The following is a 143,788-nucleotide window of genomic DNA, read 5'->3' as shown; positions in this document are numbered from 1 at the left end:
TTTCTCTTCGGTATTTTCTGTATATCTACAGCTTGCGCGTACTGTACCACTCATGCTTTAGTAAGGATTATCATTGCAAAGAGGATTTACTCCATTCACTCTAGGCAAACTCAAGGGACTAAAAGCAGTTCTTGCTGTAACTGATGTTGAAATATGAGGTCTGATGGTAAAAATGGATGGTACATTAAATACTGTATATGTGTAATGTTGAAGGTTTGTGCTTGTATAATTGTTTCTAGAACCAAACTACTATTTATTTTATTTTAATTTCATAATAATGTGAATTGTGAAACTTTAAAACCTAAATACGAAGACTCTTCCACTTTATTTACTGCCTTCTCTGCTTGTGAGGGTCAGAAAGGTGTTTTATTTTATTTTAATAATCTGAATTGTGAAACATTAACGTATATTTTCAGATAATTTTACACCATATTTACTACTTTTTCTTCTCTGTTTCCTAGTGCCAGAGAGCTTGGATTGAGAGAACCTTTTACAAAAGAGAATGTATCAATATATTTCCAGCCAAGGATCCAACCCGGTGAGCTAAAGAACACGCAACCAAGTCCATATAATGACACCATTGTGCAAGACAAATTACCTCTATGACTCATTTTGTTTAGAGCCTTTTTAGTCTCTTATGTAATGAGGGGTGATTGTGTGACATCATAAGCCCTTTTACAGATCACTGTGTGGGCATGTTTCAGGGCTGAATATGAAGGGATCGGTGTAGTTCAGTCCACCACACTTCCTGTATGTGGAGGGATGCCAGGATGTGCGCTGATGCGTGTACCAACACCAACCACGGTTTAGACACAGCCCTGATAGGTGGTTTATATGTGTAGAAAGAATAGACAGTACCCTCCAACCAAATTATTTCAATGATGAAATGTCAGCTAATTGAGCCACATCTTGTTGCATGCTATAAAACAAACTTCCAACATTACTTCTGCTGTGATTTTCCTCAGGTGCGCCTGTGGTTATCTAGTGACTCAACACACGGCCATTGCAGCAGGCGCCGCCACCAACAAGCCATCAGAAGAGAACCATCTTGTGCAAGTGGACCCTCCTCAAGAAAAATGGTCGGTGGTCAGACATACCCACACCACCCCTACTGACGCTTACGGCACCATTGAATTTCAAGGAGGAGGATTTGTCAACAAAGCCATGGTATATATATCTTGAACATTATTGGGTGAATTCGCTTACTAGTTGCGCTACTTTTGCTCCTGGTATTTCAATGGAAAACTTATTTGTTAACTACCTGTAAGTGCATGGCAATAAACAAACTAACTCTCAATAAATTCCCCTTGAGAGTTGAATTTTACATCCGACAAAGTCTAAATAACCAACCAAACCGCTTTTGTGGTTACATAATTGCAGGAAAAGATTCATGAACATGAAGAACGACAGTTAAATTTGCCTTTTAATCTTAAAATGCAATCTTTCCTACAGTACATTCGGGTGTCGCATGATACTAAACCGGACAGCTTGCTGCATCTCATGGTGAAGGAATGGCAGCTGGAGTTGCCCACGCTGCTCATATCAGTTCACGGTGGTCTCCAGAACTTTGACCTGCAGCCCAAACTAAAGCAAGTCTTTGGGAAAGGCCTGATCAAGGCTGCCGTGACTACCGGAGCATGGATCTTCACTGGTGGAGTAAGCACCGGTGGGTATTTATGGTCTACAACAGGGATAAGCAAATCCAGTCCTAAAGGGCCACTGTCTTGCAGAGGTGAGCTCCATCCCCAGTCAAACATACCTGAAAAATCTAACCAAAATCTTCAGGATTACTAGAAAATAAAAGTAGGTGCGTTTAATTAGGGATAGAGACAAACTCTGCATGACAGGATCAGAGGTGCCCACTCCTGGTCTACAAGTACGAATTCAATCCACACAGTTGAAATCATCCAACATTTGAATCCATCTTCAATCTGGTTTTCTTAGGGATATGTGATTTGTTTGACATCAGATGTGCTTAAGAGTGTTTCCTTAATCTGTTACTCTCACAATGTAGGAGTAATCCGGCACGTTGGAGATGCTTTGAAGGACCACTCTTCTAAATCCAGATGGAAGGTTTGCGCTATAGGCATCGCTCCATGGGGAATCCTGGAGAGCAAAGAGGATTTAATTGGAAAAGATGTAAGCATGATCTATCGGTATATAATACAAATCATGATGGTGCTCATAAACTTGTACCTTAAACTAATATTCTGAGGTGTTATGCTACGTCAACTAATAGTAGAAGCTTCATACTTGTCTACTGACATCCGCAATGTTTTGTTCTTCTTCAGGTGAACAAACCGTACCAGGCCATCTCCAACCCTCTGAGCAAACTTGCCGTTCTCAACAATAGCCACTCGCACTTCATACTATCCGATAATGGCACATGTGGGAAATATGGGGCGGAGGTCAAACTACGCAGGCAGTTGGAGAAACACATTTCACTCCAGAAGATTAACACGCGTAAGTGCAGTAGCATCAGCGAATCTTATCTGCTTTAGGTCTAATGTACCTCTGATCTCCTAAGAGGGTGCATTTGAAAGCTCGCTAAGGGTTTGAATACACAAGATATATCCTGATTATCAGTGATGGGGTCGGGGACCAATGGAGATATGCTCCATGCCATTACAGGTTTGATCAAGGCTTTGCTGTCTGTGACCTGTGGGTTTCCCTTTGTCATCCTATGCCTGGAGCTTGTGATAAGGCAGGGACAGCAAAGGGAGGCTCAGCTGTCACCACTCACATCGTCATCGGCTGATCTAGGATCAGACCCGGGAGCAGCAAATTAAAATGATTGTACTCCCCACATTTCCGACTTTTAAATACCACTCCTTTTGTTAATCACAAAAGGGCTTTTTGATTTTTTTATGTGCATGCATTTGGAGTAATTGAAAATAAGATTTAAAAAACAACACCCAAAAGGCTCAAACATTCAGGCTAATGTTTTGTAATAGTATTATATTGATATGTGCACAATCCCTGTACTAAGAAAATCAAAACATTTAGGTAAGTGAATTGCTTTTTTGTGTGTATGCGTGTTAGGATTGGGCCAGGGTGTACCGGTGGTGTGTCTGATTGTGGAGGGGGGTCCCAATGTCATCTCCATTGCCCTGGAAAGCCTGCGTGAGGAACCGCCTGTGCCTGTAGTGGTTTGTGATGGCAGTGGTCGAGCCTCTGATATTATTTCCTTCGCCCACAAATACTCCGAGATTGAAGGGTGAGTGTTAATAATCATAATTAAACAGATCTCTGGAATACGTTACTTGATTCTGATTTTTCAGTCGCAAAATTCCATAATTTTTTATTTATTTATTGATGCATAGATGTAATCAAGATGACCAGCTACCTGAACATAATCCCTTAAATTTCTAGTACAAGACCCATCATTAATAGGAACACTGATAATCAGTTGCCCAATCTGTTCATTATCACAACTGTATTTTCAGACTGGTAAACGAGGACGCAAAAGAGCAACTGCTGGTCACCATCCAGAAAACCTTTAACTACAACAAAATGCAGTCGGGGCAGATTCTGTTAATGGTCATGGAATGCATGAAGAAGAGGGAGTTGGTAAGTATTTACAATGGCTTAAGATCATGTAACAAATGTAGACCAACATTCATTAAAACAAAACCATTCATTTCCTTTCTTGATGAAATAAAAACTTTTATAACCAGTCTAAGATGCTCTTAGGTTGTCTCTCAGTCTGGTCAGGTTTTCTGGTTTTAGATTGGCTTTTCAGCTTGTTCTAGAGAGACCAGTTTGGCCAGGCTGGGAGACCAGCTAGATCAGACTAAATATTGAGTGAATATTTTTTGTGCAAACTTTCATCAATAAACATTCCCATTCATTATTCATTTTGTCGTGTGTTTTTATTCATGTGTCTGTCTCATGCATTCATCTACATCTGCTCCCTAGTTGTATTAATCAGGTACATCACATCACATCTTTACATTTACATGTAAAGTATTTAGCAGACACTCTTATCAGAAGCGACTAATGATTTTGCTTCACATATGAGACCGTTGTGATTAACGGATGACAAGCATGCAATTTACAACATTATCTGGTAGAAAAGAAGTGCTTTCTGAGTCCATTAGTTAGAATGGACTTCACAATCACCAGATATTTACCCAGTGACCCAGTGCTCGGCTAATGGTAATATTTGTGCCGCTGCAGCTTTAACTGAGGGTAAGTGATATGTTAAGTATTTAGTAATACTGCTTCAGGACAGGAGATAATCTGTAGCTCTATACATCTGGACTAGGATCAGTGAAGTGCCACCTGTTCTTGCTTACCAGCTACGCTCATTCACCCTGTTCCTGAATATGAGCAGAGGGGGGAGGGGGGAGTGGGGGGTGGATCCATTTCTCTCTAATCCACACTGTACATCTCCTGCTTATTACAGAGATATCACATCACGTTGTCTGGCATTAGATAGGCTAATGGCTTCCACAACATATTTTACATAAAATGAGATGCTAATGTATGTTAAGAGCTCAAGTCCATGTACATACATAAAACCTTTGGTCTATATGGATATTAGGGACATAAATGTACTTAAAAATTCAATTCAAGCACACTATTAAAAGTGACTATTGATAGCTTAGCCGATGCTAGTATGAAAACAAGCATGCTAATGTTTCCCCAAGCAATTTGTGTAAAAAATGGTTTGCTTAAACAGAGATTTTTAACATGAAATTGACATACATTCATTCTCAAAATATTAAGTGTTTAGGTTTAGATGTTGCAACCCTTTGTAGCCATGAGATACTAATCTAACTGCAGACTCAGCCATAAGTTTCTCATTAGCAATGAATGCTAACACTCAGGAGTGTCTTGAAATAAGGCCACTCATCCACGTCAACGTGATTACATTTAATATTACCGTGCATGTGACTGCAGCTCCGAGGTAATTTAATTTGATACCAGACATCTTAAACAAGGAAAGCAGTATTACTTAATTTGAGAGCTATGAAGTTATGCAGAGTTAGTACTTAATTCTGATCAAATTAAGCCAAACATTCATCCATGAAAACAGATCTTCCATTAATTTTCATCACCCAATTCTGAATGAGCTCACATCCTTGCCCAAAATAAAGGTATTAAAAAGTGTCAAGTGTTAGTTTTGCTGCCCCATTTAACTTGTTATGTGTAGATAACAGTCTTTCGAATGGGCGCTGAGGGACAAGATGACATTGAAATGGCTATCCTGACTGCATTACTGAAAGGTATTGTGAGAATGCAGACCTTCTAAAATTTTACCACAGTTTTGGTCCATGGTTAAAAATGAGCTTAAATGTGTTCATTGTAATTCAGGAACAAACGCATCAGCTCCAGATCAACTGAGCTTGGCTTTGGCTTGGAATAGAGTTGACATAGCACGCAACCAAATCTTTGTGTATGGGCACAACCTACCAGTGAGTGAAATATGTGACTTTTAAAAATATACCCAAGAAATAAGACAATAATTATTTCTCAGAGACTTTTCTTAAGTTGTAAAATGTGTTTTCATAGCCGGCGAGTGCCCTTGCTAGCATCTCCACCAGCACAGCACCAAAAGAAAAGCAGAAAGGAGCAACTCAACGTAACAAAGGAAAGGCCAGAGGAAAAAAGGGCAAAGGAGGCAAAGCCAAACCAGAACAACCAGAGGAAACTGACCCCAGAAAGTTAGAACTACTCAACTGGGTAAGACAGTGTGGTCCCTCTGCACCATCATTTCCACCATTATTAAAGTATTTTGTATATAATATAATATAATATAATATATAACCCATTTTTAAATGAAGTCTTGCTGGTTTTCCTCATGAACATTAAGTGCACAAAACTTGAAATGAAGGATTTGTCAGACTGATTCAATCCAGAAACTCCAGAGTTCTTGAGTCTGTTGGCTGCGTCCGAAATCGCATACTCTCTTGAGTGGGTACTTATTTTGAATTTGAGTGATTACTGCTAAAAAAGTATGTTCTATATTATTATATGCACACCAGAATCTCGCTGGAAGTAGAAGGTCATCCAGGTATTTTTTTGCCTACTCTTTTATTACTCTTTTATTGGAAATACTGCTTTTGTCACATACTGTTTTTCGTCTACTATATTAGGTAAGTATGCGATTTCGGACGCAGCTTAGGTTACCAGTTCATTAAAAGAACCAGATTATAATCAGAGTCATTTGATTGTGAATCAGACTTCACTGTTTGTTCTGTAGGTTTTTGATTCACTAAACAGAAGTGGCTCATAAGAGTCATTTTGTTCATGCAGCTTTGCTTAACAGACATTTTTTCTTGCCATTATTTTGTCGTACACTATCTGCAGTAATCACTGGTCCTTAAGTGAGACATTTGGAACAGGGTTTATAGTCCACCATTACCAAACTAGATAATCTCACATATACGACATACTTAGCTTTAAGTTTAGTGCTTCAGTGTGTTTAGCTTTTCCTCACTGTAAATTCTTGCTCACTGTCGCCCTCTTCAGGTGAACTCCCTCGAGCAGGCCATGATGGATGCTTTGGTTCTGGACAGAGTGGATTTTGTCAAGCTCCTGATAGAAAACGGTGTAAACATTCACCATTTTCTAACCATCCCTCGATTAGAGGAGTTATACAACACTGTAAGCACCATAACATTATCATTTTGGAGCTTATCACAAAAGAAGCACAATAGAGGATGAGAGCAATTCATTAATCCACTGGGGGGAAAAATGCAAGCCCTGCTGTCATATTTTTTAATATTGCTCATTTTATTACTCAGTCATACGCAATCTTGAGTGTGTGTGTGTGTGTTTTGTTTTTGTTTGTTTGTTTTTATCAGAAACTTGGTCCTGCCAACACACTACATATTGTAGTAAGAGATGTTAAAAAGGTAAAGCTATCTGACTTTAATTCTATATTCTCATTAATTCAACTCGACTGCTTATGTTTTTTGAGGAAAATGTAAAAATATAATATTTCGTGCATGTATTTTCAGTAAACTTAATATGACGAACATCTCAGGAGAAACAACATTTGTTCTTTTGATTTCAAAGGGGAATCTCCCACCGGATTACCAAATCACATTGATTGACATTGGACTAGTGGTGGAGTACCTGATGGGCGGAGCCTATCGCTGTAACTACACAAGGAAAAACTTCAGAGCTCTTTACAACAATCTTTATGGACTGAAGAGGGTGAGACGTAGAGGTTAATAAAACTAGTAAATGTTTCAATCATGTACAACTAGTCTAAATCATTTAATGTCCCTTTATTTGTAGCCTAAAGCCTTGAAGCTACTTGGAATGGAGGTACACGTCAAATATTTGACCTTCTTTTAATTATATTCTCTGACAGATCACACAATAACTTTATTAATATAAATATCCTGCTCACCTCATTAGGATGATGAGCCAAGGTCAAAAGGCAAGAAGAAGCAAAAGAAGAAGAAAGAAGAGGAAGAGGACATTGACGTGGATGACCCAGAGGTCTGTCGCTTCCATTACCCGTTTCATGAGCTGATGGTCTGGGCAGTGCTGATGAAACGGCAGAAGATGTCTCTGTTTCTGTGGCAGAGGGGCGAGGAGGCTATGGCTAAAGCTTTGGTGGCCTGTAAGCTCCTCAAAGCTATGGCTCACGAGTCGTCTCAGAGTGAGATGGTGGATGACATATCTCAAGACCTCGATAACAACTCCAAGTGAGTTAATGCAAAGTCCCTTTCAAGTAAGGTTCACTTCTATGTAGACAATAGGCATGCAACTGCTAAATGCATGCTAAGTTAAATGCTAAGTGTTATTTTTCCTAAATTGTTTTACAGTGTTACAGTAAATCAAAACAATTGTATTTGTTACTTAAATACTGCAAAATTGTATTTCTGCACTGTAAAATTATTCTTCTGACAATTTTAGGGAGTTTGGAACCTTGGCCTATGAGTTGCTGGATCAGTCCTACAAACACGATGAACAGCTAGCCATGAAACTGTTGACTTACGAGTTAAAGAACTGGAGTAACTCCACCTGTCTGAAGCTGGCAGTGGCTGCCAAGCACAGAGACTTCATAGCCCACACCTGCTGCCAGATGCTCCTCACTGACATGTGGATGGGCAGCCTGAGGATGGGTAAAAACCCAGGACTGAAGGTGAGGCATTTTCTTTGAGACATTTCAAGATAATGTGCAGAGTTCTTCATTTGGAAATGTACATATTCGTAATAATTTATTTTACTTGTAAATACAAAGCTCTGTCTTGAAACTCTAGATGGCGCAGGCTAAACTCAATCTGCTTGCAATCACATCATTCTCTATAGGGCACAGATGATTGGTTCCTGCTTTATCAGTAGCCAATGAGCTCGCTGCTCAGCTTTCAAATACTGAAAAATACATGAATACTGAAATACATAATACAGCTCATAGTGAACAAACATGTGTATTCTATGATTTAAACAAAAGACTGTTTCAGTCACTCAGTATTTATTTTAATCGTGCTAAAATGGTGTAAGATTTAAGAATTGATAATGTAGCCTATCCATTATATTGTGAATGCAGTGAGTGCGCTTACAGAGAACGTCTTGGGTCTGGAGAATTCACATAAAAATAAAAGTAAACAAAATGTAAAATAAACATATGCACACCAAGGAATGAAACAAAATAAGTTTGATATAATATAAAATATACATTTATAATTGGTAGTAAGCTATGTCTTGTTTGTAATATGCATTTTGCTTCTGTCAACTCTTCCAGGTGATACTCAACCTCTTTTTCCCGCCTTTTATCCTGCTGTTGGATTTCCGTCTGGGTGATGAAATGTCTCATCAAGTCACTGTGGATAATGAGGACAAGAACACCAAAGATCATGATAAGTCCAGCCGGGTAAACTGCACCACTCCTTCTATTCAAACAAACCCCTCCTCTATTAGGTCAGTGTAGTGTATATAACTGAAAGCACTTGGCCTGACATAATATGAGCCTAACCCATCAGTAAAAACACACAGGTATTACGTGACACATCCACACATGATGTAGATAGAAAGCGGAAGGAAAAAAATCAATTAGTTATAGAAAGCATTTGTGACCCTGGATCACAAAACCAGTCACATGTCGCACGGGATATTTGTGGCTTTAGCCATCAATACATTGTATGGGTCAAAATTATCGATTTATCTTTTATGCCAAAAATCATTAGGATATTAAGTAAAGATCATGTTCCATGAAGATATTTTGTAAATTTCCTACTTTTGTGAGTGAATGCAGCACAATTATGAACATAAATGGACAACTTTAAAGGAGATTTTCTCAATGACACTCAGATTCCAGATTTTCAAATAGTTGTATCTCAGCCAAATATCGTCCTATCCTGACAAACCATACATCAATGGAAAGCTTATTTATTCAGCTGATGTATACATCTCAATTTCAAAAAATTGACCCATGTGACTGGTTTTGTGGTCCAGGGTCACATATAGTGTGCAGATACGTTTACAATCTATTACAAACCGAGTAATTATGGTTAATCTGGTGGGAGCAGTCAGGGAACTTTAGATGAGAGGTTAATGCTGCATCAAACGGCTTCTTAATCTTATGTTTGGTCTGGTTAAAACAAATCCAGGATGATTTAGTTTTTGGATTTTAGCAACTGCTGTTTCTATGAATCCTAAATGTTGTGAAAATTCCTCATGTTTATCTAGGATGCCAACGCAGATGCAGCCTCTAAGAAAGGAGATGAGGAGGAAGGCGATAAGAAAATGAGGCAGATTCCAATTGGGAGAAAAATCTTTGAGTTCTACAATGCCCCTTTCACCAAATTTTGGTTCAATACTGTGAGTAGAATATTCATTTATCCATTTTCCAAACCGCTTGTCCTAATGTCGCAAGGATGCCTATACCCAGAACAGATTGGGTAGTATATATTTTGAAATATATTATTTTATGTTAAAATAAATTGTGTATATTTTTCTTATGTTATTAATAAAAAATCAAAAAAAAATCTAAAATGCAAAATTGCCATGCATTGGGCAGATTTCCTACCTTGGCTATCTCATGCTGTACAATTACATAGTACTGGTGAAGATGGAGCGTTGGCCATGTTTACAAGAGTGGATCGTCATTTCATACATCATCACTTTGGGGCTAGAGAAAGTCAGACAGGTAAAGATGTAAATATCTCTCCTTAAATCACCAGCTCTAGAAATCGATGCACTCAAGTTAAATCAACTAAGACCCAGTTGTAAAGAATCAGTTTGTAGCCTATTTCTGGTACTCTCTCTTCCAGATCTTGATGTCTGAACCAGGCAAGCTCAAGCAAAAGATAAACGTGTGGTTGGAGGAGTACTGGAACATCACAGATATGGTGGCCATCGCCACTTTCTTGTTCGGGGTATTACTTAGGCTACAGAATGAACCCTACATGGGCTACGGTCGTGTGATCTACTGCGTGGATATTATCTTCTGGTATATCCGCGTGCTGGACATATTCGGGGTCAACAAGTACCTAGGACCCTATGTCATGATGATAGGGAAAATGGTAACGTAATTCATTGGACTAAAGTTATTATACTTTTAGACCTTGTACACTTGATTATCAACTATTTGGACTTTTTGACTTGCAGATGATTGACATGCTGTATTTTGTGGTGATCATGTTGGTGGTCCTGATGAGTTTCGGTGTGGCACGACAGGCCATCCTCCACCCAGATGAGGAGCCCACATGGCGCTTGGCCCGCAACATCTTCTACATGCCTTATTGGATGATTTATGGAGAGGTGTTTGCAGATTCGATAGACCGTAAGACTAGAATTTATAGTAAGATTTTGTTTCCTGCCTCCAGGGTAGATAGATAACAGTCTGATCCACCATTCTAACACCTCACTAATATCTTCATTACCTCTGTGATCCTGTTGTTTGTTGTAGTTTCCCCTATAACTTCATGCTTAGTGGCTTTCAAACTTATGAATGTTTAGTTATTTCAAACTTGGAGACAGAAAAATGTGTTAGTCAAATTGTTTTTTCAGAATTTCAGACTGTACACACTGCAGCAGTTTTCTAGTTGATTATCCTGCCTGTCTCTTGATTGATATTGTGTTTGATTAATTCTTGTTGCACACATTGATTTCCAATTGCACTAACTCACTTGTTCGTCTCTATTTTGCCCTTCTGGAATGGCCTGAAGTTTACGCAATGGAAATAAATCGTAAGCACAACGATGAACATTTGACACAATGACAAACACTGTTTTCAAAAATAACACTACTAATGGTATAATGGCATTGGAATTGTTGTGAATGCAAAACAAATTCATCACTGGTACTATAATGTAACAAGAAAGCTTTTTCTAAACAGCCCCCTGTGGAGATAATTTATATGATGAGGATGGGAAAAAGCTTCCACCCTGCATCCCTGGAGCATGGCTGACTCCAGCCATCATGGCCTGTTATTTGTTAGTGGCCAACATCCTGCTTGTGAACTTGCTCATTGCTGTCTTCAAGTAAGAATGCTACCATTACAATGTTTTGATGACTTATTTGCATGTAAAAACAAACAGTGTAAGATCGGCTGCAACATAAAGAATAAGTTGTGGCTATTGGTCTTTACCAAAATGTCTTCATTGGTGTATCTTTAGTAACAGTTCAATGATTTTGATTTGCTAGTTGTTATGTGTTTCCTCCCAATAAAGCAACACGTTCTTTGAGGTTAAGTCCATCTCCAACCAGGTGTGGAAATTTCAGAGATATCAGCTCATCATGACCTTCCATGACAGGCCTGTGCTACCTCCACCACTCATTATATTTAGCCACCTCTACATCCTATTCCGCAAACTCTGCTGTCGCTGTAACAAGAAAAAGGAGGGAGAACTGGATGAGAAGGATAAAGGATTAAGTGAGTTTCATCAAATAATTAGACCAAATTATAAAGAATCAAGATGCAGGTGGTCAAACTGAACATGAGATGAATTTTTGTTTGTATTCTCTGTTTTCGTCATAAAGAGCTTATTCTTACCCCGGAAGAGCTGAAGATGCTGTATGAGTTTGAGGAGCAATGTGTGGAGGAATATTTCAGGGAGAGAGAAGACGAGCAACTGTCTTCAAATGATGAGCGTATCAGGGTTACAAATGAAAGGTAATTGAAATCCACTAATACAGGTAAACTTCTTAAATACCCTTTTGCAAACTTCTTTTTTATGTGATCATCACATTAACATACTCTTCTTGTTCCTGCACAGGGTAGAGAACATGTCCATGCGCCTTGAGGAGGTGAATGAGAGGGAGAACACAATGAAGGCCTCCCTTCAGACAGTGGACCTTCGTTTGGCCCAGCTGGAAGACATTAATGGCCGAATGGTGAATGCATTGGAACGACTGGTGGGAATCGACCACTCTGAATTGACCCGGACACGCTCAACGGCCTCCTCTATTTGTGACCCCTCTAATCTTCAACGTCACAGTAGCATCAACAGTGCTGATGGGTACAGCCTCTACCGTTATTACCTGGGTGTTGATGAACGTCCACCTGAGGAAAAAGAGGCAGATCAGAGTAAAACAATAAGCACTACAAACATCAACACAAAGGAATATGGCCAGAATCTAGAGGTAGATGTTCCAGGGACAAGAAGACGTCTTGGCTCATGTGTGGACATCCGAATCTTCCCTTGTGAGAAGGGTGTTGAGGTTGATGGGACAAAGCCAGAATCACCAAAATCTTCAGTTCCTGACAACCAGACTTCTTCAGATGGTGCCACACAGAAAGAAGTCTTGATGACTGAGAGAAAGAAACTTCAGGCAACTACCTCCTATCCTCTAGAAAAGGTGAAAGCTTTCAGATACTATCCCACAGAAATACAAAGCACATCCCCGTCCACTGTGCGAAAGTATAGGAGCACAATCTCATTTGATCAAGCAAGTGAAAGGGAAGCAAATCAAGAAGGGGAAGGAATGGATGCGTCACCAGCTACAAGACGTTGGAGTGCTGGTTATGAGTATAAGGTACACCCTAGTCTTTTTGGTCAGATGCCAAAGGTATCAATGGTAAGACCCTTGGTAGACCAGATTGACAAGTTTAGCAACAGTTTCAAGGTAGATCAACATTCTGACCAGCCTGAACAACAGAGGCTGATAGTTTCTACTATAGACGGTAAAGAGGAGATGGGAATGCATGAAGGAGAGAAGACCCTGGACAGTTCGGATGGACCAATGAATCACGAAAGAGTTCAGCTGATAATACAAGATGGGATGACAAAGGGTGGAGAGCTACCCCCAACAGGGGCGACTGGTATAGAGCCATTGCTGGATGTAGATCAGGTAAACCAGGAAGAAAGAAGTGACGAAGTGGACAAACACCTGAAAGATACTCAACAGAAGATGGAAAAGGATCCAGATGATCCTGAAGGAAGTCTGGGAGAGGAAAAAAGTTCAGAGAAGCAAACAGAGGAGAAAACTACAGGTGCCGTTTCCAGTGATTCTGAAGTCCAAGTTGATGGTAGCCACCTGCCTCTGCCAGAGGACACAATGTTCCTCCCTGGAAGATCCAAAAGCTGGTCCACAAAACCTTGCAAGTCCTTAGGAAACAGTTTGAAAAGAGCCCATGAATCAAGCAGTGAAAGAGACCTTGCTGGAGCTTGTGGAGACTCTCCTGATGATCCAGGGAAACCAGCACAGAAGACAACAGATGATGTACCTTCAAACGAGCCGTAGCCATACACAAAGGGGACACTCTTGAAGGAGTCCAATAAGAAGATACATTCCTCAGATAAGAACGATGCACACATTCAATTCCTTTTATGCACCTGTAACACTAGATACTTACATTAGAATTATGTACTCAGGTGTCATAATCAAGTTAAATGAGTAGCAAATCTCTGAAACCGTATCATCAACTGGTCATTAATTGTGTGCTTGCACTAAAAGTATTTTCATCATTATATATATTTAAGGTAAAAAAAATACATTATATTACAGTATGTAACCTTGCTCACTGTTCTGGGGCCGTATTCACAAAGAATTTTAAGGCTAAAAGTAGCTCCTAACTAGCGAAATTTAGGAGCAACTCCTAAAAATAATGGGCGTGTCACTCGTAACTTTAGGACTTTAGGATTTTTTTGACTAAGAGTAATTCACGAAGCATTTTAGCCCTAAAAGTAGCACCTAAGCCTGGGACAGCTTAAAAGAAGTCGAGAGGACTCCTAACTCACTAAGATCTATTCACAAACCGCTTTTTGTGGCATTTCACATTGCGATGTTTTGAAATGCGTATGCGGCGGCTACAGGAGCTTCCAATCGCGAGGGAACAATTTTGCATTGTAGGCATAATGCAATATATAACGCCACCAACAACAACCAAAACTAGGCTACTCATTGCATGTAAACTAATTGTAACGTTTCATTGTGAATCAAATTAAAATGTTCTTCTCTTTGCAAACGTAGGCAGAGGCATATAGTGACAGATTAATTCAATAATGTTGCAAAGATATTGCATCAATCCATATGTTTCATTAGGCTACTAGGCTATTTGTTTTGCCTTACTCTTTATTCATTTAGGCTATTTATTCAGTTATTCATCATCTTCCGTCCTTCGCACTACTTGTGTGGCGCACGCATTCTCAGACCTGTCACCTGTGACTCATCATCGTAGGGGAGGTGTTTGGAATCATTCCCGCGTTACAATCATCAGCCAATCAAGGTGGTCACTTCAGTCAAGCTCGTGCATGAGTAATGACGTCATCCATAGCAACGAAGACTCACTGGGTGCTTCTCAATTCTTATTTGTGCATCCTCGTTTCCTCTCCTCGCTTCCTTTCCTCGCGTCTCAGCTCCGCCCCCTGTAGGATGCGAGGGAAGGCTGCAAGGAAAAGACGCGAGGACGGAGGGATCGAATGAAAGCTTTTTTTATACATTGGAATCCTTGATCACTCGAGCGTCACTTCATCGCGTCATCAGCAGCGCTCAGAGGATCTGCCCTCATGTTGTTGAAATTTGTTTATTTAAGAAATTCATAATAAATAATAATAAAGAAAGATACCCTGTTGAAATATGTGAGATGTGTGGTTTATATAAACTGCAAAAGTAAAGTATAAATCAAAATTATTGTGACCGATGTGAAGGGGGAGGAGAATTTATACGTGCGTCACGTTTTAGTCGATAAAACTCTTCCGCATAGGATACACCTGTGTATCCTCGCTCATGACTCCTCTGGAAGCCTCCTCACTCCTCGATCCTCGACTCCTCGCGGTGCAATTAGAGAATTGAGATGTCCTTCAAGATGGCTGTGCTCGATCGGTTTCCGGGTCATAGGATGGAGGACGGAGGAGAGAGGAGACGAGGAGGGATATTGAGAAGCACCCACTCTTAGTTTAGGAGTTGTCATTTTTCTTTACTAAGAGTAGGTCTGAAAGGCGTTGTGAATAACTTTTAAGAGAAAACTCCTAGCTAAAATCTTTTAGTGCGATTTAGGAGTACTCCTAGTGGTAAGATAAAATGCTTTGTGAATACGGCCCCTGGTCTTCATCATGCCATTTATGTGTTATGGTTTAGAAGTTTTGGATTGGTAAACAGTATACAGTATTAGTAACAGTATCCAGTATAATGACAATTAGTGTAAGGCTATGCAATCTGAACTAATCAAGAGACAAAATGAGTCTACCTCAATGCAAAATGTTTGAAGTTAGCAGGTTGTATGCAAGGCGCATTCTGTTTATTGTTGTAATAAGACTGTCTAATAGCACCATCTACTGTTCTGTATGATGTATTGCTGACAAAAAGAAGCTGAAAAGTATAAAGATATGTTTATACAGTATTTACTTTGGTTATATGTAGAATAAAAATCTAGAATTAATAAAACCACACTTCAAATTCTTGTTCACATTTTCTTTGTTAAGGTTTTAACATGTTTAAACAAGCATATTAGCTTTTCAGGTAACTAGTTGCGTTATATGTCTCTTTAAAAAGATCGGTCATACAGTCACAAATATGAAAGAAAATACATGCATAACAATGGTCCCATCTGAATATCAGTGGTCATGATATATGCTACATTTGTCAAAGTAAAATGAAAATCATCAAAACATTCTTTCAAAATACTACGGCAGTATCTGTCCAACTCAGATTAATGGACACAGATCCAAGGCTTTAAGGTCCCTAATATCAGCACAAGTAGTCGGAAGTAATTCCCAAATAGGGACATTTTATTGCTGTAATCTGTACTACTTCTTCTGACACAGCCTTGAGTGCAGTTTCAATAGGAGACCAAAATGTCTCACACATTTGAAACATAAGTGCTGATTTAACCAGTTGAATTCACCCTGGATCCTTTGACTAAAACAACTTACACACACTGACAGTCAAGCATGAAAATCACATAATACCACTTTTTGGCAACTTTATGTTTCTTTTAAGAGCCTATGGTGAAAAAAAAAAAGTAAACCGTAACTAAAAGTTGTTTGCACAGTTCTAATATATCATGCAGTGGATATTTTCAATCAAAAAATGAAAAAGAGCTAAAAATGTGAGAAATATCAAATTGAAATACAAAAAAGCTCAGTGTCCGTTAATGGATTTACATAAACATGCATCAGTGACTTTCTTTTTTTATCATGTTACAAAACATTATACTGTAGCATTAACACAAGGACCCTAGCATTCATTTTAAATGCTAATTAAATAGTTAATGATCATCCTCATATTCAAAAAAATTTCACATAATTTTCACAAATCAGTGCTGGACTGAATTTGAACATAAACCCTATGCTTATAACCCTAAAGCTAAGGATCTAAAACACAGGCACAATCTTTCTTATTCCCTTAATACTGATGGTTCTCAGGTTTGACTGGCTGTGTCAGACACTCACTTCCAATGGGTGATTGTGATTTTGCCAAGTAAGACGTGTTTCCCTTTGATACCCTATTCCTTTACCCATCATGCTCTGCAGCCATCATGTTCTATCTTTGCAACCTTCCAGCGGGTGGATTGATGTCCGTCTGTGCTATACATGGACGTGCCTGTGAGAAGAGCTCATTGAAAACACATGTAAAGTGCTTTTAACCCACTAGTGTTCCAAAAATTGCACTTTTACAGATCTTCTCTATTACATTTTTTTGAACCAGTGCAAGAACAGTGTATATGCAGTATAAAAGACACTCAGGAACATATTACAACAAAACAGACTCGCTCACTACTTCATAAATATTGTACGCGATACATTTAAGCCTTCAGCAGCAAAAGTTTTAAGCCAGCCAGTGCTGTGTCTATATAGAATATTTTACAAAAACATATCAAAGCCAAACATTCATATTTGATCCATTATCTTTTGACACAATCATCACGATTATCACCACACAACAAAGGAGACATTTCCTATTGTGACTCTAGCACAGAGTGAACCATGTAAATCTCTCAAAACGACATCTTTCCTCTGTTCCATCTTGAATTTAAGGGCTTGGAAACACGAACCTTCTTGAGCCTGATGGTCCAGCTCTTTTGCAGGGGCTCATGTGATATGTTATACCAGCTGAGCTGCCGCAGAGACACAGCAAATGAACGTATCCACGCGCTGCAAATGAGTTACAGCAGAGCACACTTAAAGATGCTGTGCTTTTTGGTGCGCTTCTCTGAAATCTTCACCGGACCCCCACCATCTGCTTGACCACCATCATTCTAGTCAATAGAAAGACAGACACATTTTAATTTTGCTTTGTAAAACCTATAAAAAAAGAAATTAAGTTAATAATATCAGGGTTGTAAAACAAGTAATCCTGAGACTTTTTGTACTTAATTGCTTAACTGATATCAAACTAGATGTAGAAATAAAATAATGGGCCTGTTTTTTTACCCCATGATGTGATATGATTCACTGTAACGGTTATACATGTTTTAAATGATTTAAAGTCCATCAGTAGTCAAGTCATATCATATACATATTTAAGAGTTATGATTTTTCATATTTAAGCAAAATGGCTTAAAATAGCTTGAATGTAACTTTACACCCTTGCCTCATTTAGTATACGCGATTCTATGAATATGCAAATTAGCTCCGCCTCCACTCACACCAGCTCAGAGATTCACTAGTTGATGATCACTCATTGACCTGATTGGTTACAAGGTAGTTTGTGACATCAGAAACACCAGCTATTTCAAACCGTCTTTTGGCTCACTGCAGAAGTACTCAGCAATGGTGTTGACTTATGAATTTGCTCATAGTTTGTCTTAAAACCATATTAAAAACACCACATGGGTATATACACAACATTAAAAACTTGATTTTCACCACAGGGGGGCCACATATTTTAATTTTTAAAAATTGAAGATAAATGATATGTAGTATTATTTTTTTATTGCTGAACCAATATAAAACTAAATGCAGTTAAAAAATAAAGGGTCTGTTTTTGGTAACACTTTACAATAAGCTTTTTCATTTATAACATTAGTTAACTACATTAATTAACATGAATAATAAACAATACTTCTACAGCATTTATTAATCTTATTTCATTAATGCATTATTTAAAATCTAAATGTGTGTATGTTAACATTTGTTAATGCACTGTGACATGAACAAACAATGTGCAAGTACTAACTAACATTAACAAAGATTAATGAATGCTTTAAAAATATATTGTCAGTTCATGTTAGCTAATGCATTAACTAATGTTAACAACTGAGACCTTATTGTAAAGTGTTACCGTTTTTTAACCCACAGTAGTGATTCATAGTAACAATGATTGATGTTTACAATTATTTGAAATATTTTTTTAATAACTGCAAGACAATTAATCATAAATGATATCCAGTATAATGCATTTGTGTTTTGTCTTTGTTTTGAAAGATTTACAAAAAACACACCATTTTTCTGTTGAGTCGAGCCATAATGTCTCTGCCAAGGGTGAAAAAGGCCTCTTCAACATTTACACTGGTTTTTGCACTTGTTTCCAAAAACTTGATCCCGTAATCAATTGCCAGCTGGAAAAAAAATGGCAAAAATTACAACAGTTATTAACAAATATCCAGTTTCACACAAACTAGCTCACCTATAAATAGGTAGTATTAAGATAATGACATTTTTAAAATAAAATACAATATATATTTTTAATACTTTTATACATCTATTTGTGTGAAATACTGTAAAAGCGTATAAGATGTGAGAGATCTCACTTTCTCTCCTCTCTCTTTGGACACCTGTCTCCTGTCGTTCATGTCACATTTGTTTCCGAGGATCATCTTCTCTACGTCAGATGACGCATGCTGAAATGAGTGATGAGAAGTTCAGCAGTCAAAAGAAATGTAATTCTCCAACAAACCTATCAAATACTTGAAAAATTATATTTGATATGAATTTACAAGCCTATTATACAATGGCCTCCGTTTAATTAGACAAGCAGTGTACAAACCAATAAAAAATAAGGACCGGATCTGTTTTATAATGTAAATCATTTTACTTTATCAATTGAACATATGTAATGTCAGTAACCTCCTCAATGTTGCGGATCCAGTTTTTAATGTTCTCAAATGACTTTTCGCTGGTGATGTCATATACCAACATAATGCCCTGAAAACAAAGCCAGCAGAAATATGAAACATCCATCTTCAGCAATCAAAACTTAGACATATATATGTGTACACTGCAAATATATTCTTGTTTAGTATTTATGTCTTGTTTTCCAGTACAAATATCTAATCATTCAAATCAAGATACATTTAATTAAATAGCTAAATTACTTTAGATATTAAGGTTGTGTTCACACTTGGCAGGTTTGGTTTGATTAAAATAAACTCTGGAGCGATTGCTCTAGTGCGGTTCATTTGAAGAACTCTTAACTAGTAAAAATACAGTATACCATCATATGTGCACACATACAACGAGCACGTTTAGCCCAGCACACAGCATTGGTTTAGATGTTCGTAAGTTCTGCTGCAAAATATACGTGAGAAAAGCCCTTTTTTGTACAGTACCTTTCATGAATTTGGTTGCCCATAAGCTATTAAAGGGTAACTCTCGCCAAAATTGAACCTAGGCTCTTTTTGTTAATCTACCCGAGTCAAACTTTCGTGTAAAAGCATAATTAGAATGGAAATGCCACTTTTAAGATTGACCGTATTTTCGTTTTAGGTCAAAATGCCTTTTGAATGGGAGTGAATGGGGCACTTCTATGATAGCACCAAAATCGCTATTTTTAAAACACTAAGAAGGCTCGACACAACATAAAACTGTGCTCGAAGTATCACCAGGGGCTCTACACATGAACTCGAGCATTGACCACATTGTTTGTGTACACAAAGTTTACTAAAAAGAAAGGTTTTGTACGACTTACTTTAGTTAGTGTTTCCGGTGGCTGGAATTTTGTCAGTAAAAAGTAGTCGATCTCCGAATGCAACGTAATGAACTGACTCCATATGAGGAAATGTCATGAATTTGTTATTTCGATGAAAAGCATGATAACTTAGATGAAAAAATTATCTGTTCATTTACAGTGAGGAAAATAAGTGTTTGAACACCCTGCTATTTTGCAAGTTCTCCCACTTGGAAATCATGGAGGGGTCTGAAATTGTCATCGTAAGTGCATGTCCACTGTGAGACACATAATAAAAAAAAAAAATCCAGAAATCACAATATATGATTTTTTAACTATTTATTTGTATGATACAGCTGCAAATAAGTATTTGAACACCTGTCTATCAGCTAGAATTCTGACCCTCAAAGACCTGTTAGTCTGCCTTTAAAATGTCCACCTCCACTCCATTTATTATCCTAAATTAGATGCACCTGTTTGAGGTCGTTAGCTGCATAAAGACACCTGTCCACCCCATACAATCAGTAAGAATCCAACTACTAACATGGCCAAGACCAAAGAGCTGTCCAAAGACACTAGAGACAAAATTGTACACCTCCACAAGGCTGGAAAGGGCTACGGGGAAACTGCCAAGCAGCTTGGTGAAAAAAGGTCCACTGTTGGAGCAATCATTAGAAAATGGAAGAAGCTAAACATGACTGTCAATCTCCCTCGGACTGGGGCTCCATGCAAGATCTCACCTCGTGGGGTCTCAATGATCCTAAGAAAGATGAGAAATCAGCCCAGAACTACACGGGGGGAGCTGGTCAATGACCTGAAAAGAGCTGGGACCACCGTTTCCAAGGTTACTGTTGGTAATACACTAAGACGTCATGGTTTGAAATCATGCATGGCACGGAAGGTTCCCCTGCTTAAACCAGCACATGTCAAGGCCCGTCTTAAGTTTGCCAATGACCATTTGGATGATCCAGAGGAGTCATGGGAGAAAGTCATGTGGTCAGATGAGACCAAAATAGAACTTTTTGGTCATAATTCCACTAAACGTGTTTGGAGGAAGAATAATGATGAGTACCATCCCAAGAACACCATCCCTACTGTAAAGCATGGGGGTGGTAGCATCATGCTTTGGGGGTGTTTTTCTGCACATGGGACAGGGCGACTGCACTGTATTAAGGAGAGGATGACCGGGGCCATGTATTGCGAGATTTTGGGGAACAACCTCCTTCCCTCAGTTAGAGCATTGAAGATGGGTCGAGGCAGGGTCTTCCAACATGACAATGACCCGAAGCACACAGCCAGGATAACCAAGGAGTGGCTCTATAAGAAGCATATCAAGGTTCTGGCGTGGCCTAGCCAGTCTCCAGACCTAAACCCAATAGAGAATCTTTGGAGGGAGCGCAAACTCCGTGTTTCTCAGCGACAGCCCAGAAACCTGACTGATCTAGAGAAGATCTGTGTGGAGGAGTGGGCCAAAATCCCTCCTGCAGTGTGTGCAAACCTGGTGAAAAACTACAAGAAACGTTTGACCTCTGTAATTGCAAACAAAGGCTACTGTACCAAATATTAACATTGATTTTCTCAGGTGTTCAAATACTTATTTGCAGCTGTATCATACAAATAAATAATTAAAAAATCATACATTGTGATTTCTGGATTTTTTTTTAGATTATGTCTCTCACAGTGGACATGCACCTACGATGACAATTTCAGACCCCTCCATGATTTCTAAGTGGGAGAACTTGCAAAATAGCTGGGTGTTCAAATACTTATTTTCCTCATTGTATATGGAAACAAGCTTTAGGAGCTTTCCATCTTTCCATCTCCTCATGTTACGTTGCATTCGGAGATTGACTACTTTTGACTGACAAAATTCCAGCCACCGGAAACACTAACTGATAAAGTTAGTCGTTCAAAACCTTTCTTTTTAGTAAACTTTGTGTACACAAACAATGTGGTCAATGCTCAAGTTCATGTATAGAGACCCTGGTGATACTTCGAGCACAATTTGATGTTGTGTCGAGCCTTCTTAGTGTTTTAAAAATAGCGATTTTTGATGCTATCATAGAAATGCCCCATGCACTCCCATTCAAAAGGCATTTTGACCTAAAACGCAACTGTTCAGATCGGATTTGTGTGTCCATGCTGCTCTTTCGTTTTCCGGGATATTTGCATTGGTTTCTATGGCAATGACTTGCGTTAGTAGGCATACGCCAAAAACAACAACAACTGCAACATGGAGGGTTTTGCAATGCAAATGCAGCCTTCTTTACAACATGACTATGTGAAGCCGCTGCGCTGGACTACTTTGTCTTATGAGGCAACGACAGAGGCTGGTTTGTGCGGATTTATTCCATGCTGTCGTCTCCGCCAGTTTCAAAACATGTCTCCATTTTATTGTCATTTTCTGCTTTTCCGGCACTTTGCAACAACACAACATTGTTTCAGCAGCGACTTTTGGCAGTCTGACCGGTTTACATTTTACGTGGCGTGAAAAAAGTCACATAAACCACACGAAATCCGATCAGAGCGTTCAGACCAAAAAAGATTTACAGTAATGAAATTTGAATAGGATTTCAAACCACATATGAATGTAGCTTGAAAAGGATTTGTACAAATTTCATGTGACTTTTTGCCGTTCACACTTGCTAAATCTGCTCGGATTTCAATCAGATATGCACAAAAATCGGATTTGGACTGAAAGTCAGAACAAGGCTTTAATCCGGACCAAAAGAACCAAGAGAACCGAACTACAAGTGTGAACACACCCTTGTCTTGTATACAAAAAACTAGATTTATAGGTTTATACTTAATTATACTTAAAATATTTTATATTATATATAAATAAAATATAGAATTTAAAACTATACTTCATTTTTATTTTATTTACTTTTTGTTTAGAAAACAATATAATATCTCAAGTAATTTTGCTTCTCAAGTAAATGTATCTTGATTTAAGAATTTTAGATATTTGTACTGGAAATCAAGACAAAAGTACTGAGTAAGAATTTTTTTTTTTTTTTGCAGTGTAGTACTTAGTGTCTTACCATAGCGCCTCTGTAATATGCCGTGGTGATCGTCCTAAATCTTTCCTGCCCTGCAGTGTCCCTGTAAAACAACCAGACAGTCACCTCGTTCCTTCCGTCTTTTGTCACCTCGCTCAACCTCAACACTTTACATTGGTTTGCGGTGAATCCCACCCTGTTCTTTCCTACATTTTTATATAAACATCCTGTAGAATGTGCAGATAAAGGGCACGGATGTCCATGACACTATTGTCTGCACGTCTCATCCTTCATTAGTCTGCTGGACAGGGTGTGTGAGCATTATGACTGTTACCAGGAAGAATAGCCACAGTGTGTGATGTCATTTCCTTCTTACTTATCAAGTACACTCAAGGACCATTATAATATCAGCACTTAAGGATCCCAAAAACCTTCGTATAGTGCCTAGATATTAACTAGCATATTTCTAACTGGTTTCTTTAACTGTTTTATCTTTTGTTTTGACATATTTCCAGTTGTAAAAAAGAGAAATTTGAAGGGCTTATCCAGTTTTAAAGCAGAAAAAGTGCAAATGTATGAGTGTTAGTGAAACCAAAAATAACAAACCATGATTAGCTACTTGCTATTGGTAATCATAGGCAAGTTAGTTAGTTGAAGATTAGTTCATCTTCAAATCTTAAGTGTTTTTAAAAGACAGTACTTGCAGATAATATAATATAAATTAAATAAAAGGCCACTTAAGTGTACTTAACACACTTATTTACTGTACACTTTTCGAAAAGTGCACTTTGTAATAATGTCGCATTCAAAGTTTTACTTTAAAGTACATTTTAAATCATTTAGATGTGTTGCCTAACATGCTAAAGCACACATATATTTTAAATGTACTAAATTGCAACTACATAATTACAAATGTATAATTACAAATATATTTCAATACAAGTTTCAAAAGAAATTACATTAAAGTTTATTTTAGTACATTCAGAAGTACACTTAACCATATGTGTAATTATGAAATTACATATAAAAATGAACTTAAGAGGGCCAAATAAGCAGTCTTAAGTTTTACTAATTGCATTTAATAAAAACTATATAATACAATTAATTTAACTGCAAATGACATGCATATTCCGTTCGCACTTAAGTATATTATTTTTAAATATATATATTTTTGTATTAAGTACTCCTTTTAAAAGTATGCTAAAGTGTACTTCTATTTTCACAAGTGCATTGTCATTCTAGGGAGCATTTTATTGGACAAAAAATGTGAATATTTGTGTGCAAGATGAATAAAATGTTGGTATGTGCTTTTTTAGCATAATAGCCTCAAAGCTAACTGGTATAATGTTTAAAAGCAACAAAACTCTAATTAGGCTAAGTGTAGAATCTGTTCCCTATATTCAAAAGTCTGTTTAGGGTGTGAGTATCTCTTTTAACAAACCAAGAGTCTACACAGCTTTAAATATCTCTAAAGACGAAGTGTAAATGATGACATAACAGGAAACACAACTTGGCACTGCATATTAATGACAAACAAAAGCCTCACCATATCTGCAGCTTGATTTTCTTGCCGTTCAGCTCGATAGTTCTGATTTTGAAATCAATTCCTGGCAACAGAGAAAAAGAGAAACATCGTCAGATCTTCAGTGACTGGCACCACATGGAATCAATGGTACAATCAATGTTACACAGCAGTGGTGAAGATATAATGAGCTATTTCCAGTTCCTGACAGTTCCTGGGGTTAAACTGCTCCTCTTGCCTTTTTTTTTTGTCCTGCTGGTTAGTGGAAAATTGCTTGTTGCTTGTATCAGGCAACAAGTTGTGTACAACAAACCTAACATTTTGAATCTCTGTATATCTGACATCTTAAAACTATTGACGCTGTAGAAAGATGGTTTCCATTCAAGAAATAAATCAAGATTTCTAAGCTTATTTATGAAACAAATTCAATAGCAATTCAAAAAGATGCCTTACACTCTATATAACTAGTCAAACGGGAGGCTTTGTGATGTGGTTTTCCTGTGGAAAAATGTCTAATGCTACAACAATATAGTAGTTCAACTTCAAGATCTGGGCTGGTAACTAAGAGGTTTATACTAAAGAACAGTTCTTGTCATACGCATAAAACTCATTAAATTGAGTTTGATTTCTCTGACAATAAGATCTTTATCTTATGTCATTTTGGTATACAAATACATTTATCTTGTTAGATATGTATACTGGAAAATAAGACCATAATACTTTTTGACACATTACTATGAAGCTAACTATAACAATTCGCGTCGACACCAACGCACAATAACGTTCTGTTTATTATAAGCACACGCTACAGTTTTGTCATCTGACGCTTCAAATGCTCGAGCTCTCTCGGGATGGATTCTGATTGGCTCTCAATGTTTTTATCGTTCATCAGCTGGAAAAGAATCGTGAAAGTGATTCCAACGTGATATTGTGGCGTTATTGTTGTAGTTGTGGTGTGGAATTGTTTTTTTTAAACTATATCGTTATCATTATCATTACAGTTATCGTCCTTGGTGTGAACGGTCCTTAAAGGAACACGCCGACTTTTTGGGACTTTAGCTTATTCACCGTATCTCCCAGAGTTAGATAAGTCCGTACATACCCTTCTCATCTCCGTGCGTGTCGTAACTCTGTCTGACGCACCCACCGCTAGCCTAGCTTAGCACAAAGACTGGAGGTAAACGGCTCCAGCTAGCATACTGCTCCCAATAAGTGACAAAATAACGGCAACATTTTCCTTTTTACATGTTGTGATTTGCTTCGCCTTCTGAGAATATAGTTCCCAGTATGTATACGGTTAGAAGATGGCTGTATCTCATGTGACTTTGTTATTTGTACACACTTGTGACCATGGGCGTCGGAAGAAAAAAAAAGTGGGTGGGTCCTCCCCCAGAATTTTTTTTTCCTGGAGTAACTTAACTGTTAAATACCATTTCATGTATTCTGGTGCCTTTTAATTAAAACAAGTAAACTAAACTCCACTTCACGTCGGGCGGTTCTTTGCCTCCACGTCGTGCATTAAATGCACAGCTATCCGTGGATTATCCCGCTAATACCATGGTCATTTGCCAGCAATGACAACTTAAAGCTGTTATTGATGTTTGCAACGCAATATTTGACTGGAAGGGTACAACGGGCGGTTACTTTCGTCAGTTGCGGCTCGTTGAGAAATATAATGTAGCGATTCAACGGAAATGGAGTTTAATCTATTAGGGAATTCCTCAAGTGGAAAGGATTTGACTGACGGCGTTATGAAAAGAGAAATGCGCTGAATCAGAGACGGTAAAAGTAAGTGGGTCCAATATCATTGGTCTTAAAAAGTGGGTGGGTCTTGTCCCACCCATATACAATGGTTCCGACGCCCATGCTTGTGACTATACAAATCACAACATGTAATTAGGAAAATGTTGCCGTTATTTTGTCACTTATTGGGAGCAGTATGCTAGCTGGAGCCGTTTACCTCCAGTCTTTGTGCTAAGCTAGGCTAGCGGTGGGTGCGTCAGACAGAGTTACGGCACGCACGGAGATGAGAAGGGTGTGTATGGACTTATCTAACTCTTGGGGATACAGTGAATAAGCTAAAGTCCCAAAAAGTTGGCGTGTTCCTTTAAGAAATTAGTTTTTTTTTTTTGCAGTATAGAGACCAGAATATCATATTTGGAGACTTGGGTGTTGTCTGAGAACACCACTCAAACATTTTGTAGTTCACTGGCATTTCAGTCAATGAAAGTTTGTATATTACATTTACATTCAGTAATTTACCAGATGCTAAGCTTGCTACAGTTAAATTAAGGAACATGACAAGCAATTTATCAAGAAATTAAGCAATATCACAACCCTGAGAGAAACACACACACACACAGTCACAGGAAGTGGAGGTGGACAGCTCAGAGAAGTGTGGGGAAGTATGCAAAGTGGCCACAACTGGGGTCATGGACGTCCTGGCACAAGAAAGCAGATGCCAGTCAAATGCTCCACTGCATTGGCGGAAGAATGCTGAGATGGGCTGAGTGAATATCACGAGAACATGATGGGGATTCAAACAGTACAGCTCTCTGTTCACGGTCAAGTCTACTATGACCCCGCACAAAGGAACCATACTTTCCCCAGCACTCCGTCCTGACGTTGTCATCAAAATATTGTTTATGCAGAGTGGTCGTGATGATTTCTAACATCAAAAAAAAAAAAAAGCTACTTTTTTCAGGGAAATTGCTGTTTTGACTCAGAGAATGTGCCGGTTTTGCAGATAAATGGGATGTAAATACAAATGAAGTCTGAAAGAAAGTCGAGGCTCAGAGACCCCATTGCAAGACAGCATTGCAAACAAAGGCGGAGGGGGGCGGTGACGTTTTAATCAGATGGAAAAACTGACAAAGGAAATGACTAAACTCTCTGTGCAGGCAGACGAAAGACAACTGTGCAGCTTTCACACACACAATGCAAAAAGTATCCTTTAAGCAAGATAAATGTGCATGAGAAGTTCAATTGTATAAGAAATTAACACCTGTTATCAATTTCTTTCTTTTTTTTATCGTATATGTAACAAAATGTTATGAGGTGTATGCTGACAGGGAAAAGCAATTATAGAAAATCTATTTGAGAAAAGCTGATAAGGTTATTTAAGCATTTGCAATTCATCCTGTACGCATATGAACATTATTTTACAGCATCTTAGGTTTTATTCATCAAGAGGAAGCATGTTCCTTGTTTGTCATTATGGAAAACAGCATATGGTCATGGGTTTTAAACCTGAACAGTGAACACTACAGCAAAACATGTAACAGCAACTTACTAAGTGGCTTGAACTCAATAATACAGTTAATGTTTCTCTTGTGTAGACTCCTGTATGAACTTGTAAGGCCATTAGTGAGCAGGGTTTGACAGGTTAAAAGTAGATACAGCTGTGGTCAGCAAAATATGACTCTCACACCTTCACCGACAGCATTGTTTTCAGAGTATCTCTGTGGATCTGTATCAGATATAGATAGACTCTATCCATCTACCTATCTATCTATATATTCATCTATATATCTATGATTATTTGCCTACATATTTTATTAGTTCATACTAGTTTTTAATATTAATACTGATTTGTATATAAATAAAAACAGTACACATAATACATATATAAAATATTAAAATAAAAACAATTTATACTATATATATATACACATATGTATATACATATATATATAGATATAGATATATAGATATAAAACAAAACATTATGAGAAATATAGGTTATATTTTAATTTGTATACATGAGCTATGTAATCAAAGGCCTATGCATGTCTAAATAAATCTAAGATGTTTTAAACAATCATATAATTAACTGAAAAAAAAAAACACATGTGCTTTTCAAACCTACTTTATCAATGCAAATTAAACTAGAAACTTAATTATTACAGTTGTACTGTATCTGAACACTATATTCCTGCATATAACGGGACACCGTCCAATACCTTCTACCCAGATCACCGGTGAACTGACCGATTGTGGAGATGAAGGTGGTGTTAAACGCGTCCTCGCTGAATCTGAACAGCAGACATGTCTTTCCCACTCCACTGTCTCCAATTAGCAAGAGTTTGAAAAGGTAATCGTAAGTCTTCGCCATTTACCAAGCCAGTATTTCCTTAATGAATGACAGTGCACAGTTTCCCTTGTTCATGGCATTGACACAAAAATCATAGGGTCTCGAGCGAGGGCGGGGCCTCGTTGTGTGACGTCAGAGCGACGGCACGTACGCGATTGGTCAATGTAGTTTCTAGGAGGACAGTTTTTTCCTTTTAGGAGGACAGTGACACGGTAATCTAGGAGCCCATAGACATAATTATGTCTATGTAGGAGCCCACTAGATACATCACGGGTAGTTATAGAGAAAGCACTGCATATATGACAAAAAAATAATGAATCTATTCATTGCTTAACATATGAATGCTTAACACATTCTTAACATATGCTTAACAAATTTTTGTAAGAAGGATTTTTTGTCTTTAGAAAGTCTTTGGACATCAAGGTTCACTTTTCAGAAGAAAAAAATCAACATCTGTCATTTGGTATTCAATAGACCTATGATATCAGCGTTTTTTCCAAGTCCAGTTAGTAGGCTAATGGTTTAGTTTTGAGAAAAAATATCTATCTATCTATCTATCTATCTATCTATCTATCTATCTATCTATCTATCTATCTATCTATCTATCTATCTATCTATCTATCCTAAAAGGATGTTCCTGGTCGTACTAGAAAAGAATTGTATACAGTGGTAAAAAAAAAAAAAAAGGTATAATCCTGCCATTTAACAGCCACTAGGGGGCATAGTCACTCGATCAGATTACTGTAAACAGATTGTACATAACAGATATTAAATAGTAGATGTACGTCTACTCAACGTTCGTTATTACGCTTCAATCAAAGAAGAATAAAGAAGAACAACAAGTAAACTAAATCAAACAATGAAATGTGTTTTGTAGTGGAGGAAGCATCTAAGGATAAAGAAATGAACTGCATTTTAGGAGCTCTGAGAAATGTCAGGGTTGCCAGTACGGGAAATATCAACCCAAAGGGTCTATTTGTTTTATTTTATTGCAATTGGAAATTATACAGCTTTATGCTTTTTTGATAGATAGATAGATAGATAGATAGATAGATAGATAGATAGATAGATAGATAGATAGATAGATAGATAGATAGATAGATATCCACAGACTCTGGAAATAGATAGAAGGACGGACGGACGGATAGATAGACAGATAAGGTCCTTGCACACTGAGTCCTAAATTGAACCCTAACCCTAACGTATACGAAAATTTCGGTTCAGACTCAGTGTTCAAGAACCTTTAGACAGATAGATAGTTTTACAGGGGCCAAATGTACAAAGGAGTGTTTTATTGTTGAGCATGCCTGGGCATGTCTGATCAGATTTACTTTATGAAGCTGCGCGTGGCAACCCTGCAGTTACCCGAGCGAGGAGGAAAGCAGCAGACACACACACACACATCACCACGAATGCGAAAATCAGCTGCTCCCGACAATGCCAGTAAGTGGATTTACTCAGCCAGACAACGAATCTTGCATTTGACAGTTGTTAATATAGATTATATCATCTGCCGTTTTAATATTAATCCAGCTGTTTATTTTAACCGTGCGATAATCATGGGGAAAGTTTTTGACCTCACATGGCGCTGGTTCAGTAAGGCCTAATGTTTCACTTTACACGAGGAACATTTCAACTGTTACATTGCACCGAGCAAAACGATAGATTGAATCAGATTGATGTTTCATATGTGTTTTTAAAAGTAAGCCATTATAGTTTTCAGACTGACAAAGAGGGAAGTGATCAATATGGCTGTTGAACAATGTTGTTTTTGTGTGCTGAAGCTTGAAACAAGCATGCTTAAAATAGATTGCAGATTTTCTAATTAAAAGATTAAAGTAACTGTCATATTGTTAAAGGAAATGTATATAGTAACATTGTGTGTGTGTGTGTGTGTGTGTGTGTGTGTGTGTGTGTGTGTGTGTGTGTGTGTGTGTGTGTGTTTGTTTATGTATACGTGTGTGTGTATATATATTTATATATATATATATATATTTATAACAAATTTTGTAGTGTCCAAAATTAGCATTGACTACATCATAAACTGTTATTAATATTTTGTTGGTCCTCTGTTGTTTTTTTGCATGTTTATAATTTCTCTGTATGATAGCCTGGCCAAAAATCATGACACCTCAATTTGGCATGTTTCACAGCGTTATCACAAATAAAACAATTGACTCTAAGCACAACTATGCAATATGCTTACACAACCTTTAACACATTTTTATTAATAATAATGTTTAAATAAAAAGTGAAGATGTCAAATGTCCAAGGCCGGACATTACTTTTGGTCACTACTGTGTTTGTGTGTGTGTAATATATATATATATATATATATATATATATATATATATATATATATATATATATATATAATTCATTCATTAGTATATTTATTAATATATTCTTATTGTAACAGCTGGCCAAAGATCTACTCAACCCGTCCTTTGATTTTGAACGAAGGCAGCATAAGAAGAAAAGGCTTGTGCAGAGTCCCAACTCATACTTCATGGATGTAAAATGTCCAGGTTTGAGATCTATAGAAGAAACTTTGTTTGCCTTATGTATAATATTTCACTTGTAGAAAATGTAATCTTTTCTGCTTATTTCCATGTAGGTTGTTATAAGATCACAACTGTGTTTAGTCATGCGCAGACGGTTGTGTTGTGCGTTGGGTGTTCAACCGTTCTCTGCCAGCCAACAGGAGGAAAAGCTAGGCTGACTGAGGGTGTGTATTTATTTACTGTATGATTGTAATATGTCCAGGGTTACTGTTGATTTTGTATTTTTGCATCAGAAGTTACTGAATATAATGTTATCTGATGATACAGCGTCTCATATTGAAATATGGTATGAAGCTACATGTTTTCTTTATCCAAATAGGTTGCTCTTTCAGAAGAAAGCAACACTGAGAAGGATGAAAAAGGAATGATGCTTTGAATACAAAGAAATTGTGCAACTTCTTAATGCCTTACTGTTTCATTGATTACAATGAATGAACTTTAAATGTGATTATGAATGGTGCATGGCAGGTTCTTTCTACCATGTTTATCAGTTCAATGGTTCTGAATAAAAATTCTTCTGCATGAAACAACTGCTTCCTGCAGTTTAATTATGTGTGATGTTTTACATTTAATTTCTCATCTTGTGCAATAATCAGCTTGTTCATGTTATGTCGTTTTTACCCTAAAAGCTTTCAAAGTTGTTGAGGATATTGTTATCCTTGCCGTTAATAAAAGTTTGGGGTCAGAATATTTTATAAATGTTTTTATGTTATGAATTCTTATTTGACCAAAATATCGTAAAAACTTATATTGTCAAAAGATCCTTCAGAAATCATTCTAATATGATACTGCTCCAGAAACATTTGTTGAAAACAGTTGTGCTGCTAAACAATTTTGTGGAAACTGATACAATTCTCAGGATTATTTGATGAATAGAAAGTTCATGCTAAATAAATGTATACATTTCTTTAAAGACACAAAAAAATCTTACTGACCCTAAACTTTTGATTGATACATGTGTGGGTCTTGTACAGCAATAAAAATCAGCTAGAACACCAAACAACTAAACGCTTCACCTTAGATTCTTATGGTATCTTCATCTAGAACTTTTTGCTTAAAGAAATAAAAACGGTAAAATACCATTCCTAAATCGCTTCCATTCAGTTGCGATTATGTATACTCAAGTAAACAAAGGAGGAAATGTAATGAAATGTTTTATTTGTGAAAAATAGAACACATTCAAGGGAAGAAACTTGACAAGTAAAACATAGAGTCACATTCTTAGAAAATATACAAATTCTTTTTTTAACTGGCAAAAAAGTGCACAAAGCACATCTAACAGATAAACATAAAAGTGAACATACTCACACAGGATGAACAATTTACATGCAAAAATGAAGTTACCATTAAATCCTACATGGGTGATATTTTTATTCAAAATAATTCCTTTGTCTGTTAATACTTACTTGTGGTGGATGTTACAAAACATTCCTGGTTCCTCCTCATCAGACACTTCAGAATTAAGAATTCCAACGGTGACAAGAAAATGATCGATTTTGTAAGGCTTTGGTAGGGGGAAATCCTTGCTGTACGCATTGAAGAACTAAATTGAATCACCCTAATATTCAGTGTAGACTTGCAGTCATATTTCAAGAAGTATTGCACAAATGTTCCTGATCTATGACATTTATTGAGTTTGGCATTGGACGCCACTCTGCCTGGGGCTTTCATCTTCATCGTAGGCTTCACTGCTGTAGTTTCTCTTTTGTCTTTCATAATCTACTTCACAGAGGTCAACCTCTTCCATATCCTCTGTCATCATGACGTAATCTCTGTCGGGAAGCAACCTCTCCAGGTCAGGCAGCATGTGCTCAGGTAGCCAGTGTTTATCTGGGAATTCAATCTGAGGAAACAGAAATGTTTCTGTGAGATGTGATCATCCCAACACAAGATAAAGATAACAATTGTTTGAAAGAAAGGAAAAAAAAAAATATATATATATAGGTTTGTTAATTCTGACCCATGTTTTAGTTCAATCAAACTCATTCCCGTTTTAGGGGCCGTTTACACAACGCTGTTTTCAACTAAAAATGGAAACCTTTTTATGCGTTTTGGCTGTTCATTTACACAACAACAGCGTTTTGGGGGCCCTAAAAAAGCAATTTCTTTTACACTACAGAAATGTAAATTTGTGAAAACGGTGACATTATACGCATGCATATTACATGCTCGATGCTTTCACCATCTTGACTGTTTGTATTAATTTTTCTGTACTCATACATAATATAGTTTTTGTCATTTTCACGGATCCATGTGAACGGGGAGCGTTTTGAAACCGTTGTCGCCTGTACGCAAAAGGAAAATCTTTTCAGTTTTTAGTACATCATTGCCATGTGTGGCAACGATGTACAACCCAAAAATGAAAATTTTGTCATCAATTACTCACCCTCATGTCTTTCCAAACCCTTAAATGTGCCATATGTAACTTTATCACTCTACTAAAGCATAAAAAAATACCATAATATGTTTGCATATATTGAGGAAACACGCTAAGTTCACATACTTGTTTCTCTGAAAAACACTTCTACAGCCAGTTATTTTACTTTATTTTTCCAGGCTGGAATATTTGTTATTGTTTTGATATGTGATACTGCACGTTGCCAATTTGCATTTTCCATTGCGCTCGTTCCTGTTGCGTGAGCTCAAATTGGCAACCCGTGTGAGTGCCGTCCAGTCTGAGGAGCAGGTGGCGGGAGAAATGACGATCTCCGAACGAGGTTCAGTCTTGTGTTACGCAGTGCGTTTGAGCTTCATCAAGAACCAGTGAGGTTTGTTCTTGAGCTTCTGTTTATGTCCGCTGATCAATGTTTATTTGTAAATAAAAGCCAAAATCCAATCTGATTGAGTCTCTTCAGAAAATTTGGACTAAACCTCTTGATTCATGTGGATTAGTTTTACAATCTGTGTATAAACTTTTTGAACCGACAAAGTGGTAGTTGATTGGACTGTCAATGGAGGGACAATTCATTTAAAAAATCTTCATTTGTGTTTCAAAGATGAGCACAGGTCTTGCATGTTTTGAACGACATGAGGCAAAAAAATGATAATTTTCTGTGAACTAACTCTTCAATTTGACCACGATTTAACTAAAATGAGGGAATAAATTAGTAAATCATGACCACGATTTACTAAAATGAGAGAATTAAATCTTAATCGGTGACCACAATATATATTTTTTTGTCCGCATGTCATGTGTAGGGCTCTTTACTTTCACAGACGTGTTTCTCCATATTTTTATATATTTTTATTTAATTTATGTTTTACAAAATATCAGAGAACAAATTTTTTTTATTTAAAACAAAAAACGTATAACACAGGGCACCGACTTACCTCAAACATTATGATGAGAAGACCTTTCTCACAAGGGTCTCTGTACAGAGGCATGCCCTCGTTATGAATACATTTTAGTTCATTAGGTTTTATTACTTGACCTAAAACCAAAAAGACAATAAAAATTCAAACTGAATCAAAATTAAACTAATTAATTAAAACACGTATGTACTAAATATTAATTGAAATATTTATACAAGTGAATAGTATGTGGGAATATATTTAAATATTATTTTAAAAAATCTAATTTTATACACAATTAAATGGTACATAGTAAATACCTGGAGATGAACTGATGAGCAGCGATCTGTTATCTAATGTGCGGATTGTTTTTTTACACCCACAGAGTGCCTCCACCAGCTTGATCTTCATCTTCATGGTGAGGTTGTCATCTTGCCTTTGGAAGACAGGGTGTTCTTTCAAATCCAGTACGATTAAAACATCACCAGGCTCCAGTCCAGGCTCTTGATCTCCTTCTCCATGGAATGTGATTTTCTGGCCATCCTTCATACCTGTGACAAAGACCATAACTCGTATACTTCTGGAACGCTTGCTCCAAATAATTGAAACAGAAGGTTTCTAAGAAAAGTTTGTGTTATATACATACCTTTGTCAATGTGAACTTCAAGAATCTTCTTCTTGCGCTCTACTTTGTGTCCATTGCAGTTTTTGCAGCGGTCCTTGGAGCTGAACTTCTCTCCTTGTCCTTGGCAATCTGAGCACATGCTCTGAATCTGCTGGATCATTCCGGGTCCAATCTGTTGCACCTGGACCTGAACCCCTCTTCCTTTGCAAGTTGAGCATTTTTCAATTGTGCCTTTTTTGCCACCATAACCTGCAACCATTCACATCTTAAATCGATAAATCAACATTGGGTCTTTAAGAATAATATTAATATAACAAGTTTCCCAATAAAGGTGCACAAATTAAATAATAACCCTTCTTACCGTCACATTTCTCACAGATCACATTCTTCTGAAGACCAAGTTTCCTCGTTGAGCCATTGTACAATTCCTCCAGTGTGACCCCAAGTTGGTGAACCACATTTTTACCTGAATAAATGAAATTAACAACATACAAGTTATGAATGGATATTACTAAACTTAAACTTTGAAGTGCATAAAATGTATGCAAGACCCCCGAAACCTTTTTGTTTAGACTTTCAATGGGGGGACATAAGTGCACATATGTCTCACCTCTCCTTTCTCTCTGCATTCTGCCTCCCCCACCAAAGAACATGTTGAAAATGTCCATGGGAGATTCTCCTCCTGACATGCCTCCCTCCTTGATGGCTTGTTCACCACCTTGGTCATACAAATCCCGCTTTTTGGGATCTGACAGGACATCATAGGCTTGTGATATGAGTTTGAACTGGAGAATAGAAAATATCCTAATATTACTAATTTTAATAATGTATGAACAAACACATCCCAGGAAAAATACTTCACATCCTTGATCAGTGTCCATGCTGCATTTAACAGATCAAATGAGTTCCGAAAACTCTAAATGCCTTAATCTTAGTCTTTTTTTCTTTATCTTTCTGTACTAAAATAACTTTTTTTGGTAACACTTTAGTTTGGGGTCCAATTCTCACCTTTAACTAGTTGCTTATTAGCATGCATATTACTAGGATATTGGCTGTTTATTAGTACATATTAATGCCTTATTCTGCATGACCATATTCTACATCCCTTAAAGGGTTTGTTCACAGAAGAAATTAAAATTCTGTCATTAATTACTCACCCTCGTGTCGTTCCCAACCCCGTAAGACCTTCGTTCATCTTCGGAACACAAATTAAGATATTTTTGATTAAATCCGAGAGCTCTCTGACCCCATCCATAGACAGCAATTTAATTACCACCTTCAAGGCCCAGAAAGACATCTTTAAAATAGTCCATGTGACTCCAGTGATTCACCCTTAATGTTATGAAGCGACAAGAATACTTTTTGTGCGCAAAAAAAAAAACCCACGTAGAACCCAGAAGCGCTGCACTGGGAAGAGAAGAAATTGCTGAATAAAGTATTTTTTTCTTTTCTTTTTCTTTTTTCGCACAAAAAGTATTCTCATCACTTCATAACATTAAAGGCCCGTGCACACCGGGACAATTATTGTGCGCGCTTATCACCGACATTTAACGCCTTGTGACTAAACATAGGGAGCCGATGTGAGTATGCACACCGATGCACAAATGCCAGGCGTAAAAGTTTGGCGCACCGCGTTAAAAACTGGCCGACCAATGAGATTGGCGGTTTTGTTCACGTGCCTGGAGCTGCTGAAGTTACAGTACTTGGTGGCGCCAGAGAATGTCTAATAAGGCGAGAAGTTTCACTCTCAGTAAACTTCCGGCTTCTGAAATGGTTGCAGTTCCACTTTGATTCCATATGAGGGCGCTCACAGGACGAGTGCAGAATGAATGGAGGTCTATGGCAGTATACCCCTCAAAATCCACTTTTCTCAGGATATAATTTTTTGTCTAGTAATTTGAATATTGTATTCGAAAGGAGATGCAAAGAAATTACACATTGCTGGGTGTTCGATTTTTTAGAGTCACTTATTTGCTTTAAAAAGTCTTTTAAAGTGTCAATGACGTCATACACATCGTACGACCAGAGATACTGCTTTACGGCAATCCTTCAGTCACTTTGGTGCTTTCGCGCTCTGCACTTTCTTTTCTCTCCAGGCATCGACAACACAGCTGACACGATGCCATCAAGCGGTATCTCTGGTCGTAATCAGTCCTTCACTGACCAATCAGCGTTCATTAGCAGAATGCTAGCGTGTTATGGGCAACAACAACTCAACCTGTAAGAAATCGAAAGGGCATAAGTACTCGTTCATTCAACTTTCGACCTAAAACCCATGTTGAACTTGCAAAACCTACTATCGAATCTGAGATTTCTCAACGGCAATCGGGTGAAAGAGACACATTTAGCCGTCTAGCCCCATAGACTCCCATTCATTCTGCACTCATGGGCGATCGCCCCCAGTGGAGCTCTGGTGGAACTACAACCAAAATTCGGTACAATAGGACTTAATAGGGAGTGGACAGGCTCTCCGTAGACGGGCTCTGGTGGCACTCAAGCACAAAATGGTCTTGCCGAGCACACATTGATGGAAGAAGACGACGACGAAGAGGAAGTAAGTAGACGAAGAAGATGCAACGAGGCAAGATGAATGTAGAGCTGCTGATCTCTTTGGTGTCTGAACACAAAGAACTTTATGACAGATAGCGACTACAAAAAGTGTGTGAATGGTTTTGGCAAGCACGTCAATGCTGGCTCTCTTCTTCTGTGTGACAAACGAGTGTCAGAAGAGTAAAGTTGCACAGCGCCACCTTGTGTACCGGGGTATTTCTGCTTTTCAATAAGCGCCGTCTACTGTTGGGGAATGAATTTGCATGTTCATTCGGTGCATCGCTAGTGAAAATCGCTTGGGTAATAACACAAAGACGCGTCGAAAAACGCCTCGAAAGACGCTGGCGATAAGTGCGTGTGATAATCGTCCCGTTGTGTACGAGGCTTAAGGTTGAACCACTGGAGTCACATGGACTATTTTAACTGTCTTTACTACCTTTCTGGGCCTTGAAAGTGGTAATTAAATTACTGTCTATAGGGGGGTCAGAGAGCTCTCGGGTTTTATCAAAAATATCTTAATTTGTTTTCTGAAAATGAACGTAGGTCTTACGGGTTTGGAACAGCATGAGGGTGAGTAAAACCCTATATGTCGAACGTCGCATGACCAAACCGGAACACTGGTCTCATCGCATCCGCTTGTCAGAAAAAGTGTTAGCAGTATGAACTGATACCAATATCTATGGGTAGTCAGCTAACTTACCTAGTAGTTCCCTTTGTTACTGGCTTTTTATTCTATTTAAATATCTAAACGTTAGTGTGAAAAACTTTTAGATATCAATCTGCATTTGTGAGGGACATTGGTTATGCTCATCTTTGCTCGCTCCTTTTAAGTTATCTTGAGTAAAACAGCTCATTTTTTCACGAAGCACATACAAAAGACCTGAACCAGAAGCGATACGATCTGTTTTACAGAATACGGAAGTTAAGTTGCACATAACCCATATTAATGACAGAATTTAATTTTTAGGGGACCTAACCCTTTAATCCTACCCAATTCCTACCCAATACCTAAACTTAACAACAACCATATAACTATTAATAAGCAGTAATTAGATGTTTGAGGCAAAAGTCGTAGTTAATAGTTAGTTAATAGGGAGAATTGGGCCTTAATCTAAAGTGGGATCCTTTTTGTTTTTACACCTTTCTTCTTTCCCTGGGCCATTTTTTCCTTTTCTTTTTCCAAATCATTTTTCTACATTCAACATTTTTGTGCCAATTTTTATGTTTGTTTTCTTTTTTAGGCTCTTTTCTTTGGCTTTTTAACTTTTATTTAGCCTATTTATTTGTTAGGCCTATTTCATTCCTCCAATATTTTTATTTGTGTTTGAAAAATTGGCAGTTTTGTTTACAACAAAATAAATATATAAATAAAATAAAACAACATCATAAAATGAAATGAAATAAAGCACCTATAAATCCACTCGTGTTTTATCGTTTAGGGACATGTTTTTTTTCTTTCTGCTTTATTCAAAATAAAAACAAAAATACAAAGCATTCACTATTTGCATCAATAAATGTGGATAGATCCCATAGCAATGCAATCCTTCGCCGGCTCACATGAGTGTTCGGGACACTTCCAGAAAGTTCCTCTCGTTTCTGTCGCTGTCATTTACAAGGCAACGTGAAACACTACACTGTATCTGCATTTGGCTCAGCACCTCCACTTACTTTCTCTCCTTCATTCGGGTTCTTATCCGGGTGATATTTCAACGCCAGTTTCCGATATGCCTTTTTGATCTCGTCCAGCGAGGCTTTGGGACTCACGCCGAGCAGGTCGTAGTAACCGGTTTCTCGAACCATCTTTGATAGGAATCAACTACAGTAGCCTATAGAAAATAATATCAACAGTCCTGCTCACTTCAAGAGTATGCAAGCTATGCGTATGACATTGAATTAAGCTTTAAATTAGGCTATGTTTAATCATGCCACGAGACACATGTTTGTTAAATTAAAAAACAACAACATTAGAGCAGGTTTATTGAGTGTTACCTACAGTGTATATGTCACTGTTGGTTCTTGAGAGAAAGCTAACGTGTAAGTTAACACACCATTCCTAAAAACTGTCCCATAAATTAGCGAATAAGTCTAGAGAACACTTCAACTAAAGCCTCGCGCTTGTAGCATACTTGTGAATGTTATAAGTTTTATAATACTCACACAAATAAAAGAAGAGGAAAAGCCAGTTCGCTGTGTCGCCGGGTTCGTCTCTCTATCTGTGACTGTCGTTCTTCTATGTGAACGCAGCGCGCGCTGTAGCTCTTATATAAACGGTGGCGCTCCAGAACCTTCTCGAGCTCGCGCGCCGGAACCTTCGAAGCGAAGAATATATAGATCATGGGATGGGTTGAAAGAAGTGCAGGCCGATTCCTAATCCCTTGCTATTTGAGTCGAGACTAATGTGTATGATTTTTATGCTGCCAAGTATAAATCTATGCTTCCGTTCCAAGTATAAATTCTACCAAAAATGTTATGTATAATGAATTTGCATGATGTTTTAGAGCAGGTTTTCAAACTAGGCTCCGGGGATCCCCAGGGGGTACAAGAAGTGTTAGGGGGTCCGTGGAAATGTTTAGAGAAAAACAGTGTAAACTAAATGTAAAAAACAAATACATAATAATCATTTTAAAATAAATAAATAAAAATAGTATTTGAAAAAATAGATTAAAATACAAATGTAGTAGGCTACTATAAATAAATAAAAAACACGAAATATTAGATTAAAATAAACAAACAATACACCGTGCAGTAGGCTAGGCTACCTATAATGGGTAGAAGAAGAAGAGGAAGAAAAAAAACCTTGTCCCTGCTGTGCCCCTCGACACTCGACAATCGAGCCGGCCCCTCACGCACACACTATATTCTTGCATTGCAAACTTTACATTGTAGCCTGTTCATTATCAAAATAAAATAAATTTTGGAGGTCTGTTCTGGCAAACACCCAGCAGAGGTCGCTATTTAACTATCTAAAAATTTTCCTTCCATTCATCCACGACTCAGTGAATCTGACGATAGGACTACTGACGGCGACATCTGCAGAAGTGGATCGACTGACAATCTGACAGCCTGTCACTTTGACCAAGACGAGAAACCCACGGCTTAACTGATCTCATCTCCTGAACTTTCATAACCTCGTCCGAGTCGTCCCGGGCACTATTATTCTGTAAGACCATTCATTTGTGTTTTGTGGCTCATCAACGATTATGTGATTTGAGTTTTTAGCATGACTTTGTCAAAGATGTAGGCTATTATTTAATAAAAGATCATAAAGTCATGTATCTCTCATGGATTTATTTCCAGTTGAAAACTTCGGTTCGGTATCACTTAAAGCCTTTATATATAATGCATTATAAAAGTATTAATAATGTATTAATTATGCCTAGTAATACACCTTATACTGCATTGTTTTCACATGAATAATTGTAGCAGTGATTGCAAAACGTCTTTGGAAGAATAATGCAAAACTGCATGACAAACAGCCGTTTTCAGATGTAACAAGGAATCTGTAAATATTATAACGCATTTTAACTTTTGTTACAATTGTTTATGAAAAGATATGATTAATTTAAACGTCTACCTTTATAATGCATAAAGGCTTTATGTAAAGTGTAACCAAAATGTATTTTTAGATGGTGGCCAAACAATATAATATAATTATTATAGGGTTGTATCATTCAGTAATTACATTATTCTAATAATATGAATTGTAATAATTATATTTGCTATATGCACACTAAAAGCAATAAAACAAACAGACATGTAAGAACAATCCTACATGTTTTAAATGTAGGCTATTACGCACATAAACAATAGGCCTGTTATTTTAGAAATGTGCGCTTAAGTGATGTTTTCTGGCAGGTTACATTCAGAATTATTGGTCTAATTCATTTTTAAAATAAAGTGTAATGTAACCCGAAATTCTTGCAGTCGCACAATGTAAGCCGAAAATCGAAAGCCATAAATACCGTAGCACAGATGGATTTGAATGTCATTTTATTCTCCAAAAACCTGAAGAGAACCATATCTACGGCATGGACACAGTTACTTTAAACTTGAGTGTTACAGTGGAAGTGGATATGACGAATGATGGGCGTGGACCTCAGTGGAGAGTGAGCACTGCCTTTAACTCTCAAACTCAGTTCGGTCTGAGCACCATCTTCTACCTGCTTCGGCGTGTTTGGCAGTGGATCATAGTTCACCCTATACAGACTTGGAGATAACAACTGATTGGAACAAAGATGTGGCAGCAGAGATTTTTCCTTCCATTCATCCACGATCCACACTCAGTGAATCTGACGATGGGACTACTGACGGCGAAATCTGCAAAAGTGGATCGACAGACAATCTGACAGCCTGTCACTTTGACCAAGACGAGAAACCCACGGCTGATCTGATTTCATCTCCTGAACTTTCACAACCTCGTCCGAGTCGTCCCGGGCACTATTATTCTTTAAGACCATATCTGTGTTTTGTGGCTCATCAACGATTATGTGATTTGAGTTTTTAGCATGACTTTGTCAAAGATGTAGCCTATAGCCTACATTCTTTAATAAAAGATCATAAAGTCCTATATATCTCATGGATTTATTTCCAGTTGAAAACGTACTCGGTTACTAACGTAACCTCGGTTCTCTCTAGAAGAGGGAACGAGTACTGCGTAAGTATCTTACGCTAGGGGAAAATCCCTTTTCCACGAGATACTGAAGCCAAGAAAAATTATCCTTAATTTTGTATTAATGTAAAACGCGTTGCGGCAGCATGCAGACATAGGCAAGACGGCTCGCGTGCCTATTGGCTGCTCTGCGGCAACTGCAGCAGCCTATCGAGCGAGGCCTAGCGAATGGGGTGCTTCGCGCCCACTGCGTCACGTCCCGCCGAAACGGGCTATAAATTCAGCTCGCAGGCAGCTATTTCTGGTTTTTCATCGCCGAAGCTTAACCAGAGCGTGTGCATGCACGGCAAGATACGCAGTACTCGTTCCCTCTTCTAGAGAGAACCGAGGTTACGTTAGTAACCGAGTACGTTCTCTTACGAGAGGTCTCTCGTACTGCGTAAGTATCTTACGCTAGGGGACCCAATGTAAAACGCTGTGCTTGCTGGGATCAACACCAAAGACCCAGGGCAAAGCCCAGGGTTCATATAGTGCATAATCACCAGGGGAACTCACAGGGAGTCTGGGAAGAGGGAGGGGCGGAAGAGGGAGCTATCAGCCTGAAGATACATGCACCAAGAACTTTTTTGCATTCTTCAATTGACCATACTTTTTCTGGATCAATACCAAATTTCTTGGTCAAATCCAATTTGACTGACTCAGTCACTATAGAGTCCATGTGCTCTCCTAACAATGATTTGAATTCACTGTCTGTCCATAAAGGGGTAGCTAGTCCACCTTTCTCAGTTGTTGGAATCAGTCTAGCATTCTTTCTCAACATTTCGTAATGTCTCTCACAACAGGATACTTTCAACACCTCCCTGACAAAGCAGAGGATAAACTTGTAAATTTGTTAACACAGAGCAATTCTTGTAAACCTTCCTTGACAGAGCAGAGGATAACCTAGTTAATACACATCATAATGTATTCAACCTTCCCTGGTGAGCAGAGTAGAACCAATTTGAACCTTCCCTGACTTTACAAAGGATGAACCTTCTTCTCTAGCATAGTAGAGGATAACTAGCCTGTTAACCAAACCCTGCAGCTGTTTGTTAACACTTCTCTGGCAGCGCAGAGGAAACCCACATTAACCACAGCAGTTCTTTGGATAGAGTGACAGTCACCAAATCGTGGTTGAGCTGAAAAGATTCAGTCTGGAGCTATGTCAGTTGAGAAGCTCTATCCGGGTCACGGCACCAAAACTGTAGGAAACTCAGAATCTGTTATTAGACAATGTTATGTAAGCAAGTAGGATGAGTAGATCTTAAACATATTCTTAAATTTGTAATCCTACAGTCTGCACTATATTTCCCAGCATCCTCATTGACCCACACCTGCACCTCCTTAACCATTACCCACACCTGCCAGCTATCATCGTCTTCAGCTGTTGTCTCCATTGTTCATCTGTGTATTTAAGTTCCTCCTTGTTCAATGTTCATGGTCAGTTATTGTTTGTGGTTAGTGCACACTGTTTGTGTCTCACACATACTGTTTCGCATCTTGGATGATAATCTTGTTTGGAATAAATCATCTTGTTAATTGTATCCTCATTGGTAAATGGTAAATGGACTGCATTTATTTAGCACTTTCAACAGACCCATGGCCTCCAAAGCGCTTTGCATATTGCCTCACATACACCCATTCATTCACTCGTTCATACACCGACGGTGGTGTCAGGCATGCAAGGCGCCATCCAGCTCGTCGGGAGTAGCTGGGCAGCAGCATTGCCTTCGTTGTCATTTGGAACCCAAGCGTGACAATTGGAAAGTCATAAAATGTACAGACAATTTGTTCTTAATTTTTGTATAAAATATTTGAATAAGTTTTGTTATCAGGTTGAAGGTTCATGTGGAATGTATTAGGTTTCAGCTTTGTAACACAAGAAAAGAAGAAACGTTGAATTTCAGGTAGATATTAACACATATGCCCAGAAACCCCATTGTATTCCAAAAATGGGTGTTTATCTTGGTTACAACCTTCATTGCTATTATATTCCTGTTTTCTAACCACAAAATAAACACAATGCTCCGATGTCAATCTAAAAGATTAACTACCGGACAGCTCGCGGTCATTCGGCAAACAGTCGCGGACATTGGATCCATGTTACATTGTGTATATTTTAGCTTTGTGCACAAACTTGCACACCGACAGGCCTTCACTAACACTCGCATATTTTTGAGATGCTGCGTTAAGTTGTTTCTTCCAGTGGACGCAGTTTAGCGACACATTCAGGTGTAATGGAGGGCAGAAAGTACAACAGAGCTGTCCGGCTGCACAAGATAGTCAACAAGGCACTAATGCGGCTTGCCTGGAAAGGCTTCCTAGTATGGCTAGAGGTCAAACACCCGACAGAGCTCCCTCAGCTGGAGGAAGCCCTGGAGAGCATTGCCAGCTTCAGCGACGATATCAGGCAGGAGGCATTCACCAAGCTTCTTGATAATGCAGCATGCGCTGGCACCATGCAACTGTTCCAAGTCTTCCTGGAATCTCTGCGAAACCAGCATGACCTTTCATCCTTCTGGATGTCCTACATTGACATAACAGAGATCATGCTTGAACTGATTCGCGCTTCCAGAGAAGGCAACTGGATGCTGCATCTTGCGTGCATTTGAGAAATGATTCCCTGGTGCTTCGCTTATGACAAGCTCAACTACGCCCGCTTCCTGCCCTACTACTATGCCAAGATGAAGCAATTGCCTGTTGACCACCCAGATGTCCATGAGCACTTCTCAAGAGGAGGCTTTTCTGTCCAGATTGGCTGCAGAAACACCTTTGGGCGTATACCAGTCGACCAGACCATTGAGGAGGCTGTCAACAAGGACACGCAGACAGCAGGAGGAACAAAGGGCATCAGCCTCAAGGCTGGAGCTGTATCAAAGTACTACCTGACAGCAGAGTACCGCAGCGCATACCTAAGAAAGCTGAGAGAAATGGTCGGTCGGGGTGATTCTCAGCTGAATCATCCAGACCTACAGCCACCCAGGATCAGAAGAGATGAGGCAGATGTCCAGTCCATCGTTGATCTCCTGGAAAAATTGCAGGCAGAATCTGTTCAGTCCAGAACAAGAAGAGTTTGTCAGTCTGTCAACTGCAACTGTAGCCCCACCTGATGTGGCAAATGACCTACTCAAGGCAAGGAAGATTGGAGAAGAGGCTTACCAAAATTTCAAGACAGAACGTCTGGAAACAAGAGTAACACTTTTCTATGACACGATGACCAAGAAAAAGCTGAAAACATTCTCAGAGATCAAGAAGAAGCAACACAGCCAGGAGCAAGCCAAGCAAATAGTCTTGAAGGCCGACAGAAACCTCTTTGGTCACATGTTGTCTTTGATGTGTACTAGGACATGCTAATCAATGATGCTGAGAGGGCTAAGAGAGGCACAGACACAGGAATTCAGTTCAAGAACATTGTGTCAGGCCACAAGATACAGCAGTGGAGGAGATTGCTCTACAGCGCTACCAACAAGACAAGCCTGATCGCCTACTTGGTTGAAGAATGGAAAGAGCCCAAACACAGCGAGAAGCTCCAAGACAAGACTCTGCACCTCACATCTGGCGAAGACTGCTTCGAGCTGGATAAAGAGCACTGGGAAGAGGCAACAGAGCTGAAATCATCACAGGAGGAAGCAGATACGCGCATGCTTTTGCATGCTCTTCACGCAGCAGAGTCAGACTACAAAGCGGTGATCATCACAGCTGACGACACAGATGTTCTTGTTCTAGGTGTGGCCTTCAGCGGAGATATCCCATGCCCACTGTTCCAGAAGAGGAACCCAGAACAGAATTAGGTACATTGACATATCCAAGCTGCGCCAGTCTCACGGCAGCAGTTCCGCAGATGCCCTGCTCGGCATGCATGCCTTCACTGGCTGCGACACTGTCAGTGCATTTGCGGGACATGACAAAGTGGGTACCCAGAAACACATGAAATCACAGGAAGATTGCCGAGAAGCCTTCCCGGAGCTCAGTCGGTCATGGGCTGTGTCTGATGAGCTGTTCGAGAAGCTGCAGGCAACCACCTGTAAGATGTATGTGCCATCAACCAGCATTGCAGAGGTGAACACTCTTTGCTGCCAACTATTCTGTGTCAGGTGTGGAGAGGTTGAATCCAGCCAGCTGCCTACATGTGAAGATTGCCTCCTCATGCACGCCATCCGAGCCAACTACCAGGCTGCTATCTGGAGGCGGTCTCTGCAAACCATGCCGGCTGTGCCGAGTCCCAAGGAGCATGGGTAGAACACAGATGAAGACAGGCAGCTGACAATCCAGTGGATGCGAGGTGCCCCAGCACCTGATGCCGTCCTGCAGCTTCTATCCTGCAAGTGCACCAGGTCGTGCAAGCTACCTGATTGCACGTGCCTCGCCAACAGCCTGAAGATCACCAACCTCTGCAAGCTGCAAACCTGTACTAATCAACCTTGTTAGGAGGAACCTGCTCCACAGCTGTCAGAGTCTGATACCGAAGAGGATGGTGACTAGTACTTTTAATTGAAATTTTGTGATGATTTTGTAATGGCCGTTTTTTTCACCATACATTAAACATTGTGATTGTTCTAATCTTTGACTGTCTCATCAATCATCGTCGTCTCAATGCTCTTTCATGATATTGTGGTATTGCGGTTTGACATGCTAATACTCCCAAATGTAGCTATTTTTAGCCATGTATTTTGGAATTATTGCCTTTATCTCATTATTTCACTAATTTGGAACCTACTTTATTCATGATGAATGAACCACTTGATAAATTATCAACTGGATGAAACAGATTATTTCAATGGAAGGTACTTTTGCCATTTTTTCCTTTAAAAAAAAAAGCAGTCTTAACTGCTTTTCCCATATCTGAAATCAAAATATTTGGCATTTATTATATAAAGCAAAGTGCAACACGTACTTCTTATCACAGCCTAAAAGACAGAAACACATCAGTGAACATGGGATGCAGATGAGGGATATGTATTTGGTGCGATAGATAGATAGATAGATAGATAGATAGATAGATAGATAGATAGATAGATAGATAGATAGATAGATAGATAGATAGATAGATAGATAGATCCTAAGCTTCCTCGTGTGGGATCAAATCCAGCCAAGCATTTTTCAAACCCACAGAACTTTATTTTACATTCTAGTCAAAGGTTTCCAAAACAGCCATACGTCTTACACAATATGCAATAAGCCTTACTGTCTTACAGTGTGGGAAAATTCATTTTTACAGGCTAACTTTGCGTTTAACTAGAAACTAAATTTCCCCATTAGTTTCAGACATAAAAACATGCTTATTAGCAACGTTAATGCTCACATAAAGCATGTAACATAAGGATAGGCTAATAACGTAGCCTATAGGCCTAACATTTACAAACACAATTGCAATATGGTTATCTCATGTCAACACTCGTCACGCAACATTAAAACACATTTTATGTATTGATTTCCCTTATTGACTAATTAATTACAATTTAAATGCTCGGTTTTATTATTTAAATGGTCTTACCAGAAAATATCAAGCGCTAAATATCGCAACGATGCCGCGTCATTCAGTAAACTTCCGATTACCGGCGAGCTGGATTCCTCTGGGATTGGATCTGGAGTCTTCATCGGTGATTAACCATGTGGATGGATGATAACAGCCTTCTGAGCCTACCAGTTGGTGCAGCAGGCCCCTTCTGGCCCATCTATGAGCTGATAACTGATGACGCCCATTCAATCGAGTGATAACATTCGAAGCGATGTTTGTCCACTGTCAAGAATTCTCATGGTTTGTCCTCAAGTGTTTTTTTGACCCTCTGAGAAAGACCAGACGGAGGGCTAGGAGATAGGCCTAAGAGGTCGTTAAAATACTCCATCAATTTGTCTGAAGTGTCCACGCTTTATTTTGTTACATTTTATAGGCTTCATTTTGTTTGTTTGGCAGTTTTACATTGTGATCTCATGCTGAAGACAGGTTAAACCTGAAATCAAAAAGAAACCTAAAACTATCAGTTCTGTCTAGCAACTAGGTTCGCACAAAATATATGAATTTTGGTTGGAGTTTGTTCTTGATGTGTCAAATTTCTTGACATCTGATTGGAGTAGATTTCAAAGTCATCTCCAGAAAGGAGAAACAGTTCCCTCACATTTCCTTCACTTAATTGGCAGAAAGAAGAGCTCTGTATCACATGTAGCAGACAGGAATATCCCAGGCTTTAAAGGCAGGGTCGGCAGGTTTTTTCTAAAAAAAAAAAATCCAAATTTGTTTAAACTTTCTTTATATACCAATACATAATTAAAATGTAAGTACTCTGAAAAAGAGAGTATAAAAATCGAGTGTCTGTAGTCCTCTCAGGGCGCAATAAACACAGCTACTTATTTCCATTCGGAACGAATGAAATGATTGGCTGGGTGACTGTCACTTTCCCTCCCTACCATGGCTACCACCCCTGCCGCTACAGGAGCTGCCCACATGCGCTGGAGAGATGCACTGAAGCTAGGAAGAATCACAATAATGGCAGAGAAAGAGCAGTCAAAATCCCCAGTACCTATAACTCAATATATTTTAAACTTTACCAGTATCGATATGCTAGCTTGATAGTGAGTACTAACAGCCATGTTAGTTGTTTATATTCATAATGATAAAGTTAGGTATTTTATTACATGTGATTCTGACATGTGATTGTGACATGATGTCACTACATGCACTGCGCTCCTCTCTGCTTGGCGCTTGCAAACGCGTCCTCCAGCTGAGCGGTCGGCATCGCGCGTTCATGTGTTTTGGGGGCGTGGCTTTGGAAGGAGCCCAGAAGGGAGAAGGTGGGAGTGAATGGAATAAGTATTTGTGTTTATTGCAGTCCTGAGCGGACTAGAGACACTCGATTTTTATACTCTCTTTTTCAGAGTACTTACATTTGAATTATGTATTGGTATATAAAGGCAGTTTAAACAAATTTGGGAAAAAGTTTTTTAGAAAAATCCTGCCTACCCTGCCTTTAAGTGTTAAAGCTACACTGTGTTTTTAGTTGATTCTTAGCAAAAAACACTTAGTTCTTTAAAAAATATATGTGCTCATTAATGTATATTTACTTCTTTCAAGTAATAAAGTATTCTCGTAAGTTTATAATCTGCCATTGAAAGTATATACGGGTGAGGGGTTCGAATGCAGGGGGGTAATCGAGCGCTCGATTTCCGTACCACCCCCGGAAGCCGCCATTGGCTAACAAGCCTTCACCTGCTGTTAGCATCCCATTGACTCCCATTCATTTTGGCGTCATTTTGACAACGAATAACTTTACATCTGAGGCGTTTAAAGACTCCATTTGTCCATTGTTTATTTCTAAAGAAACACGAAAATGTATAAAAGGCTCCATTACCTTGTATCTTCCGTTATGGCCCCGTAGAAGCAGTTTTTGTAAAAGTAGGCTAACAATTGCCTCATAACTACGCGACTCTCTGGAAATTACCGTAGAGACAGGAAGAGAATCTCGCAGGCAATCGGGGGGACGTGGAGGCATAAAGTCCGATAAAGTCAAGGGAGAAGCCCATAGAGAGTCATGACGTTGCTCCTGCTCCTAGCTCATGGACAGCTCCTACTCACGCTCTCCGTCTCTGCGAGATTCGGAAGGGAATGGTTCAGATTTCGTTTGGCACAGCTACTAGAAAACTTACAATTGTCAGGCAGGCTGCTCACGTCACATCCACGTCGTTAAACCCTCTGATGCTCTTTATTTATGTCTACACTCGTGTTTTTTGGGGTCTCCAGAGACCCCAGACAATAACATTTAATTTTGTAACAAGATAATAGTTTTTTTTTTTTACAAATGTAATTTTATTCTGTTTGTTAATGTTTTTACTCAACATTTGTGCAGTTTTTGGAGAATTTATGATATCTTTTAAATTTCTATAAATAAATAAATAAATATTTATTTAAATAAGCTTTTTACAAAAAAACAGCATTTGATGTAAAATTCACTTTATAAAAGACCCAGATTTCTAACTTTCATTCATGGGGATAACATGGATCATTTTAAATGGTTTAATGTAACATTTTTGGAAAATGCAGTAAAAAAAAAAAAAAAAAATCACTTTAACCACTAGATGGCCATAGAGCTCCACTTTAAGCTATTTGCTATTTGACTACCTGAAAGATATCTTTTCACAAGTTGGATTCAGTTGGATTCATATCTAAATATTATAAAATCACAATTATAACAAAAATAAAATATTTTTGTCAAAGTTTAGCATTTTTTTGTACTGAACCCTCACCCCCCCCCCCCCCCCCCATAATTTTGACAAATTATAGCCCTACAAATGTTCCTGTGTGTGTGTGTGTGTGTGTGTGTGTGTGTGTGTGTGTGTGTGTGTGTGTGTGTGTGTGTGTGTGTGTGTGTGTGCGTGTGTGTGTGAGTGTGCACATTTTCAATGTGTCAGTGTCACCAATTTATTTTTGTGGTGGTACTGCATTTTGGATGATTTTATTTGACAAATGATAAGAGAACAGTTTTTATAGTCTCAAAAATGTATTCCTCTATATGTGTGTGTGTGTGTGTGTGTGTGTGTGTACGCGTGTTGTGAGCAAAATAATTTAGCATTGTGGATGTTTTTTGCATTGGTGGAAGTGTGCCACTTTATTTGTGCCATTTCTGTCGATGTGTTCTGCGTTGTTTCTGATTTTGATGATGAATTTTGTCTATTTTGATTGCGGGGTCTCCAGAGACCCCGAAGACCACGAGTGTCACGATTTTTGTCACGCTAACATAAAAACAGATATCATTCCAATTTAATTTTTTTTTTGTAGATCTAGAAAGTGTGAAGAGCCGTAGAAGGTTTCATACCATTTGGACAAAGGGAACATTTTTTTTAATTTGAGCAAAAGTCATTTGGGGTCAAAAAGACCCCGTAAACCACCTGAGGGTTTTTTAAGCTCAGTTTGAGTCTGCGCAGTACGCTCAGCCATCAGGAAGTGAAAGCTTCTAATTTGCTTCACTTCTCTCCGTTGAAACCTATGGGGTCGCTGTGTCCAGTTTATGTACTGTCTATGTTCGAATGCCAGTCGCCATGTTGCCCCTCCATCTTGAAACTACATTAGCCAAAGAGGGACATACCTGTAAATTCAAGCTTCGCCTTTCGCGCTTTACACTCAGTGACTCAAAGACGAATGCGAGGGGGAGATTACTTGCGACTGCTGGCAGATTTGAAAGATTGCTGATGGAGGATCACGCCTATTTTCGAGGACATGTAGCAGAGTCGCCAAGGAAGCGAAAGAGAGAATTAAAACGTCAATGCGACAGGCAAATCAGCAAGGCCAAACTCAATACTGGAGTAACTTTTCCCTGATGGAAAGAGCTCATGAGGAGCAAAGATTTTAAAACGGACTCCGAAGTTGCCTGCTTTCTTCTCTCCTCACGTCAATGGTGAAAAAGTATTGTTTACCTTGTAACATAAATCTGTGCTGCGACGGATCACAGGTGATAGTTTTAAAGGCGCAATTGGACGAAGTCGAACTGGAAGCCATGTTAATCTTGGAATAATACGGCCACCATAGGAGTTAAAACACCCTCGAAATTGAAGGGAACAGAAACTAATTGGGTAGTCATATACAATTTCACCGCTAGATGGGGGAAAATATTACAAAGTGTAGCTTTAACGAAGTTTTCAACAACATCAAAAAAAATAACCGCTGAGAAATACAGGACTTTATGATCTCACTATACGAAAATTAGTTCTTGCTGTGTGTTCGTGTTAGAGATATTAAACGCGCACAGGTAAAGGTAGAATCAAATTGATTTAATCTCATATTGCATACATCACAGTCGCCACAGCCTTTCAAACATTCAAATCTATCCTGTGATCAAAACTCAAACATAAAACATATCACTAAGATAAGGGACAAAACATGTCCTACATAAAGTTCTCTCTAGAGAGAGGAACAAGTACTGCGTAGAATACGCTAGGGGAAAATCCTTTTCCACGAGAATACTGAAGCCAAAAAAATTATCCTTTAATTTTGTATTAATGTAAAACGTGTTGCGGCAGCATACAGACATAGGCGAGGCAGCTCGCGCGCCTATTGGCTGGTCTGCTGGCAACTGCTTAAGCCTATCGAGCGAGACCTAGAGTGACGTCAGACCCAATGAGGGCGCTTCGCGCCCTCTGCGTCACGTCCCGCCGAGACGGGCGTGGCTTAGGTCTATAAATACCGCTCGCAGGCATTATTTCTCTGGTTTTTCATAGTCGAAGCAACCAGAGCGCGTGCAGGCACGGCAGGATACGCAGTACTCGTTCCTTTCTCTAGAGAGAACCGAGGTTACGTTAGTAACCGAGTACGTTCTCTTACGAGAGATACTCTCGTACTGCGTAGAATACGCTAGGGGAACCTACTGTAAAACGCCGTGCGTGCTGGGATCTGATACCATAGACTCAAGGGCGACAGCCTGGAGTTCATACAGTACATAATCACCCAGGGGACTCACAGGGAATCCTGGAAGAGAGGGGGGTTAGCCACTATCTTCCTTATAGCAGCATAGAGCAAGGATTGCAATACTCAATAGCTGCATAACTGACAGCGCCAGTTATGAGATTTTGGCCATACTAGACCGACAGTAGTCTGGCCTGTAGTGCGGGAACCTCTAGGTTGTAAAACCTTATAAATGTAGACGGAGAGGCCCAGCCTGCCGCCATACAAATATCTTGCAAGGCAATCCCACTTGACCATGCCCACGATGAAGCCATGCTTCTCGTGGAGTGCGCTTTGACACCCAGCGGGCACTGCATGCCCTTGGTTGTGTAAGCTAGCGCTATTGCGTCCACTACCCATCTGGATAGGGTCTGTTTCGAAGCAGCTAGTCCCTTAGAACGCCCACTGAACGAAACAAAGAGCTGCTCCGTCTGTCTGAAAACAGACGAGCGAGACACATAAGCTCTTAACGCCCTGACTGGGCAAAGGGAGCTTTCGTCCATATTTCCTTCAGTGACCGGCAGGGCAGACAGGAAAATGACCTGTGCTCTGAACGGTGTATTGAGGGATTTAGGAACATAACCGTGCTTAGGTTTGAGTATAACTCTAGAGTCATTCGGCCCAAATTCCATGCACGTCGCGCTTACTGAGAGCGCGTGTAAGTCCCCTGTGCGCTTCACTGAAGCGAGAGCCAGAAGAAACGCCGTCTTGAAAGACAGGTGTTTAAGATCAATCTCCTGCAAGGGCTCAAATGGATGACCTTTCATGGCTTCCAGTACCGTAGAAAGGTCCCATATAGGGACTGTGGGAGGTCTGGGAGGATTCAGTCTCTTAGCTCCTCGAAGGAAGCGAATGACTAAATCGTTCCTTCCAATAGACTGGCCGAGCGTGGTCGAAGAGAACACTGCTATGGCCGCTACATAGACTTTGAGCGTGGAAGGGGACCTGCCCTTATCCAACAGCTCCTGTAGGAAGGAGAGAACCTCCGTCACACCGCAATGCAGGGGTGACACACCACGAGCTGTGCACCAGCTAGAGAACACTGACCATTTTGAGGCATAGAGACGTCGTGTAGACGGAGCTCTGGCCTGTGTGATAGTGTTTAACACTCCCTGTGGGAGGTCAGCGGGTACCCGTTGATGGCCCACACATGGAGGGACCACAGCTCTGGGTGAGGATGCCAAATCGAGCCGTTGGCTTGAGAGAGGAGATCCCTCCTCAGAGGCACTGGCCACGGGGCGGTGCTCGCTAACTACATCACAATTGGGAACCAAGGTTGGCTCATCCAAAGTGGGACTACAAGCAGCACTGAGCATCCTTCTTCCCTGACCCGTTCTACCACCTGAGTCAGGAGGGAGACGGGGGGAAAAGCGTAGAGAGGACGGCGAGGCCACTCGTGGGTCAGCGCGTCCTTGCTCTTCGAGAAAAATTCTGGACAGTGAGCGTTTTCTTGAGACGCGAACAGGTCTACTTCCGCTCTGCCGAATTTCTTCCACAGCAGCTGGACTGTCTGTGGGTGCAAAGACCATTCTCCTGTCGGAACCTGGTTCCTGGACAGTCTGTCTGGTCCTATATTTAGGAGCCCTGGCACGTGCGCTGCTCTCAGCGAGAGCAGGTTGCTGCGGGCCCATATCAGGAGGCGCCTGGTTAGCCTGTACAGAGTCAGGGACCTGAGGCCGCCCTGGCGATTTATGTAGGACACCACTGAGACGTTGTCTGAACGTATTAGCACGTGGTGTCTCTTTATGAGGGGACAAAAGCGCGTGAGCGCTTTGCTCACTGCCAACATTTCGAGGCAGTTGATATGTAAGAGCTTCTCCTGCTTTGACCATTGGCCAAAAAGCGGTCTGCCCTCGAGCAGCGCTCCCCATCCTGAGGTGGATGCGTCCGTGGACACCACCATCACTCTCGAGGAAGTCCCCAGGCTTACACCTGATTGGTACCAGTCTTTTGCCTCCCAAGGTTTCAAAGCTGCAATGCATGCTTGATTGACCTTGACGCGAAGCCGACCGGAGGCCCACGCTGTGCGTGGTACTCTCTTTCTGAGCCAGAACTGCAGTGGGCGCATGCGCAGAAGGCCCAACTGGAGAACTGAAGATGCTGAGGCCATCAGACCGAGCATCCTTTGAAAGGCTTTGAGAGGGACTATCGCGCCGCAGCGGAACGAGCTGGCTGCGCGCCGAATGTCCAGTGTGCGCTGAGATGACAGGCGTGCTGTCATTAGCAGCGAGTTCAGCTCTATTCCCAGAAAAGATATAATCTGTCTGGGGAAAAGCGAGCTCTTTTCCCAGTTCACTGCGAGACCGAGATTCTCGAGGTGATCGAGTAAAATGGTCCTGTGCTCTACGAGCTCTGAGTGAGATTGGGCTAGAATCAGCCAGTCGTCCAGATAGTTCAGCACTCGTATGCCCCGTAATCTGAGGGGTGCGAGCGCTGCGTCCATGCACTTCGTAAATGTACGGGGTGCCAGGGACAAGCCGAAAGGCAGGACTGTGTACTGATATGCCTGGCCCTCGAAGGCGAATCTCAAAAATCGCCTGTGACGTGACGCTATCTGTATTTGAAAATACGCGTCCTTTAGATCTATTGATACAAACCAGTCCCCCTGGCGGACGTACGCGAGGATTTTTCTGGTTGTGAGCATCCTGAACTGGCGCTTCATAAGCGCTCTGTTCAGCTGCCGCAGATCTAGTATGGGTCTGAGACCCCCATCTTTTTTGGGCACCAGGAAGTATCTGCTGTAAAGCCCCCCTTCGCTTTGAGCTTGAGATAGGGGTTCTATAGCCCCTTTGCTCAACAGTTTCAAAATCTCGGCTCGAAGTAGATGAGCTACTTTCGATTCTACCGTGGTCTCGACGCGCGCCATGAAGCGGCGAGGGCGTCGGCGAAACTGCAGCGAATAGCCTTCTTTTATGATGTTCAGCACCCATCTCGAAACCCCGGGAAGCTTTTCCCACGCAGGTGCGCGAGTAGCTAGGGGCTGGATGCGAAGCACGCTCTGATCGGCTCGCGATACAGCGGCTTTTGTGTGCTGTGACATAAGCGTCGCGCTCATGACATCTGAGGCAGGGGGCGCGCTGATAACAGCAGGCAGAATGCCCGCGCTCGACTCCTCCGCAGTGTTTAGCTGAGAGGAGGAGGGCTGGGCTAGTTTCATGTCTGTGTGTGGGCGTGGGCGCAGAGCAGCGGGCACATACACCACCTTTACAGCATTGCTCGCGTGAGCAGAGCATATGCATACTGGTCCTGTATTTACAGGGACCGTGAGACATGTGGGAAGTAGCGTTTGTGGGCACTGGGTAGTGGGCACTTTTGCTACATTTGAAGCGCAATCGATCTGAGTCGATTTTATGTGCGCGGGCCCTGTGTGAAGGGCTGTGCTTGTGTGTAGGAATGGGCACTGAGTAGTGGGCATTTTTTCTACACATGAAACACCGTCGGCCGTGGCCGGGACACCAGAAAATACACTCTTTAAGGGATTTATCTGGGTAGCCGTAAAAACGGCTTTTGTGTGCAGGCAAGCGGGTAATGGAACCGGCTTGTTGGCTGCTAAATACGCTGGACCAGTCACATTTCCTGGAACTGGACGAGCGGCAAGCTTTGGTGGAAGTCCGGCCGCAGCGGGACTTGGACACCGTCGCTTTCCTAGGCGTGCTAGGACGATTTCGGGGCCTCTGGCTTCAACGCAATCTTCTGCCGCGGGCCCCGCGGGCCCCGCGGGGCGGGGCGGCGCGGCGGCCGGATGAGCAAGAGCGCGGTCTCGAGCTCTGGGTTTGGCGGCGTTGAGAAGAGGAGGCGGCGGGCGGAGGCTTAGGCTGTGAGCTCTGAGCAGACGGTTTCGCACGGCCTGCTGCAGAACCGGAGCGCTTCGTGAGGAAGTGCTTCATGGCCTGGGTCGCTTTCTGCACCTCAGCGAACCTATCGGCGAAATCTTTGACCGAGGTTCCGAAGAGGCCAGCAGGGGAAAGCGGCGCGTCGAGGAACGCGGTGCGTTCTGACTCAGTCATGTCAGAGAGCGTAAGCCACAGATGTCTCTCAGACACGGTGAGCGAGGCCATGCTCCGTCCAATGCCTGTGCTGCTGACTTGGTGGCGCGAAGAGCGAAGTCTGTAGCGCTCCTCAAGTCCGGAACGCAGATTGCGTCAGGTCCTCTCTCGTCCAGCTGGCGGAGGAGATCGGCCTGGTATATCTGGAGCGTGGCCATGGTGTGCAACGCTGACGCGGCCTGCCCGGCGGCGGAGAAAGCGCGGCGGAGCAGGGCTGACGTCGTGCGGCAGGCTTTTGAGGGCAGCGCCATCTTAGCACGCCGTCCAGCAGAGGGCGGGCATAAGTGCGCTGCAATAGCCTCTTCGACCGGCGGTAGGGAGTGGTAGCCTCTGTTCTTTGCGTCGTCGACAGCGGAGAACGCCAAAGAGACAGAGGATCGTGTCCTGGCCGAAAAAGGGGAGCCCCAAGACTTAGCGACTTCTTCATGAAGCTCAGGAAGAAAAGGCGCTGGCTTGGATGCAGGTGAAACGCGCTCCCCAGGCAGGAAGTAGCCGTTCAGCCGGTTGTGAGCAGGGTGCTCAGGCGTAATCCACTCGAGGCCGAGGCTCGCCGTGGCCTGAGTGAGCACGCGCATGAGCTCCGCCTCAATGCTCGCTCTCTTTCCTGTAGAAGCACGGGCAGGGGGGGCGGGATCCTCAGAGCTCGCCCAATCCTCACTGCCTGATGCTATGAGAGAGCAGGAATCCCCCTCTCGTAGCAGCGCGTCGATCTCATCAGCGTCATCGACAGAAGCGGCGGCAGACCGCGGCCGCTGTCCGTCCGGAAGTGAAGCTGATGAAACCGGAGAAGCAGGCGGGCGCACCGGCGAGCTTTGACGGCTGAGAGAGGGCTCCGGGATTCGCTGAGCGCGGCGCTTTTTACGGCGCGGCACAACAGCAGGTGTGGGCGCAGTCTCGTTGAACAGTGCCAAGCGAGTCCTCAGAGTCGCTAATGGCAACAGCTCGCAGTGATGGCAGCCGCCATCAGCGAGCGCGAGAGCTGCATGTTCTCGACCCAGGCAGGAAGCGCAGATGACATGGTGGTCCCCGTCGCTGAGTGTGGCTTTGCACGAGCCACAAGCAGGCATCTTGAAAAAGACGCAGCTCTTTTAGACAGTGTGAGTCGCGCCGGCGAACACACACACACAGTGCAATAAAGGATATGGGCGCTGGATAGCGCAGCAGGAAGGCGATGAAGGCGGCGCGGCCAGCAGCTTCGTCGACTCGTCCCGCTGAGGTGCTTCTTCAACAGCGCGGCTTCTTCTCGGATCCAGCGATGTGAGTTGCTTCGCTGAAGGATGAAAAATCAGAGAAATAATGCCTGCGAGCGGTATTTATAGACCAAAGCCACGCCCGTCTCGGCGGGACGTGACGCAGAGGGCGCAAAGCGCCCTCATTGGGTCTGACGTCACTCTAGGTCTCGCTCGATAGGCTTAAGCAGTTGCCAGCAGACCAGCCAATAGGCGCGCGAGCTGCCTCGCCTATGTCTGTATGCTGCCGCAACGCGTTTTACATTAATACAAAATTAAAGGATAATTTTTTGGGCTTCAGTATTCTCGTGGAAAAGGATTTTCCCCTAGCGTATTCTATGCAGTACGAGAGTATCTCTCGTAAGAGAACAATAATATCTTAGTAAAAACCTAAAGTAATATTGACAAACTATATATAATTTTAAAGCTTACAATATGTAGTTTTCATATTTAAGTTAGATGTTTAAGTTTGAACTCAGCAGTAACATGCTCACAGGCTGGGTTGTCATTTAAAAGCAGGTGTAATGAGACAACTAGTGGTGAAACATGACATCTGGTGCAGTGAAAGCTTATGACAAGACCTTCCTACAACAGTTAGCCTAATAATACTTAGATCTTTAGATCTTCCATTCCATTAATCTTAGATAATGTTATTCTACATTTACTAATAGATAATAATAAATTTAAAAAGCATTAGGTAATGCATTATGGACAGTAGGCATTTGCAAATGAACAGTATAAGTGTTGGTTAAATGACTATACTTCTCTGAAGATTGCATTCATTAGCCTACATCTAAATAAATAATTAGCCTTATTTTTGAAACTATATTTTTAAACTCTGGAGGGAAGACATTTTAAACAAATTAAAAAATATATATTTTTTAAATATTTTAAAATGATTTTTCTCTAGTGTTAATGAAGCCTATATGCCTGATGCTTGTGAAATAACAAGGGCATGATTAAAATGAATTGATGTTTTCATTTGTTTTGTTTTCAGATGTGAAACCAGCGACTATATTTGACCACCAGATGGCCACAATCGCTAGCCTACTCCGTGAGAAGTCGACTCTTTTACGTTACAAGTTAGAGGAAAGCTCTTTGGAGCCTAAAAAAAGCCAATTAATAAGCTGTAATAAATAAACAAATAACTGTATCTATGAATGAATGTATGTATGTATGCATGCTTGCGTGATGGCCGGTTAGCAAACTATTCACTCTTTTGATTCACTTCTTTTGCATGAATAGGTCAAATGGGTTTGTGATTCAATATGAATCACTGGGATTCACTCGCCCTCTGAATCATTTGTAGCGGTTTCCCTCACTACTAAAGGATACCTCAGAAGGAGAACAAACCAGAGAGCTTGATAAAGTGTATGTTTACCTATAATCTATTAAAACCTACAAAATTGCGTCCTATATCCTTTACCAGCGGTGAAGAGGGTTTAGTTCATCACCAAGTGTTGCAGTGCAGCTTGTGAACCACTTATTACAGGTAAAGACACTTTCATGAGAGGAAACACTAATACTAAAAACAATGTTAGCCTACTATTTACTTTTTCTGCTTATGGTAACGAATATTATCATATAGCATGAATTTTGCATATCCCAACACGGTTAGAAAAGAAAAAAAAATTTGTAGGCTAAACTTCATACAAAATTCAATGTGGTTTGACAAGCTGTGGACTTTTGGTCGGTTAACATGACCTCACTAGGTGTCATTAAGCTTGTACCTAATCAATAACATAATTGATTTTAAATAAAAAATTTTTTTGGATATACTACTTTTCAGAAAATATATTAACAATGCAAGTAAACAAATAATTGGATACAAAGTAAAAATAAATGTTTATCTGGATTAATGATCCTGATTAGCACTGGCGATGTTCATTTAACACCGGGGGTTTTGCTTAAGAACAAAATCCTCATTTAAAAGTATGAAATCAAAGCAAAGAAAAACTAAGTAGTTTGGCTTAATGTTATTATTATTTCTTGTTATTTCTTAGAATATAATTTTTAGAATAATTATTTATTTTAATACAATTTTAACAACTACTTCACTGCTTATTAATATTTTAAAAATACAACATGCATAAAACAAACATAAAATGGGAAATTATATTATAGCAAAGACCTCTGAAGATCCTCATGCAAGTCATTTAAAAATGTCATGTGGTGTGACTTTCTTAAAATACCATTACTTTGAAGAATATAATTTAAAACTTGAAAAAAAATAATATGTGTACACATTAGAACATGTATTAAAGGGGTAAATAATGAAGGAAATATCATTACTCTTTCCTTGATGGTAACACATGACATTTTATAGACCTTTAATAGAAATGTTTCTTGAAAATTGTTTTTCAAAATCACATTAACATGAATACAAAGAATACATTTCTAAGAACTTGACATTTATTTAAACCTAGATTTTTTAATTGATTTATCCTTTTCTTATCATGGACACTGTCCTCTGTCCTTCGCCCATACATTTAAACTTGTATGCTTTGTTGCACTAAACAGAAAGGATTTGAAAATAAAGTATTTGGTGTTTGGAACACAACAAATCACAAAACAGATGCAGTATAATCTATATATAGTAAGGTCCAATGATAGAAAATATTTGTGTTAGGCTATTAGAAATTCACAGAAGAGAAACATATGACTCTTTCTCTCTTTACCTAAAGGTGATGAAACTAAAATAAAAATTGAAATACAAAAATGTAATAGTAAATGAATTTTGATTAGATATCTTAGAATAACTTAATATATACTCAGTTGAGTGGGCTGTTTTATTAAAATTCAGTGGACTGTAAGACATTTGCATATAAAAGCCCACAAAACCCATTAATATGCATTAAGTGTTTTCACCTAAAGACATTTCAAACTGAACAGACTTTTGCCAACTTTCAAAGAACTTCAAAACATTTCCTAGAAACTCAACATAGCTGAAGTTTTTCACATGGAGAATTGTGACACTGCCTCATGGAGCTATTCATTCTGTCCTCATTATGCCAAGAACGGAGAGATTTCGAGTAGTTCATCTCGGTCCTGTAGTCAGCATGAGCACCAGCACTCAAACACACCAGCAAACTGATCCCGCCAATAACCAGCTTGGAAACAGGTATGTGAATGAATGTAATAAGATCTGTTGAATTACCTTGCACTGCGATGGCTTCATCCTGTTGAATTTCCAGCTTATGGATTGATATTTGATTCATTTTACGTGAATCAAAATGAATCAAATACCAAAGCATTTGTTTCTTTTTGTTTTTTAAAGAAGCAAAATTTTCATATTCCTTTAACAATGAGACACTTTTAGTTTCTTTAGATTTTGTGTGAAGTTATCTTTAGCTACAGTTGCCATAGGTAAGAATAACATGCAAAATGTCTCATTTAAAAAGAGTTTGGCAGAAAAAATCTCTTGGTGTTTGTGCTTTTCACCAAACACTCTAAATCAAAAAGCGCAGCGGAAATGAAATCAGCTCAGCTGCCAGTTCTAGCACTCGTTTATAAAGAGCATCAAGCCGGTCATTTTGCAGGGATGCCAGTTTTAAAGCAACCTAATGTGCCCTCTCACTTGTGGCTGTTACGTCAAGAACTGAACTGAAAAAGAAACCAGTAGTTTCTATGACTGATGGGAACTAGTTTCTCACACATTTTGTGAGTTCCCATCTGCCAACAAAGCTGCAGGGGCTTTAGGACTTAGTAACCAAAACCCATCATTGTGGGGGCTTACAATGCTGTTGAGCAGTTGCGCCATGTGATTCATGGGTACGGCAGCAAGAGCCGGGTCTGTCCGCAGGGAGAGCCAGAGTCCACTGCTATCTAACAGGCCAGCACTCTGCATTTCAGCTCAGACTGTTCACCTTCAGGGCCCATGACAGACCTTTTGGAGCAGGATGTTGGCGAAGGTTTGTGTAAGTAGATTAACTCTTATTTTGTTCATCATAGTCAGAGTTTTGATATCGGGATTATGTTCTGACTGTTCAATTACATCATCAGATTTTTAGTCATTGAACTGTGATTATCTCCTATTCAATGCAGCAGAGAAAAAGAGCGTTGAGAAGGTTCTGGCAGGTGCGGAATTGGCCCCAGCCCAATCCCTATGGACTACAGAAGCCAGTGGATCAGTTCAGCTGAGAATAGATGAACTTTGCCCAGAACAGCCCATCACTGTACATCAGATGTTTACCAACTCAGTTCAGAAGTATGGGAAGCTGACTGCTTTGGCAACCAAAAGAGGAAACGAATGGGAAAAAGTGACCTTTTCGGAATATTATCACCTCAGTCGAATGGCCGCCAAAAGCTTTCTAAAGGTGATCTTGGAAAGTCTTTTTAAACACTAATTTCATGTTTATGTTACAAAGTTTATTTGCACAGCTCATTCTCATAAGTCATATGCATGGAATTTACGGATTAGATATAATACAGTGATATTTGACAATTCTCCTAGCTTGGTCTGGAGCGGTTCCACAGTGTAGCCATCCTGGGATTTAACTCTGCAGAGTGGTTTATCGCTGCTATTGGAACTGTGTTTGCAGGGTGAGAAATACCTGTAGGTTGTTTACATTATGCCTAAAATTTCATACTTGTAAGTTTTGGTGTTGCTAAACCCAAATTGTACTGCCAAACACTTGAACTGTAAGTATGTATATGTGTGCATAATCAAGGTACAGCTGGTTTTTGCGTAGTCAGACTACAGTGTTAATTTCTCTGTCCAAGTATACATGACACAATGCTTAAATCAAATATTTAAATAATTAAATACACACTGTGCATCACCTTTTGTCTTTTGTGTCATGGGCACAATTCAAAGGCCAACTGTTTCACGATTATACAATTGTGTACAGGTCAAGCTACATTTTCATTATCTAGTTAGTCCAAATTCACAAAAACCAGCTAACTAAAGCGTTTACATGGCATTTTAAAAAGTAATGATTTTTGGCTGCATCCGAAAGCTAAAAAATGTTGCCTTTGAAGGATGTCCAAGGTAGGAAGGCATCAAGGCAAGTCCGAATCCAATGTTAGCTTCACTTTCTGTCTCTTGAGCAACAAGGCAGCATATTTGTATCCTTCACTGCCTATGATATCCCACCATCCTGTGTATTCCATTCTATGACAGTTAAAGGGATAGTTCACCCCAAAATTGTCATTAATTACTCACCCTCATGTCGTTTCAAACCCGTAAGACTTTCATTCATCTTCAGAACACAAATAAAGATATTTTAAATGCAATCTGAGAGATTTCTGTCCCTCCATTGACAGTCTACGCAACTACCACTTTAGACAGTTCAAAAACTTCATAGAGAGATCATAAAACTAATTCATATGAATTGAGTGGTTTAGTCCAAATTTTCCGAAGAGACACAATTGCTTTAAATACATCAACGCACACATCAGTTATGGCAAACAGAAGCTCAAGCATGCTTGCTTCCATGCGAGAACCAATGAGGTTCATTCTCGTGTTTGAGCTTCCACAAGAACCAATGAGGTTTGTTCTTGTGCGTTAAGCATGCAAGGCTAAACTCAATCTGTTCATCATAAAGCGATCATGTCTCTTCAGAAAATTTGTACTAAATTATTTTTACGATCTCTTAACACGAGTAAATGATGGGTGAACTAACCCTTTAATCAAAAAAATAAAGATGCAGTCTGAAAGTTGCGTTTGGTGGTTAGATGTGTAAATACGTTTTTGACCAATCTTTTTTACTTTTGATGTCATTTCTAGCGAGAAATCAGTATTGTAGTAGTTAAATATTCACTTAGCCTTTACCAAAACGCTCTCTATTTTGCTGTGGATCATTAAAGCGTTATGCTGCCTCTGAAGTCGGTCCGAAATCAGTTACGCGAGGTAACTTTGTGCGCAAACACTGCCTGCAATGTCATTGCCTGATAGGGCAGCGAGAAAACAAGTCAGCTGCTTTAGCTTTCGGATTCAGCCTTAGTCTGACTGATATCTAAAAGTGCATGTTAATGAACTTCCTGTGAAACATGGAACAAGATAACCCAGGATTATTAAAAATGACCCTGGGTTGTCTTATCAATATAAAGCATGAAAAGCCCATTTACACATTGGCCAAGCTCTTACAATGGCCTATAAATATCAAATGCAAACTGAAGCGAACTAAATAAATAGCAATATTAGGGCTAGAATCCCTGCCCTCACATCTATTTTTTTGTTAATGCTAGGGGCATAATGACAGGGATCTATTCCACAAACTCACCTGATGCCTGCCTCTTTGTCGCTAATGACTCTAGAGCCAATGTCATTATTGTGGAAAATCAAAAGCAGCTGGATAAGATTTTACAGGTAAAATTTGATGTACTTATATTTTCTCAACCTTGACCTTCTGATAATCAATGAACAAACTGATTAATCCATTTTTAATGTTAGGTAAGGGATAAGCTGCCACACTTAAAAGCCATAGTACAGTATTCTGGATCTTTGAAGGAGAAGATGCCCAATCTCTATTCGGTGAGTGTTGGATAAACAGAGACCTGTCTGAGTTGACTCTTTTTTTTTAACCAAAGACTTACGGTGACTGCTTGTCTTTGGACAGTGGGAAGAGTTCATGGGACTAGGACTGGAAATCTCTGATCAAGAACTAGATGAAGTCATCAGTAGCCAGAAAGCCAATCAGTGCTGCGTACTTATTTACACATCTGGAACAACCGGATCACCGAAAGGAGTGATGTTAAGCCATGACAACGTAAGCAGCTATGAAAAAAATAACATTCACAATATAGTGGCAATGTTGTGTTGTAGTTTACTGACAATTTTGAATTCTGGACTCCAATAGATCACATGGACAGCCCGTCATGCAAGCAAGGCTGGAGATATTCAGTCAGCTGAAATCAGGCAAGAGTATCTGGTCAGCTACCTTCCTCTCAGCCATATTGCTGCCCAAATCTACGATCTCTGGACAGGGATCCAGTGGGGGGAGCAGGTTTTCTTTGCTCAGCCAGATGCTCTAAAGGTAATTGCTCAAAATCAGGACTCTTGATTAGCTTTAGATTGGGGTGTCCGGTACTGCTCCTGGAGGGAGTTTAGATCCAGCACACCTACCCTGAAGTTTCTATTAATTTTGCACACTCTACTGGAAGGTGGAACTTTTGCTTTAGATCCCGTAACTGGTGTTTTCATCAAATGTCAGTGTTGTCATTTAGACTAGCTCATTCGAGTCCAGGCCAAGACCTGAGTAGGTCGAGTCCAGGGGCCGGTTGCATAAACTGGTTAGACTAGTCTTGAAAGTTAGTCATCTAATTTTTTTCTTCAAGACTGGTAAAAAGGTAGATCGGTCTAATTTGAATCAGAAAAGTAAGACTGATTACCTCTTGACTAATTTCTAGTTGGCCAAATGAGTTCTTAAGACAGTCTTAACATAGTGGCTAAGTTTATGCAACTGGCCCCAGGTCAAGACGAAGTCCAAGTGAAGGCCAAGTCCGTCATGAAAATATGGTCTTGGACTTGAGACTGGACTACTGCCACACTGTGAAATAAAGGATTGAAGTCTATTCTACACTGCTCACTTGTTTTATCTTTCCTTTTAGGGGAGTTTGGTAGACACCCTTCGAGAGGTAAACCCCACGGCCCACATGGGCGTTCCTCGTGTTTGGGAGAAAATTATGGAAAAGATCAAAGAAGGCATATCACAGTGTGGATACATGAAAAGGAAACTGGTGACATGGGCCATGTCTGTTAGTCTGGAGGCTAATCAAAGTCTTACCAAGTACATAAATAATTTTAAAGTACTGTATATCATTGCCTGTATGTTACATTCATGTTATGTGGACCTTTATGTTTTTATGATCATTGTCTTCAAATCAGGGATGAGGAGAAGTCATTCCTCTTCACTCTCGCTGACAGCTTGGTCTTACAAAAGCTTCGTGCCGAGCTGGGCTTCTCCAGTTGTGTGAAATTCTTTTCGGGAGCTGCGCCTATTGGAAGAGAAACCCTTCAGTTCTTCCTCGGTCTCAACATTCGACTGTATGAAGCTTACGGGATGAGTGAAAGCTCAGGACCCCACTTTATGTCTGGACCGAATGTGTTCCGCTTCTCAAGGCAAGCCCTCTTTCCTCAGTTTACAGGTTGAATAATTTTAACTTGAAGGTCAATAATCAAGTTCACTGTGTAATGTCTCCTTGAACTCTTCTAGCTGTGGTAAGGTGGTTCCAGGCTGCAGATACAAATTGGTAAACATAAATGCTGACGGAATTGGAGAAGTGTGTTTTTGGGGCCGGAATGTCTTCATGGGTTTCCTCAACCTAGAGCATAAAACAAAGGAGGCTTTGGATGAAGATGGATGGCTCCACTCTGGAGACTTGGGAAAGGTAGATGAAGATGGCTTTCTTTACATTACCGGAAGAATAAAAGGTAAAGGATGCTATTTTTAACCCTACACATTTTTTTTTTACTAGCTTTGATGGTACTGTATAATTGGATTTAGGTTAGCTTTAAAGGGCATTTCCATTCAATCTCTTTCCTTTCAGAGCTCATTATCACTGCCGGAGGAGAAAACGTTCCCCCACTTCCCATAGAGGATGCAGTGAAACAGGAGTTGCCAATCATCAGCAATGCTATGCTAATCGGAGACAAAAGGAAATTTCTGTCTATTCTGCTAACACTAAAGGTAAACTATGCTTTAAGAAAAGTTCTGGCTTCAAGAACTCTTAAATCATTTAGGTTATTCTGTTCTTCCTTTCCTTGGATAGTGCACAATCAATCCAGAGACCACAGAGCCTACAGACATTCTTAGCTTGGAGGCTGTGGAATACTGTCAGCGACTTGGTAGCCGAGCGACAAAAGTGTCGGACATCATTGGAGGAAAAGACAAGCTAGTGTACCAGTCCATTGAAGAGGGTATAGCACAGGTCAATTCAAAAGCAACCTCAAACGCACAACGCATACAAAAGTGGACCATATTAGGGAAAGATTTCTCAATTGTTGGAGGAGAACTAGGTGAGTGCCGAAATACCTCCCTATTGGTCCAATGCTTCTTTTTATAAACTGGGTGGAGGAATGTATCTGGATCTTAACTTGTATTGAACCAGCACGACTGTTCATTCCAAAAGATAATAAAATATACATTTCTTTTCAGGCCCTACAATGAAACTACGTCGCCCAGTGGTGTTGCAGAAGTATCACAGTGAAATACAGAGTTTTTACAGAGAATAGAAGACCTCCAGACTGGCTGTATCTCTATCAAAGATACTGTTGCTTTTTGCCAACACAGATTGCAGAAACATGTTTTTTTTTAATTTACATAACATAATTTACTCCTATTCTTTTAATTATTATTTTTAAACATACTGTTAATTGTCTTACAGTGTTAGTTTGATGTTATATGATGTTTAATATTCCTGTATGTTTTATCAGATCTTAAAAATAAAATTTGCTTGCTCTGTGGATATACTGTATATGGCAATGCTCTCATCTTTATGCAGTGTTATAACGATCGTATAAAAGTGCTCTGTAAAAATAAAGACATAGGCTGATTTGCCCATAAAAAAGACGTACAGTATATATTCCGACCACAGTCATGTCTTGATGGTACATTCATATCACAATTGACACAGCAAAGGTCAACAGCTGTTTGAACTATATTAATTGTTAACCATAATGCAAAGTTCATTGCTGATGTAAAAGCTCAAGCATAAAAATGTGAAACATCTATTCTCTCTTTTTTTTAACGGATTTAACACACTTTAAAGACAACAAAAAGTATGTATTTCAGCCCCTAATACTTGGACAAGATTATTCCTGTCATGTGACAGAAAGGCAATATTAAACCAGAGAAAATGTCCAGTCAATAAATACGGTTTATCTTAGATTATGTAGTTCCTTTTTGACAGATTAAAACAGCTCACAAATACAGTCACCGTAGAACAAGAATTTAAGACAGTGCTTTGCGGTTCTGGAGAAACAAAAAATGCAGACACTTAGTAGAATTGTGCGCAGATATCAGAATGATACGAAGATTCATTTCATGTTTTTTGACTGTCAGTTCTTTAGGCGTGAGATCCAAACATAATCATTTCGAAAAGCCTCATTCCATGTCCTTAACTCTTCGGCAGATGTCATCGGTGAACTCTGAGCACTTAGAGTTTCCGCCAAGGTCTTTGGTCAGAAGCTGGAATATATAAAAACAGGTCAAAGATGTAAGTATCAAAATCTGTCTTGATGGTGGAAATTCATTTTCATGCCCAAAGATCACTGATAATTGATCCTACCTTTTTGTCCCGTATGGTGTCGTAGCAGGAGGTCTCAATCTTTTTAGCGTAACTGTGCAGTCCCATGTGACGCAGCATCATGACGGCACTCAGCAAAAGGGCGGTAGGGTTTGCCAGATCTTTGCCTGCGATATCAGGGGCAGTTCCGTGTACCTAACACACACACAAAAAACAATAATTATTATAAATGGAATGATACTAATTGATCACTCCATTGTAAAGCTATTGCAGCATCCAACACATACCGATTCAAATATGGCAACACCATTGGCTCCGATATTCCCGCTGGGAGTGACTCCAAGGCCTCCAATCAATCCAGCACACAGATCACTTAAAGACAAATCAAAGGCTGGTGAGAGTTGCAGTCTAAAGATAATCATATCACGTTTAATATTATTATATGATGCTTTATACGGACTCACCTCAAGATGTCGCCATATAGATTAGGCATTACCAGCACATCAAACTGAGAGGGATCTTGCACCATCTAGTGAACAATCACAGTACAAAGATCTTAATGATTTGATGAAAATAAAGTGACTACTGGGCAGTGTTGTGTGCAATGTATAACCAAGTAATTTAATTACTTTTTCCTTCTGTAATATAATTAGTTACTTCTGATGTAATAGCATTAAATACTTTATAAACTATAGAACAATTCTATATAAAACAATAGTGTATTTAGCATTAAAATTGAACGTCTAATGTTAAAATGTATGTTTTTAATGTAACCTTTTCCCTTTTAATACTTTGGTCAAGTCAAGAATAATTTATGTAATTTTATATTTATTTAAAATAATTAAAAAGAGCAGTTTCATGTCTATCCTTGTATTGTTCATCTGGTCGAGGTTGATATGGGATTTAGAAAGTAATTAGTAATAAGCAACGCAATACTTTTTTAGAGAGAGTAATTAGTACAGTAATCTAATTACACTGTCGAAGATGTAATTAGTAGCTAGTAATTTTTTTTTTTTTTTAGAGCAACTGATCCAACACTGCTTCTGGGTCAATACACTGAGTGCTTAAAGGTGCAGCATGTAAGATTGACAGCTAGGGAACGACAGGAACGAGCCAATTGACAATGAACAGCAATGAGCCTTACACTGTTTGATGAGTTGATATCGCATTTTAATATGCTACCGTTTTTTAGATGGGTGCTGAGGCTTTTTAGGTCGGGTAGAATCTGCGATCTCTGACCCAGTTTGTTTGCTGGCTTCCATGACTGTAAAATGCTTCCGCCAACTGGCGACCTGTGGTGGCGAAATACTATTGGGTAAACTGGCAACGTGCGGTATGGGCAAAGACCAAAACAAAAACAGACATTCTGACACGGAACGCACATTTCAAAGTAGAATAACTGGCTTTTTTTTCCTCTCAGAAAAACGAGTATGTGAACTCAGCATGTTTCCTAAAGAACTGCAACATATGGGATTTTTATGCTTTAGTACAGTCAAAAACTTACATACAGCACCTTTAAACTTGAAAAAACGTTCCCATTTTAATAATAGATGAAAAACTTAAACTTGAAAAACGTAAATTGAATGAAAATAGAAATGTTGCCTTAGCTGTCTGTTTTACGCATTGTTATTTTCAAGCGTCGTCAGATTTAAGATGAACAACGGTGCAATTGTGTGCCGAACGGTATGGTTCAATTTTATTTTATCGAGAACCATTACACCCCTAATATATATATATATATATATATATATATATATATATATATATATATATATATATATATATATATATATATATATATATATATATATATATATATATGCATTTCACAGTTGCAAGATGAGTAGAAAAGGCCTAGTGAAAGAAGTTGTCTTGTATACATACATTGAGACAGACTGTATCGAGATACATCTCTGTGAATTTCACATCCTTGAAATTCTCAGCAACCTCTCTGCACTTCCGCAGAAACAGACCGTCAGACATTCGCCTGGAAGACATCACTGAATTCAGCATCTTTATACATTACAATTATTTTACATCCAATAAGACCATTTGTTACCAGTAAAAAAAAAACTCCTGTTATATAGTAATTTGTCATAGCTACAAAGTTACTGTGTGATTTGTGACATTTCTGGTCAGGTGAAACTCACATGATGTTGGCTTTGTGAACAGCCGTGACGCTGGCTCTTTGGTTATTTCTGGCGTACTCAAATGCATACTCTGCGATGCGTCTGCTGGCATCCTCTGTGATCAGTTTAATACTCTGCACAACTCCATCCACAATCTGATTCAGGTGAAAATAGAGCACATTTAATATTGTGGTAACCACAACTGATTTTGTTCAAACCACTTTATCTTGACAAAACCAAGTTTAGGTTTTAAAACACAGAGTCAGGTTAGTTCATACAAAGGGGCAAGATATGATGATTGCTAAAACTATTGGTGTACTGCTAAACAAAGATTTAAGTTTTGCACAACAAGTTTCATTCGATGGACTTGATCTTCAAGGCAACTCAAGGTTTTACACAATCACATCATATACATTACCATTCAAAGGTTTAGGGGTTTTGAGAAAATTCAAGAAAAGTGATTTTTAAATTTAGACTACTGTTCAGATGTTTGGGGTTGGTGCTTTTTATGTTTTTGAAAGAAGTCTCTTATGCTCAAGTCTGCATTTATTTGATCAAAAATATAGTAATATTGTGAAATATTTAAAATGTAATTTATTCCGGTGATCAAAGCTGAATTTTCAGCATCATTACTCCAGTCACATGATCTTTCAGAAATCATTCTAATATGCTGATTTGCTGCTCAAGAAACATTTATTATTATCATCAATGATGATAGTTCAGATAGTTATAATCTGAAACCTATAATGAAAATTAAGGGTGTGCGCGAACCAAACAAATATACGGCACGTGACGCTTGGGATCATTCAGTGATATTTTTGCATCTTCTTTTAAAAAGCTTGATGCTTCGCGCTATTCACTGCCATTATATGGACGAGTGCAACTGAGACATTATTATAATTTTTTTTAATTCTCCTTTTGTGGTCCATAAAAGAAAGAAGGGCATATGGCATTAGAACAATACCAAGGTGAGTACATGATGACTTAATTTTCATTTTAGGGTAAACTACCCCTTTAATATTTTGGTGTAAACCATGATATATTTATTTAATGAACAGAAAGTTCAATTATTAAAGTATTTACAGTCACTTGATCAATTTAATTTTAATTCATCCTTAAAAAATAAATCAATTTATTTCATCCGAAAGAAAAATTGTACTGACCCCAGACTCTTGAATGGTAGTATACATTTTTAAACTTTGAATAATGTGAACAGACAAAGGGAAGATCGCATGAATGGAATGTGACGACCTGAAGGTCATTTCACGCAACGCTTTGACACACTATGGAGTGGGACCAGAGACAACAGATTTATAGCAACCGTGTGGCACCTACCTAAAGAATAAACGGCATTGAAATATGAGCTTTGCCCACTGAATTTCCGCTAGCACTGCGCGAAAAACTGGTTAAGATAGCATTAGATGACAATAGCATGACCTTTGACATTTGTGAAGGGAGCCAATCAGGACCTCAAAGGTCAAATGTCATCCTATTGTTGTATACTAGGCCTAAAGAACTAAAGGGGTATAAATGTATTTATAGTTGCAGGAAAAAGTACATGAACCTTATATCCTGATGTCAACCTGACTGAAACGCTTTGGCATGACCTTAAGACAGCGATTCACACCAAATATCAGGAATACTGCTAAACTGAATCAGTTAAGTAATGATAAATGGTCCAAAATAAAAAATTCACTGCATTCAAATAAGCCTAGTTCCATACTATATAGTAGGCAAAAAAAAAAAACAGTATGTAAGCCAACTAGTATGCCCAAATTCAAAGTATTCACAAAACAGTAGGCGGAAAATACCCAGATGACTGAGGGGCCGTTTACACAGAACGAATGTCTCCATTCCACTACGCTGCTTTTCCATTGTTTTTCAAGGTAAACATTCACTAGACGGACGTGTTTGACCATTGTGCTCACGTCTTTTGCGCATGATGCAAAGTTCTTAAAATGTGGCACTCAAGTTAAAAGAAGTTCAAAAAAAAAAAAAAAAAAGTGTTTTCACTTCTAGAATCTGAAGTGTGCATTCAATGGACCCTTTACTATCCCATGAGGCCACGGGAGAGGATTTGCGAATGGCAGTGAAGCAATGCAATTGACACCGAAGGTCACATGACAGTGACTACATGACGGATATGGTACATCTGAATTTCATTCATACTATATAGAACGTACTTTAACGGTCACAAAGCAAGTTTCAAAACCAAATGTAGTACCTACTATATAGTATGCAAATTCGTACACAGATAATGCCTATTGGTGTGACTTAATTGGAGATCAGATTTGGATCTGACCTTTTAAATAATACATAAATCCACGTAAAATGTCCAAGTATTCACATACTTTTTCCTGCAACTGCAGATCTCTGCAGCAGAAATCAAAAGAATAAGAACAACTAGCTCTGGTTTGGTTGAGTTACTGATTCGGTTGAGTTACTGATTCACATACATACCACGTGTTCAATCCCACTGTACTCTCCTTCTGTGTTTTCTCTGATGGTGACCAGATCCACATCGGTGTAAGGCGTCTTATAGCCCTCGATGGACACACAAGGACGCACATTGGCATACAGGTCGAAGGTCTTCCTTAGCAGCAGGTTCATGGACGGGTGTCCGGCAGCAATTGGCGTTTTCAGGGGACCTGAAATATAATCGAAATTGACTGTGTGAGTTTCGTTAACACTAAAATGATTCGACTGATGTGAGAGAGTCGACAAGTTTACCTTTTAACCCAATTTTGTTTTTGTCCATCGACTCTTTAGCCTCAGAAGGGATCATCCATTTGCCTCCAGGACCTTGGATGGCGGTGACGTTTCTCTCTTCCCACTGAATAGGGGCCTGATTGAGAAAAAAAGGTGACATTGTAGCTTTAAAGTTGGCATGAAACTAAGATTGCGATAGTCTTTTCTTCCCATTTGTGACATATCCGAGTGAAATGGCTTCTCGAAAAAGAAAATTTGATTTTGTCCATCGGGAACTGATTGGGTGGTTCTGGTTTGCTATTGGTCGATCTCATGTGAGTGACAGGTTGTCCTGCCCTCAGACACACTCTGTCAGTTTAAATCTAGACTAAAACTCTTCTAAAATCTCTTTAACCTGGCATACATATAACACATTATCAATTTAAATGATTGTTAGTCTGCATAAACTAGGTCAGCTGGAACCGGGAACACTTCCCATAACACCCGATGTACTTCAGAAGAATGGCATCTACGCCAATATTACTCTCTCGGTTTATCCCGAGGTTACCGTAGTCAGCCGGATCCGGGCCGTATCCAGATCAGATTATGGACCTGTGCCTAGACTCGACCACAACGCAGCCCTGAAGTGTCAGCAGAGATTGTGTCAACTAGACTCTCCCCTGTGAAGGCCTCGTCCATACGACATCCAGTGGCACAAATCCTCAACAAACCTGTCTCCATATCGGCATTATGAATCTGATCTTCAACCAGATGGAACTGCGTTAAATATTCTGAATGTTCCGATCCAACCTGACTTCTGACCTGTAATGCTGCCTAAATCATCATCATACACTGTTTGTTCGTTGGCCGGAGGAGAACTGGCCCCTCGACTGAGCCTGGTTTCTCCCAAGGTTATTTTCTTCATTCTGTCACCTGATGGAGTTTTGGGTTCATTGCCACTGTCGCCTCGGGCTTGCTTAGTTGGGGACACTTAACATTCAACAATATTATTGATCTGCCTGCATTGACACCATTGTATGAGAACTGAACTGAGCTGGACGATGACATCACCGTTTTCTCCAGAGCTGCTATATATATATAAATGGACTAAATTAATAACTTTTTTATAACAAAAATGAACCATCACTGAACTAACTTAAGCTGGACTATGACACTATTTTATTCAAGATAATAACAAACTTTGTTGCATTATTTCCTTTTTATCACTGTACAATCTGTATTATAAAAAGCGCTATATAAATAAAGGTGACTTGACTTGACTAGATGTCGCTGCAAGAGGGAGGGGAAGTTATTTTGGCTAAAGATTACAAAGGCACACAAATAAAAAAAAAATAATGATGTGAACGGATAAATCATTTAAAATAAATCCTACAATATTCCATTAAAATTTCATTTTGAATTCATGGTGACTTTAAATACAACTACACTATTCAAGTTGTGGGCAAATATTTACACAAATGTGCTGAATTCTCTTCTAAGACTGAAAGCAGTGCACAAAAGGGGTTAAAAGTATAATAGTCGCTCAATGCACTTGTTGCAACTTGCAGCCTAAGCTGAATTCCCGAAGAGTAAAACAACAGATCCGTACCTTTGCTGCTTCAAATATCTTCATTACTGCAGTGGAGATCTCCGGACCGATTCCATCTCCAGGAATTAACGTTACAGTTTGAATCTGTCAAAATAAAGCACAACAATATATAAATAAATAAATGAAATATCGGAAATTGGAAAATTATTCACAAGTATCACAATCTGGCATTACTTTTCTGAGGCTTCAACATATATTTGAGGATTTCACTACAAAAGTACTAAAGTTCATCAAGTTTGAACTGCAGGCTCCTATAACTAATGTCTCCAGAACAACTTTTAGTAACTCAAATTATTTTGCAGCATATGTTTTGAGTACGGTTGCTAGTGCCAAAAAGCCAACGCCTTTGTGTGTAACTTGCACAACTACATATTTTCTGCAGGCTGCAGAATTAATGTTTGATGATTCATGCTTACCCCAAAGCTGAGCATTAAGCTTTTCCAAGTACTTGCCTTTTGGATATATAAAACTGACCATTTACTATCCCTTTTATTATATTGATGATTATTTAGAACATTTTACTATTTCTATACTTAAGGTCACTATAAAATTTACTTTAAATTTCTGATATCAAATTCCATTTTCCTAATAGTTTTAACATATTTAAAAAACTGGTTTGGGGAAATTGATGTACTTAAATTACATTAAGTTTTGAAATTCCGTTCATGTTACAGAAAAGTGAGCACGTACATTATACCAACCAAACTGGACCACAAACTACATTCATATGCATCATTCCCAGCTAAGAAAAATATGTTCTAAGAACGTTTTGCTAACGTTCCAATTAAGTTATATAAAAGTTATTTCTGAATATAAAAACATCCAGTTTTTAGAAAATGTTTTAAAACGTTTTTTTTTCTTGGTTCTGTGAACGTTAGAGAAACATTCCATTATCATTCTTCAAACATTATTGAAATGTTACTATCAAATGTTCTCCTAATATTCTGAAATACGTAAAAAAACTCCATGGACGATGTATAAATGACATTTTGAGAACATTATAAAAGACAAGATAACTTTGACAGAATATTCTATTAACGTTACTTGAAGAACATTTGACTTTGATAGTATTTTTTTCTCTCCATACTATGCAAGTCAACGATGGCTCACAACTGTTTGATTACCCATATTCTTCAAAATATCTTTATTTGTGTTCAGCAGAACAAAAAAAATCATACAGGTTTGGAACAACTTGAGGGTGAGTAAAAGATGCCAGAATTTTCATTTTTGGGTGAACTATCCCTTTAATCCCATTGGAATTACCATAGTACATGTAAAAACATGGTACATCTTCAAAAATACTACAGATTTGTTAGTTATGCATTGAGTTAATTTGTAACTGTGTCATCACAAATTATGGTACAGCAGCGAGAGTTAAATTCAACTTACCCCTCTAGAGAAGGTTCTGGGCTGTGGGGTCTGAGTCTTTATGGCTCCTATTACACGGGACACCTGCAGAGGCGATTTCAAAGGTACAAACAGATCAATAACACTGGAAGATCATTCAAGCTGACACTACCCAATACACAAATCCCAAACATTCTATTGGCCATGCGATTTTAAAAAGCGCTGCGTTTAATGCGACTGCCACTATGGCTGATGTTCACTGCCGAACACAGTGGCTTAAGCAGTTAATTAGACTGAGCCAGACTTAATCTGATCCCATTAACTCTGCATGCAAACTTTAAGTGTTTTGTTGAATAGAAAATGCAGCAAGTCCAATTAAAGCGACAAGCATGTAGAAGGTGAATTACACCAGGGACCATCCTGAAGCCAAAAAAGATTAAACCAATGCAAATCTTTGCCAATTATCTACGTGATTAGGTGATAGTTATTACTCATCCCTGGTGTAGTTTCACAAATCTGCATGGTCAACATTTCAAGTATGAACATTCAGTTTAAATCAGCCTAAAACTTTAACGCTACTGGTCACTGATGATCAAACACAAATGACAAGTTTTATTTTTTTTTTAAAGCAAACCCCTAAAAAAAAAGACAGCATATCTGATCGGGACATTACTAATTTTTTTTTTTTTTTTTTTTTTGAGAAAGCAGTGTACTGTGAGAGAGCGATGCCATAAAACGGTGAGCCAAAAGGTATTTGGACATTTCCCACAAAAAAAAAAATATCAAAATGATTTTTAATTCAGAAAGGCACTCAAAAATGAATGAATGTCATTTCATTTGGAGGGACAGAAATCTCTCAGATTTTATTAAAAATATCTTCATTTGTGTTTCGAAGATGAGGAAAACATGAGGGTGAGTAACTGAAGACAGAATTCTGACAAATTTTTGGTTGAACTACCCCCCCTTACAAAAAACAAATATTGCTCATTATAAAACAATATAGAGATTCAAAATTAAGACAATAGTAGGCTAAGTTTTTGCCACCTCGGGTGACTTCTTACCAGGCTTCTATCCCTTGTAAGAAAAGTAGTTAGTTTTGAGAAACGTTAGTAATTTAGTAGTATTTTTTTTTCTTTAAGATGCCAGAATGCGTTTCATATTTTGCAATAACAATCATACATTTTAAATATGTGGCTTAAGTTTGAACACATTTAGAGCCATCTGTGGAAATAATGATTCATTATATGATGATTTATAGAGCTAATGTCTCCCACCATATGCACAGCTATTTGACATTTCATCCTTCTAATATTAGTAATATGAATCTAAACTACTTAAGAAGCCATAATTGTATGTTAAACACCTGTCCTGAAGGACACTAAACGGTTCTTCTGCATGCTTGTCATGTCCTTATCATCCCTTACATCCATGATTGTATGTTCTAGATTCTAGAAGAACTATAACATTAAGTTAATAAGGGAAACTCCTAAATGAAGTCGTGACATCAGTCAGCTCTTGTTACTGCATTCATGAAGCCAACATGTCGAGGTGACCTTCATCCACCAGCTGGTGGTTGGTTAGTTAGTTGGCGTTAATGGATCTCCTTGCTGATGTAAATCAGCTAAGCTCATTTATAAACTATCTCACCGTGACTATTTTAATGTCCACGTCAGATTTGCCATCTTTAATGACTATAATAACCCACTGCAAGCTAACGCGTTAAAGCTAACTGACTGAACTGAGATGCGCGTCTTACTTCCGGAGTCCCGCTCGCGTCACTTATCCGCACGCCGAATCTCTCGAGAAGTTTTAGGAGCTGAAAAGGCAAGAATGTCGTTTTAAATTACCACAACCTGACCTTGCTGCCTTACTAAATGAGTTTATTTACTCTTTTGGCTATTAAACACAATAATGTGTGGATGGGGGATGACTGCAGTGGTGTTGAACATCTGTGGCGTTTGACTCGGGCGTGATTCAAAACGCATCGTCTCTTGACTTCTCTTACACTCATCACTCATATGTGTTAAAAGACTAGTATATGAGTTGACTGGGAGCTGTTAAATGTGTTAAACATGTAAATGCCTGTGTGAAGGGCATGCAGTACAGGGCCGCTGTGGCATCTCTAATGCAACGCCACGATGTTTTTTTCAGCGTACGGTTAAGTATATACTTGCATGCATAGTACACAGGCATAACAGCACACGGACTGCTATAATCTGAGGTTTGTCACATAATAGAGTCCTTACCGTTGACCTCCACGCGTTTCCAGCCATCCTGTGCTAATCGTGATCTTGCGACTACTACTAACACAATGCTGCAGCTATCCGGTGTCTCATCCTCCGCTATGAGTATCTCGGGTTGCCAGATTTTACCTAGACTAATATGCTTGACCTTGCGGCAGGGGTTTTCAATCTTTTAGATGCCACGGACCGCAAAATATGACCATCCTGGTGCGAGAGCCTTAATTTGTAGCAATATATTTTCATGCATAAATACCAAATTATTTGTATTTTATTTTATTTATTTTATATTATATTATTTTATTAAGTTAGGCTATATTATTGTTTTTTTACTCATTTAACTTTTTTTTTTAAATTCAAATTAATGAATTTCATTTTTTCATTTGTGAGTTTAATCATATTTTTATTATTTATTTATTTTTAAACAAAAATTACACTTTGTTTATCTAAACACAGAGTTATATTTGTGGATCTCTACCTTAATTGCGGCCCCTTGATTTGAAACCCCCAGTTTTATATATATCCCCAACAATTACCGGGGGAAATGCGATTTTCTTGCAAATGAGGATTTAGATAATTACCTGGCAACCATATGTTCAGGCCCGCTGATTTGCATGTAGCTGTAAAGATGAGAACTCTGACATGAACTCTCAGCATGAACGTACATGCTTTTGTTGCACTCCCCCTACTGCACTGGATGTCACTGTATATTTTCCAGGTTTTTTCCCCTTTTCTTTTTTTGCAACGTAACTTTTCTCCCCTCATGATCAAAACGATTTTGTTTTAGTGAGTGAGTAACCTTTAGGATAGAAAAGAATTCGTAAAGGTAGGCAACTTTTACGTCTAGTGCCTGTATTATTGACTAGACCGATGCATGTATAGACCACAAGATGGAGATGTTTTCTTGAATGTGTTCACAACGATATTTTATACCTTATTTGTGCAAAATAAAAGATATAGTTCAATAAAAAATGAAAGTTCTGGCATCATTCAGGTCATTCTGCCGTTTGTATCCCATGGAAGACAGAACGACTTTGTTTGGAATAATGTGTGGGTGAGTAAATTATGACAGAATTTTTGAGTAAACATTCACTTTAACCATTTAAATACCATAATACCATTTAAATACTCGGACTAAAATGCACGTTTAAGCTGTCTTAACTGAAAGCATCTTACACTGCCATTGTTTTGTTTCAAGATGCTCAACAGTAATTAATTAATTAATTTTTATTTTTTTAAGGCACATTTATAAAAGCTACTTAATGTCCTATTTTAACGATGTCCTACTCCTGGCTTAATCAAAGACTGTAGATATTGTTTAATATTTTATTTTATTTTTGAAATGGACTTTGGCTTACTCTAAGCCCTGTCTGTGAAATCTTATATTTAATTACTTGTAAGATGAATAAACATGACACAGACACAGGGATATCTGGCATGAATGTACCGTACTTTATCCAACAAAATGTAAATACAAAGATGCTAAGCTAATCATATGTCATACAATTTAGATGAATTTAAAACAAAAAGCTGCTTGAGCAAAGAAAAAGAAATACCATATGAAAACAAGCAATGTACAAAAAAATTTCCACATTAGGCATAGAATAAAAAGGCAAAAAGCATTCTCTAAAAATTGTAAACAAGAAGAGCAACATGGGAAAGCATCAGAAATGGTTAATAAACAATACTAATGGTACACAATAAGTGCATTACCATTAGGAAATATACAAATAGCAGCATTTTAAGCATATTTTAAAGCATAATGTTAAATACAGCATTGTTTTAGGAGTGCAAAGAGGAATTGTCTTGATTCTGAACATCCTGAGACAGTGATCAATTGGATTAGGGGTAACTACAGTATCAGTCTCTCTAAACCAGTGGATCTCAACCTTTTGACTTCAAGACCCTATTGTCCCCAACGATACTTGAAGGCCCTCCTCACTCACAATGTAATTAAATATAGAGCTTTAGATCTTAACATAACTACAAAGATGTACATTGATGAGCCAATACATTATGACCAGTCACAGGCGAATATCATTGATCATCTCTTAACAAGGCCACAAATCAAGTTCTAGGAAGAAGATGGTAAGCAAACAAGGCGGAAGTACCCGTTTTTTGGCGTGTTGACACACCGCAGGAACTAGGAGCAATTTTAGTTCTAGGAACTCCTTTTGGAGGAACTAATTTAGCTCCTACTTCAGAGTAGGGTCTAAACCAACACTATAGGAACTACCAGTGACATTAGTGTACGCTGATTGGCCGAACATACGCAAAACACCAGCACCCGCCATTTTTTAAAAAGCTGTGTAAACACACAGATTATAGCCTATATATTTTCTCCAGAAACTAACTATACGAACATGGAAAACGGTGATAGATGGACCTTTTAAACTTTACGCTAAGGAGAAAAATCCAATGCAACTTTGAGGGGACCAAGCGAAGCATGATTATGTATTTCTGCTCAGCTAGTAACACGGACATAAACCACACAGCATACGCTAATGCCTTTTCATATACTGTCTACTTTCTGTTTAACAGTTCTATCTAATATCGTATTAGACAGGACTGTTAGACAGATCTTAAACTCTGGGTGGCGTTCTCAGCGGTGTCAAAATAAAGGTCAGCCGCACTGTCAAAATAAAGGTCACAACAGCAAGCATGGCTTACGTAACTTCAGGGTTCCTACTGGCGGTGCTAATGCAACCAGGAAAATGTTCCTAAGGGAACCATTAGTTCTCGGGGAAACCACCCTGGTTGGTAGTTCCTAGAGCTAAGTTCCTAGAACTACCCGGTGCGAAAGTGGCTCTCGTGGTACTTTGATGTCATACACCGATCGGTCTGTGCAGGAATAATGACCTGAGTGACTTTGACAAGAGCCAAATTGTTATGGCAAGGCGACTGGGTTAGATTATCTCTGAAACGGCAAGGCTTGTGGGTTGATCCCAGTCAGCAGTGGTGAGAATTTACCAACAGTGATCTGAGTAGGGACAAACCACAAACCGGTGACAGGGTGTTGGTCACCCAAGGCTAATTGATGCACAAGGACAACGAAGGCTATCCCGTCTGGTCCGAGCCAACAGAAAGTCTACTGTGGCACAAGTCACACAAAATGTTAATGATGGTTATGGGAGGAATGTGTCACAACACACAATGCATCTTATTCTGCTGCGTATGGGGTTGCGTAGCCACAGACCAATCAGAGTGCCTGTGATGACCTCGTCCACCGTCGAAAGCACCTACAATGGGCACGCGAGCGTCGTAACAGGACCTTGAAGCAGTGGAAGAAGGTCGTCTGGTCCGATGAGTACCGTTTTCTTTTACATCACGTGGACAGCCATGTACATGTGTGCCGTTTACTTGGGAAGTGAAGGCACCAGGATGCACAATAAGTTGGACGACAATAAGTCAGTGGAGGTGTGATGCTCTGGGAAATGTTCTGCTGGGAATCCCTAGGTCCAGCCATTCATGTGGACATAAATTTGACACGTGCCACCTACTTAAACATTGTTGCAGACCAGGTACACCCCTTCATGACAATGATGTTCCCTGATAGCAGTGACCTCTCCCAGCAGAATAATGCACCCTGTCACACTACACACATTGTTTGGAATGGTTTGAGGAACATGATAAGGAGATTAAGGTGTTGCCCTGGCCTCCAAATTCCCCTGATCTCAATCCATTTGAGCATCTGTAGAATCTGCTGAACCAACAATTTTGATCCACGGCGTCTCCACCTCGCAACCTACATGACTTGAAGGATCTTGATCCTGGTCTTGGTGCCAGATACCACAGGACACCTTCAGGGGTCTTGTGAAGTCCATACCTCGTGGGTCGGTGCTGTTTTGGCAGCATGCGGAGAACCAACAACATATTAGACAGATGGTCATGTTTTGGCTCATCTGTGTATCTTCGAAATAAAAATAACCAAATACAATGACATATCTTGATTTTGTTGTTGTTTTAGCTTATTTTCAAGTCATCTGAGCCCCCCTTAGAAGTTCATTGCAGCACCCTGGTTGAGAACCACTGCTTTAAATGGTGGTAAATCAGAAAGAACTCAAGTGTAGTTACAAAAAACTAAACCCTCACACTGCAGGCAACACGGAGCATTTTGGATTTCTGGCACCGGTGATGCATCAAGCTTATGGACATTTAAAAATACATAGAAAAAGCTGTGGAAAACATATGCATTCTTATGGAAACATAATTAGATGGAGAAATTCCCAGATTCAAACGGCATACTGCTTTGGTTGGTTCTTGAGGCTGAAGGTCCGTTCGTTTTGTGAGATCACATGTGCTGCTCGACTATTCAGGAGCCTGCATTCATGAAGAACATCTGTTGAGATGGTTACCGAAAGCATATTAAATCAGTGCTTTGGAAGTGTGACTGCTGATGGTATGTTTAAAGAATGTTTTAGAAAATTATTATGATTAATGTACATGAGTTTAGCCCATACCACTGAACTGTTTATAGGCTTCATCAACAATGGCATTGTTTGATCTCTTTATCTCCCAAAAACCATCATCCACCCAAGGTTTGGTCTCTGGCACCTCAGGCAGTTGGCCATTTTTATACATGCCTGCTACAAATGAAAGAGAAAATAATAATTATAGAACATTTAGATGTGTAGGCAGTTTCTCATAAATGCAGAGAAAAGAAAAATGCTTGGGGTCTGTAAGAACAGAAATAAACTCTTTTAAATTAAACAAAAGATTCTCCTCCAGGGGAAGGAGTGGTGCGATCACCACCTCCTGTTTCAGAGAAGATCCCTCCATCTCTGGGTCGTCCATCTCAAGGCCGCTTTGATGGACATTGGGGGGTTTAGCCGCGGGACAGGCTGCGTTGCCTTCCTGCTGTGGGCTCAACGTTGCGACCGGGATATTGTTTTTGGCAAAACAGTCCTCGGCGGCCAGGTGGTGGTGGTATCACGCCAGGGCAAGATGTGTCTGATGGCCTCTGTCTGCTTTTGGACTGCCAGACAAAGTCCTCTACAGTCTCGCCGAAGAAGCCATCTTGCGAGATGGGGGGCGCTGAGAAAGCGCACTCTGTCGGCATCCCACATCTCTGCAAGGTTCAGCCAGAGATGGCATTCCTGGACCACCAAGGTGGACATTGTCTGGCCGAGGGCCCGCGCCGTGACGGTCGCTGTGCGCATTTCCTGCATCAACCCCAGTTCAGAACTACCTTCATGCACTTATTTGAGTGCTTTGGCCTGATGTACTTGCAGGATGGCCATCGCATGCAGGGTGGAGGCGGCCTGTCCAGCGGCACTGTGAGCCTTAGCCTCCAGGGGTGACGTCAGCTTACAGGCCTTGGACGGGAGCCGCAGACAGTTCCTCCAGTTGGCGGCACTTTACAGGCACAAGTGCATCGCAATTGCAGGCTCCACCTGTGGAATCTCCACGTACCCCGCAGCGGCCCCACCATCCAGAGTAGTGAGAGTGGAGGAGGCCGTGAAGCGGCTTTGGGCAGTAAAAGGTGCCTTCCACGACTTCTGGATCTCCTCATGCACTTCCAGGAAGAAAGGCACTGGGGCAGGATAAACAGGGCAAGATGGAGGGTTTCACTCAAGCCTGATGCCCGCGGCGGCCCGGGAAAACATGGCCGTCAACTCTTAATCCAACTCCGTGTGCCTCATATACTGTACATCCCTAAAGGACTATAGCCCACTCTCTGATGCAGGAATCGACATCTGGTCCTCGGCCAGAGCACTGAATGACACGTTGGATCCGCCATGGGAGGGACCCGTGTCATCCAGACGCTCGGCGGCACTCGACATGCTGGAGGACTGAATTGGTGGAAGAGCTCCCACTGTAACCCTCAGATGTCCCAGAGTGTTAACCACCATGGCCCTGTGCAGTGCAGAGGAACCGGGTTGGGTAACAGCAGATCACAGTGTTGCCATGGTCATAGTCTCACAATGACGGCATGAACCATCCAAGAGCGCCATCCCAGCATTGCTTGTGCCCTAGACATGTGAGACAGCGATCATGGCCATTAGTCGAGGCCAGGAAATTACCGCATCCAGGAATACACGGACGGAAAGCCATCTTTAAAAAGACGCTTGCTCGCTCTTTTAGGGACATCTGCTCTTTTACAACAAAGCACCCAGGGGGGACAGCTGAATGTGCCATCGATTCTTCCAGCAATCTACTCTTTATAATGCTGTTTTAGCTATGGTGACTGGAAGAGTGATCACAGTTTGCAACCACTTAGCTACGAAGCAAAAATCTAATGTATGGATGCATCTCATATACCTGTATGTACAGGGGAGAGGCTAGGCATGCAAATTCCACTCGCTAATTTCCATCCATCCATTTTTCTAAAACTCAGAGGTGATTTGGGCTCCCAAGTGAGACCCCATTTATCAGTCGACATAACGTCAAATGTGACTGACAGAAAGGGAACAGCATTTGAAATAGATATATTTTGTAATATTCTAAATGTCTTTACTGTCCCTTTTGATAAATTTAATGCATCCTTGCTAAATATAAGTTTTAATTTCTTTGGGGGAAAAAATCGTACTGACCCCAAACTTTTGAATGGTATATGTTTAGGGCTGTCAAATTAACTTGCACTAATTAATCAAATATGTTTGACCCCAAAACATTTTAATTTTAATTTTTTTCTTTTTTGTGTTAAGCATATTATCATATTATACACAAAACTGCACAGTAAAAAATGAAACACAAGTGCATCACAAGTGACAGTTTTTCTATTAAAATCTTTAAATTCCAACAAGTACCTTTAATAGTATCATCAATGTCTTTGCATAGTTGATATAAGTCACTTCCACGTCCCACCACCCTTTCACCTTAAATAACACATTAAAAGAGAACATGATAACTTGCTAGACTGAGTACAACATTTTCTGAAAAGAGTGTTTAGCAAAAATAAAATGAAAAACTCACCATCCAACACTTTCAAGTTTGAGAACATTTCTAGAATAATAGTCCGGTATGATGAACTCTTGCAGACTGTAGCAAAATAAACAAGAATGAAGAAATGTTTTGAGTGCCAACAAGATTTATTAAATTAAAGCCAGACACCTGCTAACCTGGATTGGTGTAATTATAGGTGTTGTCCTTCAGTCTGATGCTCTCCAGCTTTCTTAAAGACTTGAGTGCATGAACATTATCAACACTGTAGGTGCAAATCAATTTGTATCATATAGAAAGGTGGATAGGAAAGCAGATAAATATGAGTAGCTAAAAAAGATGGCTTACCTCGGTATCACATTACCAGCAACATTCAAACTCTGTAAACTTTCACAGCTGGAAAGGGGTTCTGAGAAGAGACATGATCAACTCTAAAAGTCAGATACTGTATAATAAAGGGGCTATATAAAATACATTTCATGTATTAATCGCTTTTTTATTGCCAATGTGTGAACAGCTTGTAACGAAACATAAAAAACGAGACCTTCCCAGACTTCCTAGGTTTTCTATGAAAGCCTGTAGACTGACTTTTATGTAAAGAACTCTGAATGTTTTTGCCAGGAAAATCATTAGAAATGAATGCCAAGAAATCAATTGAAATGAATGATTACAATGTAAAGGATAATGCTGAAAGAGCTAAAAGAAAAGGGATTAATTCAAACTAGCGTCTCACATAAGCAGATCTATTTAGTCTATAGTCTCAAATATACTTTATAATCAAATCATTTAATCGTTTAACAGCCACCGATTTTGCTAATAACAAGGCTTTCTGAATTCTACTGATAGCCTCTTTAAGGTTGAAATAATCATTACCTAAATTTGAGATTCTATTAGCTGACAAGTTAAGAACGAGAAGTCTTCGTAGAGGTGAAAGAGGCCCCAGATTTGTGATGTTATTTCCAGAGAGGTCCAGCCTCTCCAGGTTTACACACTCTCCTATACATCCAAGATCATAAATTCCTGCCAATAAACAAAAGCAAGATTGTGTTTATGTCCGACTGTGAGAATGTATTTAGCAAAGACACTACAATGTTGTCTTACCTAAATTCCTCAGTTTAAGAAACAAGATGGACTCCAAATCGAACTCCCCAGTGCGGGATTTCAGGAGCACGGTGGTGATCTTTGCACATTCTGTATCTGGAATATAAGAAGAAAATGTGGTTTTTTTTGATAGTCCGAAACTGTATTAAAGCTCTTTGTGGTGTGTTCAGTATTTTCTATGGGGAGATTATAAATATGGCTCTACATGATTCAAAAGATCCATGGTGATTACAGTTTTAATCTCCTTTTATGTGTCGCTTTTCTTTAACTCTCAAAGACTGGATTACAGCCGCAGATCCCTCTGGGTTTAATGGAAATATTCATTTTTCATGCTGACATATACACACACAAAAGCACATAACAAAATAATTAGGCCTAAATTGAAAATGAAAACGGGAAATATGAAAAATAAAGCTAATTCAAAATATTAATAAAAACAAGTACAGCCTATAAATAACACTAAAACAACACTTGGGATGTTTATGGGATTGGTTTCCTGTAATCCGGGACTCTAAAAAGGTGCAGAATCATAGAAATATAACAATAATCTCACTTAACCTAACTGAATTGCCTTGGATATAATAACATCTATAGCCTACTAATCAATTTTAAGTCGACCATGGCAACACGCACAGCACCCACTTGAAAAAGCTACAATATAATAGCTGAAATGATGTGGATACACTAAAAGTTGTCGCAAACCAACAGTTGGTTTAATTAACAGAGGCGAAGCATCTGTTTAATGAACCCTAATTCAGTGCACATACGGAGCAACAAGCGAGTAATTCCCTAAAGGAGACGCCATGCTGTTTTACTGAAATTATAATGCAAGGCTGCATTCATTATGCTGCCAGACCAATGAAATATCCCGCAAAATGTATCCGATAAAAATACATTTAATTTTAGTCCCAGATGTATCTTTGTGAATCAGCACCACAGTGTGTGGACAGCTACCGCGGCTAGCACGCGCTAAGGTTTAAAACACCGTTTAGCTATAATTAGCTACTCACCATTGTCCTTTTCCCTCTTAAAGTCCATAGTCGCTGAGATTCATGCAGTCATTCGCAGATTACAGCATGGGATGGATGTTTTGGTAATAAATGCTGGTGGGCATTTACAGTGTGTAGTGCGCACGGGCAGATCTGAGCAGGTGTGACTGTTAGCTCTCTCCGGCTAGCCTGAGCCTCACTGTAATGTCTGCCCTATATAGCGATGATTTTAATGAGGGGATTGTTTGCCCCCCTGCTTTACGGCTCCGATGTTTTTCTTCATTTCAAACGTTCTCTTGGTTTAATTAACGCGCGGGATTAATTATTTATTTAAAGTTCACACCAGCCGGAAGTTGCCCTTTCAGCGTTTTTGTGTGCTTACAATGGTTACTAGGATATTGTCATGGAAACTGGGAATGGAATGTAGAACTTAGATTTTTTTTTATGTAAAGTTTGTTTTATAAATGGAATTAAGTATAAAGAAAGATTTGCCCTAAAACTTTAGCGAACCATTTTGTTGATAGTTTTTATAAATGACACTTTGTTTTGAACCACGAGTGACTTGGTGCTTTTCTTTAAAGACCACACTTATAAGAATTTTTAACATTCATGGAATCTTTCCATTGCACAAACGGTTCTTTAAAGTGTAAAAAAAGAGGTTATTTAGCCCTATTAAAGGGCTATTAAATTTGTTCACCCACAAATGAAAATTTCGTTATTGCTTACTCACCAAACCAGTTTGAGCTTCTTTATTCTGTTGAACACAAAAGAAGATATTTTGAAGAATGTTGGCAACCAAACAGTTGATGGACCCCATTGACTTCTGTAGTAGGAAAGAAAAATACTATGGAAGTTAATGGGTGCCGTCAATTGTTTGGTTGCCAACATTTTTCAAAATATCTTCTTTTGTGTTCAACAGAATAAAGGGTTGGAACAACTTGTGAGTAAATTATGACAAAAGTTAAATTTTTGCATGAACAATCCCGTTAAAATGTTTTTCACACTAAGAAAACAAATGGTTCTTTTAATGACTGTTCACTGAAAGGTTCTTTGGGGGAACAAAATGGCTCTTCTATGGCAGTGTGATTGTTTAGAATATTTTAGTTATATTTTGTGTGTGTTATTAAGATTTGTTTTGTTTTTATTAGTACTTTACATATAGAGATAAATTCAGGTTGATTGAGATACTTTTTGCTATTGAGATGACTGGGATGACTACATTGAGATGACTACATTTATTACTAGGCTAAATAGTGTATATAGTATTAATTTTTATAATATAATATAATATAATATAATATAATATAATATAATATAATATAATATAATATGTGACCCTAGACCACAAAATCAGTCATAGGTAGCACGGGTATATTTGTGGCAATAGCCAATAAAACATTGAATGGGTCAAAATTATCGAATTTTCTTTTATGCCAAAAATCATTAGGATATTAAGTAAAGATCATGATCCATGAAGATATTTTGTAAATTTCCTACCTTAAATATATCAAACATTTATTTTTGTGAGTGGATGCAGCACAACCGCGAACATAAATGGACAACATTTAAAGGCGATTTTCTCAATATTTAGATTTTTTTGCACCCTCAGATTCCAGATTTTCAAATAGTGGTATCTCGGCCAAATATTGTCATATCCTAACAAATCATACCCATACCTCAATGGAAAGCTTATTTATTCCGCTTTCAGGTGAAAAAAAAAAAAAGACCCATAAGACTGGTTTTGTGGTCCAGGGTCACATATAATGTATAACTACTGGGCGTTCCATGCTGCCCCCTGGTGGTAAACAGGTGTCAGTTGGTTCAAGAATCATTTTCATTGAGAATTCCGTCATAGTGAGAGCGAACAGCGACAGGACGAGTACACACTGCGCGCGTCAGGAACGGTACGCGTCAAACAAGTGTAACGTTTCTTGAGCTGTTTAAGTATTTATGGAGAGTGTCGCCTTTTCCACCAACAGGCATAGGCTACTTCAAGAAGGACTGAAATTTCATGCTGGCTCCCAATTTTCTCGGCTGGCCAAACCGTGGACATAAATGCCTAGAACAGAGAAGACCAATGTGATGCATCTGCACGAGAGGAAAATCACTCGACTAAGATGGGTAATAAGCAAACGATATTTACTGATGAACAGCTAGACGCCTATCAGGTAAGAGACTCTAGTCTTTATCGTTCTTTGCAGATCATATAGGCCTATAGAGATAACAGCAACAAAATCAAGTTTTGTGTTAAAGAATGTTTTGAAAGTCTTTCTTTTCTAAAAGACCAAAAAATATCAGGAAAGAAAAAATAAAGGTGTTCTTCATTTTACATTTTACTTTTTTATTTATCTATTTCATTTGATATATATACATTTATATATATATATATATATATCACATAATATATACACATAATTACACACATATATATACACACCTATATATACACACACATATATATGAAATATAAATAAATACAAATTAAGAAAGTAAGGAAAAAGCATATGCTGGCAACAGTTTATTCCCAGAGATGGTCTGTATGATTTTATATGAGGCTTCACCTTGTTCTTAGTTTATTGTCTGCGGCATACAAGCCACTTTATTGTCTTTCAGATTGAGCAGATTGTAGGATTTTGCAAGGAAATTATGAGTTTGACATAGCTGTTGTTGAGCTTTTTAAACTATAAACAAATCAAAATGTCAGTATTTTGTTCGGTAAATCTTTATGATGTTCTTAAAACAAAATGGTCAACACACAGAAGTAAGCCACTTGCATTTATATTCATATAGCATGTATGATATATTATTTGCTCTTTTTGTGATACTTAAGGTCTGAGCATTGAGGCATATCTGAAGACATCTGATCATATTGTTCCAAAGATCTTATCCTCCTCGTGCGCGAACATGTGAGAAGAGAAGATGCTTTTGTCTTCGGTAACAGTAGTCTGTCATGCTTTGGCGAAACATCATAGTCTGCTTCGAGAAGGACTCATAGACGTTTAAATATTAATCCAATTCTGATTAGTAAGCTGTTGGACTTTCTTTAAAGTCTTTTTTTAGTATTATTATAGCAGTATGATGAAACATGATTAACGGATTTATACAAATAATCTTGGTATAGATATGTGATGTAACTGGTTCACCGAGTCAGATATTAAGGAAATTTGAATAGTAAGCATCTGAGTTTCCCATCTGCCAATCATCAAACTGCATCAAGGAGATCAATGGCTGTTAGCAACAATGGCCGCCGCTCCTTGTGCTCTTTAATCACTGGGTTGAACGTACCTGGATCAGTGGAGCTTGGCCGTTTGGCTGATAGACTCATTCCTCAGAGCAGCCAAGTCTTATCATTCATCATGCTGTAAAAGTGAATCAGGCTAGTGGGGGAGAATATTGCAGAAAATTTTGCTTACATTGGAAAAACTTATCCATGTCTTAAAGAAGACACCCAAAAATTAGGATTCTGTCATCATATCTTCTTGTTTCCATAACCGCATGGCTTTATTTTTTTCAGTGAAACACTAATGGAGATGTTTTGTGATCAGTCAATTTGACTCGATTCAAATTCATTTGGGAATATTTCCGTTATGATGTCAATTTAAATATGAACATACAGGACATTTCTTATTCATTCAAAGAATCATCATAAGAATCATTGATTTCAGAAATTGGCTACACTGGCCATGCTGTATAGTTTTTGTTTATTTATTGATAATAAACTGGTTCATTCAAATCGTTTGTTCAAGAATCGGAAATACACTGGTCGTGCTTTATGATTTTGATACACTAAACATAACTTTTTTATTAGATTTGTTTATTCAAGAATCAAAATACACTGGCTGCACTGATATGTTTTTGATTTGCTAAAAATAACTTGTTCATAAAAGTCGTTTGTTAGTGAATCGGGATAAACTTGTCACGCTCAGAGCATGGGCTCAATATTCCCCTGCACAATATTCTACTCTATGCCAGTCGCTCAATCGCTCAAGTCCAAAGTATACTTCGGCTGTCCGTGTTCCGCGGCGGTCCGCTTACTGTCCGTGTGATGTAATTTTCGTCATTGGGAGGGTCCGTAGATATCCGTGCACATGGTCCACATGCAGCCCAATTGTGTCCACGGTGTGCGTACAACTTCATCCTTGTTTCCTTTCACATCATTTTAACTCCACACCCTTAGGATGTGAGGGAAGTATACACCTGTGTATCCTCGCTCATGACTCCTCAGGAGGCTTCCTCACTCCTCATTCCCCGCGGTGCAATTAGTGAATTAAGAGGCCCTTCAAGATGGCTGAATTCGATTGGTTTGTGGGCTCGAGGATGGAGAAGCAAGGAAATGAGGAAGCGTCAATTTGAGTATTGAGAAGCACCCAAAGTCTTTTCACGCTCGTGGCCAAAAGAGTATACTTTGAAAGGCTCTCACGCTCAGCTGTGCGCGAGACGGAGTGGAACACGGAAAATGAAGCATACCCGGGCCTTGAAGGGCCAAGCGTACGCTCCACTCATATACCGCTCACCGGTAAAACGACGTTCGCTCAAATCCAGCTCCGACATGAAATTTCTCTACTATCTTTCGTTAACACTTTATTTTACAGTGTCTTTGTTACATATGTTACATGTACTTACAGTCATAACAGAAAATCATGCATAATTACATGCAATTAACCCTCAACCAAATCCTAATCCTACCCTAACCCTATAGTAAGTACATACTGTTAATTATTATTACTCAGTATAATTACACTGTAACGATGACACCTTAAAATAAAGTGTAACCCATCTTTCTATTTGTAATGAATTTCTTGAATAAACGCCTCAATTGCAGTAGGCCTATAGATAACAGTTATGATACGTGTGGCTTTAAATCTAAATTGTATAAGTGGTAGCTTTTAAATAAATGTGACGTGACTTGACTGGACAGTGGAGAATAGGTGGTTTGCAGTCACGTGATTGTGATGACGCGCGAAATTCAGATGGAGGGCAGGAAGTGAAGAGCGGAATGGACGAGATGGCGGAAAGTCCGTACTGGACTACTTTTGACGCTATTACAAGAGAAATATACAACAAAAAATCGAAACATATGTTGGACGTGATCCTTACGTTATGAAGAGGAGCGATTTTTCAACTGAATTGAAAGATTTTGCCTGTAACGTTACGAGTTTGTCTTCAGTTACAGGGGTAACTTACAAACTCAAAGAAAAGAAGGAACAATTACTTTGACTTTACAAAGTTCAGAAACTGGTACGTTACACAAACATAGCCACATAAGTTAATTCACCTTTGACAAAGTGATCACTGCACACACAGGCATTTTCCGACGTAGGTTTGCAAGCCATATTTTTCCGGCGTTTTTCGGTCAATTTCTTGCCTTTTTCTTGCCGTACTCGATAAAAACTCCTTGTGGTTTCATCGATTTGAGCAACCATAAACGACGCAAAACATAGGCATTTTGAGTTTGTTATAGTGGTTCTAAATGTAGCAAATCACTTCCTGCCCTCCATCTGCATTTCGCGCCATGGCAACGCAGTGAGGTGACGTCATATGCAAACAAGCTATTGGAGCGCTTGTGCGAACATATCCACATCACAATCATGAGATGCTTTCTTTACTGCTGTTTTCTCACAGCCGTCCAATCACAGTGGAGGAGGGGCGGGACAAATACTACACTGACCAACTGTCACATTCTGCTTGTACAACAATAACAAACGACAACAACAAGCACATTTCTTCATCCAAACCTAGCGCCAGAGCAAGTGCGATACATTGTCGACATTTTTATATACAGAACTATTTGCGAAATCAGATACTAGTAACAGTTTCACAGATATTCCGTATCATAGAACATATAACGTTAGTCTCAACTGAGATAAAACCCATAAACAAACGCTGGCTAAAAACGCCCTTACCGCTCCTCTTCCACTCCGCTCACATGATCCGATCACACTGTATGTTTTTGCTTTACTAAAAAGAGCTGGTTTATTAGAGTCGTTTGTTTGTGAATCAGAATACACTGGTCACATTGTATGATTATTTTTGCATGCAGCCCGCTACGACAACTCTGATACAGGCATGGTTCTTGTTTCTTTCTTGTCACATTCAATATTGATTGCAATATTTTGCTATTTTGCAAATATTTTGCTGCGAGTTTGCAAATACCAAAAATGGAAGAAAACAGACCTTGCTACGTCTATGGTAATAATTTTACACCGGGTCGTCTATCCTCTTCGCTAATAACTCGCAGCTGTGGCCTTACCTCACATCTCACAGATTCAAGCCTCAATATTTCAAATTAACGAGCAATTAACAGTACTCAAAGGCTTATACGCGTAAATCATGAAACGGTCGTCCAAGCTGCTCCGTTGATTTGGAGGATGTTTTTTTTTTTTTTTTTTTTAGCATAACGCTGGCTGGGTGTTCGGGTAAACATCATAAAGGAGAGCTTAATCATTAGCTAATAAATCTGTCGGCTCAGGTCAGCATGGCTACAATGATTACAGTGAGTGAGGTAAGAAAAAGGATACACAGACCTGGGAACAGTCTCACAATGGGTTTTTAGGCAAATCGTGCTACCGTGGGTCGACAGCTGTCGCCATTCCCTGCGGTCATATTGCCAGGCCTCATTTCATATGTGTGTGTTTTTTTTGACGGGTAACACTTATCATTCACAGTGAAACCTAAGAGGCTTTGTGTGCTAATACAAAAGGTGTTGAAAAAGCCGACAAGGAGCTCAGGTGTTGATCCACGTGCAGTCATGCAGTGTAAATGCAAAACTGTTGCTTAACGTGTCAGATTCACGGTTCACGTGCTTCGACTCGTCGACACTTTATTTTCTGTGCTTTCCCTTTATCTTTATCATTTAAAACAGGATAAGTCACTTTACACTGGTTTGGGGTCAAAGAAATGAATACTTTTATTCAGCAAGGATGCATTAAATGGGCAGTAAAGACATTTGTTACAACAGATTTCAAATAAATGCTGCTTTTTTCATCTTTCTATTCTTCGAAGAGTCCTGAAATAAATGTGTCACGGTTTCTACTAAATTATTAACCAGCACAAATGTTGTCAATATTATAATAATATGAAATGTTTATTAAGCAGCAAATCAGCATATCAGAATGTTTTCTTAAGGAAAACTGAAGGACACTAAAGAGTAACGATGCTGAAAATTCAGCTTCGCATCACAGGAATAAATTTAGCAAAGCGGTAATAATAGGCTTCTTACAAAAGACTTAGGTTAGAAATTATGCTGGGGTTTAAGCCAGATGTTGTTACTATTCTTTTTTTTCTTTTTTATTATGATATGCAGTTATACATTATGTGTTTTCAGAGAAATGATTATCTTCTTTTTCCATCTTAGGACTGCACCTTCTTCACCCGCAAAGAGATTCTTCGGTGAGTATAGGCCTCTTTTTTGGCATATCCTGTGCTCATTTTGGGAAATAATTCTGTGGAATACAGCAGGAGAATATAAATCTGAATCATAATCAATACAAGCAGAAATTTTGAGTACACTATCTTTTGCAGCTATTATGTCATGGTATTGTGTGTTCTACCAGTTCGTTCAATTGCACTGCATTCCACTTGCTCTTATTAACCATGTCTAAGATCTATATATCACTCTCACCCCATTCATTCAACGGATATTTCCCCTGTCAGCAGTTCAGCTCCAGTGATATTCATCCATGCTCATTCATACAGACCAGTCTGCATTTAACAGTCCGCTGGCTTCATTAGTATTCCATTCACAGGCTGTGCGCCGTTTGTTTGACTGAAATTCATACGGTTGCTCAGATGAGACCTGAGATCTAATAAAGAGAACCTGACCATTATAAAGGTTCTTTTTATGGGAATTGCCCTTTATGTGAGCTGCCATTTATGCAAATTTAAGAGCCACTGAGCCCTGAACTTGTCTGCACGTAATTCTACATAAATTTATGTAAAACGCATGAGATTTGAAAAGCTAACTACGTGTTGCCAACAAATATTGGGTAAAATAGTCACATTTTAATCGGATAGTTAATTTTTTAACAAAATAACTTTTTTAACGCTATTTTTCAGTATAGCGCTAGTCACATGAAGCGCACTAAAGATTCGTCCCATGATTGATTTCAACTGTTTGACATTAGCATGTAGCTAAGCTAACAATGTGATACTCGAACAAGCATAAAAATAGAATTATTGAGTAAAGTAGTAGATTCTTTAACTTTTTTGTCGCTGTATTTTCAGTATTAAATTAAATTAAATTAAATTTTCTCTCGACTCGGTAGCAATTTTAAAATTCACATGAAGCGCAGAAGAGATTATTTCAACTGAGTTTGTCATTAGCAAGTCCATAAGCTAACAGTGCCATCAAGTATTGGGTAAATAATCCATTTTTAACCAGATTGAACTTTTTTGTCACTATCCTTAGTGAGGGCCAGAAAAGATTTGTCTCACGTTTAAAAAAAAAAGAAACTGTTTGACATTAGCATGTAGCTAAGCTAACAATGTAATACTCTAACAAGCATAAAAAAATACATAGTACACTGTTATTGGGTAAAATAGCATTTTTTTTAGTTAGATTAACCTTTTTCAATGCTACTTTTCAGTATTTATTGAAATATAATTATAGGCACATTTTTTCTCAACCTAGGCATCTCTAAGCTAACGCTGAGTTACCTATACGTTAAAATAGTACATTTTTAAGGAGATTACTTTTTAGTGATACTTTTCAGAATTGAATAAAATATCTATCGTATAGCTAGCTATATTTTTAGTCAATGTGTTTTAAGTCAGACGGCCAAGAAAACCTAGCCATGCCACTCTGGACAACATACATCTCACGATTGATTTCAGCTGTTTGACATTAGCATGTAGCTAAGCTAACAATATGAACTTGTTATCACTAATTTTCAGTACTTGAGTAAAACGTAGGTATATAGCCAACTTTTTTCCTCAAAGGAATCGTTTTTGGAAAGCATTCTTTGAATTAGAAGCCAATGTTCTTAAGCGAGAAACATTTGTCCTGGTAAACAGAGAGTGAGATTACATCCTATTCAATTGAGATTTATAGTCTCGCTCTGTCTGCAAGAATGTGATTTCTTTCTTGCTTTTTTTTGTGGCTCTATCAGAATCTCTCCCTGACTGGGCATGCAGCAAGCAGCAAAGCGTGTAATTGTCTTTAGCCACAAATATGACATTGCCCTGGTTGTAAGCCATTGGTATATACATATATAACGCTGTACTTTTGGCCCAATGCAGCAGTGTTCAGTGTAGCTGTACTAATCGGCTTTCAATCAGAAAGGCTTGTTGGTTTTAATCAGCATGAGCTCCAAGCCAAAACTAGAGTTCATCACTCAGTTTCTCTGTCAGCCTCAATTAGACCATGTGGCTGCCCTCCAAAATGAGAATTTTCTCTACATAGCTGGTAAGTTCTGTTAGTTTTATAAATAAAAAAAGTGTAGCAGATATAAACAATGGCAACAGGATAATTGAGTGATTAAACAGTAGATTAAAATGCTTCATTGCACAGCTGCAGTGAAGTTGTAAATGTAGTAGATCAATCAAATATGATATATTAATAGTATAATATATAACTAGTAATATGACATTTTTCAACTTTTAATATTAAATAGTCTAATTGTGTTGTTTATAAGGCAGGTTTTATGTCACAATGACTGCTGTATCTTGCATCTAATTAAATTATTGGTGATAAATTGAGGCGACAGTAGCTTGATCTGATTTACTATTAGGGGCCGTTCACACAGAACACATTTTTGCCTTTCACTGCGCTTCTTTCCCATTGTTTTTCAATGTAAACATGCGATAGACAGACGTGTTTTGACCACTTGATACAGTGTTCTTAAAATGTGGTGCTCAAGTTAAAAGAAATTGAACTTGTATGTTGCGCCATTCAACAAAACCTGTTCTGTGTGAATGGCTTCAGGAGGTTGAAATTGTTTTTAGTGTAGAAAATGCATTTCAGTCGGGACTTTAAATTTGGCCCGTGTACGTTGCATTCATTCATTTTTCAATTTAATATTTAAAGTAGAAAAATGAGAAACCGGCGCATTTATTCATTTTAAATTTTTTCGAAAAAGCAAGAATTCGGCTTGATTTTGTGTTTTTAGGTTCAGGAGTAGAAAATGGAAAAACGGCTTGAATATTCGATTTCCACATGTGGGCGGGCGTGAAACACCCTTTTTATTAAATATTTTTTTTAAGCCCAAAATTGGGATTTCCCAGAGCAATCTCACTTTTTTTTTTTTGGCACACCACAGCAATTTCTTTTTGCTCTAGTAGCTCTGTAAACACAAATAGGCTCAGTCACAGTTATTGACTCAGCCGTATTTTACAGCTCAGCTTAAGCAGACCAGCCATTAGTTACAGCTACCAAGAATCCTTTTACAATGTAGCTTTTATCTTGCATCTCAGTGCTGCTTCAGTGCGTTATAACCAGGGTGATCTAATTCATTTTTATAGCTGCATTTTTATAAAGTTTACACATACATTACATGTGCATTTTTGTATGTTTGTATAGACAAGAATAACAACATATTAACAGAATCTACAATGTAAACATAAACTTTATAGATGTACAGATCTTTGATTGTAACTGAAATTTATTAAATGTGTGCAACAATACCACTGCATGTGATCGAGTTACGAGATACAATCCCATTGCGGGACTCTCATTTATCAGTTAATGAAGAAACTTTTCAGATTTAATCGTTACAATGTCAAATTAAGTAAATGTGTAAACTGTGTTTGAGTTAAACATTTAATTACATGTATCATAAATATAATAAAATCAACCAATCTATGAATTAAATATTCTAAGAATGGCAAAGTTGTTTTTTATTCATTTGTACGAGATAATGAATATAAAATCATAAGGTAATGTACCCCTTGGATCATACAAAAACGTTCCACTTTGTATATTTTTTTCTATTTCAATCATGGTTAAGTTTAGGTTTGGGTCATACATTTTACTATACATACATACTATATGAATTATTTTTGAATTTGCCATTTTGTAAAAAATTAACTACTACTCAAACAAACTACTTATGAAGCCATATTGAAAGTTCAAATGTGAAAGAGTTTATGCTGAGATATTGTGTATACTTATATATTGTATGCTACAATGTCTATCCAATTGTAGGAATGTATGAATACCCAAACCCACACCTAAATTGTATGAAAAAGTATGAATGAGATTGTACAAATCCATACAAAATCTCAAAAATCACCAGTAAAATAGCTATGAATTGTCATGAAAGTGTCTTGAAATACCTGTAAACGCTAACAAGATTTGCATTGTCATAACTGGTTCTTATTGTTTTGAGAACGACAAACGTTTTGTAATTAAAATTGTAACAAACTTTGTGTTCGTAAGATGCTTCTAGAATGGTTTTCCAATGGTTTCCAAACGCTGTTACCTGTGTTTCTCTCACGGCGTAGGATCGCTTTTCAACCCTTACGAAAGACCTGGAACCCAATCTCTTGATTAGGCACAGACTTGCAAAGTGACACTTCAGGTCTGGTTCATTCCTTTGTAGATTCCTATTCAAGATAACATAAAGAAATAAAGCCTTATGTTGTTATTCGACCTGGCTGTCCATTCCCTCTGTGCATTAGGTATAAATAAAACAAATTGCATGCTTTCTGGTCTAATAGGATTGACATATTGCTCTCGGGTTTCAGGATATGCTGTTAATCGCTGTCGTTTGAAGATCAAGTGTCTACTTTAAGAAATTAAAAGCAGATACAGGAGAAAGAGGCACAGTGTCAGTTTACAGTCAAATGACCCAATTACGGTAATACAGAGGCCCAACAAACAGACTCTGATTGGCTGAGCAGTAGCTAGTGTACTTCCCCAAGTCTGACTCATGGCCAGAACATTTCCATGTCAGTTTCTGTGTAGGAAATGCAGTAGGTATCTGTCTACTTTGCTTTGCCGTTCTCTCAGTGACTCAGCTTTTAGATTTTATGGAGCTGGTACGAAAGAATCATTGTTTTTATGTAAATTACTTGCCATGACATATTGATTATGGGAAATATGATTGATCTTTAATCATCAGCAACTCAATGCCACTTGTCCCAGCCACAATGTCCTAGTAGTGTCTCTAGATGTTCAAAGCTTTCAATACCCAATGCAATCGACCTTCTATTCCAATATCATCACCATCTTTCGCCAAACAATCAGGCTACACATCGCTCTCACTTCAACTGAGAGTGTATTATGTTCAATCCAATGGCCTTTTCTGGGCATTATGTGTGATTGATAGATTGGTTGATGTTTGCCCTGGTGTGTAAAGCTTGAACGGATAATATGATATGATTCAGGATGCTGCGCTGCATCATGCACAGATGATTTACTGCTGTTTTCTTGGCCATGTCCGTCCGAGTCCCTGGTTGGGGACAAAGTGACAGTTAAATGAGATTTTATTACGATTCTGTTAGACATTTATGGGGATGTTCTTCTATAATGCAGTCTTTAAAAATGTGCACATTGCTCTGATTGGTCAGATGGCCCAGTCTGTTGTGATTGGTCTACTGTGCTCTGATTGGTCAGATGGCCCAGTTTGGTCTGATCTGATTGGTCTACTCTGCTCTGATTGGTCATATGGCTGAGTCTGTTATGATTGGTCTACTGTGCTCTGATTGGTCAGATGGCCCAGTCTGGTCTGATTGGTCTACTCTGCTCTGATTGGTCAGATGGCTGAGTCTGTTGTGATTGGTCTACTCTGCTCTGATTGGTCAGATGGCCCAGTCTGGTCTGATTGGTCTACTCTGCTCTGATTGGTCAGATGGCTGAGTCTGTTGTGATTGGTCTACTCTGCTCTGATTGGTCAGATGGCCGAGTCTGTTGTAACTGGTCTACCACCTACAGTGCGTGTCAGAAATTAAATGTCCATTACCATTTCTGAATTTCAGCTCCGGATCTTCCACAGCACTTGATACACAGTGATACAAACAGTAACAATGGCATCGGTTTTAACGTATTAAATCTAGCCTGAGTCCTCATCCTTTGGAAGTGAATGCAAAGTGGATTTGCTTTTGCAGCACAGAAAACAGTGTCTTCTCAACATGTCGACAACATGCACCAAACTCTTCCAGTCTCAGCTACAGCTACAGTGTTTGAGGGTCAAAGTAGACATTGTTCACAGGCAGCCAATGAAGACCATAGACCATGCATTATGCAAATTGTTACAGACCTACGTTGTTGCGAGGAGGAAGTAAGACTGGGATTACTGACAACTCATTTCAGGAAGTTCCGAACCGGTTCTTTCTAATGGGAGACTCCATTTATGTGCACTTTAATCTTTAATACTTTGCAGACAATTCTTGCAGATTTTTTATCTGAAAAAGCATAAAGAGCCTCCGATCTTCTCAACTGTATTCAACATTGAAAATCATACAATGTTGTCATACTCTTGGCACAGTCTGTTTTTATGTATTGATTGAATTAATTATGTCTAATATTTCTAATTACTAATTTAATTTATTATTTATTTATTTATTTATTTACCAAACACTTCACCAAAATGTTGCGTGTAACATTGTACTGAGTGGCATTTACTAGTATCTAATTGTTTATATAATGCTTACTGCTAAAAAATAATACAGTGATGGTTTTAAGTTGTATTTAGACATAATTTTAGAAAACAATGTTACAAAACTTGCAAAAACAGTTCATGTTTAATTTGACCTCTTTAGACTGATGATCAACATTTTCTGAATGTTAAACCCATCATTTGTCGGATCATTAGCATAAGAAATGTGAAAAAAGTCTCAACTTAAGAGTTTCAGACCCTATTGTACCCTATTAATGGAAAGTTATTTATATTATATCACCCAGAATTTCTTCTCCAAAGACATTTTGCTGAGATCACATGAGCAGCTGGTGAAGATCTTCATGTTGATCTGTACTGGTTTGGATTAATTTTGTTTTTGTGGCTGTTATACCCATCTAATGAGAGAGACCGTAATGAAAGGCCTCAGTTATCATAATGAAACCCATCCTACAGTCTCCTGGTGACTCATGATGGCTCATGGACTTTCCTGTGACAGTGAATAAGCCTCACCATGGTGTGTAGGTTCCCTTAGCAAAGAAACATATTCCTGTCATAACAACATATCAAGTGACCTTATCACTATCACACATAGTTGAGTTGTTCACAAGTTGTTACCTTTCTAAACTGCAATCAGAGAAACCACAATGAAATTTCTCGATAAAAGATGCGGCGTATCTGTAAAGACTTCTCATGTATGTGTTTCATGTGGTGGGTTAAAAAAATCTATGTGTTTATTAACTGTGCTAAAGTGTAACATAGAGGCTGCCTCCATGAAAGGGGTTAATGAGATGTTTAATGCATTACTCTCTAATGACCATTATAGGCTCAGCTTATTCTTCAGCAATGAACCATTACTGGCTTTTATCTCCTGTCCCCAGAGTGCTTTGTAACACTCTGCTTTCAATACCCATTCGCTGGGTGCTGTAATGCACCAGGGTGCTTTGAATAAACGGCAACATATTCCACATAAAAAATTAGCTTGATCTTGTTTAATACCTGGAGCTCTGGATAATAATACCATGCTAGAGCTACTGCTGCTAAAGTCAAATAAAATATTGATGCGGTCTGATCTGTGTCTCTCTGACAATGCATACTTTATCTGAAATAGATTATTGGTGTTAATTTGTGTAGTGCTTACTTGTAAAACAGCTAGGGTGTTGTGAGTGGTTGCTAGTCACCTTTATTTATATAGCGCTTTTTACAATACAGATTGTATCAAAGCAGCTTCACAGTGATAACATGAAAAAAATACAACAAAGTTTGTTTCTAGAAGAAAATTGCGTCATCGTCCACCTTAAGTAAGGCAGATCAGTAATATTGTTGAATATTAAATGTCCCCAACTAAGCAAGCCAAGGCAACAATGGCAAGGAACCAAAACTCCATCAGGTGACAGAATGGAGAAAAAACCTTGGGAGAAACCAAGGCTGATGATGTTGGCACTTCAGGGATGCGTTGTGGATGGGTCCAGGCGCAGGTCCACCATCTAATCTGGATATGGCCCGGATCCGGCTGACTTCAGTAAACCTTGGAATAAACAGAAAGACTAACATTAGTGTAGATGCCATTCTTCTTATGATGTAACGAGTACATCAGGTGTTATTCACCTTATTCCGGAAGTAGCACTGGATGGCGCCATCCGCGTAATCTCACTTCCTGTTTTAGCTACTTAGCGCTTTGTTTGCCCTGGTCCAATCTGTTATCTGTCTTGATATACAGTAGATAGACTATAATATTATAGCCAAATGCGTTGGCCTATGGTTATTAACAACTGCTGCAACGTACTAAAGTACATTTCACTTGAAGCTTTTGAAACAATGCCACAATCAAATTATTTAATAGCTGTGTCTTTCTAATAGCTATTACTTAGTTATGAAGATGTGCACAAACACTACTACATGTAAAGTTTGAAACATTATTACACCACAGTTTGTTTGCTTAATCACCAGATACATTTGCAGTGTATAGCCAACAGATGAGAAAAAAATAGCCACGAACTGGTGTAGAAAGAAAGTAGAGCCTCAACTAGATGAACAAGAGGGTAACGTTAGCTTAGCTAACTGCTAGCTGCAATTTCTTATGGTTTGAGCTCTAACACAAGTAATGGCTGTAAAATAAATCCAGCGACTGAATTCTAGAGGACCATAGCTTTCAAACAAGGTATAGCATGTGTATGTGTCCTGTAGTGAGACCATTACAACATTAGATGTTTGTGGCTAATGTAGGCTAAACACTACACATCGGCCGGGCTGCGATCAGACAGGCAGACGGGTCATATAAACACCTAAAAGTCGTTTAAAAATTACCCCGAGAAACAGTGCATTGCTGTGCTGTTGGTACACACATACATAGCACATTTGACACAAATTAGCTTATCTTATGTGACATTTTATCAGTGAGACTTCTCTGCAGTTCTCCTCGAAATTGAATGAGGGTCCGCTAAACCGGAAGTTGGTTTACAACGGAAGTACTGGACAGAAGTAAAAGTGGGCGGGGCGGAATAAGGTGAATAGGAAGTGTCCCCGGTTCCGGCTGACCTAATCTACATACCTGTCAACCCTCCCGTTTTTCCCGGGATTCTCCCGTATTTTACATTGCTATCCCGCTATCATCCCGTTTAAATATTTTCCCGTATTTCTCCCGTATTTTTAATCTTTCTATAATTTTTTTTTTTTTTTTAATCCCAATGGGCGCAAACCAGTTAAGCGAAAATCCCGCCCTGCAGCTAATTTCATTGGTTAAGGTTACAATGACGGGTAGGTTTAGGGATCAGTGTTTGGTGTAGGCAATCAGTACTGTGATTCACATGACCAATAAAATCTTTAGAATCGGCTGCAGGGCGGGATTTCCACTGAAGTAGTTAGGGGGAAAAAATCGCGCGAAGAAGAACAGCAGCATCCGAGGATGGACGAACATGAGAGAGATGGCATTAACACACGCAATTATGTCAAAATGTCCGTTTTGTCGAGTATCCTCATAAGAGCAGTCTGAGCAGTCTTAAATTAGTTTTAAAAAAAGTCGTAAATGAAAGCAAAGAGTTGTGAGAGAATGAGACGCGAGTGAGATCCGTCAGCGGCTGTTTTTAAAGAGACAGTAGCCAATAAAGCTTTCTGTCAGTAAAGTTAATCAAAGAACAAAGGTAACAGAGAAAAGCACTCACTGCTCTTGACTAAAGATCTTTTTTTACTTTAATAAGGATTAATCTATGTACAATTTAAATTGTATGCAGTGCAAACTGTTTGATAACTTCAATTTCTGTATATTTTTCCTACCTGTTAGACAAATATTTAAAATATACTGTTTTATGTTTTTCTACCTTAATTTGGAGATTAATTGTGAAATTATTACATTATAAAATGTTAAAAAGTAAGTTTTTTTTAATGGCAATTAATCGTGATTAATTAATGCAGTTAATTGTTGCAATTGATAAAAATAAATAAAGAAACATGATATAAAAAAAATATAAAAAAAATATATAAAGAACATCCCCCCCCCGTTCAGATTTCCCGTATTTTGGTATCCAAATGTTGACAGGTATGCTAATCTATGCAGCCTAATAATCATTTAACTGATTTGAATAATAGAAATGTATAATGTTCTATATGAATGCCAAGAGTTACATTTGTAGTCTAGATTTAAACTGACAGAGTGTGTCTGCTTCCCGGACAATGTTTGGAAGACTTTTCCAAAGTTTAGGTGCTAAATAGGAGAAGGATCTACCGCCTGCAGTTGATTTTGAAATTCTAGGTATTATCAACTGGCCAGAATTTTGAGATTGCAGTAGACGTGAAGGACTATAATGCGTTAAGAGCTCGCTCAAGTACTGCGGAGCTAAACCATTTAGTGCTTTGTAAGTAGTCAGCAATATTTTAAAATGTATACAATGTTTAATAGGGAGCCAATGCATTGTTGACAGAACAGGGCTAATATGGTCATTGAACGCATGAACTAACTGTTCCGCATTTTTCATTGAAAGCATATGTCGTAATTTACATATATTTTTAAGATGGAAGAATGCGGTTTTACAGAAGCTAAAAATGTGGCTTTCAAATGAAAGATTTGGCACACCCAGGTTCCTAACCGACGACGAAGACTTGACAGAGCAGCCATCAATTGTTAGACAGTATTCTGGGTTAATACGTGCAGAGGTTTTTTGCCCAATAATTAGAAACTCTGTTTGTTTGTTTTTTCAGAATTAAGTAGTAGGAAATTACTAATCATCCACATTTTTATATCAGCTATGCATTCCATTCATTTTGTGAATTGGTGCATTTCGTCGGGGCACGGAGAAATATAGAGCTGAGTATCATCAGCATAACAGTGAAAACTAATTCTATGCTTCCTAATGATATCTCCCAAGGGTAGCATGTACAGGGTGAACAGCAACGTTCCTAGTACTGAGCCTTGTGGTACTCCATACTGACCTTTTGATCGATATGACATCTCTTCATTTACTGCTACAAACGTAACGGTCAGATAAGTATGATTTGACCCATGCTAGTGCAATTCCACTAATGCCAACATAATTTTTGAGTCTATTCAAATGTTGTGGTCGATGGTATCAAATGCAGCACTAAGATCCAGTAACACTAATAGAGAGATACAACCACGATCAATGATAAGAGCAAATCATTTGTAACTCTAAATCTTGACTGGAAATCCTTCCAGATCCCATTTCTTTCTAAAAAGGAACATAGTTGTGAAGATACTGCCTTTTCTATTCATTTTGACAGAAAAGGTAGATTCGAGATTGGCCTGTAATTGACTAACTCTCTAGGATCAAGTTGTTGTTTTTTTAATAAGTTTAATGATAGGGCATTGCCATGCAGTTGACAATGTGTTCTGAGTATTTTAGAGTGTTGCTATGCAGTTGCCAAGGTGTCTTGAATGTGTTAAAATGTTTTTATGCATTTACCAAGATGTTCTGAGTGTGTTAGTGTTGCTATGCAGTTGCCAAGGTGTCAGGGGTTTGTTAGAGTGTTGCTATGCAGTTGCCAATGTGTTTTGAGTGGTTTATAGTGTTGCAATATGGTTACCAAGGTGTTCTGAGTGCTTTAGAGTGTTGCAATGCATTTGTCAAGATGTTCTGAGTGTGTTGGAGTGTTGCTATGTGGTTGCCAAGGTGATCTGATTGTGTTAGAGTGTTGCTATGCAGTTGTTAGGGTGTTCTGATTGTGTTAGAGTGTTGCAATACAGTTGCTAATGTTTTCTGAATGTTTGAGTGTTGCTATGCTGTTACTAAGGTGTTCTGAGTGTGTTAGAGTGTTGCTATGGGGTTACCAAGGTGTTCTGAATGCTTTAGAGCATTGCTATGCATTTTCCAAGATATTCTAAGTTTGTGAGAGTGTTGCTATGCAGTTGCCAATGTGTTCTGAGTGTGTTAGAGTGTTGCTATGCAGTTGCCAAGGTGTTCTGAGAGTGTTCAGGTTTTACTATGCAGTTGCCAAGGTGTTCTGAGTGTTAGAGTGTTGCTATGCAGTTGTTAGGGACTTCTGATCGTGTTAGAGTGTTGCAATATAGTTGCTAATGTTTTCTGAGTGTTAGAGTGTTGCTATGCTGTTACTAAGGTGTTCTGAGTGTGTTAGAGTGTTGCTATGCTGTAACTAAAGTGTTCTGAGCGTGTTAATGTTGCTATGCAGTTGCCAATGTGTTCTGAATGTTAGAGTGTTGCTCTGCAGTTGTCAAGGTGTTCAGAGTGTCAGAGTGTTGCTATGTGGTAGCCAAGGTGTTCTGAGTGTGTTAGAGAGTTGCTGTGGGGTTGTCAATGCTATTTGGTTGCCAAGATGTTCTGAGTGTGTTAGAGTGTTGCTATGGGGTTGCCAAGGTGTTCTGAGTCCATTTTGTGTTTTTAAAACATCTTGCAAACCTACCCTAATTTGCATAAGGACTCTTACTTCCGACAGCTCTTTTAGGGATGCTATTTTTCACTTCTCAAGCTGTAATCCGGTGTTTCATAAGTAGTTCCAGTTCTTGCATAAGATGTGTCAGCCCATCTTGATTTATGTGGATGGACTGTGCCTCTGCAATGACACTGAGATTGGTTTTGATAACAGGGCCAGTGGAGCACGAGAAACAAAATGGACAATCACTGGCAAACCTAATAGAGTCTTGTACTTTATCACCTTCATAAAACACTCAGTTTCTCCTGTTCTCCGCACAGACCGGCACAATCCGCCACACTGTTATGCAAGGTTAGCGTAGGGTTATCGGCAATCGTTATGAATTGGCTTGTATTTCCTTGCATCCTGATTGGATGCCTGTGGAGGAACATGAGATTTGTCTCTGTTCTTGTAACTACGGCAGGGACAAGATAGAGTATGTAATTTGCAATCATCAGTACTAGAAATATTTCCACACCCTCTGCTAATAGCAGAACTTTTGTCTGAAAACATATTATCATATGTCATAATATAAATATAATGTGCCGCAGAGCAGTTATTGTAATGTGTGTTTATTGACTTCTACAAGCTGGAACAATTACTAATGACACGCTTAATTACTTCATTGGAGTTTACTACAAAGTAGTGTTTCATGTGAAGTATAATACTATTTAATAACATTTCCTGTTATTTATTGGTGTTGGAAAAACATAATCTAAAGTGTCATATTGGTGAGTCACAAAACTTTTTTTTTTTTTTTTACAGTCATGAGATGTGCTTCTTTCTTTCTCTAGCCTTCTATATTTACTTTATCTCTTTAGAACCGAGTGGATTTTGTTGCTTGTTGCTGTATACTATGTGATATCAGCTTCCTTTTATCCTTTTTTTGTTTGTTTATTATTCATTGTTTATTTTGTTTTGCTTTATTCATGTCTGCTTTGATTTTTTTGTTTATCTGTTTATTTTAGTTATTTTATTCTACTTTGTTTTTTGTTTCTGCTTTGTTTTTGTTTTGTTTTACTTTTTGTTTTGCTCAGTAATCAACAAACAAATGATGATAAACATGTTGTTTTGTTTTTGTGACATATACAGGCTTATTGGTGCATAATGTTTATTGTTTATTTAATTGTTGCTTACACAAAGCTTCGTCAGCTTTCTATCGTCCTGTGTCCCTGCTGTCCTATCATCTATGTTCAGGTTTTTTTTTTTTTTACTGCTGCAAAGGCCTATTACAGTGTCCGCTTCCCTCTGTCTTGTTGCCATGCTCAGAATGAGTCATCAGTTCACCGTTGGCTGGCAAGTCTCCAGATCTTTCTGTGAGGAACAAACAGACAAAACAGCCTTGTGAAATCTGCCTGCTTATTCAAGAGCACTGCTAATTCTTCTTACACTGAGTGCATAATTATGATGGGTTAGTGTGATTAACAATTGAGTTTTACAGTATTTGTGAAATGCATTTAGTTTTATCCATTGTGGTGATTTCTTTTAAATATAAACCACCGCTGATGGAGAAGAGATGTCAATTGCTGCAGTATACTGCGTAAAATCAAATTGTTTTGTTTTTTTTCTCATTGTTCGTTTGTTGCCTTTTTATTTGTTTTTATTATATTTTATTTAGCTGTCATTGAATCAACAAAGAAACAAAACAATAAATGAGATGTTGTTTTGTCCTGTTTTTATTTTGTTTTGTTCTGTCATTGCATTGCCAAACAAAAATATAAACATTTTCCTTTGTTGCTCTTTGTTTTTCTTTTCATTTTCTTTTAATTTTCTTTTTGTTTGGTCAACGAGATTAAAACGAGAAGCTGTTTCACTCAAATATATGTCAGAATAGGAAAGGAAAGACTATATCAACTTCTGTTTCATGCTGACTTTAACTTGATATTTTAATTTTGCTCTTCTCTAGTACATTTGAAATGGGCCATTTTGTTCATTCTCATTTTGCAGTAGTTGTGAATAAAATTAATGAGGTCTGATTCAAAGGATAAGGTAAAAGGCCAGAGCATCAGTAATGCTCCAGTAACCAGTTTTCACATTTTCTGCATTGCAGCTTGCATGGAAGATACCACGAGCTGGCTCCACATTTGGTTCCAATGGACTACACCAATGACCCTGATGTTAAAATCCCTTTAGCTCTCATAGTCAACATGCCGGAACTGAAGGTAATTCTAACAGTTCACCACTTTGCCAGTTACTACTTTTGTGATGCAGCAAAGTGCAGTCGAATTGGTCCAGCTGCATTCAGAGAGTTAATTTCGTATAACTGCACTGGAATGTTTTACTGTTTGTATCACTTGTCTGTGTTAATTACATAGAAATAAACGTCCAGTTCACATACAACAGCATAAGGGGTGCAGAAATATACCCAGACCCTTGTTTAGGCAACAGAATACTTGTGCAATGACCTTCTCTGCACTTTTAGTTTATATCAGATATAATAGACACTTGTTTTTATAGGGCAAAATTGGTTTTTAATGACAATGCTGGCTGAGTTGTTTATATGACAGCACAAGCGGCGAGAGAGAGGGATATTACACCACTATGCTTGTGAAAGTTAACGCTCCATGAGATGGTGCCGTTTCAGCAAATTATGTTATAGCGCTTTAGATTTCCCATGGTTGTAAAGACACATACGTTTAATCTGACTAAAGATTCAAGGGATTGTTTATAGTATTAGCCAAAAAGAGCATTAGCTTTATGTTAGCATTAAAGTCATAACAATGTTACTTTATAGAGGAAGTGCTTTATTAGCACCATTCATAAGCTCGTTATTGTAAAACTCTTTCAGATCTTTCAAAAAGGCAAGGGCTGATGGATATCTTACTCCAGAAGTTTATCCTGTACTTTTTTTGAACCTTGTTAAGCCAGCTGTATCATATTTGATAATCAAAGTTGTAAGGCCTCTAATTATTAAATTGATCAAAACTTTTCTGAAACCCCTGTTTTACACAATCTTCTTCATGCATTCTGTCGTCTCATCGACAGTTTATACTTTTTTTTTTTTTTGCGAGTCAAAGGAATTTCAGTATAATTGTAAAAAAGGTCATGATACATTTATGTCTTTTTGCTGCAAAATCTTTACTGATTTTTATAAAGCAACTGAATAACTTTTATTGTTGGTAATATTATGAACTTTTACTGGACTAAAGCAACTTGTATTTGCTTGATTATCCATACATCATTTGTTTATTTTGTTATTTTTTAAAAAATCATGTTAAAATGCCAGTATCAGATTTGATATCAGGCTTTTGGGGAATGTTTATCATCAATGTATTGTAATTAATAGGTTTTCCCTCCACAAATAAAACTACAGAGCTTCGATAAAACTAAGCATTGACAACTGATACTTATATGCATGTCTGTTAAACTGTTAAAGATTGATATAAACTGTCATAAATTGATTTGCTTTACAAACGATCAGAATTCCATTTTAATTTTTGTCCATATAAATATCTGCAACTGTACCAAATTACTCAGTTTAGGCCTCGGAATAAAATTGAGTTGTTTTTTCCTCGAGTATGAGCTCCATATTCTCACTATATCATACTGAGCCATACAAACCAAATGTACCTGTATCATATATCATAGTAAACAAAAACACACATGCAAACTTATATATTAGAGGTTTTTTTTTAAATATTTTGTCTAAAGGTTCAAAAAATTTTTTCCATTTAAAAATAATAACTCGAAATGGTAACACTTTATAATAACGTTCAGTTGTAAGTCATTTATAAGTGGCTAATTAATGATGAACTAATCATTTACAAAACATTCATAAATGATTAGCAATTGATATACTAACATTTTATGTATGTTTTGTAAATTCCGTTACAAGTCATTTGCAAGTGATTAGTAAATGATTAACTAATCATTTACGAAACATGACTATGAGTTCATAAATGATTAATAAGTGATATGTTCATTATTTTATGTATGTTTTGTAGATTCAGTTATAAGTAATTTACATTTGATTAGTTCATGATTAACTAATCATTTACAAAACATGACTATGCGTTTCATAAATGTTTAATAATTTTTTTTTTTTTTTTGGATGTTTTGCTCACATCAGGTGCACAGTGGTTAAAGACTCCATGTGTTTCAGAGAAGACAGCTGTCTATACCTTCACCAGTCAGCACTTACACTGCAGTACACACTACAGTTTTCAACACCTGTTATAGATGTGTAAATGCATGAATAAATCATTTACAACACTTTCTGCATCCCTTAATCTAAAGTGTAAACTATTCATCACTTCGTATAACTATACATCATTCGTAGATAAGATTCGTTGATCTTATGCCTTATTGATTCTTGAAGTGGTAATCTACGAATGATGTGTAACACATTTACAAGTGATGAATAGTTTACACTTTTAGATTAGGGGATGCAGAAAGTGTTGTAAATGATTTATTCATGCGTTTACACATCATTGTGTTGAACACTGTTACTTACCTGTTACAAATGATCTGTACGTGTATACAAGGCATTTACAACACTTTCTGCACCCTCTAATTGCTACATACATACAAAAAAAAAACATAATTTATTAAACATTTATTCATGTTTTGTAAATGATTAGTTAATCATTAACTAATCAATTGTAAATGACTTACAATTGAATTTACAAAACATACATAAAATGTTAGTATATCACTTGCTAATCATTTATGAATGTTTTGTTAATGATAAGTTCATCATTAACTAACCACTTATAAATGACTTACAACTGAACGTTATTATAAAGTGTTACCCTAGAAATTCAGTCAAGTCAAGAAATTCATTATTAAAGTCACTTGATCCGATCTCACCTTTACTTTTTCTGACTCAGCCCTCAGTCAGTCAACATTTGTCAGATGTTACAACTCTAGAATAAGCCCCATTATGTCCCCCGTGTTGGAACATAATTTTACTGCCCTTTAAAGCTGTCAGATGGACGAAGGAGCTATAAACCCAACCCTAGGAGGTGGACGATACTGATGGAGACCATTCAAGCTGGGATTGATGGAACTACGACAGCTTCCAGTTTCCAAAGATCCTCTCAACCTTTATAAACATAAATCCCAATCCCCATTCAGTCTGATAATTAGCCTTTTCAACCAAAAGTGGAGAGATTTAACACACTTAGAGGGCTGTTTACTTGACTTCTGCCAATACAAATGCCTCAGAGTGTTTTGATATTACACATGGATGGATGTTCTCTATGCTGTTGCCCATGAAGCAGCCTAACCTAATTTTCTTCGATTCAAACGAATCTGTTTATATGAACTCTAAACCTTGCAATCTGATTCCATATTTATTTACATGAATGTAAAAACTGATAACTGATGTTTTGGCTGATAAATCTAAATCCAACTTTTTATGTAATTTTTGAAGCTATTTTGTCTGATTGAACACCCAGACATCATGAAAGAAAGTGCAAACCACCACTCACATTCCAAAAATGTTAAAGTCTAGTTATAACCATTCAAAGGATTTTTAGTGCTATAAACAGAGGTGAAATGTTTAGGTTGATCCTGCTCTGCTGTGTTCATGCTACTGTTCCCAGAGCTGTTGAGTCAGCTAGTAGCATAGGGCATAAAAAATCCTTTAGGCCAATAGCCAGTAAGAAATATATGAGCACCAGTTTGGGGAGTCAGCCATTCTACATTTTATACATGACTCACTCAGCAAAACTCCCACTGCTGCACACATGCTTATGTACAGCCATAGATTTGTACTCTATTGCTAGGCCTAGAAGCAATCTGTAGACGTTTTCCCAAAAAAATTTTTACACTGATTTTAAAGGAAAATCTGTTAACTTGATAGTTTGTAAAACATTTTAAAGAATAATATGGTATTGTATGGTTTTCATTGTATTTACATAGTGATACCATGATCCTTTGTTGTTGTTGTTGTTGTTGTAAAGTTTCAATTCTAGTTCTATACAATAAAAAATTACAGGTTTCCATAAGAATATCTAGATATGTGCAGAGAGAGAGAGTTGTTATTGTTAACTAATTCTAAAACTATTAAAAATGGTTTTCAGTAATTGAAATAAAGCTGAAATTAAATAAAATATAAATATTTGATATTATTATGTTATTATAATATTTTACACGGGCTAACAAGAAGATAACAAGGCACAGGTGTGGGTAATCAGTTGTTATGGTGACTAACAAGGTATATGGAAACAAAGGCAAAAAGGAACAAACCACAGGAACTGAACACAGGGAATTGTGCAAGAAGAAACCTCTCAATGTCTGTTTTCTAGGAGAATCCATTCAGGAATCGGATTGTGGAATCGTTCTCCGAAGATGGCCAGGGGAACCTCAGCTTCAACGACTTTGTGGACATGTTTTCGGTTCTCAGCGAAATGGCTCCGAGAGAACTGAAAGCCATTTATGCTTTTAAAATATATGGTAAATGTCATTTTTCATTACCTTATGTACAGTCCACTACAACAACAATGTAAAATTTACAATGTGATTGTAACAATGCACACAGTTTTAGAGGTTGTAATCAACATTTATATTGCAACATTCATAAACGGTGCAGCAACTTGTAGTTAACTCTTATCATCATGTTTTGATCTTAGACTTCAATGTGGATAATTACATCTGCAAGGAGGACTTAGAACAGACTCTAAACAGGTTAACAAAGGAGGAGTTAACACCGGAGGAGGTTATTCTGGTGTGTGAGAAGGCCATTGAGGAGGCCGACCTGGATGGAGACAGCAAGCTCTCCTTTGCTGACTTTGAGAACATGATCTCCAGGGCTCCTGACTTTTTAAGGTAAGAATATTGGTAAAGTGACCTGTTTCCTCAGATGTATGCTAACCAGAGTTTGATTTTGCTGTTGTATTACTAAAATTATTTCATTTAAAGGTAGTCCTATTACTTTTGGTAGTCCAATCTATCCAAGATGGTGGAGAATGCGGGCAATATTCTCATTATATATATTGGGAGTTAATGTACTCATTGGACATAGTCCTTATGAGTGTAAAGCCAGTTATGCTAGTTGCTAACATCATGGTAAGCACTTTGCTCTGGAGGCACACTGCTATAATTTGGCTGCAGTACGCTCAAATATTCTTTATGGGGCAAGAGTTCCTCTGCTTGGCTTTTACAGGCCTTTTTGGACTGCACAGCTGTGCCTCACAGACCACATGATTGAGAGGGGCAGGAACGTTTTGTACCATTATTTGGAGACCTGGAGACCAAAAAATCTAGAATCGCTTTTAGCAGCTGTCAGTCAATGAGGGAATCACTTTCTCGAACACTCATAGAAAGTTAATGCTTTTAGCATTCTGCTGACTGTACTATTTTGTTACTTAAGTTTAGTATATTTATTTATAAAGCACATTTTAAAACAACAGAAGTTAAAACCAAAGTGCTGTGCAGGTAGAGTAAAACAGATTTAAACCTGATTTAAATAATAATACAAAAAACAAATGGACAAATTAAAATTATACAACCTCAAATAGAGGTTTCTAGTGCCAATCAATAATCTGGCTGCCGCGTTTTGCAGCAACTGAAAATGATCTAAAGCAGTTCGTTTTTTTCAGAAAAATATTATTTATTGCATTTTCTTGAACACTTACACAACAATGTACATCACATGTCTGTAACAACACATATAATGTACAAAAACAAAGCAAACAAACAAACACTGGGGCACATATTACATGAAAAGTGCAATAGCACAAACCAACACTGGGTAATACAGTATGTACTTTGGGAGACAGAGTTTACAATACATTGCAGTCAATAGTAACCACAAATATAAGCATTAAAGTAGGGTTAATATAGTGCACATTAAAATATATTTCCATATGAATATTATACCTAATTAAGCATTTTGTTCCTCCTCTATTATATTGGTAATATCCCCACGTTCAATAAATTATAAAAAGGGACTCCAGACCCTCTTAAATTTGTCTTATTTACCCATAAGAATATAGGTTATCTTTCCATTGCAGTGCATGAAGATATTCTTAGAAATCATCTTCTTGATTTTAGCAATCTTAACTGAAAGAAACTGCTTTTTACAACAGCACTGATCTGCTTGTCAAAATACAAAGTAGGATCGAAGATAACACGAAGGTTTTTGACACAGTCTCGCACATTGGTCGAGACTGGACCAAGTTGATTGATAATGCCAGAAGTCATAACTGATGGGCCAAAGACATTTATCTTAGTTTTATCACTAGTTAACTGTAAAAAAAAAAAAAAAATGTCCATCCAGCATTTAATGTCACAAAGACATTCAAAAAGATTAGACACCGAACCGCTGTTATTTTTAACAGTATGATAAAGCTGAGTGTCATCGGCATAGGGGACCTAGGGGAATCATATATATATATATATATATATATATATATATATATATATATATATATATATATATATATATAAAACAAAAAGAAGCGGTCCCAAAATGGAGCCATGTGGAACACCATAAGGGATTTGACTTCACTTTAAGGTGGCATGTGTAATTTCTGCACCAACGTCCTAAAACAGAATCGGTGCTTGTATGACTCAGCAATTTTCAACATTAATGGGACCATGGACCCCTAAACCTAAAACATTCACTACAGGGTTTAAGGATAAAAGTAATTTAAATATTCTGGGCCCTATTTTAACAATCTGAAACGCAAGTTTTAAGCACGAAACGCAAGTAACTTTGTGGGCGGCTCTTGGGCGCTGTTGCTATTATAACGGTGGGATAAATGACTCTTCTAAAAATCTAAAATCCAAATCTAAAAGGGGTTGGTCTGAAGTAGCTTCATTATTCATAGGTGTGGTTTTGGCGTAACGTGAAATAAACCAATCAGAGCGACATCTCACATTCCCTTTAAGAGCAGGCGCGCTTGTTCCATGGCGGACTGCTATTATAACGGCGGATTTGCCAGGCGCACGCCAGGAGCGGTTCACAGTCGAGGAGGCCGACATTCTCGTCAGGGCCGTAAAACACAGAGAAGTGACATTGTATGGGGATGGAGAAACACACCCAAATTAGCTTCGGTTAAACAGGCGTATAATAATTTGGGTAAATGTGTAAGCTAGATTTATGCCTATTTTTTTCACATCTTAATAGACACAACGATTTCCCTCGTGTGTTCATATTTTTCGTTGTAATAATGTATGGTTTTCTAAAAATGAGAACTGCTCAGTCTGTGTGTAGATGAGATAAGCAAAGTGTATGCGCATTGTGCACACGCTACATTGATTATGGCCAAGCATGCGCCCTTAAAATAGCATATGAATAACATGCGCAACGCGCCACTGACTTTAGACTAGGTTTCTCCTGGTCTGTGGCGGAATTGTTTTCTAAACCTGCAAAATAGCATCAGGGAACGTTTGCGCCGGAACACGCCTCATCTTTTTGCTGCACCGCCCCCGGGAGCGCAAGTTCATTTCCTAATTTACGGACATGCGTCTGTGGAGGGAAAAGTCCGCTGTGCGCGGGTGCAAAATAGGAATGATACATGCGTCGGTGTACAAAGTCAATTGCGCTGGGTGCAAGATAGGGCCCTCTGAGTGCTACAAGAAACACTTGAAATCTTATTTCATCTTCTTGTTTTAATCTGTTGTGCTTATTTCTTGAAAGAATTCATTGAAGTGCTGATGCATAATCACTCCAATTGATTAAACATTTATGCCTTTTGCACACGGTATTTCAACACAAATACTTGTCTTGATTACTAACCACTCACAATTCAATTTAACCAAGTGCTAAATGCTGTAAACTCTGTATATACTGTATATACACTACCATTCAAAAGTTCGGGGTCATTAAGTTTCTTTTTCAAAAAAGTGAAAGTAAAGACTTTTAAATTGTAAGAAATATATAAATTGTTACAAATATATATATATAATTTCAAATAAATGCTGCTTTTTTGGACTTTCTATTCATCAAATAATAGAAGCACAACAATTTAATCAGAAGAAATGTTTCTTGAGCACAAATTCATCATATTAGAATGATTTCTGAAGGATCTTGTGACATTGAATGATGCTGAAAATTCAGAGTTGCCTTGACAGGAATAAATTGCATAATAATTAAATTAAAATAGAAAAAAAAATTTTTATTGTAATAATATTTCACAATAATACTGATTTTGCTAATTATATGCAGCCTTAATTTTTTTCAAAAAGAAACTTTTTTCAAAAACATAAACTTACTGACCCCAAACTTTTGTATGGTAGTATATTCTTTTTCTAATAATATATTAATCAATAAATAAAATGAATGAATAAATAAATAAATAAGTTAGATATAATATATAAATTGTGTTCAGCAAACTTTTGTTTAGTTTTTAGTTTTTGCCATTTTTGTGCGGGTACCTGATAATGCAAATTTCTTTAGTGAATCGGGGGCAAAAACAATAATGGCAGCATGTACAAACCAACAGGTACAATTCAAACTTTGTGAATTCCTCCTTCACTGTTTTAAACGTTCATTCAAATGTCAATAAAGGGTGACATGAGGTAAAATTGTCCGTTTAAGAGAATGGCACAGCACTTCCCCCATGTGAAGTATGCACAGGTGGTTAATGTCTATTGTTAAAGATCTATGACAAAGGTTTGGAACTCTTTCTGCCATTCGATCTGGTGGAATTCCAAATTAATTTTAACATTTCATTATCAAAAGCCATCTGCTTGAATACTTTTTAAGAACGTAATGCTCAGTTGTCATCAGTTACCAGTGAGACAACAAAATTGCCTCGAATGGTTAAGGCTGTAAAACGCAAATCCTAAAATATATATCCAGGCTTTGTCACTTTTTTGGTCAGATAAACGATGCTTTAGGGGCATGAAAGGGGATCTTTCAATTTTGACTTTTACCTCTAATCTAATATGCTATTTCTCTCTTTGTTGTCTTTCTGTACCTCAGCACCTTCCATATACGAATCTAAAATGGCTTCAACGGAAGATACCAATGCTGACGTTCCTTGAACAGACAAGTCCACATCGAAGGATAAATGTCTACTGGTTTCCTTTGGTTTTTGCACCGGAAGCACACTAGACGGGATTACTGACAAATGCATGGCTGTTTTTTCAGAAAACTTTGGATCAGAAATTCCTTGGGTTTTCAGAGAGACAAAATGGAAAGGTGAGGCCTTTTGTGGGTTTGACCCACACACCTGCTCCTGGAGTAAAACTAATGCGGGCGTAAACCGCTTTTATGGGCTTCTACCAATGTCCGTGGCACATTGGATAACATTTTGACTCACTCTCCTGTTTCTAAAGACTCTTATGCGGGATCAAATAAATCATGGGACAGTTTTCAGGAAGGAACAAACAAACTGGACAAGAGAGTGAGAGAGAGGGCTAAAAAGCACATTACAGGCGTCAGCACCACTGAGACAGTGTTTTCTACAGCTATGCAATCTTTCTCCATTAAATGCATGAATTAGATTACGTTCCCCACCTTTTCCCATTCCCTAATGTTTCTAGCTTAGCCATTTCACAATCTAATTGCTTATAGTACTGGAGCATGACGACAATCATATCTAAATGTTCTCCAGTTGAACGAAGGGCTCTGTCATCATATATTCTCCTATTGTCTTCTTCTCTGTCATTCGCACTCCATGTATTTGTTCCGCCTGCAGATCCCTCTAACACCTCAAGTTAGGACAGAAGGGATAGTGTCAAACTGTCTCTTTTCTTTGACTTTTTTCAGTATTTGATGTGATAGAGGGCATTTGACTTAAATTTTAATAAAGGTTTTCTCTCAATTGTTGACTGAGTGCATTTGTTTATGATACTTTAGGGTTAATGCCAAATTTTGGTGAAATGTATTATTTAAAGGGATAGTTCACCCAAAAGTGAAAATTCTGCCATCATTTACTCGCCCTGTGCCATATTCGGTCCTCCGTGGAACACAAAAAGAGAAATTCGAAAGAACGTTCACGCTGCTCTTTTCCAAAAAGGACAAAAAAGCACCACAAAAGTACAGTAAAATTAGTCCATTTGACTTGACGCTACATTTCAAGTGTTTCGAAGCTTTTTCTCTCTTTGTCGTCTTTCTGTACTGCAGCACCTTCCATATACGAACCTAAAATGGCTTTAAAGGAAGATACCAATGCTGATGTTTCTTGACAACTCTACATTGGAGGATAAATGTCTACCATTGTTTGCCTTTAGTTTTTGCTCTGGAAGCATTTCGGTCATAATTTACTCATCCTCATATCATTCAAAGCTTGTACAAGTTTTTTGCAGAACAATGGAGGAAGTCAATGGGGTCCAAAACAACATTGGAGACATTTTTCCCAAATATCTTTTTTTGTGTGTGTTCAACAGGAGAATATGAGGGTGAGTAAATGACTACATTTTCATTTTATGCTAAACGATCCATTTAAAGGCATTGGTATCAACGTCAAACTTGGCAAAACATGTTTTTCCATGCGGAATATCAGAACTTATAGGTACAATCCCTCTGGAGAACCTTACGACTTGCTCATGTTGGAGATCGAACCAGCAGTCTTCTGGTTACCAGCCTATTGCATTAACTGCTTAAGAGTTGACACTTTTGGTTAATTTTATTATAAATATTTGTACTGTACATGATTCCAAACTTTTGCAATCCCAGTCCTGGTCCTTTTTTTTCCGTTGTCCTCCTCTCGCTCTAGTTCAAGCCCTATGCAGCTGCAAACCAACCAACCTTAACAATAAAGATGGGCCAACAATGATTCTTCGGCCTATCTGTCGTATTCCACTTTAATGACTTTTAAAGCTGAATGAGATCGTTAGGAGCAGCGCTGCCTCAGCATTCGTATGATTATACACAGCGCACTTTGAGCCTGGTAAATCTTTATCCCGACATGCACAGAGCTGTCCTTGGCCATGTTAGTTCAGCTGATGATTTACTGGGTCAACCGCTAACTGTCCTCTTAACAGCGTCCAACATTGATTCAAGCGCATTTTGCCATTTTTGCAAGGAGATTGTTTAAGGTGTAAATATATATGCTGTGATGACGGTGTGTATGTGATCCTGCAGATCTTGTCATTTCATACATTGCGTGATAGTGGACTGATGAGTCATACATGTGCAATGGATATATGGGGCCCTATCTTGCACCCAGCGCAATTGACTTTGTACACTGACGCATGTATCATTCCTAGTTTGCACCCGCGCAAAGCGCGCTTTTCCCTCCACAGAAGCACGTCGCAAAACTAGGGAATGAACTTGCGCTCCCCGGGGCGGTTCAGCGCAAAGAGGAGGCGTGTTCCGGCGCAAACGTTCCTTCATGCTATTTTGCAGGTTTAGAAAACAATTGCGCCACTAACCAGGAAAAAATAGTTTAAAGTCAGTGGCGCGTTGCGCATGTTATTCATATGCTATTTTAAGGGCGCATGCTTGGCCATAATCAATGTAGCGCACGTGCACAACATACACTTTGATTCTCTCATCTACACAGAAGCAGCAGTTTTCATTTTTGCAAATCATACATTATTACGATAGATAGATAGATAGATAGATAGATAGATAGATAGATAGATAGATAGATAGATAGATAGATAGATAGATAGATAGATAGATAGATAGATAGATAGATAGATAATTTATTATAAAAGCATACATCTAGCTTACACATTTACCCAAATTATCATACGCCTTTTTAACCGAAGTTAATTTGGGTGGGTTTCTCCATCCCCAACGTCCCTGACGAGAGCGTTGCTCTCCTTGGCTGTGAACCGCTCCTGGCGCGCGCCTGGCAAATCCGCCGTTATAATAGGAATCCGCTTTAGAACAAGAGCGCCTGCTCTTAAAGGGAATGTGAGATGTCGCTCTGATTGGTTTATTTCACGTTACGCCCAAACCACACCTATGAATAATGAAGCTACTTCAGACCAACCCCTTTTAGATTTGCACCAGGCGCAAGAGTCATTTATCCCGCCGGGAAAATAGCAACAGCGCCAAGACCCGCCCACAAAGTTACTTGCGCTGTGCGCTTTGACACTTGCGTTTCAGATCGTTAAAATAGGGCCCATGGTTGTTTGGACATTTTGGGAGCCTGCTATGGCATTGCTATGTGGTTGCTAGGCTGTTTTGTGTGGTTGCTAGGTCAAAGTCAAAAGAGATCCACCCCATCCTTAGATATAGATTATATATTTTATCTAGTCTCTTGATATGTTTTGTATGGAAGCAAATTTCAGTCACATAAGAAAAAAATCATGCTTTGGTATTTCACAATAAATAAGTCCAAAAATTTTTTTACAACATAGGCCTAACATGAAAATTATCAAATAAAATTCTATTTTTTTCTATCGTAATTTTGTTTTTTTGTCATATTTATGATTTTTTCTCAAATTTCAACTTTTTTTCTCATATTTGTGTCAATATCAATTGAAAATCAATTTTTTTGTCATAATAGTTTTTATTTCAATTTCGACTTTGTCTTCAATAACTTTTTGTCATAATTATAACTTGTCCTCTCGTGTTATTATGTAATAATTTCAACATTTTATTTCATAATAATTACTTTTTATCTCATAATAATGGCTTTATTTATAATTCGTAATAATGACTTGTAGCAATTGTCATAATTATGATTTTCTCAACTGTTTTTGTCATAAATTTGTCTGACTTTTTAAAAGTCATAACTGCCTTTTTGTCTCATAATTTTGACTCGGTCATAATGATGAGATAAAAAGTCATTAAGGATAAAGTTTGTTATTATTATGTTTCTTTGTCATAATTTTCACTTTTTATGCCTTCACTATAAACTATTTTATCATCCACCGGAGGGAAATCATAGTTTAATATGAGCACTCATTTAGTAGTAAAATGATCTTAAAGGGATAATTCACCCAAAATTTTTAATCATTTCTGCAACCTCATGTTTCTAAACCTGTATGACGTTCCATCCAGCACAAAAGAAGATCATTTGAAAAACATCTCAATGAAAGTCAATGGAGTCCAATGTTTTGGACACTGACTTTCATTGTATGGACAAATAAATTGAGACAACTACATGAGGGTGAATAAATAATGAAAGAATTTTCATTTTGGGGTGAACTATCCCTTTAAATTCCAATAAAGCACCGATTATCTGAAATGGTTGAAGTTTCTAACATTGTTTTTATCATTAGACAAGTTCTGTGCGATACTACACGTACCAAAAACAACTAAAACAGACGTTAAAATAAATAAAAATGCACTTGGGCTTTTGTTAATTGCCAAAAAGATCCCATTTGCAGGGCTTATGTAACCACGAAAATGGTTCTCAGACATAAAACAAGGCATGCCTGGATGGATTGTTGAGGAACCGTTTTAGCGATATCACGGCGGTGTGCGGTCATTAGGGATAAGGCCGCCTGCGCTAATATGCAGTTAATTCCTCATCCCGTTACCTTCAACTCCCTTTATGAGGACTGTATTAAAAACTCCAATGGGATGTAAGTGCTGATGATGCGCCTTCGTTAATTGCGCCTCTCACCCTGAGCATCTGCTGATTTAGATGTGCTTCTGTTCCAGTCTGATACAGACACTCCGGCTGCTGACAGTAATGTAGGCATTAGAGCATTGATTCTTCTGGATGCAGAGCATAAAACAGGACGTCAGCGACTCACACATGCAAGGTGGTTTGTGCACACACTCTGTGCTGGCCTTGGCTGCCCTCTAATCTTATTAGCTCAGTGATGTTTGCCATCCCAAGAGTTTCAAAACCATCCATTTTTGTGTGTTTTTAGGAGCCAGTTCGATAACAAGGGCAGGATATATCAGTATTACTGGATGTGTTCAAGTGATGGCTTTTTTGTCAGGCAGGCTAATCTCCTGATCAATAACTGTAAACAAGGAAATGCGATACGTTTGTTTGAATCCTCAAACACAACATTCTAGGTTTTACACAATGACTTGCATCCCATTTTTCATTAATCCGTTAGAATTCCAAGTCTTTTTTGCCACTGTAGCCATATGCTAATGCGATTTAGCATAGTAGCATGTGTTTCTGGATCAGTGGTTGTATCCGAAATCGCCCCCCATACCCTCAATAACTATTCCGTACATTAGTCATATTGAAGGAGTGAATGAAAACAAATTCACAAACTTGCTTGAATAAACCTTAATTAAACAATAATAAATTAAAAAGGTATCACTGTACATCTGTAAGTTTCCACTAGCATGGCATCTACTGCCAAGACGCAGGAATTCAATTCAGCGCAACCCTCATGGTGCATTATGGGTATACATTGAGTGTAAATTGGTCGTTGCTGCTGTGCATTGTGGGACTGAATGAGTGCACTTGATAATGTCCACTGTTTTCGAACACCATGGTTGTCCCCTCAAATAGTGCACTATATAAGGGTATAGGCGGCGATTTAGGACACAGCTTTCGATTTTAGGATTACGTTAATAGATATTATGGTGGTCAAGAGCTGCATCTGAAATCTCATACTGTTTGAGTAGTTTCTGCATTTGATGAGGAATGAACTTTGCAACTGTTAAAAAAGTATGTTCTACATGTATATAGTGAATGTGTGTACTGTATAGTACAATAATGTTGCCTACTGTATAGTAGGGAAGTATGCATATTCCGATGCAAGGAACATTTAACTGGTCAGCTTAGCCTCATTAGCCCCTGCTGGTAGATGCCATTCATCATAAACAGAGTGTATGTGTCATACAGAGAAGGATACATTTTGTAGGCCGTCTCTGGTCTTTTCTTAAATCTGCCTGAAGTTACGCTGTCTATGCAATGAGTCTCTTATTTACGATTCCTGCTCCCCACAAAAACCAGATCAGTCACTGCTGGCAGCTTTATTGTCCCCTTTTACATGGAGATCTTGTCCGACACCATTTGGTCCCTTGAGTTTGAGCGTAAGCGTGCAAATCACAGTCTTGCTTCTCCAGGGAGTCAGAAAGGCCGCTATAAATTTCTTCCAGACATAAATCAAATGTGAGGATATCACTTCTACTTTCTGTATGGAGTGAGGAAGTTTCTACTTTTCTAGGAAACAATGATTAATGATGTGTTGTTGTGCAGTATCGTGTAGTTATGCATAATTACTATGATCAGTAGTCCTATATTTTAAATCCATATACAGTTAAGTAGACAGTTTAGCTTTTTTGTTAAACACTCTGCATGAGCCAGTTGAAGTAGAACATTAATGTTATTTGGTTGTCATGGTTGTTTTATGTTGCCCACGCTTATGGTTCTACAGGACGTACAACAGCTAGCAGTGTTGTCGAGACCAGTTCATTTGAGTCTGAAAACACAGTTTAAGATGGTAGCTGTGTTCTGGATCATGATAACTGGATTCTAGCTGGTCTTAGCTGATTATAACTGGTTGCTAATAGCTTAGCAAACACCATTGATGAATAAATGGAAAGCTAAGGCAGTTTACAGATAATGTGACTCACCTCTGTCATGAGTATTAGCTGATGGCTAATAGCTTAATAAGCAGCACTATAGGCTAAATCAGTTAGCTGGTTGCTAATAGCTTAATAAACAGCATTAATGAGTGTAGCCTAAGCTAAATCAGTTAGCTGGTTGCTAGTAGCTAAATAAGCAGCATTAATGAATATAGCCTAAGCTAAATCAGTTAGCTGGTTGCTAATAGCTTAATAAGCAGCATTAAAGCAGTTAGTTCCCATATGAAAAAAACCTGCATGGTTCATATACAGCAACCATATCTTCCTTACTTAAATCGGCCAGAATTACCTTCTGTGTTTCATATAAGGCCAATATATGTCCTATACAAAATCAGACCGATTATGGCCACTTTCATACTAAATAGCACACATACAACTTGTAGGGGATTTTTGCGTTATATATGAATACTGTTAAAAGACTTATATGAGTTTTACATGACAAAAGTATGCAAATGTGTATGGTATTAGTAAATATATAAAACTCATATAAAATTTATATATAAATCATTTAAAGTTCTTATATTGAATCATATGCTAGTCAAATTAAAGTCATATAGAATTTATACACATTTTGTGTCATTTGTTTATGTGTTTCATACAGATTTCATGTTTTGATGACCAACATCTGATTCACTTATATGCAGTTGGCAAATTTTTAAAGGGATACTCCACTTTAAAATGAAAATTCTGTCATCATATATTCACCCTCATGTTGTTTCAATCCTTTATGAGTTTCTTTCTTCTGCTGAACAGAAAGGAAGATATTTAGAAGAATATCAGTAACCAGACAGTTTCTGGTCTCATTGACTTTTTTTCCTACTATGGAAGTCAGCGGGACCAGAAACTGTCTGGTTACTGATATTCTTCTAAATATCTTCCTTTCTGTTCAGCAGAAGAAATTCATACAGGATTGAAACAACATGAGGGTGAATATATGATGACAGAATTTTCATTTTAAAGTGGAGTATCCCTTTAAATTGTACACAGTGCAGAAGCCGGTTCGAGGATTACTACTAGCTGTCAGAATATCACTGACCTTTATGAAGACTGTTAATTTTCCTACAGGATTTGAAAGAGCAGTTAAAGCAATGACATTGTAAGACCGTGCATTTACATTAATTGTGAACTGTCTGGGCCTGTTGTTTGTGAACAAATCATAACATATTATTGCAAATGAACAAAGTTGAGTCAAATATGTTTCTAGAACAGTGATTAAAATGTTGAAAATTGGCTGGAATATGCTTTTGTATATGAACTCTGATTTGAACTCAATTTTTTTTTGGTGAAACATTTTTACACTTAGAATATTGATTAGATTTTTAAGCAGTGAAATAAATTACATACACTGTATTAACTGAGTAAATGTAAGTAAAACTAATTAAATAGATCTGAGTAACTGCATTTGGTACATTAACAAATGAAATTGAGTAGAAATAATTTGGGGAGAACATTTAAAAACAAATATTAATGAGTAATATTAACTGTGTTTATATGCCAGTAATATTAACTTTTTTATTTCCTCTAAACCTTTGTAAAAAATATTCCATACAACCACCAGTATAACTACATGACATTGGCCTTTATTGTCAATGAGTAGCCTACAGCAATACAGCATATTTTATAATCTTTTTAACACGTATACAATATTTAAACTCATGTAAGAAACATTTTCGAAGTAAAAACTAAACATTTAGGCCTAAACATTAAAGTAATTCAAGTGTAATCAACCGGTCTGTTATCCAGTATCCACCGGATCAGCGCTGTTTCTCCAGCCGGAGATGGACTCGCCTCTGCGGGGAAGCCTCTAACTTTACACCGCCGTCCTGCGTCACTCACAGCCGAAAGATGCTGCGACGCGACTGACTCCATAACCTGCCAATAAACAAATAGTGCACAGTTCTGAGGACATTTTATCATCCAAATTAGTTATATTCATTATCTTTAGGAATATAGTCGTGTGTTTATGCAAGGCGTTACAATCATGCGAAAAGGCAGACGCGAGCCGACACTCGGTGAGTAACATTGCATCTCTGTATGTTCTTTCGCATTAAATAAAATGATTTAAAGCACATTAATGATTATACAGATCAAATAAAACATCCACACACCTGAATTTCACAGAGGAAATGCACCAATTCTGCGCCGCTGAGAAGAGAAGAGGAGAACTCTCTGAGTCTGAAGACTGAAGAGAATTCAAACAGCGCGCGCTCACTCAACCGCTGAGCTGTCGTCACGTCACTTCAGAGTGGAGGGGGGAGGGGGGAGGGAGGAGGTGCGCGCATTGTTTTAATTGAGTAAACTTAATTTCTTATGCGTGTTAAATATTAATAATATTGATTTTATTTAAGTAATATTTGTGGTTCTTGAAACAGATCATTTTAATTATCCATTCTCAAATATGGTGATGGAAATTTCACAAATTTATTAGCTCAGTGTATTTTAAATAAATAATTGGTTAGTCAAATACTAAATTATTTTAGTGAAAAACTTCAAACTTAAATATAACTGTAAATTTCAGACAAAATTAATTGTTGGAGTTTTAGTCAATTAGCCTATTTCGTTATGTTCAACTCAAACTATCAAGTAAATGATATTCAGAGATTTTATTAAGTGAATAAAGTTAATTATTGCTGTGATATTTACTAAGCCACTGAATTATTTTTTTTAGAATTTATTTTTTATTTTACCCATAAGAATCACTTCGACATTTAGGAAAGTTATATGTTAAGAATACAACTGCATGTTGTATAACATAGTACTGTGATAATGTTTAGAGAAATTTTCACAAATGAAAATGAAATCTGGTGATGCAGGATTTAAAATGAAAACTATTTATATGTGAAATATGCAACTGTATCTTGTAGAACACACTCTAATAAATGTGTGCTTGTGTGCGTAGTTTAAATGTTTCATCTAAGGCTGATTATACAGTATACAGTAACCATGATTGACTACAGGCATAGGGCTGGACTTAGGACAAGATAAGAACAAGCATGAGTGAAGCACAGCCTTATACTGATTGGTAAACTGCACTGTGTTTTATACACATCCATGTTAGACATTCATATTAAATTAGCATTATTTTCCTATGTTTTTACATCATGAAAATCTATATGGCTTCAGTTGTATGTAGGACATATATGACATAATATGATTAAAAATACACTAATATTATACAATTTATATATGTGGTTTTCGCAGCATATATGTCCCTTACAATATTCTGTTGGAACATATAAGAATCACAGGAGTTTTTAGCAAACCTTTTCCATATGGGTTCAGCTGCTTGCTAATAGCATATAGCGCCATTGATGAATAAATAGAAAACTAAAGCAGTTTACAGATAATCTAACTCACCTCTGTCATGTTATGAGTATTAGCAGATGGCTAATAGCTTAATAAGCAGCATTAATGAATATATAGTAAGTTCAATCAGTTAGCTGATTATTAATAGCTTAGCAAGCACCTGATAACCTAAAACAGTTTACAGATAGCCTAATGTGACTGTCATAATGAGTATTAGCTGGTTGTTAGCTGTTTATTAACAAATAGTTAAATCAGTTAGCTGATTGATTACTAGCTAACAAGCACAATTAATGAATAAATAGAAATAAATAATTTGACAGATAATAGGGTCTCTGTCACATTATATTTGTATAATATCCGTAAGTACTCCGACACATAATTATGTTTGTTAGCTGCTATAGGCCTACACCTGATAGCATATTTCATTATTTTGTAGAAGCAAATCATATTTTTGCTGAAAATTGTGACTTCCCTACCTGTAAATATTAACTTTTCAGGAGGACTTGAATGCACCATAAGCGTAATTCATCTATTGGATTTTTGGTGGCCTAAATAATTGCCTGAATAGATGTGTTTTCACAGGCATGAATGCATTTAGCCTACAAAAGGATCACAATGACTCGAAAAATTTTATATAGATTTTAGATTAGCTTGAACTTAATGTTAAATTTCAAATAGTAGCCTCCTTATTTACATGTGTGAAGTGTTTCTACTGGAAATCTGTCATTTGACTCTATTACTCAGTGAAAGGCCATGAAAGAGAACACACACAATGATATCTTGTCTTTCTGTGTTTCCAGCAGTTGTACTGAGTCTCGTAAAGGCAGATGTGCACCTCCACAGATGGCCTCTGTTATTGGCAAGTAAGGTAATTTAGAAGACTGTAAAGTTTAACAGCTTCCAATTCCCACTCTGTGTATTAATAATTATAGGCTCATGGTCAATAAAGTGGGGATGAGACAAGAATCCCCCCCCCCCCCCCCCCCCCCCTTCAGCTTCAAAGCTGACTTTTCAAAATATCAACATTTTATTATATCATATAGGCCTACATAAACATGACATTTTTTTTCTTCTTTTCAAATGAGTCATGCTTTCACATCCCTAACTGAATTGCAATAATATCAAATATGAGTCAAAATGAAAATCGGGCAGATTTTCATCAAAATGAATTAGGGCAGCTAATAATCTGGGTGAGACATGTAGGTGTTATGACATTTGTCAAGTCTACCACATCCACACAGCTCACGTATGATTTTTTTAGTTATTTTTGCATGAAGCAAGCTTGGTACTAATTTACCTTCCACACTCCGAATGTACACTTGTATATGCGCCTAATAACAGTGCACATTTATCCAGGTTAACACTAAAGTGGCTAACGTTAGGCTACTAGGCTACATGTTTCTAATGATAAGCCACACCTGAGGCTTTTGAATAAAAGCCTAAATTTAATCTATTCATCATATAAAGCGATCGAGTGTCTTCAGACAATCTTGACTAAACCGCTCAATTCATATAGATTAGTTTTAAGATCTCTTTATGAACTTTATGTAAGTCTTGCGGGCTTGGAACGACATGAGGGTAAGTTAATGACAGAATTGTTGTTTTCGGGTTAACTATCTCTTTTAAATTTGGCCGACTAAGCCTCTTCTTGTCAACTAATGATATCTGCAAGTATAGTTTTTAAAAAATATATACTTTTCAAATTTGAAGTACACTACAAGTGCACATTCAATACAATAAAGCGCACTTCTTTTTCACAAGGGCCATCATGAGGTACACCAATCACGACTAACAAGAATGAAACTTGTCAAGGCAAAGACACTCAGATATGTATATGTTTATTAAGTTAATAAATATTATTTTAACATTTCAACATTTCACAAATACACAGACAGAAATCCCACAAATATGGTGAAAAATAAAGCTGCACTATTCTAGTATTCAATAATCAGAAATAGCTTGGGTGGATGGAAGTAGTTTTCGTCAACAACTGTTCACTATTAGTGTAATATGATGATTTTTCTCTGAAGGATGAAGAAGTTATTTTTTCCAGTATTCCGGGGACAGCCATTTCCATTTATCAGTCTGCAGGAAACAACAGGTATGTTATTACAATCATTATCTCTAAGTATTATGTTCAACTAAAAATATGAAGAAATATTCTTAGAAATTTTGATACCAAAATCACACCAACACTCACCTTAATGGCCCGGGCAGAAATAATCTGCTTGGGTTTTAAGTCTGTTAGCGTCTCGTAGGTATTAGTGTGTGATTTCTCCTCTGCTCTCGATGTAGGTTGCGAGTCGGGAATCTGCTCGTACGTGTCGTCAACCAGGAAGTGATTTGGAACGGGTTCAAGAGGCACCTCGGCATACATAGCATCGCTTTCCTGCGCGCTGACCTTTGACATTCTCATCCCCGCCATGTTTTGGTTGCCAGGTGTTCCGGCTAATTGATACAGTGATGAATTGCATAATACATCCAGGCTGTTGCTAAGACCTGGCAACATGTTGGTGGTGGAACTGTTGAGTGGTTCCCTCTGTACGTGGGAAGAGATTTGCGGTTGGCTTCTTCTATTAAAGTGTCCTTCTTCTTCTTCTTCTTCTTCACAGTCGTCATCCAGGAACGGTAGGGATTGACTTCTGCAGTTCGGCACCATGAGCTCGGAGTAAATGGTTCCTTGGTTTGCGGCAGGGATTTTCTGTTGTCTCTGGGCTCTGAGTTCCCTTCTAGCGGTACGTGAAATGTCTATGCCCTCGGTTGGCGTTCTGACTCTTCCTTTGAACTTCTGCAGGTCTATCGCCGTGTACAGCACGCTTTCTGTGCTGGACTTCACATCCAAGGAGGCGGCTTTCAGAGGAGGGCATTTTCTTGGCACTGGAGGTACTGCCTGTGGAAGGAAATCATAATTATCCAGACATGAAGCCACAGTCAGATGTTTAAGCACTTTAATTTACGGTCACACTTTATATTAGGTGTCTTTAACAACTTACTTTCCTTATTGTGTTCATGTTGTATTGCAAAACACGGTTACTCTTTATGGTAACACTTTATTTACAGTGTCCTTGTTACATGTACATATGTTACATGTACTTACCATAATAGTAACAGTAAATGATGCGTAATACATGCAACTAATCCTCAACCAAACCCTAATCCTATAGAAAGTACATGTTGTTAATTAATATTACTCAGTACTTATTTGTATAATTACACTGTAACAGGGTGTAACCCACTTTAATATTTTAAGGTGTCACTGTTACAGTGTAATTAGACATGTAAGTACTGAGTAACAATACAACATACTATAGGATTAGGGTTTGATTTAGGGTTGGTTGCGTGCTATTACTATAGTAACTACATGTAACGTGTAACAAGCATGCTGTAAAATTAAGTGTAACCAAAACACATTTGCTGCTATTGAGGTGGGACACGGGTGTGGTTAGGGTCGGGTTAGGTGGTTAAGTAGGTTTAAGGGTGGGTTAAGGTGTCAAGGAAGGGTCAACAGTGTAATTATATATGTATTTACAGGTATTAAATACACCTGTAATTGCATGCAGGTAGTTTTTGTAATTTAAGTACAATGTAAAAACATATTTTTTTATATCAAATGATTAATTATATAATATTACATATAGTTAAAGACACAATATAAAGTGTGACCACATTTACACACAATTATAATCAGTAAATGAAGTATGCATTTTCTTTTTACAATTTAATAAATGCAACAAAGCAACCAATCAACTAATTAATAAACGTAAATAATAGCTATTAAAATGAATTACAAAAAACACTATTATTCCAAATTGAATTCAAATGATTAATTGGCAAATGTGACATACCAGTGTGTTTCTGTTGCCCTTGGGCGGCAAGGCGGGAGGTTGCATTGAGTCGTGTTTTTTACGCTGATCGCCCCAAATATCCTTCACAGCATTAACACTCAGTCCTGGCTTTTCCCTCAGGTCAAAGTGAATTACATCATACAGCTCGCTTGTGGAAGACTGCAACACAAAATAAAATGAAAAAAGTTTAGAAAAGCAATAGCACATGGTAATGCTTGCCTTGTACACACACATATATATATATATAAGTCATCAAGGCTGCATTTATTGGATCAAAATCAATTTTAAATATCTGTTTTCTATTTGAATATATTGTAAAATTTGCTCCTCAAGAAACATTTCTCATTATTATCAATGTTGAAAACATTGGGGGGATTTTTAGGATTTTGATTTTTAAAAAAAAGGATTCTTTGATGAACAGAAAGTTCAAAAGTACAGTGTTTATGTGAAGTAGAATTATAAATTATAAATGTCTTTACTGTCACTTTTGATCAATATAACGCATCCTTGCTGAATAAAAGTATTAATTTCTTAAAAAATCATCTTACTGAAACCAAAACCTTTGAACGCTAATGTGTAAAATAAAAAATAAAAAAGTATTTTCTTAAAATATATAATATTATAAATGTGTATAGGCTATACAATACAAACTCACCTCAAAACATGAGAGCGTCAGATATTCTCCAAATGGTTCAATGGGGCTTGACTTGTAATATTCAATGAGGCTAGTGAGAGTGTTGTGCATCTCTGTGTCGCCCGTCACAATAAAACGACCATCTTTATTCTGATTGATGACAAAGTGCCGACATCGATCGCGACCTCTGAAAAACAATAATTTGCACCATTAAAAAAAATTCAGTAAATTAAAAAAATATATTAATTGAAACCATTCTGATATTTTAAGAATGATTGACATCACAAGCTAAAGATTAACCCCAGAAAATGCTGGAACGCAACCAAAAGTTTGCATTTTTACTGTTTCAAGGAAATGCACACATCTGGTTATTAGTCATTTTGGAGGAAAAGAACAATGCTAAATGGTACACCAATGACATTTCCAGCCCTTATTTTGTAAGTACACTTACTTATATGAAAGAATGTATCCAGTGGCTTTATCACTGAGCCGAATGAGGAAACAGCCCAGTTCCTTGTCTTTCAGATGCTCCTCTGCATCCCTGTGAAACACGACACCACCACAAATTATGATAGAGTTCCAACTTTGAATAATGCTTGCATAACAGTATGAGATTATGTTACCGAAAATTCCAAATGTAATGGTTCCAAAAATAAAGGTTCCAAAAGGGTTTTTCGCTGCAATGCCATTGAAGAACCATTTTTAGTTCCAAAGAACCTTTCAGTGAACAGCTCTTGAAGGGATAGTTCAACCCAAAATTTTAAATTCTGTAATTTACTCACCCTCATGTTGTTCCGAACCTGTATGAGTTTCATTCTTCTGTTGAACACAAAAGAATGTTGGTAATCAAACAGTTGACAGTAGCCACTGACTTCCATAGCAGGGGGAAAAAGTACTTTGGAAGTCAATGGCTGCATCAACTATTTGGTTACCAACATTCTTCAAAATATCTTATTTTATGTTCAACAGAAGAATGAAACTCATACAGGTTCGGAACAACTTGAGGGTGAGTAAGCGATGACACAATTTTCATTTTTAGGTGAACTATCCCTTTAAAAGAACCACTATAAAGAACCTTTTGTGGAATGGAAAGATTCCACGAATGTTTAAAGTTCTTCATGGAACAATCGATGACAATAAAGATCCTTTCCTTTAAGAGAGTACAGGTTTGACTCAGTAACACCCTACATTAAGGTTTGATCTGTCAACACTAGTTAACTAATATGAACAAAGAAAAATACTTATATGGCATTTATTAATATTAGTTAATGTTAATCTCAACATTACATTTTTAAGATCAAAAGTTGTATTTGTTAACATTAGTTAATGAACTAACATAAACATGAACATTTTGGTAACACTTATACACTTATACATGTACCTACTATAGTAATAACCGCAAATTATGCATAATTACAAGTAACTAACCCTAAACCAAGACCTAACCCTTACATTAACCCTATAGTAAGTACATGTAGTTAATTAATATTACTCAGTACTTAAATATATAATTACACTGTAACAATGTCATCTTAAAGTAAAGGGTTAACCTTTATTGTTACAGTGTAATTATATATTTAAGTACTGAGTAATATTGATTAACTACATGTACTTACTATAGGGTTATAGGATTAGGGTTTGGTTGAGGGTTAGTTGCATGTAATTATAGCATAATTTACTGTTATTACTATGGTAAGTACATGTAAAGTGTAACTATGTCACCAGTGTTACCAAATAAAGTGTAACTAAAAAAATTTTCAACTAAGTTTTCATTGTCAGTTCATGTTAGTTAATGCATTATGCCTTATTGTAAAGTGTTCCCGATAACCCCATATTTTTAAACTACAAGACACCTGAAGTGAACAAGCTTTATTCTTGGAAGAATTCGTATTTTATGCTGTCGTAACATCACGTTACAGATAGTATCGCTTAAAACCTTCTGTTGCCTGTTCTAAAAGCTTGTTTCTCAGAAACATTTCTTACTTTCTGCTGATAAATCCTTGGAACCATTCCGGAAAGTTGCCGTTGTGGAGAATTAAAGGCGCCTGGGTCTCTGTAAACCACTTCAGGGCCAGTTCCCTCAGTTTGCTCTCAGTGTTGTCCTGGATGTCTCCTTCGTGCTGGCTGTAGTCCATCCTCACACGGTCCTGTGTCAATATAGAAAGGCAGATGAGACGATGCACACGATGTCCAATGTCACCGGCTCTAAACCCTGCAGGTCTCATTTGCCTATTTTCCCGGCGACGTCATAAAACGCCTGTGGCTGTTTCAACAGAGCCATTGTTCTTGTTTATCATGCCAGAGCAGAGTCAGTTCGGCACGGTTATATTTTACCACACAAGGCACCTTTCTCAGTGAAAGCGAAACGGCCGAAAGTCATGTAAATTTCCCATGAATTTCATGTATCAATACATCACGGCACGCCAGCCCACATTTACTGTAATTTTATGATCTCGGAAGCTCAAATTAGATCACGTTACAAGTGATACAGCTGTGTAAAAGAGGTGACTTGTGTCAGAGGAAATTATGTCATACTGTACATCCACTAAAAATCAGCTTGACTGTTTGATTCCATTACAGTCACATTTAGGCGTGACGTGGGATTTAAGTGTCCCATTGCGTGTCACGTACCTTTAGGCGAAACACCAGGCCTGAGTGGAACCTGTGAGGTTTGGGCCTCCTCTGGTCCATCATCGGATGTGTTCTTGCGAGGTAGTTAAGCTGCGATTTCGAGCTGTACTGTCTTTTACAGTGTCCACTGCTCCATACAGATCCTATGAATATATAAGTGTAAAACCATCAGTTCACTTCACTGTACTTTCGTAGAAGACTTCCATAGAAAACCGTTTGTTATAGGTTCCTTTTCTCTCTCTTTATTGGTTGATTTATTGATTTTTCCTGTTTAAAAATTAAATTAATTAAATGTTTGTAAATGACTTTGTTAAAGAAAGTGACTCAATAACAGCAGGTTTATTTATTTATCTATCTAACAAAGCCACGTGTTAGGGTCCGTTTTTCTTTCTTTTTTTATTTTTTATTATTGATTGGTTGTTCAAGTTATTGATTTTTATTATTATTTTGTTAAAAGCTTCCATAAATACTGACTCAATGACCAAAATTCCATAAAAACTAACTCTTTTTTTGTTTTTCTCATTTATTTTCTTGTCTTGTTTATTTATTTATTGTTACTTATGTAATTCAAGTTTTTTTTAATTAAAATTATGTTTATGTACTGAAAGTTATGGGAACATTTATTTATTTACTTTGCTTGTTTTATTTTATCTATCTATCTATCTATCTATCTATCTATCTATCTATCTATCTATGTATGTATGTACAAGTGTGTGTGTGTGTAATTTAGTAAAAAAAAAAAATAGTTTTTAATCCTTAAAGTATTTTTTTTAAATATATTTATTTTTTAATCCTTAAATTAAAATCATTTTTTAACGTACTTCAAGTTAAGTGGAACTTTTTAAGTAATTGATAGTGACTTTAATTTCACACTACCACACAATGTATTTCCATATTCATAATAAAAACTTGAACAAATTATACACATCTAACATACTTAAATAATTAACAAAAATAAGTTAGGCCTATTTTTATTTTACAGTGCCCATGTTACATGTTACAAGTCGTTACTTTAGTAATAAATATAAATTATACATAATTGCATGTAACTAACCAAACCCTAATCCTAACCTTATAATTTGTTAATTTATTACGCAGTATTTCAATGTATACGTAAATACGCCGAGACACGGAAATCGTAAAATAAAGTGTAACCAACATAATAATGATTGTAGATTAATATTCCTTCAAACCATCGCAAAATCTTGGACATGGAATGCCAGAGACGTACCTGTTGGTGCGCGTGGTAGCATGAAGTGTGATTTGAGTGTCATGTTGCTCAAGATTAAAACTGTCCTCAGTCTCACACGTCTGAGACACTTCTGAAGAACATTATGAAGGTGTGTTGACTGTTATACCTCGCTGACATTCACCTCACACATTGTTCCACGCTGGGTTTGGAAAAACAGAGTCTTGTACATAGGCTAAGACGCTCAGCTCACGTATGAATGACAGCGCGAGGGAGGGAGGAAAAAACACAAACAGTCTTATAGATCACAGCGTACAGTTTCCTGAAGAGAAATGGAACGCGCAGAGGAAAGAAATGTGGTCTCACTGTGCGCGCGCACACACACACACACACACACTCTTTCTGATTGTATCGGTGGGTTTTGTACTTGCAGGAAGTCATGTAAACCCAATTTGAAAACACAAGTGTGATACTTGATACTAGGCCTATAAAAGCTATAAAACAATCATTTGGGCAATTAGGCCATTCTTAATGTCGGAATGTCATTATTAATTATAATACAAAGTTGATTTTATTAAAATAAATTATTACAAATAAAAGAATGTTTATGTACCGAAAATTTTGGGGAACATTTATTTTATATATAGCCTACATTTTATTTTATTTTATGTACAGCATTAATTGTAATACAAAGTATTAAACCAAGTGACATTTAAAAAATATATTTTCAAACAAATAATTTCACATAAACCACATTTAAAACGTACAATTTAATATTATAATATAATATAATATAATATATAGATAAATTATAAACGATAAAAAAAGTTATTTACTAATTTATTCATCTATAATATTTTTTATTAATTGTATATATATATATATAATATTAACATTAAACCTTGAAATCTGTTTCGTTAAAATCAGTGTCCCCAAACACATCATGTCAGTAAAGAGGCCGTCATTGTGGCAGCCCGGCACAGAATCATTATCTGACTCATCAGGGTTAAAGTGTGTGTACTGTATTTTTGTGGTTTTTGCCCATGCAGGGCTGGTCTGATCTGTTCTCCCCACCTCTCACACGTGGGACAGCCAGCCTCCTCAGAAACAGTGTGTGTCACGCTAGTGGACAGGGTTTTCCTGAGACCTTCCATGCAGTGTCTCTGCGGTGGCTTCAGCATTACTGTACTCTATATCAGCTGTTTGATCTTTGACTGGAGGGATAGTTTAGGGGCTGTACTTGTTCCTTATTTGGTGTTGGTGAATCACTTGCATGTTATATACAACAACTGCAAAAAAAAAAATGGTATGAGATAGTTCACCAAAATTTTTTAATTGTGTCGTTTACTCACCCTTGTATCATTTCAACCCCAGTTTTATTTATTTCATGAGGCACAAAAAGAAAAGGCCTTTCGTTTTCAGCTTTAAGACGGTAGACACCTACATTCTTCCTATCTTCCTGTAATGTAAAAAAAAAGTGGAATTGTTCTTGTGACTAATAAGACCTGTTTCAACAAATGTTAATCAGTTGTGCTGTGGAGGAGTTCCAGTTTCTGCTGATTGTGTCAAAATCATTAATTTCACTTCAAATGAATCAGTTTAATGATTAATCACTTCAGACAAATAACATCAGACCAATTTCCTGTGCTCAAGATCATGAAACTACAAAAGTTTAATGCTGATACATTACCGTTCAAAAGTTTGAGATGGGTAAGAATATATTTATTTATTTATTTATTTTAAAGTCTCTTATGCTCACTAAGGCTATTACTGAAGCTTGTTTCCTCCATGGAATAAAATTACAAATGGTAATTGAAACTTTTTATCTCACAATTTGGACTTTGTTCTCACAATTGCGAGATATAAACTCACAATTGTGAGGTATAAAGTCAGAATTGGAAATATAAACGTGCAACTCTGAGAGATAAACTCGCAATTGCGAGAAAAAAAGCCAGGCCAGTAGGTGGCGATGCCACAGCGCCCATAGACTGAACACGTAATACGCATGACGTAACCGTTTTGACAAATTCACGTTTTTGTAGTTTACACAGAGACAGGAACTGTATCGGTTTCAAATGCTTGCATTTTCAAGCCCCCCAATTACCAATTTTATTTTTTTATTCAGTGGTGGAAACAAGCTTCCAAACTTATTCTGCATAATCAATGGGCTACAAACAGTGTTGTGAAATATTATTACAATTCAAAATAACTGTTTTCTATGAGAATACATTTCAAAATATAATTTATTCCTATGATGGCAAATCATTACTCCAGTCTTCAGTGTCACATGATCCTTCAGAAATCATTCTAATATGCTGATTTGCTTCTCTATTATTATTTGAAATAGAAATCATTTGTATCAATTTAAATGGCATTCAATTGATTGCATTCATGTTGAATAAAAGTAGCCTATTAATTTCATAAAAAAAAAAAAAATCTAATTCTAGATCAGGACTTTTTTTTTTAAATAGGGCTTATTCATCTTCTTTCCTACATTTAGATAGGTGGGCAAATGCATTTTTGTCTCAGTGCATGCATTGTTTTAGTTTGACAGGGTCGGCGCAAGTTTAGCTTAGCTTAATGAATGGAATCCTTTGTTGCCAGCTAGCATGTCCTGAGTAAAAGTGATTACTTTTTTTTTTTTTTAACCACCTAATTACTTCTTGTGGCCTGCGTATTCACAACGAGTACAAATAGCGATGCAGATTAACACTAGGCGATTTCCTAGGCAGATATTGACTTGGGACTATATTAGGGGGAAGCACAGGCGAAGCACTGCTACTTGGGCGCAGAGATATCATGCAACACATGAAATCCCCCAACTTCCGTCAACACACCGGCGTGAATAGTAGCTGGCTATTTTTCCTACAGTACATGAATGGCGATGAACATGGCTGATTTTGTGAGAGACGAAGAGGGTGTCTTCTCAGACAGTCGAGAGCCAGAACCATACCTCTATGAACCAGAGTTTTCAGAAGATGAGCTGCGTGCTTTGGAAATAGAACAACAGGAGGAGGAGGTTGCGATCGCTCAACAGCCTGAGGACGTGAGGATGAGAGCCAACATGAACTGGTGGTGTGAATGTGGGGGAATATGCCAATCTATGCCGACTGAAACAGAGTGTCTGTGCAGTGGCGAGTGGGACAAGTTACTGCCATCGATGACCAGACTCAACGCGTCAGATCAAGATGAGCGTGCCCGCAGTTGTGTCACAGCTACCGAGGATTTCACGGTGTTGATCCATCCTGCAGTACTCTATTTTTTTTTCCGGTGTGATAAAGTGAACTGGAAAAAACGCCCCACGATTTCATGTGTTGCGTGATATCTCTGCGCCCAAGTAGCAGTGCTTCGCCTGTGCTTCCCCCTAATATAGTCCCAAGTCAATATCTGCCTAGGAAATTGCCTAGTGTTAATCTGTATCGCTATTTGTACTCGTTGTGAATACGCAGGCCACAAGAAGTAATTAGGTGGTTTTTTGGGGTTTTTTTATCACTTTTACTCAGGACATGCTAGCTGGCAACAAAGGATTCCATTCATTATGCTAAGCTAAGCTCGCGCCGACACTGTCAAACTAAAACAATGCATGCACTGAGACAAAAATGCATTTGCCCACCTATCTAAATGTAGGAAAGAAGGTGAATAAGCCCTATTTAAAAAACGGTGGAGTGTTCCTTTAAGAGTTTTCTTGCTGAAAGCCATTGCAATATATATATATATGTATATGTGTCTGTGTGTATATCTATATATATCTATATATAATTAATGAGTATATAACGAGTTGGTTTTATTGATGTGATTTCCTATATTAACCAGTTGACATCAGTTCATCATTCATTGTTAAAGTCATCAAATACTAAATGAGGGACACAAATGACACGTTTTGTCGAATGACACACTTTGCCCTCAAAGATTTGAGGCCAGAAGTTTAAACTGAAGGTAAAAGGAAAAAAAGACACTTATCAGTGAGATGCTGTGAAGGAATATAGTGACATTTCAGAAAGGTCAGACGTCTGTTTACAGTGGAGGATGTCAGAGTGACGGTTACGTCTGTTTGCAAAAGATCCTTCTGCCCTCTTTAAAAATTTGAATAAAGATAATTGCAATAAGAATAATAATAAAAAAAAATTTAAACAAGCTAAAAGATTTTTATTGCATTTGACTCAGTTTAAATGATGGATTTTATCAAAAAGAAAAAGAAAAGAAATACAAATGACATTGCAAGTAAGAAATTGTGTGGTAAAATTTTACAATAATGTTTAATTTTTCACATTTTGTCACACTAACAATGAAAACTGTGGTATAATTAACAATTAACATTTAAACGCATCCTGTAACGTCGTTCACTATCCTCCTCCTCATTCATTTTTTTAAAGTTAGACATCAACCATCTTAGAATTCCTCAATTAATTCATTAAACAATATAACAATATATATATTATATGAGAATACCTGTTTTCCCATTAATTTTTTGGAAAAATTGTATAGGGTTGGTAATGACCCGAGGTGTATTACAGGATATTTTTTTATATTTAAGTATATTTACAACAATAATTACATTTTTGATGACTGAATAAGTGCAATTCAGTGTCTGATACAATGATGAAGTGACGTTTCACTCATAGTTACTGCAGGCAGAAAACAAAAGAATAGGAAGTATCATCAGCAAAACTTGAAATGGCTCAGCGATTTACTGGAGAGCAAGTACTGAACGCAGACTAATATTAATGTCACTGAAGAAGCTGTCAGCGATCAAAATTTTGATTTTGAAGATGTTGAAAATGATCATTTTGAGATGGCGAATATGAGGCAGATGCTGAATGTACTGGGATATGAGCTCTGATGAGGACAGTGATGATAAAACATCTGCTTAAACTGAACCCTTCCAAGCTCCAAAAGGTAACAAAATATGCTTTATTAGATTCTTCTGTAATTGTTACTCTAATATCAGGAGAGTTTTATATTATCGTGATAGTTTGAGATCCATCTGTGGTAGATATAGATCCATATTTAGTAATAATTGGCAAAACATTCATGCATTTAAGGGTTAACTAAATGTAACAAAGATGAATAAATACTGTAACAAATGTATTGCTTAGTTAGTGTTTAACTAACTGGACCTTATTGCAAAGTGTTACCATACATGTTATTAAACAGAAGCCACTCTTTATGCAAAATACATTTTCTCTTTTTTTTTTTTTTTTTAAATATGGTTTTCTATTAGTGTTTTCCAGCTCTGAATAAAGCAGTTTGTAATGTGACTTGTGTCGTCGGTTTCAACAGATGTCACCTTCAGGAAAGCTCACAGAGCGGCTTGTGGTTCAGGAAACCAAAGTGTTTCCCTCTCACTTTTTTCATCTCAAGCAAACTGTTAGAGCAGCAGCCATGGCAACCACAGATATTTTGGGGGCATGGAAACAGTTTAACAAACAAAAGTTAATGTTTCGACATTCTAACAAGCAGAACGTCAGAGATAATGGAAGCCCTGCTTATAAGTATGTCAGACTTTTTGCCGAAGGTCAAAAGCATTTTCTGTCACATGAGATGAGAGCAGAATCATATAGGCTTGTCCTCTCGTCTCATTTGTATCTCTCTTCCTGATGTGAGGATCACTTTCATTCCCTGGGCAGGATCAGTCTCTTCTAATGTAATTCATCTGTATTATTCATGTTTCCAGTAACCCCAGTAGACAGGATGATGTAGGAAAGTCAGCTTTTACTGGAATTTGAGATGATGTAAGAAATTACACCATAACAAGTGCTTTAAAACACAAACACTTTAATGGAAAGTTTCAGCATGTAAAACAAGCATATCAGATCATTTATGAACACATTTATAATCTATTTTTATATTGTATTGGATGCCCCAGAGGGAATATCAAATATGAAGCAATCCTCAAATAAAATTGTATTTATGGCATATATGTATGTCATATGTACATATTTTGTGGTAATACTTCTGAAAACATGCATGCTAAGTGCTGTTGTAGGCTATATCTGGGTTTTATTAAATGATTAGCATATATATATATATATATATATATATATATATATAATTTATTTATTTATTTACATATAATATAGGCCGATTACATAGGCTAAATGTTACACAGACAGAATCTGGACTTGACAGATACATTCAACTCAGTCTAAATTAAACAGACATATCTTAAAATAATCTGCATAGGTATGTAAAACAAGCATATCAGGTAAAACAGCAAACACTGCAGCACTAGTTGAATTAAGAGTGTAAATATCACTCTTTTGCGCCCCCTAACAGTCACCCTGAGAGATAACAGCAAAAAAATGCTTCTTATGAGGCCCAGCAATAAAAATAAAAATAATAATTATATAAAAAAAAAATATATATATATAATTAAATTAAATTAAATTAAATTAAATTAAATAATGAAATGAAAAATAAATAAATACATACATACATACATACATACATGCATGCATACATACATACATACATACATACATACATGCATACATACATACATACATACATACATACATACATACATACATACATAAATAAAAATATAAAACATTATATACCAAATTACATTTAATGAAATTTAATATACAGTATATACAGTGGTGGTCAAAATTGATGGCACCCCTGATAAATATGATAAAAAATGGCTGTAAAAAATAAATCTGCATTGTTTATCCTTTTGATCTTTCCTTCAAAAAATTCGCAAAAATCTCACCTTTTATTGAAGTAAAAGAATTGAAATTGGGGGGTAAATCAAATAAATGTTTTTCTCCAAACCACGCTGGCCATAATTGTTGGCACCCCTAGAATTTTTTATGAGAAAAATATCTCTGAAGTATATTCCCATTAATATTTACCTTTTTTAGCACACCAGGGTGACTGGGAACATGAAATTGTCCAGCTATGACTTCTTGTTTCACAGGAGTTTACATATGAGGAAACACAAAGGCCAAATTCCCTGAATCATCCGTCACAATGAGTAAAACCAAAGAATATAGTTCTGATGTGCAGCAAAAGATTGTTGAGCTTCAGAAAATAGAAAGTGGCTGTAAGAAAATATCTAAAGAATTGAAAATCCCCATTTTGACCATCAGGGTAATAATTAAGAAGTTATAATCAACTAAAGATGTCACGAATCTGCCTGGAAGAGGACGTGTGTCTATATTGTGTGTCTATGTGTCTATATTATTGGTGAGGAGGATAGTTTGAGTGGCCAAAGACTCTTCAAGGATCAGAGATGGAGAATTGCAGAGATTACTTGAGTCTTGGGGTCAGAAAGCCTAAAAAAAAAAATGATCAAACAACCCCTACATCCCCACATGTTGTTCAAGAAAAATCCTCCTCGCTCCTCCAAAAGTAAACTCCAGCATATTCAGTTGTCAGACACGACTGGATCTTCAAAAGGGACCGGATTCTATGGTCAGATAAAATGAAAAAAAGGGCTTTTTGGCAGCAAACCCAGCAGATGTGTTTGGTGCAAACAGGGATGAAGAGTACCCCATGCCTACGGTTAAATATACTGCTGGATCTTATATGTTGTGGGCATATTTATTTGCTGGAGGTCCTGGACATCTTGTTCAGATACATGGTATTATGGATTCTAGCAAATACAAACAGATAAAAAATCTAAACCTGAACGCCTCTGCTAGAAATCTTATAATGGGCCGTGGCTGGATCTTCCATCAGGACAACGGTCCAAAACAAACATCAAAATCAACACAAAAATGTGTAACTAAGCACAAAATGAAGCTTCTGCCATGACCGTCCCAGTTCCCTGACCTGATGAGTGGGCTGAACTGAAGAGAAGAAGCACCAACATGAACTTGTGAATCTGAAGGATCTGGAGAGATTCTGTATGGAGGAATGGTCTCTGATCTCTTGTCAGGTGTTCTTCAAACTCATCAGGCATTATAGAAGAAAACTCAGAGCTGTTATCTTGGCAAAAGGAGGTTGCAAGAAGTATTTAATAACAGGGTGCCAA

At 38.1% G+C, this 143,788-nt stretch overlaps 9 protein-coding genes across 13 annotated transcripts in view; 4 read left to right on the top strand and 5 right to left on the bottom strand.

Moving 5' to 3' along the window:
- trpm1b (transient receptor potential cation channel, subfamily M, member 1b) overlaps positions 1-13,734 on the top strand; it is a 21,645-nt gene extending 7,911 nt beyond the window's left edge. Inside the window, exons 3-28 of the mRNA XM_084397009.1 lie at positions 462-538; positions 966-1,167; positions 1,453-1,666; positions 2,015-2,139; positions 2,292-2,463; positions 3,043-3,217; positions 3,447-3,570; positions 5,159-5,231; positions 5,320-5,420; positions 5,518-5,688; positions 6,478-6,612; positions 6,813-6,863; positions 7,027-7,167; positions 7,252-7,281; positions 7,375-7,667; positions 7,879-8,107; positions 8,708-8,836; positions 9,652-9,783; positions 9,983-10,111; positions 10,236-10,487; positions 10,573-10,747; positions 11,133-11,153; positions 11,303-11,447; positions 11,637-11,839; positions 11,947-12,079; positions 12,183-13,734. Coding sequence (XP_084253135.1) covers positions 462-538; positions 966-1,167; positions 1,453-1,666; positions 2,015-2,139; positions 2,292-2,463; positions 3,043-3,217; positions 3,447-3,570; positions 5,159-5,231; positions 5,320-5,420; positions 5,518-5,688; positions 6,478-6,612; positions 6,813-6,863; positions 7,027-7,167; positions 7,252-7,281; positions 7,375-7,667; positions 7,879-8,107; positions 8,708-8,836; positions 9,652-9,783; positions 9,983-10,111; positions 10,236-10,487; positions 10,573-10,747; positions 11,133-11,153; positions 11,303-11,447; positions 11,637-11,839; positions 11,947-12,079; positions 12,183-13,650 — 5,100 coding nt within the window. The 3' untranslated portion in view covers positions 13,651-13,734. The remainder of the gene's footprint in view (positions 1-461; positions 539-965; positions 1,168-1,452; positions 1,667-2,014; positions 2,140-2,291; positions 2,464-3,042; positions 3,218-3,446; positions 3,571-5,158; positions 5,232-5,319; positions 5,421-5,517; positions 5,689-6,477; positions 6,613-6,812; positions 6,864-7,026; positions 7,168-7,251; positions 7,282-7,374; positions 7,668-7,878; positions 8,108-8,707; positions 8,837-9,651; positions 9,784-9,982; positions 10,112-10,235; positions 10,488-10,572; positions 10,748-11,132; positions 11,154-11,302; positions 11,448-11,636; positions 11,840-11,946; positions 12,080-12,182) is intronic.
- Positions 13,735-15,612: 1,878 nt separating this feature from the next.
- LOC311282910 (ras-related protein Rab-8B) lies at positions 15,613-28,961 on the bottom strand. Its single transcript, XM_084397010.1, has 7 exons — positions 28,750-28,961; positions 24,784-24,844; positions 23,280-23,340; positions 19,416-19,493; positions 19,100-19,189; positions 18,791-18,907; positions 15,613-17,605 (listed from the first exon to the last, which is right to left on the bottom strand). Exons 1-7 carry the CDS (start codon positions 28,871-28,873, stop codon positions 17,513-17,515), a joined length of 624 nt encoding a protein of 207 aa, XP_084253136.1. The 5' UTR covers positions 28,874-28,961; the 3' UTR covers positions 15,613-17,512.
- A 1,213-nt stretch (positions 28,962-30,174) lies between these two features.
- Positions 30,175-31,946, top strand: rps27l (ribosomal protein S27 like). The gene is made up of 4 exons (XM_084397008.1): positions 30,175-30,295; positions 31,272-31,380; positions 31,470-31,580; positions 31,736-31,946. The coding sequence occupies exons 1-4, from the start codon at positions 30,290-30,292 to the stop codon at positions 31,762-31,764; spliced, it is 255 nt and encodes an 84-aa protein (XP_084253134.1). The 5' UTR covers positions 30,175-30,289; the 3' UTR covers positions 31,765-31,946.
- A 607-nt stretch (positions 31,947-32,553) lies between these two features.
- Positions 32,554-40,167, bottom strand: dnaja (DnaJ heat shock protein family (Hsp40) member A). Its single transcript, XM_084397007.1, has 8 exons — positions 40,040-40,167; positions 39,551-39,708; positions 35,943-36,117; positions 35,694-35,798; positions 35,354-35,581; positions 35,028-35,258; positions 34,747-34,847; positions 32,554-33,259 (listed from the first exon to the last, which is right to left on the bottom strand). Exons 2-8 carry the CDS (start codon positions 39,680-39,682, stop codon positions 33,044-33,046), a joined length of 1,188 nt encoding a protein of 395 aa, XP_084253133.1. The 5' UTR covers positions 39,683-39,708; positions 40,040-40,167; the 3' UTR covers positions 32,554-33,043.
- A 19,363-nt stretch (positions 40,168-59,530) lies between these two features.
- acsbg1 (acyl-CoA synthetase bubblegum family member 1) lies at positions 59,531-67,738 on the top strand. Of its 2 annotated transcripts, none has more exons than XM_084396748.1 (15): positions 59,531-59,726; positions 61,251-61,355; positions 62,087-62,151; positions 62,279-62,550; positions 62,688-62,776; positions 64,424-64,544; positions 64,629-64,709; positions 64,795-64,944; positions 65,035-65,211; positions 65,786-65,964; positions 66,063-66,296; positions 66,391-66,608; positions 66,725-66,864; positions 66,947-67,193; positions 67,333-67,738. In XM_084396748.1, the coding sequence occupies exons 2-15, from the start codon at positions 61,294-61,296 to the stop codon at positions 67,407-67,409; spliced, it is 2,112 nt and encodes a 703-aa protein (XP_084252874.1). In that variant the 5' UTR covers positions 59,531-59,726; positions 61,251-61,293; the 3' UTR covers positions 67,410-67,738. The 2 variants fall into 2 exon arrangements, with proteins under 2 accessions (XP_084252874.1, XP_084252875.1); XM_084396749.1 differs by having other exon boundaries at positions 59,590-59,726; positions 62,087-62,145.
- Positions 67,739-68,035: 297 nt separating this feature from the next.
- Positions 68,036-78,628, bottom strand: idh3a (isocitrate dehydrogenase (NAD(+)) 3 catalytic subunit alpha). The gene is made up of 11 exons (XM_084396750.1): positions 78,442-78,628; positions 76,238-76,300; positions 74,849-74,932; positions 73,282-73,396; positions 73,012-73,199; positions 70,573-70,706; positions 70,307-70,409; positions 68,887-68,951; positions 68,710-68,794; positions 68,465-68,617; positions 68,036-68,364 (listed from the first exon to the last, which is right to left on the bottom strand). Exons 1-11 carry the CDS (start codon positions 78,466-78,468, stop codon positions 68,281-68,283), a joined length of 1,101 nt encoding a protein of 366 aa, XP_084252876.1. The 5' UTR covers positions 78,469-78,628; the 3' UTR covers positions 68,036-68,280.
- Positions 78,629-79,866: 1,238 nt separating this feature from the next.
- On the bottom strand, positions 79,867-87,810 carry lrrc61 (leucine rich repeat containing 61). Of its 2 annotated transcripts, XR_014625949.1 has the most exons (10): positions 87,429-87,798; positions 86,419-86,514; positions 86,191-86,337; positions 85,666-85,726; positions 85,497-85,582; positions 85,351-85,416; positions 85,185-85,253; positions 82,896-83,021; positions 80,882-82,774; positions 79,867-80,740 (listed from the first exon to the last, which is right to left on the bottom strand). XR_014625949.1 is itself a non-coding variant. In XM_084396302.1 (9 exons), exons 1-9 carry the CDS (start codon positions 87,454-87,456, stop codon positions 82,668-82,670), a joined length of 786 nt encoding a protein of 261 aa, XP_084252428.1. In that variant the 5' UTR covers positions 87,457-87,810; the 3' UTR covers positions 79,867-82,667. The 2 variants fall into 2 exon arrangements, 1 of the variants encoding a protein (XP_084252428.1); XM_084396302.1 differs by having other exon boundaries at positions 79,867-82,774; positions 87,429-87,810.
- A 1,448-nt stretch (positions 87,811-89,258) lies between these two features.
- cib2 (calcium and integrin binding family member 2) lies at positions 89,259-118,565 on the top strand. 3 transcript variants are annotated; one of them, XM_084396745.1, is made up of 7 exons: positions 89,259-89,311; positions 89,387-89,575; positions 94,762-94,796; positions 108,891-109,002; positions 113,092-113,239; positions 113,416-113,611; positions 117,717-118,565. In XM_084396745.1, the coding sequence occupies exons 2-7, from the start codon at positions 89,525-89,527 to the stop codon at positions 117,736-117,738; spliced, it is 564 nt and encodes a 187-aa protein (XP_084252871.1). In that variant the 5' UTR covers positions 89,259-89,311; positions 89,387-89,524; the 3' UTR covers positions 117,739-118,565. The 3 variants fall into 3 exon arrangements, with proteins under 3 accessions (XP_084252871.1, XP_084252872.1, XP_084252873.1); XM_084396746.1 differs by lacking the exons at positions 89,259-89,311; positions 89,387-89,575 and adding an exon at positions 93,745-93,909; XM_084396747.1 differs by lacking the exons at positions 89,259-89,311; positions 89,387-89,575 and adding an exon at positions 93,805-93,900.
- Positions 118,566-129,390: 10,825 nt separating this feature from the next.
- On the bottom strand, positions 129,391-136,091 carry sh2d7 (SH2 domain containing 7). Its single transcript, XM_084397922.1, has 8 exons — positions 135,850-136,091; positions 134,619-134,761; positions 133,971-134,134; positions 132,439-132,528; positions 132,009-132,174; positions 131,354-131,512; positions 129,709-130,398; positions 129,391-129,593 (listed from the first exon to the last, which is right to left on the bottom strand). The coding sequence occupies exons 1-8, from the start codon at positions 135,890-135,892 to the stop codon at positions 129,549-129,551; spliced, it is 1,500 nt and encodes a 499-aa protein (XP_084254048.1). The 5' UTR covers positions 135,893-136,091; the 3' UTR covers positions 129,391-129,548.
- Between the last annotated feature and the right edge of the window lie 7,697 nt (positions 136,092-143,788).

The sequence above is a fragment of the Rutilus rutilus genome (genome assembly GCF_951802725.1).
Source record: "Rutilus rutilus genome assembly, chromosome: 23".
NCBI lineage: Eukaryota > Metazoa > Chordata > Actinopteri > Cypriniformes > Leuciscidae > Rutilus > Rutilus rutilus.
Note: the sequence above shows the minus strand (reverse complement) of the source record. Positions and strands in the feature narration are given on the sequence as shown.

Coding starts and splice junctions, on each gene's coding strand:
- cib2 (XM_084396745.1), top strand. CDS start 89,525: ATGGGTAATAAGCAAACGATATTTACTGATGAACAGCTAGACGCCTAT. Junction 94,797..108,890: donor ACCCGCAAAGAGATTCTTCG/GTGAGTATAGGC, acceptor TCTGCATTGCAG/CTTGCATGGAAGATACCACG. Junction 113,612..117,716: donor AGGGCTCCTGACTTTTTAAG/GTAAGAATATTG, acceptor TCTGTACCTCAG/CACCTTCCATATACGAATCT.
- idh3a (XM_084396750.1), bottom strand. CDS start 78,468: ATGGCTGGAAACGCGTGGAGGTCAACG. Junction 68,952..70,306: donor TCGATACAGTCTGTCTCAAT/GTATGTATACAA, acceptor ATTGTTCACTAG/ATGGTGCAAGATCCCTCTCA. Junction 68,795..68,886: donor CTATATGGCGACATCTTGAG/GTGAGTCCGTAT, acceptor TTTGTCTTTAAG/TGATCTGTGTGCTGGATTGA.
- LOC311282910 (XM_084397010.1), bottom strand. CDS start 28,873: ATGGCGAAGACTTACGATTACCTTTTCAAACTCTTGCTAATTGGAGAC. Junction 24,845..28,749: donor CACCTTCATCTCCACAATCG/GTCAGTTCACCG, acceptor CTCTGTTGCCAG/GAATTGATTTCAAAATCAGA. Junction 23,341..24,783: donor AAAATCAAGCTGCAGATATG/GTGAGGCTTTTG, acceptor GTTGTTTTACAG/GGACACTGCAGGGCAGGAAA.
- rps27l (XM_084397008.1), top strand. Junction 31,381..31,469: donor CATGGATGTAAAATGTCCAG/GTTTGAGATCTA, acceptor ATTTCCATGTAG/GTTGTTATAAGATCACAACT. Junction 31,581..31,735: donor AAAAGCTAGGCTGACTGAGG/GTGTGTATTTAT, acceptor TTATCCAAATAG/GTTGCTCTTTCAGAAGAAAG.
- acsbg1 (XM_084396748.1), top strand. CDS start 61,294: ATGAGCACCAGCACTCAAACACACCAGCAAACTGATCCCGCCAATAAC. Junction 61,356..62,086: donor AATAACCAGCTTGGAAACAG/GTATGTGAATGA, acceptor TCTGCATTTCAG/CTCAGACTGTTCACCTTCAG. Junction 62,777..64,423: donor ATTGGAACTGTGTTTGCAGG/GTGAGAAATACC, acceptor TGTTAATGCTAG/GGGCATAATGACAGGGATCT.
- sh2d7 (XM_084397922.1), bottom strand. CDS start 135,892: ATGACACTCAAATCACACTTCATGCTACCACGCGCACCAACAG. Junction 130,399..131,353: donor AGGGCAACAGAAACACACTG/GTATGTCACATT, acceptor TTCCTTCCACAG/GCAGTACCTCCAGTGCCAAG. Junction 129,594..129,708: donor TTTCTGCCCGGGCCATTAAG/GTGAGTGTTGGT, acceptor TGTTTCCTGCAG/ACTGATAAATGGAAATGGCT.
- dnaja (XM_084397007.1), bottom strand. CDS start 39,682: ATGGTTCGAGAAACCGGTTACTACGACCTGCTCGGCGTGAGTCCCAAA. Junction 35,582..35,693: donor GATCTGTGAGAAATGTGACG/GTAAGAAGGGTT, acceptor GAATGGTTGCAG/GTTATGGTGGCAAAAAAGGC. Junction 35,259..35,353: donor TGAAGTTCACATTGACAAAG/GTATGTATATAA, acceptor TCTTTGTCACAG/GTATGAAGGATGGCCAGAAA.
- lrrc61 (XM_084396302.1), bottom strand. CDS start 87,456: ATGGACTTTAAGAGGGAAAAGGACAATG. Junction 86,515..87,428: donor TAAGAGGGAAAAGGACAATG/GTGAGTAGCTAA, acceptor CTTATATTCCAG/ATACAGAATGTGCAAAGATC. Junction 85,727..86,190: donor TAATAGAATCTCAAATTTAG/GTAATGATTATT, acceptor GTCTCTTCTCAG/AACCCCTTTCCAGCTGTGAA.